This window comes from Acipenser ruthenus, chromosome 25 (genome assembly GCF_902713425.1).
Source record: "Acipenser ruthenus chromosome 25, fAciRut3.2 maternal haplotype, whole genome shotgun sequence".
NCBI lineage: Eukaryota > Metazoa > Chordata > Actinopteri > Acipenseriformes > Acipenseridae > Acipenser > Acipenser ruthenus.
Genome location: NC_081213.1, coordinates 8,130,900 through 8,252,795, shown reverse-complemented (window position 1 = coordinate 8,252,795; position 121,896 = coordinate 8,130,900). Strand labels below are relative to the sequence as shown.

The 121,896-nt window shown below is 40.8% G+C and overlaps 4 protein-coding genes across 7 annotated transcripts; all 4 read left to right on the top strand.

The window, feature by feature from the left end:
* The first annotated feature begins 6,397 nt into the window (after positions 1 to 6,397).
* LOC117413816 (amine sulfotransferase-like) lies at positions 6,398 to 14,102 on the top strand. The gene is made up of 7 exons (XM_034023155.2): positions 6,398 to 6,520; positions 7,903 to 8,079; positions 8,499 to 8,701; positions 9,389 to 9,515; positions 10,430 to 10,524; positions 10,908 to 11,088; positions 11,668 to 14,102. The coding sequence occupies exons 2-7, from the start codon at positions 7,923 to 7,925 to the stop codon at positions 11,793 to 11,795; spliced, it is 891 nt and encodes a 296-aa protein (XP_033879046.2). The 5' UTR covers positions 6,398 to 6,520; positions 7,903 to 7,922; the 3' UTR covers positions 11,796 to 14,102.
* Positions 14,103 to 14,279: 177 nt separating this feature from the next.
* On the top strand, positions 14,280 to 25,243 carry dicp2.2 (diverse immunoglobulin domain-containing protein 2.2). Of its 2 annotated transcripts, XM_034906157.2 has the most exons (9): positions 14,280 to 16,138; positions 16,944 to 17,037; positions 19,918 to 20,232; positions 20,743 to 21,054; positions 21,945 to 22,340; positions 22,502 to 22,756; positions 23,667 to 23,801; positions 23,944 to 24,002; positions 24,639 to 25,243. In XM_034906157.2, exons 2-9 carry the CDS (start codon positions 16,959 to 16,961, stop codon positions 24,750 to 24,752), a joined length of 1,665 nt encoding a protein of 554 aa, XP_034762048.2. In that variant the 5' UTR covers positions 14,280 to 16,138; positions 16,944 to 16,958; the 3' UTR covers positions 24,753 to 25,243. The 2 variants fall into 2 exon arrangements, with proteins under 2 accessions (XP_034762048.2, XP_058855872.1); XM_058999889.1 differs by lacking the exons at positions 23,667 to 23,801; positions 23,944 to 24,002; positions 24,639 to 25,243 and adding an exon at positions 22,848 to 23,642.
* A 1,017-nt stretch (positions 25,244 to 26,260) lies between these two features.
* LOC131701517 (mediator of RNA polymerase II transcription subunit 18) lies at positions 26,261 to 30,381 on the top strand. 3 transcript variants are annotated; one of them, XM_058999892.1, is made up of 3 exons: positions 26,261 to 26,632; positions 27,502 to 27,589; positions 28,552 to 30,381. In XM_058999892.1, the coding sequence occupies exons 2-3, from the start codon at positions 27,517 to 27,519 to the stop codon at positions 29,103 to 29,105; spliced, it is 627 nt and encodes a 208-aa protein (XP_058855875.1). In that variant the 5' UTR covers positions 26,261 to 26,632; positions 27,502 to 27,516; the 3' UTR covers positions 29,106 to 30,381. The 3 variants fall into 3 exon arrangements, with proteins under 3 accessions (XP_058855875.1, XP_058855873.1, XP_058855874.1); XM_058999890.1 differs by having other exon boundaries at positions 27,497 to 27,589; XM_058999891.1 differs by having other exon boundaries at positions 27,466 to 27,589.
* An 11,327-nt stretch (positions 30,382 to 41,708) lies between these two features.
* On the top strand, positions 41,709 to 88,144 carry LOC131701545 (forkhead box protein O6-like). Its single transcript, XM_059000175.1, has 2 exons — positions 41,709 to 43,193; positions 83,032 to 88,144. The coding sequence occupies exons 1-2, from the start codon at positions 42,663 to 42,665 to the stop codon at positions 84,577 to 84,579; spliced, it is 2,079 nt and encodes a 692-aa protein (XP_058856158.1). The 5' UTR covers positions 41,709 to 42,662; the 3' UTR covers positions 84,580 to 88,144.
* The last annotated feature ends 33,752 nt before the right edge of the window (positions 88,145 to 121,896 follow it).

The following is a 121,896-nucleotide window of genomic DNA, read 5'->3' as shown; positions in this document are numbered from 1 at the left end:
CTTGTAATTGTTAAAGCTAGATGACTAATATTTCCTTCTAGAGAAATATTTGTGATGAACTGTTTTGTTTTTGTATTATCAGTAACTACGGATATTATTGTTTTAATAAATATAATTTGATTATTAACATTTACCATTGTTCAAGACTTGTCATTGATATTTTATAATTCATATTAAATAACTATTGATTAATAATACAAGGCTTAGGATAATTGATATAACTATAAATATAAATAACAACAACCCTACACTGGAATTGTTAGGATTATATATTTTAATAAACCACATCAATGTTTCAAATCTATTCTGTTATCTCTTTCAACAATACTAAATAAAGCTCTCTCTAGATGTAGTGTAGCACGCCTGTTTCATTGAGAAGCTGCACCAGCTCTACCATGAGATCACGGGTAAAACAAAAAGCAGCGCTCCGAGGAGGGCGAGCGCCATGTGGAAGAGGCTGTCTTGCACGCTGCCAGGCGTGGAGCCCGAACTCGCCTGCCCTTGGCTGGCCACCATGTTGAACTCGTCCAATCCTTCTCCGGTCGCTGAGGCTACAAACTTCTGCACCTCCTGGACTACAGCGGTGTTCCCTGGGAGAGCAGAGAGAGGGAGGGGATCGGTACAGAGCTCCGACAACACAGAGTCTGTCATCTATTAATGAACACGAGGATAACCAAGGAATAGAATGTACTGCCATCACTTTATTGGTCTCATGTATTCCATTGCAAAAGATGCACGCGGAATGGTAAAGGTGTGCTTGATTTCTACCCAGAAGCCTCGCACTTTGGCTCTTCTTCCCAGGACCAATCGCTGCTTCTCTCATGACCAGCGTGTTTTCAATGTCTCTGCATTAGGTATCCTCTTGAGTGGAATGCAAAGTGACGCTGCTGGAAGTGCAGCAATGAAATATCGAGGTCAGTACGTTTCTTACAGTATGTTTTCCATAGCACGTGCATCTTTTATACACGAAAATGAGGTAAGAGCTAAAGGAATTATTTTGTTAGCTCTGTGTCAGCTCTCTATTATTCAATCCTGAAGAAAACACAGAACTGCAACTGAAACGTGCCAGCTTGCAAATGATGATATTGTATGGAAAAAAAATAATACCCATACAAATGCAACAATAGTTTTAAACTGTACACAAAAAATACAAACATTAGCCTTACTTTGTTCTTGGTGTGTTTGCTATGTGTACTGGTGATAGGCTCATTGACACAGTCACAGCAATTTCACTGTTCAGTATTCAGCAAGCTTGATGCTACACATTACTGAGTAGGGTCAGTCATGCAGCCATTTCATTGACTGTCTGCCATATTTGGCCAGCTTCACATTTCACATGGGCCATGGGTCAATTCAAACCGGGAAAACTATGAATTAGAAAAAGAGAATCTAGTACTGAATCCAGCTTCACTGCTCTGCTTTTTATTTCTGCTTCAGATTCGTGTTGTAATACATAATTAGGGCTTCTGTTCCACAAGCGTGTAAATGCCCTATATCTTTAAATCTCGCGAGCAAGAACAATCTTCCATTTCTAATTGTAATCTCGTTTTAAATCGTGTTACAATAGAAATGTAGGAATCTGCTGCCACTCAGTAGGGTTTAAAGTATTCAGAACAAATAAATGCGATATATTCTCCGCGTACAGGAGCACCTCCTAAGAGAACACTTCGCCTAAGAGAACTCCCTTGTGGTCAAATGGATTTGTAAATGATCTGACTAAAGGAACAGGAACTTCGCTTAAAAGAACACCTTCATGGCACCGACAGCGATTCGTTCACAACAGTACTGTTTTGTAACCTGATAACTCATCATCATCAAACTTGAATACATGTCCTGAATATTGCTCCTGTACATGTCTTCATAATTAATCTAGAGCTGCTGCTGCATTTTTTAATGTGTGTAGGGATGCTGTGTTCATTTAGTTTGACAGTTAGTTTATTAATGTTAGATTGTCTGTTACTTTATTATTATAGTTTATTAACATACACTTGCCATTTGCAGTGTTTTTCCCAGTGTTTTTTGGCGATACACCGATTTCATTTTTGTTGTATCGGAGGTGTTTTATCAGTTTTTCTTTGTTAAAAACCTCCAATCAGAAGCCTTTTACATATCCTGTCATATCTTTAGCATTGTCCCTTGGGCTATGTAGTGCACATGCTGTGGCTTACCTCTCCGTGTAGAATTACATTTTGGTGCTGGGACTGCACAAGCCATGAGGACACAATAACACAATTTAAAAGCATCTAGAGTTGCTATGGGCTTGTTCTGTGCCAGTGCCAAAATTCAGCACTCTACATCGTCTAGATAAGCCACACCATGTGTTTATATACCCCAAGCCATGCGACTTTATGCAAGCCCGGTACAGGATCTTACTGTGTATATGAATCTTGGTTTATAAAATTGGAGATGGCTCTTATTACCTGCTGGATTCACTGGATTAGTTGGATTCACTGGATTAGTTGGATTAGCTGGTTTCACAGGACTAGTTGGATTCACTGGTTTCACTGGACTAGTTGGATTCACTGGATACGCTGGTTTCACTGGATCCTCTGTTAGTTTTATTTGTTTTTGGATCGTGGGGTCTCCCATGTCTCCTGTTACCCCTTCACCCAGCACAAAGACCCCAACGAGGAAGCACAGCAGCACACCTCTCATTTCCACTCCTGTCGCCATTGCAGTGCCTCTGAACCCCGCTTTCTGTCTGCACCCCAGCTGCAGTGACTGGGTGTGTTGAGTAACAGAGTGGCTCAGAGCGAGTATTTCTCCACTCGCTGGGATCACCGATGAAATCTGCTCTGCAACGCTCTGAGCTGCCGTTAAGTGGCTTCTTTCACTGAGCTGCGCCTAGCAGCTCACTTACTTAACACACACTGTGGCCATGGCAACGGTCTTTATGAGATCATTCTTTATGACATCATTCTAGTAAAATCAAGCCATTCAAAAAAAAAAAAAACTTTATCTTTAAAACACTGAATCATAAATTCTAATGTAAAACCTAAAAGAAATCAATACACATCCAAATACAGGTCCCCATAAAACTGATACTGTATTTATTTTATTTATTAGACATTATTTGTTTCTGACAGCCTTGTTCTTTTAAACATGCAAAGCCAGGCACTTGCAGTAGTTTCAAACTAGAATGTATTGAAGGTTTCTCGTTTATTGTAGGTTTCTCATTTATTGAAAGTTTCTCATTTATTGAAGGTTTCTAGCTATTTTGCAGGATGTTACAAATTTTTACTTTTTTATTACACACATTTCCTAAAAATGGTGCAGAATCTGTGAAGGATCATGGTGCAGTAAACTGGGATTTGTGCACTGGAGTCAGCACAGTAACATTATTGTGATCAGATTTCTGTAAGAATAAAAATCCAGGCGAATGCAGGAAGGAGTATTCTTTATTCAGGCACATTTATTCACTTTCTATTCCTGCAGGGCTCAGTCCCTGAGCAGGTGGAGAGCAGCTAAAAGCCACAAATACAAAACCTTTTTTTTTTCCTTTTCTTTTTATTGCGTTTCTCACGGTTGCCGGACTCTGTATCTTGATCCTTGGGAGGCTCTTGGTTCTCTGGCTCGTTGAGCTTGTTAACCCCTGGCTTGTTGACCTCTAGCTTGTTGACCTCATTGGTTCCTGGCTCATTGACGTCGTTGACCTCTGGCTCATTCACCTCTAGCTTGTTGACCCCTGGCTCATTGATTTCGTTGACCCCTAGCTCATTGACCTTGTTGACCTCTGGCTCATTGACCTCTAGCTCGTTGACCCCTGGCTCGTTGACCTCTGGCTCATTGACCTCTAGCTCGTTGACCCCTGGCTCGTTGACCTCTAGCTCGTTGACCTCGTGGACCCCTGGCTCGTTGACCTCTAGCTCGTTGACCTCGTTGACCTCTGGCTCATTGACCTCTAGCTCGTTTACCCCTGGCTCATTGACCTCATTGACCCTCGGATCAGGAGACCTCGGTTGTAGCGGTGTCTGTATTTCCATCTCCGTTGTGGGATCATTTTGCTGGGTTTGATCCTCAGGCTCTGGATCGGCAGTGACTATTGAAGCTTTCTCCAGTTCGGTTTGCGTTTCAGAGTGTGTGAGCTGCAGCGTATCAGTGTTGGGAGACTCGGGCCTCGGTGGCTCAAACCTCACTGTTTCAGTGATGGGAGTTAGATCTAAAATGACATATCCTTCATCCCGCTCCCCTGTGTCCTGGCAATGCTGTCGACTCATCTGTTTCAAAACCACACGACGGATGGAGTCCATTAGCTGTCTCTTTGAATATTTTCTACCTTCAAATAAGTCCTCCTCCACCTCCACATCATCCCACGGCATGGCGACTGCCTCCTGAGCCCTGATTCCACTCGCCGTATCTTCTGTTTTACTCAGCGGCCGTTGAGATCTCTGAACTGAACCACTGCTCACAATGGCGTGCCACTTATTAATCATTTTCAAACACTTAACGGTGTTCGCAGGATCCAGCCTGGGCTTGTTTCCAGGTGCTTTGCTTTTAGTCTGGGGTATTGAACCTCCTTTGGGTTTCGCCCCTCCTTTCTCTTTCTCCTGCCCCTGTCGAACCTTGTCTTCATTGTCTTTATATTTCCTCCAGATCTCGCTTATAGGCACCAGTTCTAAAACGACTGCGCCTTCGTCTCGTGCTTTATCCTGTCTTTCCCTATCTGCATTGCACACGTCACACTTCTCACAGCTCTCTCCCTCTGTAGCAGACTCCTCCTTCATTGTCACACTCTAGCACAAGCAATCTGTTGGAGCTAACCTTTCTAAATGTTTTTTTTTAATCCAAACATCAGTATTTAATTAAAAAAAAACAAATCTTCTTTTTACTTCTGTTTATATTCTAGCTAAACCAGAGCTTACACAAGGCTGCCTGCACTCTCTGTATCTCCTTTCACACTCCAGACACTGCCTTAACAAAACAGCTGGGGAGATGGTAGTCATGATGTCATACCATTATGACTAAGGGATGATGTCATAGCTCAGTGATAGGGTTGTAGGCCGGCGAATGTATGTATGTGGGAATGTCGCCATGAGTACAATGGACCGAGGCTGTTGAGGCGCTACAAGTGCTGATATCACCCATACACAGACGCTCACAGTCCTATAACTGCATTACATACGGCTTTATTGTTAATATACATTAAACAAAATCCAGCTATATTTGTTTTCTATTCCTGACAAACCTGTATTTACTCCATTGCGATTTTCATTGAGAAGCGCTGTAGTTATGGCATAGTTCAGGGAGAAGGGCTGGAGCGATCAGAACAACGAGTTTTGAATTGATTAGAGTAGATTTCTCAAGTATGAATGGGCCGATTGTTTATTTTCTTGGCCCTCTAATCTCCACCTATACCTACTTCATTTTTATACAGTGCAGTTATACCTCCTTTCACACCTGTATTTTTTCTTACTGCAAAATGACCATCTATGACTAACATCTTTGTGCCTCAAGAGAATAGCCCAATTTCCTGATCATCTGGATCCAGGGGCAGCCACCTTTGTCATCAAGCTTGTGAAATCTAGCTAGACCAATCAGATTAACCAACCACATTGACTTCATTAGTGATGTTTGAAAGAAAACACAGTTCCAAGAGGGTTCAGCAGAAGATACTACAGGTCTGAGCAATCTACTGTTGTAAACTGCAGGCAGAAAATGATGAAACAGACAATAAAATGCTCTCCAGTAAAAAGTACAAAAACATGATCAAGATATTACAGAATTAAAAGATTGGAAACGATCTCTCTGGCCTTATTCACGAACCGAATGCTGATACTTTATGCCTTTATGAATAAAACGGATCGAATACCAAACGACCCAGGATCGGATTATTTGAGAAATGATCAACTGATGTTTATCCGCAGTGCATTCTGGGATATGTTTGCATAACGGTGAACAACAAACTTTTGTGATGTTTTTGACATTTATGTTTAAGTTTTTTGTTTAGCTATTTTATTTGAGACATGAGCGAGCACTTAAATAAAGTTATAAGGCTGATACTAGAACATAATTAAATTAACACAAAATAGTTCACGGTGCCACACTGACACATTATAATACGATACAGTCCTATTGACAGAGCTCTATCTATCTATCTATCTATAGATGGATAGACAGATAGATAGATAGATATAGATATAGGAACGTGGGCCCCGCTCTACCAATGTCTGAGCTTATATTTTACATACATTTTGATGTGAACATTGGCGCAGGATCATCTCCCTGAACGCACCCAGTATTTCTGCAAGACAAGCAGTGGGCGTGCTTCTTGCTTTACTGCTCGTGTTAACCAGCATCTGATTTGCTGGTCCCATCCTACCAGCGAATCAATTTTGAAAATGCTTTTTAAGTACGGCCCTCTGTCTCTTTGATGTAAACAAAAACAAACAAACAAACAAACAAAAAGGCCCGCTGTTCTGACAATCTGAGCTACCGCCACAAAATTCGCATGCACCGTGATATTTTTTTTTGACTTCCTCCCTCTCCGATACAGGCCCATAAATCCGAGCTACCATTTTCGGTAAATTATAATATATTAGCTTATAACTTTGTACAGGTGTCAAATACGCTCAATATTGCTATTATTAACTACAGATAGGAAAGCTTGTATGGGCGTCGCATGAACAAGTGCCCCCCATGATGAGATAGATAGAGCCTACACCCCCTCTTATCCACTGCCACAGACCCATCGCAAAGCACCACCTAATTCATAGTATTAAAAATCCTTTAAAAAACGTATTTTGTTGGTTTGAAATGCGGTGTGTGTTTTAAAGCAGAGGGTAGCTCATTATTATAGCTACCTAATATTTTTCAATCAGGGTAGCTCATTTTGAGGGGTAGCGCAGTTTTTCAGTTTTTCTTTCTTTTTTTTGTAATTATTATTATTATATATTACTAAATACATATTTTATAAACACCACTTTAGTATGTTAAACTTGTTAGGCTTGTTGCGAATGTTTTTTTGTTTAGTTTAGTTTTGTTTTTCTCTCCTGACGCTACCAAGGCGTAATTACCTCTCGCATTCAATTGTTGTAACTTGTGCACAAGCTTTTACTGAACAGCAGTGATATTAAAATAAACGTCACGGGGAGAGGAATGGAGCGAAAATGTAAGTGGGCCCAATTCATCGATTGCTATTTTGAGGCTTAACTGACAGCCCTATTGTATACAATATCATTTATTTTGTTTCTGTCTGTGTTGTTGCTTTAAAACGACCTTGCTTTTTAAATGAAATGCTGGTTTTAATCATTTCAAGTTTGGGCGACCAGAGCAGAAACACAGATAGCTTTCTCAGTTTACCTGGAAACAATTAGAACATCTCAAAAGTAGGCGCTACTTTTTTTAAAAAATTTTGTATTGAATTTTTTAAGTATTTGCTTTTGTGGGTTATGGATCCATCAGCACTTGGTTGTTACTGTATCCTTATCCTCTATATACCATTTTATAGGACAATGTATTCCAACTCACTATGTAATACGAAAGCAATAATATATATTCAAATGGAAAGTTAAGTACAACCACCATACGTTTTTCTTACGGTAGTGGTTTTTATGCAATATAGAGAAACTGTTAAAGCTTTTACTGTTTCCAATCCATCCATCCATTTTTTTTTTTATCGGACTTCAAGTATAGGGGGTACCTACCATTATGTATTACCACATATAGAAATGTGTTAATTTATTTTTTTCCCGTAATAACAAAGTGGATTTACAACAGACAAGTTTAGTGGATTAGTTATTCTGCTTGGACGATTCAGATAACGCAGTAGAGCCGCTGTGCAGTACAGCAGCGGAACTGAACTTCTGCACGGCACGTGGGCGTCTAACGTGTGAACAGATTGGATAGAAAATAAACTCTGTCCCATTGTTCAAAGAGCAAGGTCTCTCTGTTCTGCACCTCCAGTCCCCTCCTTCGTCCCGGCCATGGCAGACACCGCAGCCCAGTCTCTGGACGAGTATACATTTGAATACAAGGGATTTAACTTCCCAAAGGATGAAATCACACCAGAGTGCATCGACTCTCTGGAGGACTTTGAGATCAGAGACAGCGACGTTTTCATCGTAACGTATCCAAAGTCTGGTAAGAAACTGATCACATGATTTATTTTGTCGTGTTGTTTTTTTTGTTTTCCATAACAACGGTCTAGGGACCACACTTAGGCATTCCAAAGAAACACATACAACATTGGTTATAACAGAACTATAAAGAAAAAGCCTTTAGGGACCCCGATTTAACACCCAGAGTGTTCATCGTTCTGCAGAACTAACATATATATATATATATAAATTGCAAATTAAGTCAGTTCCTTCACAGGATATTATGATCAAAACATTCCCCCACAGACTAACAAAATGCACATGAATGACAACCCAATACATAAACTAGACAAAAAAAACAGAGAGTGATTCTCTACGTCCTTAAAGAGCCTGCACTGGTAGGTCAAAATAGAATATGGACAAGCTCACTTGTTAATTCTAGTACTTTCACAAACTCTCCAGGTACAGTCTGGACACAGCAGATTCTGACCCTGATCTATGCAGAAGAAGATGCAGCTGAATTCAAAACAACTTACGAACGAGCCCCATGGCTGGAATTCCAAGAGAAGGGGCAGGATTACAATGCAAGACCCTCCCCTCGCCTCTTTGCATCTCACCTGCCCTATTATCTGGTGCCAAAGGCCTTGAGAAACAAAAAAGCAAAAGTAAGAGTCAGCAACTCTTTCTTTAAAAGACATCAATGCCATAAGAAGACCACAGTATTTTAGGTATTTCGACCATTGTGATCCCATTGGTATGTCAAAATGTTCCCACTGTGGTAGCATTCTAACAATGATTGCCACATCCTTTTGAAGCTGTCATATTACATTGTAATGTGTAACACACAGGACCTCATGTCATTGACCTCCTGTACAGTGAAAGCTGCTCCCTCCTCTATCAGTGGAGCTGCTGATAAGAACCAGGCTAAAGGTTTCACTGGATTGACTTTGCTAATGGAAGCTGTTGTATTCAGATATAGATTGTCGTTCTCTCTCTTGCAGAGCTGTGAGGGGATGCGATCGCGTGTCCCTCACCTGAACAACAAAGTCACACATGTATTGTGTAAGAGCCAGCGCCATCTAGTGCACAGCTACTTTGGATCGCATTTCCTTTTGTTGTGCTTGCAATACACTGCTGTGCACTAGGTGGGGCTGGTGCTTACTAATACAATGTTGTTATGGAAACCTGGGCTGAACTAGCTTAGAATACATATGGCAGGCAACTGAAACTGAAGACTAAGAGCTGTTCAAAGGCCATTAACACAACGTCATTTGAATCTACTTACTGTTTAATAAGCAGCATCTGTTTGAGCAGTGCCAGGCATCTAACTGAGTTGTTTGATTCATTTGCAGGTGATTTATATCGTAAGAAACCCGAAAGACGCCATGGTGTCGTACTTTCATTTCCATAATATTATGGTGAAGATGGAAAAGACAAAAGATTTCAGTAGCTTTATGGATAAATATGTAAATGGCAAAGGTAAATCTGTTCACTATTTTCACACTGCAACGCTCTGCTGGTGGATGGAAGAAAGGTCACATTTGTTACACTAGATTCAAGGTCCCTTCAACACTCTCCAGATCTTTCGTTCTCATTTTGTAACATTTGCATTTTTATTCTTTCAGAAAATAGTGAGATCCGCTTATGCAGCTGGAATGAAACTTGGTGAGGACATTGTTTAGCCCAAAGTATATCAGAATCTGATTATATGTACATACAGCACTAAATAATCGACTAGTCGAATATAAAAATGCCAGTCGACCTCACAAACTGGTCGTGGACTAATCGCATTGAGAAGTAATGGTGACAAACAGAAAAGTGTTATGAAACAGTTCGTTCACAGAGCAACAGACATGATTTAATAATATTTTTTAATGTGCTGTCTAGGTCGACCTATTCCACGATTCAGGAGCCATGTGTAAAGGGCCTATTAGAATAAAGAGACTGCGTGCTTGTGACTTTAGAAACAGAACCGGCCTCGCTGAGGTGAGGTCGAACTGATCTACCTGCAAGGCCGGGAAGCGAGGTGACTTCCCCCAAGGGGAAACTAAGGAAGGATAGAGGACCAACTAAAGTCTCCCTGGCTTACTGAGACTTCTAAATTGAGACAGGTCATCTGATGCTCCGAGGTCTTTATCTTTAGCCTTTATCCTAACCCGTGAAAGGATGCTCACAGAACTGTTCAGTGAAGTGCGGTGTCGGGTCTGTGTTCACACTGAACAGCACCCGAGGGGAAATAACTTTATGGGGGAGTTCTGGTTGGCTGAGGGCCAATAACAATGTATCTGTTCATGTTTATCTGTTCAATCTATCTGTTCAAACAGGGCAGTTTACTCACTTTTTTATTTACCACTACACCACTGGATATTTCCAATGCTTTTCCTCCTACACAGTGATGTGCAGCTCTTGGTTTGACCACATCAGGGGCTGGTACAGTCATAGGGACCAGTTTGAGATGCTCTTCATGACCTATGAGGAAATGATCAAGGTAATCCTGGGGCGTGTATTCTTCATCTTTTCAGTTGGAAATGTATGATTTAATTTATTAATTGTGAACATTGTGTTTTACATGATATGGATCTCCGACATAAGCATGTTCATAGCTATTGTAACGAATGGAAGTGCAAAATAAGTAGGATTTATGGAATTATTTTGTTCTATTTTTATAATCAAAATGATTTCCTTCTTTATTCTCCTCTTTTTTCCTTCTCCCCTTATTGATTTCTTTCCTCCTTTCTGTCTGTCTTTCCTCCTTTCTTTCTTTATTTCTTTCTTTCTTTCTTTCATTCTTTCTTTCTTTCCTCCTTTCCTTTTTGTAGTGAATGTCCTCTTTCTCCTGCTCAGGATCATGTTGCTGTTTTCCCCCTCTAGGATCTCCGGGCTGCTGTGCTGAAGATCTGTACCTTCCTTGGAAAGCGTCTGGAGGACTCAGCCGTTGACAAGATTGTGAAACAAGCAACCTTCAAGAACATGAAGAACGACCCCAGAGCAAACTATGAGTTCCTGCCCGAGGACGTCATGCACAAGGACCGGGGCAGATTCCTACGGAAAGGTAGAAGCAGACCAGCCTCAAAGTCTGTGTGAAAGTGTTTTCTCTTGTTTTTCAGGAGCTGCTCAGCAGTCTTTACCTGCCCAGGTCACATGTTTACCTGCCCAGGTCAGCTACCTGCACTGTGGATCGAGTTTTCATTTGATTTGCTGGCAATACTAGCTGTGCACTAGATGGAGCTGGCAAACAGAACCCCAGCTCCCCTGCTGGCTTTGGCAGCTTCTCATTGGTCAATAGAAAAAGTAACATTAGATAGAAAAATAACATTACATGATATATATCATCTAAGAGAAACCTCTTCTGTACAACTGAATGGATGAAGAGTTTAAAACTAGGGCTTAATTCACCAGTAAATCGCATTCAATGCTTGTGTCCAGTGGACTTCCACCTCATGCCCTCATGAGCCTGTGCTGAGTGATTGGCTCGATTGACAGAATGTGGAAGCTCATTGCACACACTGAGTCACTGAGCTGCAGAATTGGGTTTCTGTTCTTACTCTGTGGCGGTGGTGGTGTAGGTGAGATATTGAACATGGAAAGATTTTGTTAAGGACGACACTTCCTTCTTGTCCTTGTATGGCAGGTACTATCGGAGACTGGAAGAACACTTTCACGGTGGCCCAGAGCGAGTTCTTCGACAAAGTGTTCCAGCAGAAAATGAAGGACCTTCCTCTGAAGTTCATCTGGGATATTAATGAAGACGCGGCCTGAGCGAGGGGATACATTCTCAAAGAGTTTACTACCAGTCTGGAATAGACCTGCACCGGGAACCTTTAAAAAATACTAGAGTCTGTGCTTTTAAAGGAGTTCCCCCCAGTAGGGTGTGCTGACAAGAGATTGATGGGGCGAATGGCCTTTTCTCGTTCCCAAATTAGTTTCAGAGGGGACAGAAATTTTGAAAAATTCAGCTTTTAGAAGCGGTGGATAAAAAGATCAATAGTTATTAAGTCTATGAAACAGCAATATAGATTGATAGAGAACACACATAATACGATGTTAATCATGTAATACATTAGATATTCAGTATCTATGAACAGAAATTCTATTTCAGTTATGCATAGTATCTTCAGTAGTAAAGCCACAATCATCACAGACTTGAGTAAACTCTATGGAATTGTGTCCCACAGACTAATAGGGTTTTAGTATATAACAAAAGCTAACCTTTCAACTCATGTTTAAATCTTTAAAAACAATATAAAAGTATTACGTTTTTTTTTTGTTGTTGTTTTTTAACGCTGCTTGTAAAACATTTGAATCTCTAAAAGCAGGTCGTCAGTACAAGTTATGAAGCTCGTTCCTCTGCAGGTGTTTCAGTGTAATGACACTGATGGAGCTTTGCAATACAGGATTCCTGAGACACAGCATTTTTAATTCTTTCAATCTGGGTTTAGTACAATAGCTTGTACACCCTGAAAAGATCGTGCTGTTCTAATCTCAAACTGTGCTTGTACGAGCTCACCTGCAACAAACATCTTCTCCACAAGAGGGCACTCTTGTGCACTCTACTGGTCCAAACAATTATTATTCTAGTGCAACATACAATAAAACGTTCTAAACACAAACGGATAACTATAGGCCTTGCATGTGCACACAGTATACTTATTTTATAAGTTAATATGTACAGCTGATCCTGTCTCTTATGGAATGGGTTTTCAACCAGGGGTACCCCGCCTGTACCAATGGGGTACTCTTAAGGGTCATAGGAGGTACACAGGACGACAGAAATGCATGATCTTAAATAATGACCTTAACCTTTTGACCTGTTAATTGTGTACTAAGTAGGCTACAGTAAAAAAGAAAATGTGCTAATATCATTTAGTTTTAATTAAAAATAATATTTTACTATTTTCACTTTTGTTTAAATATTCAATTAGGACCAAACATTTTACTGTCGTTTAAATACAGAAATACATTTAAGAGACTCGCACACACTGGTGTGTTTTGTTTTAAAGCCCTGTTATTTTAATGATTTAAATGATGGTGGTATTTAGGTTCGCCATCATTAGGATCAATTGACTTCAAAATGCATTGAATTATTTCCTTTATATAAATCAATGTAGTTAAACGTATAAAATAAATGAGGAACATATGTGATTTTCCTATAAACTTTTAATTAACCAATTAATTGTATTTCTAAGAATGTGAACAATAAATATGAAGTATATTAAAGGTTTTTTCATTGGCCAAACTGTAATTGTTGTCACTATATAGTACACAGATATTTAAAGCTTCTTACCAACTCAAGTAAAGACAAACTCCTCTATTCTTCTTGAAAATCGTCAGGCCTAAAACAAAGATTCTAAATAAATGCTCACTATTTGTAAATATTTTTCAATAATTTGCCGTTTCACTGTTGTAATTTCTTGAGTGTGCGCATGCTGTTTGATTGGTGCAGTAGCTGAGGGCAGTGAAGGAATCCTCTTAAACAGCACAGGAATGACAAGAGAGCGAGAGCAGTGAAAAGGTCAAGACAGGCAGCACTGTGGAAACTTGAGCGTCTCACTCACAATAACAACAAAAGCTTAAAGTGTGCCATGGATCAATACGAACAAAGAGCAAGTAGAGTTATTAAGTAAGGAAGTATTTCAACTGCAAATTATCCAAATCTAAGGGCCATATTCACAAAACATGTTCCACTGCGTGTTGTGCACCTGCAAGCGCTAATGTTACAGAACTGTCAAGAAACAAATAAGATGTGGTGACACTTTCTAATTACTGTGTATTTACAAAGTACTGCATTTACACAGTAAATACAGGTGCACTTACACATCATTACATAACTTCAGAGATTTGTTTTTAAGGAGAATGCTTTATGAATACGAGTTATTTGACAGCAAATGAAAGTCATTTTCATTCTCTGTTATCTGTCTAATTGAAACTCCTTTCTCTGATATCTGTCCAATGAGTTTCGGAGTGTGCATTATTAATTATAAGTGGGGGGTTTGATTTTAGGGCTTTATTCAAGAAAGGCTAAGTGCAACCCACCCAGTTTCCATCTGAAAAAGGGGTATATTTGTAACCAATGATCAAAATCCTTTTTGTAAAATAAATAAATACTGTACATGATTCATATATATATATATATATATATATATATATATATATATATATATATATATATATATATATTTACATGGAAAACTGTCAAAATAGGCAAATTAGTGGCCACGTATGGAAAAATGCATGAGCCTGTTTAGAAGTTGTTTAAGATGCCTAAGTAAAGCACAAAGTGGTCTAACATTTTCACACAGGAGTACCTATTGTTTCTATAGCACTGATTACTTATTAAAAATTGAAATCCTCACACCCTGAGGTTTTAATGCAGGCAGGTATATAAAGGATACAAATGACACCTCTGGAGGTGTTCTGCTGAAGTACAGAGAATAGCACTGCTAAGATTAAAAAATGGTAGGGTTTTGTTTACAGTTCACACTGCTCAGTGGAAAGAGTACAGTAGGAGTCAGATTCTGATGAAGTAAAAACAAGAAACCTCAGACAGCTGACAATTGTATTATTTTCTATTGTCTCACTGCGGCTGGGATACAGTACTCTTTAGAAGATTCAAGTTGTTTTAAATCCACATGGCTGTTTATTCAAGTTCTTTTAAATCCACATGGCTGTTTATTCCAGTTCTTTTAAATCCACATGGCTGTTTATTCCAGTTGTTTTAAATCCACATGGCTGTATATTCCAGTTGTTTTAAATCCACATGGCTGTGTATTCCAGTTCTTTTAAATCCACATGGCTGTTTATTCCAGTTATTTTAAATCCACATGGCTGTATATTCCAGTTGTTTTAAATCCACATGGCTGTTTATTCCAGTTGTTTTAAATCCACATGGCTGTTTATTCCAGTTGTTTTAAATCCACATGGCTGTGTATTCCAGTTCTTTTAAATCCACATGGCTGTATATTCCAGTTGTTTTAAATCCACATGGCTGTATACTCAGTGTATTAACAGGCCTTGCCGATTGATTTCTAGCAGCCCCTGCCTTCATACCATACAGACAGGTTTCTTAAAGCTTCCAGGCTTGAACCAGATCAACATTAGTGGTGTTCTCCTTTAATTACAACCTTTAATATTGAAAAGACTGTCTGTCTGTCTGTATGTATGCTCAGCTATGGCCATATATATAGGTATGCATGTCTGTCTGTTTGTCTGCCTGTCTGGAGCACATTGGTTAGTGTTGGTCAATCCATGCCTGCACTTGCATTGTTTTTGTGATTTTCATAAAGGAAAATATGTTTTAACTAAATTATTTACAGTGATTGAATACATAGAGGATCCACCATGAACGATTCTAGAGTCCTGTAGTTATTCCATGCGGGATAGCTGAATAACACACAAGCCCCTTATCCTCCTAATTTCAATGAAACATGGTTTTGTTACTACAGTATAATATTAACCTTAAGCACCTGCTTTATGTGCTTCTTATCACTCAAACTACTACACTAAAAACACTGACAGGGTTCCTTGTCTTGTTCTGTTTTGGCTCAACTGTCACATTCTTTGCACTTTCATAGTTACAAAACAAAACACACTCTTCAAAGCTGTGTTCACATATTATTCTAGCTCATAAATATATTGAGACTGAACACAGGAAGCCTACAGGAAGGTCTACTTTTCGCCTAAATGTCAACCCACACAACACGCAGCGTATAGCCTGACACAAGCAGGACCCCTCGTGCTAGTAAACACGTACCAGCACGTCTGTACCAGATGGCTGAGACAATAACCCACACAGCATCACCTGCTTTTTCTGTAGGCTATTTGTGGCAGTTGGTAATATGCTCCATACCGTTAATCAGTCTGAGGGTGTTTGTGGGCAAATAACCACACGGAATTGTTTTTATTATTTGCTGGTTATGTGCATCCCGCTGTTTAAAAGTGGTCAGGGTTTTACTGTGTGTGGGCGAGGTGTTAGATAGTGATGATTTACAAGATTAGACTTGACTAATACCAGTACCTATTGATCTGTATGTCAGAAGAAGGGATCTTATCAGTCTTTGTACTGTGTGGAGTTCTAAGCAATCGCAGGACGATTGTCTTCAAAGGTATGTATATATAATGACAAAACAACTGCATAGTCAGCTAATAATAATATATTTTTTTGTCAGTCTCATGCAGTTTACCATTTGTGGCTATGTGTTTCTTTTCTCATACTATTTTAAATGAATTGTATGTGTGTCCTATTAAAGCCATCAATTCAATTAGACAATCACTAATTTGCCTATTTTGACAATTTCTCAAGATTTTCAGTAACGGTGGATTGATTTCGTCTGCACAAGAAATCAAAACTACAGAAGCAGCGGGGTGTTCTAATAAATATCCACTGTACCCTTTTCTGCCAAAACTAAAGATTTCCTCTTTTCCTTTTAAGAAATCTCACAATGAAAATAGAACTATTTAAAAAATGACTGATAATTTAAAAGAGCGCTCTTTGTTGTTTTTAGAAGCATTGAGTTATATCTGTCTTTCCCTGGATCCTTTATGTATCGGTTCTAAAAATTGAGACATGCTTATACCGCTAATAACCGCGCCGGTTTCCTTCATGAGCTTCCAATTCATTTTGTTCCAGATTTTCAAAGCTGGTATTGGTCACATCTCATCTTCTGTCGAATCATTAGTTCTTTAATGTTACCTGCATGAAAATTTCACGACCAAAATATGTGTGATTTATTTTATTATTCCACATATTAACGATATTAGGATTTGTACCAGAGAAAAAGATGTGCCACAATGAATTATTCATTTTCCTAACATTTTAAAGAATGAGTGCACTTATGAAACGTGCTGTTTTCAGCCTGGTCAGAGTCAGGCTCTCATTAGACATGGTATTAATGTTGTTTTCTCTTACAGCACTCGTGTGACTAAATGGATCAGAACCCTGGAGCTGCTGTTCTCTCTGTGGTATTTTTTCTGTGTTCAGTAGGGACCTCGCCTCTAGCAACAGGTAGGCATTCTTCTTTTTTTTTTTTTTTTATCATTTTGTGTTATAGCCTGAAAAATAAAAAAATACAGCTGGTATAGGTACCATTCCCTGAGTAAAAAAAAACTGGATTTTATTTTTTCTTCAATTCATCGAAGCTGTAGCAACTCTGAAGCAGTTACAATTAAAATTACTGTATAGAATAACACTAGGGTTTACTGGTAAATGTCGACATTTACCAAGCAAATCAGTAACTGTCCGGAATGCAAGATAACGCTTTACTTCGGACATTACCCATAAATCTCAAGAATAACCAAGTGGCTTTGGCTAATGACCGAATGCTTCGCTTTTGACCATGCTGCAGTAAGTAAGGAAGATATATCTATTCAGTGCCTGTATTATCGTGCTTTGCGTCATATTTTTCTGTTGAAAATATAAAGGTCCTAAATGATTTAATTTGAATTTAACAGAATGTTATGTTTCATCAAACTACTATGTATTTGGAATACAATATCCTTCAACAACATTGTGAATGGTTTAAATGCTAATTTACCAGAATGTTGGTTGAAGTGGATCACAACATTGTTCAATGTCATGTTGAACTAGTTTAAATTGCTCACTTGTGCATTACTGTAAGCTCATTCATGATTATTTTGTTCATGGAAAATGTGTATGCAGATATACATAGGGCCTATATTTTTCGACATGAATGAATATTTTGTTAATTGACGATTTTATTTTTCAATGTTGTTGACACACCCTAATAAACAACTTGGATGCACATACAAGATGTATCAAAGAGATTTTTCTTCTTTTTTAATACGATCAGAAATGTCAATAGCCGGGTTTCCATCGAAAAATAGAAGTATCACCTTCTCTCGCGCTATTTTAGTAGTACCTTTCGGGTAGTGTGGGTTTCCATGTAGTTTCTTTTAGCCAGAGAATGAGTCACATTTATACCCCAAAATGTATTAAATTGGCATAGCTGCCAGTGGCTTATGCGGCGGGCTACAGACAGCACCAGTCTTGAGCGTCCACTTTAAGTTGAAATAAAATCTCTTAAACTCATTGCGCAAGAATTGTTTTAGAAGAACGAAAACATGGAAAAAATAAAAATAAAAAGTTGGTTCCACGATTTTGTTAAAAAATACGGGGCTTAACATCAGCTTGCTGCAAGATTTACAGAATGAAGTTCCAGAGAGTCCCGGTGGATTAGCATCTACTGAGAAATGTGTTGAACTCTTACAGTGGAGCCCCATTATCAACAGCAAAAAACAATACTACTATATATATATATATATATATATATATATATATATATATATATATATATATATATATATATATATATATAATGCAGATTCAGGTACTTATATTATTATTATTATTATTATTATTATTATTATTATAAGAATATTATGTAATGGGAAATGTGGGCGAGTAGGGTAGCCTGTTCAGATTTACTACCAGTGCTAGCTGCGTGACTGGATCAGAATTGCTGAAGCTAGGGTTCTGTAGGAAAACTTGTCTAGGCTATATTATACATGTTCGTGTATAATAGGTTTATAATAAATATATAAGCAGCACTCAAAAATGTTTAGCAAATAATACAATGATAGTGCACAACGCTTTCTTGTGGATTTGTGTGTGTGTGACTCTAAGTCCCGGTTTCTGTTTTGTTTCCCGTAAACTAAAAGCCTTGTTGAAACCCAGTTTAAGAAAACTGCACATCAGTATTCATGCAAGGCCAAATTGGAATATATAAATATAGCCTCCCGTATTTTAATATTAATTAGGTCGTTTGAATTTGGAAGGAGAATTTCTCTGGCTAAAAGAAATGGAAGCCCAAATTACCCGAATGGTACGACCAAAATAGCGTGAGAAAAAGGTGAGACTTATTTTTCTTTTTTCTGTATACAACGAATTGTTAGTGTTGATGGATTCAATATTCAATGCATTGCTACATGACTGAAAAGGGTTAGCTTTAGTTTATATATATTGTTTAGTTTTCATCTTTTGTAAATAAATGTTACTCGTGTTTTATGTAATTTCTTGTAGATTAAAACAAGTTTATTAAATTATTAAGTCGTCCCGGTTTTTCTATTTCATTAAAACAAAAACAAAACAAAAACCCCCAGTAAGCGCATCAAGTTTACAGCAGGGTAATGAATTAGGCTCTGTTAGTGCGTTTCAAAATCAAATAAACACTCTTGTACGATTATATGTTTAATAATTAATATACTTTTTACCTTCCTGGATCATAGTTTTGAAAAAAATATATCTTGGAGGTGCCACCAGTCAATTTAGTCCCATTTGTGTCTTGATTAACACAACTGATTAAAATAAAATAAAAACGCGATTGTGTTATTATATACAGTTATTTTAACTGATCCAGAGTTGCATCGGCATCAATAAATTAAAAAAAAAAATAAAGTCCTGTTTTTTCATTCTGGAAATCTTGTAACCCTAATTACAAGGGTATGACCATCAGAACTTCCCTGTGATTTCATTTGTAATATGGTGTCACTATGCTTGCAGCACTTTTTAAAATGTAGCAAATAAATGAACAGTGATGACAATAATTGATGGTTATGGGCATATTTCTAGTGTTGGGATTTCTGAATATCAGTTGTAGTTTTTGTTACTTGTCATTTTCAAAGCCGCTATAAGGATAGCGACACAGTAATGAACATTTAACCCTTGTGTAGGTATTTCTAATTCTTTATATATATAGATTAATTACTGGTGTCACTGAAATATTATCAATTTTCAACTACATTCAAGTTTTTTTGTGTGTTGAAGAGTAGAGTAATGAATAACAGAGTTTCTAGTTATTTTTCTGATGTCTTTTTAATATTCACAGGTGCGTAATGTTGCCATTTTGTGCTTGTTTTTTTTCTCCAGATGATCATATATACATCAGGAAAGGGGATACTGTTAACTTGCCTTGTAAAAAAAGACTTTCACCGATTAGCGAATCAGTGCGATGGTATTTCACTGCGTCAGCTGGCAATCGTTTTAAATTATACACTCTTGAAAACTATAAAGCCCAATTCGGCCCAGCAATGGAGCACGACAGAATAAAGATGTCCCTCAACTCCTCTCTCTCCATACGCGATGTCAGAGCAGAAGATGCCGGGGTGTACGAGTGTTGTTTCTGTTCGAATAAAAGCGAACCCTGCGACACAGTGAAAAATGTCTCATTGTTTGTTTTGCAGAGTAAGTTTGTGGTTTTACATAACAATCTTGCTTTGCACAGAAGGCTCGGGCATGGGCTTCACTGCTTTGTCATGAGGAATCACCTACCAACAGAGCACCTTCACCAAATTCCTTTCTATCTGTGTCCTGCGAGAGACTTACACTGTTTTGCTCTTTGAGAAACATCACAATTCCTTTTCTGAGACAGTTTCTTTGATTAGCAATGAGGATATGCAGGTACAATATTCAGAATAGCATAATATTCCATTGGAGGTGCCAGCTGGTTCACCTTGACACAGCTACAGGCAGTAGTGCTTTGGGAGTTTCAGTTAAATTATACAGCAAGCTAATCTGTCCCCACCAGATAGTAGTGAGAGGGAGAGAAATCTCACCATAGTGTCAGTGTGCTCCAAGCACAGTCCTTGAGAAATCAACAAGTTTAAACAAGCATTGCAAGAACAAATGCATGTGTTACTGTATCAAAATATTGTATATACTGTTCATGCTATAAACTATACTTATATCTTTTAGTTGTCAGCGAGCCCCCCAGTGGTGAACCTGTGATGTTGCATTCCACCCTGTCTTTGCAATGTTCGGTTGCATGCAACAGATTGAATGCTGTATGTAATCAAAGCCTTGCTAAATTGGTGTTCACCTGGAGAAACCACCCAGGGAATAAGATAGAGACAAGCAGGGAGCGGCAGTACTCTCTTGAGCCTGCAGGTGGCGCTTCCTACCTGCGCTTTCAGGTAGAGCAATCGGACCACGAGAGGAAATTGAAATGTGTTTTATCAGTGGACGGGATGGAAAGAGCATTCGCTGAGTATCAAGTATTCATAACAGGTAGCTCACCTTTTTATTACTCAGATGCAGTACTATTTTTCATAGCGATTTTAATTTGAAATATAGTTACATATTTTAGTGATACTGTATTACAAAAACGCGCCGATTTTGTTTAAACTACCAAAAATGGAAAGTAGAAACCAAAGTAAAGATGTCCTTAATAAAAAAGGAAGAAAAGGAAACTTTCTAAAAAGTTCAGCACCAATTAAATGAAAATATGAATATAAATAAATAGATGAATTAATTCACCATATAAAACTGTGGATAAAAGTTTAGAATCACCTAGAATTTTAGGATTGATACATATATATATATATATATATATATATATATATATATAATTATAATAATTTTGATCTCTTATTTAACATCATGTAATCAAAGAAACTACAAAATGATATTGCAAAAGTCTATCAGAAGCCATAGTAGTAGTACAGTAGTTCATTCAGCAAAATGTCAGTTTTCCGTTAAGTATATGGAAAACTACAAAGCGTTATGTAATTCAATACGAAAACGTAACATTATTCAGCAGGTTTCATTCGACTTTATGAAGCTAAATAAGTTAATTCTATATAGAGGGTGATGCAAAACTTTTGGCCAGAGCTGTACAGTAGAACCTCAAAGTTACAAACACCCCACTTTCAGTATGCAATCACTCAACCATGTGTGCAATGCAACCAGATAGGCATGCTTATAATCAATGTGTTGGTCATGAAGAAGGCAAACTTACTGTAGCAACAAATGTATCCAGGCAAAGGTTAGGCACATTTCAAAGCAAATAAGGGCAACTTTACTATGAACATTTTAGTTTTAAACAAAAGGAGACTGAATGCCTTGTATTATTCGCCAGATTGAAGTTCTACTGTAGCATAATTATTTTTAATGAACAGTTACAGCGTTGGATCCCAATACCACAGAGATAGTGTATGTCGCGGAGGGAGAATTCGTTCAGCTTCCCTGTGTTGGGATATCAAGCCGGACGGAAGGCAGGCATGTGGAATGGTCATTTCAAGCGATTGGGGATCAGAGCCGAACCCTTCTCAATGTGTCTGCACCAGCATACCCCAGAGTCAACCCCAGAGAGACAGTGAGTCTGCTGCCCAATGCTTCCCTTCTCAATGTGTCTGCACCAGCTCACCCCACAGTCAACCCCAGAGAGAGAGTGAGTCTGCTGCCCAATGCTTCCCTTCTCATCCAGGGAGTGCAGAGCCCCGACACAGGCACTTACCACTGCAGGAGGGACGAGCAAGAGAAATACCACATGCTTACTGTGTGTGTTTTAACAGGTAAGGGCTAGCTCACAACTGACCCTGGCTTTGTAGTTAACACTTCTGTGAAATGACTTAAACATGAAATCTGCATTTACAAATCCAATTTAATAGACCCCAGTATCTTCTGTGGTATATGGTTGAAACTGTAATTACACAACATGTTTATTTGTTTCCAGTGAACGCGAATGTGTCTAGCCCTGTTTCTAAAGGCACAGAGGTTGTTGTGAACTGCTCCCTGCTCTGTGATCACACTCCCCAGGACGCTGTGCTTCAGTGGATGGACAGTAATGGGACCCTGCTGGAATCAAACACAACTCTTTCTACTGGTCCCAGTGCACAGCTGGTGATTCCCAGTGCCTACAATATGACTCTGAGGTGCCGATTACAAGATAAAGAACGAGAGAGAGCCAGCGTGGAATACACCATACATGGTAACTTGGTTTTTGAAAGATTTTTGCTGTGCCCCATACCATTTTATAAATAATAATTTATATAATAAGCTTCTAAAATAATTCCACTCAGAGGTCTTTCCTGCAGATCTGAAAGGACCGCCAGTCATAGTGACAGGATGGCTTGGTGCTGACGTCACAGAAAAGGAAGAGACATCCCAGTACTGAGGGTTGAAGCGGTGTGCGTGTATTTATTAATTAATTAACAAAATAAATGTTTAAATAAAACATGCGTAGCATTTCTTTTTTTCCGAGTTCTTACTTTTCTATTAGTCCTCTGAACAACCCGATCCTGATCAGCAAAAGCTGATGGTTTATATATCGTGGTCGAGGGATTAACTGGCTATCAATTACCTAGTTTATCCCTCGACCACATTCTGCAGGGGGCTTTCTGATACGCGCGGTTGACAGCCAGTTTATCAATAAGCACTCGCTGTTGACCACGCATTCTCACGATTTTAGCTGGACGGTGCATCCAGCATTTACCCCATCCATGCTGTAAAATAACAATATAACAGCGTTTAAAACACAAAACAGTACATTTAAATACTAATAATCCAAAAATAATACACAGCAGCGTTACAAGCGATATTTTCATTTTGAAAAATGCTACAAGATGCCATACTATATTTGAAAGTGCTTTGACGCACCGAGGTGAAATGACCTGAACAGAGTAGCTAAAAACGAGGCATGCAAATTTAGATCTTTCTTTTGCTTGAGTATAGTACCAGATATAATTTTTTAAAATGAAAATACGTGTTTGCCATAACTAAATTTTTTCAGAGCTGCAATTAAGCCAATTAAAATGTATGCCTGTAGCCAGCCTTTACCTTGCCAAACTCACACAAGCAAAGACAAACAAGACGACATGCTGTGCTTTCATGTTTTACAGTAACAGAAGAGCAGGGCAGCATTCAGAGTAATCAGACCGTCCTCCTCCCTGTGCTGTTGGGAATAGTTGCTGCTTGTGTAGCGATCGCTGCCGTCTTAATACTGCTTTTAAGAGGCAGAAAAACAGGAGACAAAGGTAACATATTTATTTATTCTCCATTTAACCAGTTAAAAAAAAAACATTGAGACTGAAAATCGCATTTTGACCATTAATATGTATTTATTTTTTTACTTATTTTTCTAAATATTTTTCTTTTGTATTATTTATTTGTTTACAGAAGATTCTGCTCTTGGTGTTGAGTTGAATTCTACACACCAAGCAAGCCAAGTGGAAGAGGTAAGAGTGCTATGATTCTCAAAGCTAATTACAGAATTCAGACTTGTGTTTTCCACGTGCCTTGGATGTAGATCACGGTGATATATTTCTTCACGGTACTTGTAACATGTTATTAATATCATTGACGGGTGATGTATGTTACTTCTTGAGGAAAAACTTTGTTGTGTGTCCCAACTCTGAAACGTTATTCTGAAATATCCTCAAGTTGCATCTTCCTCATTGTGGTGCTCACAAGTTCAGAAGGAGTGGATCTGAAAAGATGGAATTATTTAAAGACACTGCAATCTATTATTAAACATGCCAGCTGCCTCAAAAGGAATGCATTGCATCTTAAAGAACAAGCTGATATGGGCTATCTTGATTTGATACAGTTGTCAGATTACTAGCAGATACTCCATGAGTAGTGATGAATTCTTTTCACACTAAAAAATTGCATATTTCACAGCGTTTCACGGTTTAAAAATAAGTATTTCAAGACATTTCCCCAAGAACTGTCATGGAGTATTCTTTTTCTTGTTTAGGATGTTTGTATATCATTTTCTGTTTCAGCCATCACGTCTATCTATTTATTGCTCTTTCAAGGGGATTACAACAATCTGAATCTTTTGCTCTTCATATTTCGTTTCTGTTTCTCAGGAGGAATGTGAAATTCATTACGCTGCACTAGAAATTAGACAGCCAGTCAGAGACCAGAGGAGAGACATGATCCAAGAGGAAGTTATTTACTGTCTAACTGTGCAGAATGAATGAAATCCTGTGTTTTTACTGTGTAAAACACTTCTATAAAAACTGCAACAAAATGAAACTGTGTTACTAGAGCTGTGCTAACTGATTATTCTAATTGGGATCAAGCTCTTCACAAGTGAGGGTGGAGAGCCCCTCTCCAGCAGGTTTTATAGGTGTCTTTACATCATCTGTGGCTAAAGATCTGGAACACCTGTTAATCTGGACTAATTAACCTAATAATTGGTTCAATAAAGTAACAGAGATGGGTTGAAAGAAAAACCAGAAGCCCCAGTAGCTCTCCAGGACCAGGGTTGGAGACCCCTGATCTACACCAACGACCCTCAGCTGATTGCCAGCCCCTGATTTCTGTGGAGAGCTCATCGGAGTCATCGGTTTGTGCAGCACTATTTGCTATGTCTGTTGTCAAACAAACGTTTGTTACTCTTGAAAGCAGAGCATGTGGTGACTCTGCCTCACCAACCTGCACTTCTATTAAAATGAACCATTTTACTGTCTCAGGTTTTATCTTTGGCTCTGTCAAGGATACAGATATTTTTCACATAACCATTTCAATATTTTTTTTTTTTTTTTTTACAAACCATTCATATCTGATCATTAATTCCTTGTATATGCCACTAGGAATGCTTTGCTTTTATTAATAAAAAAAATGTCATTAAGAGTAGGCTTACGAGATTTCCAGTGTGAAAAACTTCACTCATTGAAGATGTAGCGACTCTGAAGCAGTTAAAATAAGTATATAATAACACAATCACAATTTAAAAATGTAATTGTGTGTGTGTGTGTGTGTATGAAATCACTTATAAATCAGCTGTGTTAAACATGACACAATAGGGACTAACTTAAAAGGTTAACTTGGCTAGTGGCACTTCCAAGAGAAAATAAACGTTTAAAAAAATTAGCCACGGTCCACGAAGTTAAACCGAATATGTATTATTAACACACATAATCAGAGTGATTTAACACGTAATCCAGAAGTCTCTTTATTTGTGTATAATACATTACTGTGCTGAGTACACTGCTACAGTGTTGTACTCAGAAACACGTAAATACAATGTCTGGTAACTCTAATTAAGAAGGTGCTGCGGGAAACAGCTCCAGTAAGCTCAGGTATCGCCTCTATTACTCTAACAGAACATACCAGGGACTGGTAGGGTCACACAGAATGTCTAATATTTTTCGCTTAGAAAATACTGCCACTCCTACATTATAAACCGTAGAGAACAGACATGACCCAAACAGCAGTTATAATAACCAATACAGAGAAACACGGGGATACAAATCAAAACCAACAGTTTGTTAGACAGGATGATTCAAATACACCCAGTAGCTGACCCTATATAGGGTGTAGCAATAATCTATACATTTTACATTAGCCCAGGTATTGAATAAATAAGTGCAACACATAATATACACGTCATACAGCTGATTTCTGAACAGCACGTTTCACTCTGCAATACACAATAAATAAGGTCGTTAAACTGGAATATGTGGACTAGTGTATTATTGAAAAACGATATCTAGGAAACCACGGAAATCAACATGCGCAGTCACAACTTCACGATGCGCATCTCTGCAGCGGTGAAATTGATTACTGGAAGACTTCGGCCTCCGATAATTTAAATCTCACGGTGCAAGCGGAGAGGAACTCCGTGCATTGGAATTTACTGGATATAGTCTGGATCTGGGTCTGTCAATGTAAATAGAGGAAGGGTATCGTTTCCTTTCATAGTGTTTTGTTTAATTTTATTGAGAGCGGCAAAGCTAAAGCCACGGACTATATTAAGACACGTACCCGGCAGAAGAGAAGCAGAAACGGGCTGCAGCAGACCACAAAATTCGGGGACCGGAGTTCTTGAAAAGTAAACATTTCTAACGAGATACAGGTAAGTCGATTGTTACGTTTATGCGGGGTGTTAATAATAATAATAATAATAATAATAATAAACTAAATTAATCCTGTATTAAATATATTGTTTTTGTATGTTATCAAATGTTCTTCTGTTGTTTAGAAAAAATAAGCTGTACTCGTAACTCAGTTGTACCTTGAAACAAGTGGGCTGAATTAATAATAATAATAATAATAATAATAATAATAATAAATAACATAAACAGAGCCCATTCCATATATGTATGCATATTTATTTCTTCTCCGTTGTGACTTGATAAATAACTTAAATGTATAATAATTATTCACGTACCTCCAGCCGTCATTGCTGAAATCCATTCCTTGGGGTAAAGCGAATGCATTAATTTATACTAGTAAAGTGTCTGGGCACCACAGCCCAGATCGTTATTACAACATTACATATATCAGAGAGTGATTTCAGTTGATCAATCCTATTGTAATTTGCTACACAAGAATGCAGACTCTATAGATGAGCCTGTGAGTCTACGGGGTACCTACCTGCATGGGGACCTAGTGGCCTGAAACCTAGTCTGAAACCAAGTTCCAAGTCACAAAGTGGCTCTGTGTTCCTTCAGTTTCATGCCTGGTTTCAGGGTGCTAGGTGGCCAAGCTGTCTCACTTGCCTTTTAATGTCTTTCTCATCAGTCTAATCCACATCACAAAACAAACACCACACAATTTGAGACAACTGCCAGTCTCTGCTTGAGTGGCCCAGAGGTGAATGCCAGGCAGGCAGGAGGCTGTATGTGCAATACAGCTCATGAACGTTAAATCCACCCCATTGAACAAAGGGTTAATAATGTAGCACAGTCTTGCTTTCTTCTCTCTTTTGTTTTGTCAGCTCAGTTGAGGTCAGTGATTATGGAGGCTCCTCCTGTCGCTGTGATGCCTGTCACAGGTGGCAGTATTCACATGATGGAGTACCTGCTGCAAGGTAAGTGTGTGATGCTCCATACATTTCTCTTCATCCACTATACATTATACAAGTAAGTGCTTGTATAGCACCTTTTGAGGACAGAGCAGCTTTGCTGCCCACTTGTGGTAAGCATCTGTATTACACAGTACACTGTCTTGCAAAATTGAATTCCTGGCCCCTATTAAAACTAAACCTGTTCATTTCAAAACAAGATTTGCTGTCTACCCTAAAAATGTGATCCTATTTTCATTGTACATGTACATGACTAGGGTTGCCACTTGTAAATGTCTAAATGTTGCTGTTTAGTTCATTTGTTGTATAATAAGATGATTTTTGTTTTGTTTTGTGTCCTTTGTTTAAAGTCGCTTGCTGACTCAGTTGCATTCAGGTGCTAAGCATTTCCTGTCCAGTCTTGTTTAGTTTCACTGGCTCCCCATAACGGATGCTTGTGGGTCATTCCATGCCCAGTCATCAAATCCAGACACATTTTCTGATTGTGAAGAAATGATCAGGGATTGTCAATTAGTCCATCACACTGCAATGTCCTAGCTGTATTGTTTTATGGAGCTGTACTGAACCCATAGGATGATTCTGCATAACCAATGATGCTTCAAACAAAAGCTCAGCCTCCTGCTGTACAGTGGACACATGGACGCCATTGGGCTGAATTAAAAAACATCACTGCTTCCATAACATATCCAAAAAATTTTAAAAAAGCAATAGGTGTCAACCTATTGCACAAAGTGGTCCTCAAAGTGCACTATGTAATGAAAAAAGATCGAGAGCAAGTATGACAAAACAAATGAATTGTGTGATTTCGTAATGCAAGTTATTGTGGTAATGTTGGTGGATGAGTAGCCCTAAAAAGTGTTTAACGCTGTAATTCCAATTAAGAGACCTGATAGATTCACCTAGATGGAATTATACAACGTTTTGAAACACTGGCTGCCCTTATACTACTCTATCTGTGTGTGTTGCAGGCAGCGTGCTCGACCAGGCTTTAGAGAGCCTGCTCCACCGCCTGCGTGGTCTGTGTGACAACATGGAGCCGGAGAGCTTCGTGGATCATGAGATGGTGTTCCTTCTGAAAGGCCAGCAGGGCAGCCCCTTCATCCTCCGAGCTAGGCACTCCCTGGACCGGCCTGCTGCCCCCTGGCACCTGCGCTACCTGGGTCAGCCCGAGGTGGGAGACAAGAGCCGCCACGCGCTGGTCCGCAACTGCGTGGACGTGTCAGCCTCCCACAGCCTCCACGACTTCCTACTGGAGATGGGCTTCCGAATGGACCACGAGTTTGTGGCCAAGGGGCACATCTTCCGGAAGGGGGCCCTGAAAGTGGTGGTGTTTAAGCTGTTTCGAATCCTCCTGCCGGGCAACACTGAGAACACGGAGCCCCTGTCCCTCTCCAACCTCGTGGAGCTCAGTGTCTTAGCCCCTGCTGGCCAGGACACCGTGTCTGATGACATGAGGAACTTTGCAGAGCAGCTCAAACCCCTGGTCCACCTGGACAAGATCGACCCCAAGAGGCTGATGTAGACACCTGCAGCTTTGGGGCGCTTGCAACAGAGGGTCACCATTTAGTGAGTGCGAAATTACATTGGATACGATGAGGGGTATTTGTAAGATGTTTCCGTATGTAATGTTCATGAGGTGGATGATCACCTTATTAAGCAGATAAGAAAATCAGGTTTTCACGCAAGCAACATGCAGTATCAAATACAAACTGCAGGATTTATCTTCTGAACTCCCTAAGTGTAATATTTGAAATCCAAAAGAAAATTGCTAATTTAATAAAAAGAAAATACGTAGAGGTGTACCCTTTCAGGTAATTTCATGTTTAGATCTTGTAGCCCAGCGTTCAATTAATTACATTTAAAATAATACCTACCTTTCCCTTTTGAGATCTATAATACATATTGGGAACTAAAATAATTTCTATTTGAAATGTATTTAGATAATTAACACTATTATGTTGATACCCCATGCAAAGAAAACAAATTACCCTTGAAAAAAAAGAAATTCAGCACAGAAGAGTGTAAACTTCGATTTGTTGATGGGGTACATGTTTGTCCCAGCAATAAAATATTAGAAAGAAATCATGATTTTAGTCTCTGTATTGTATTGAGGTATAATAGGAAAGACGAAAAGAGTCTTCTCATCATTAACATTTGGCCAAAACATCTTATGAATATAACTTTATCATATCTAACTTGTTACAGTTGACCCTGTCCAGCAATAAGCAGGAAGCGTGCCAAACAGATGATACTGGTAATTGGTTTAACTGATTGGAACAAGTAGAATAAGTTAGACCGATAATGAGGACTAATCTACAGCTATAGCCAAAAGTTTTAACTAATTTTGCTTCATAAAATTGAATGAAACCTACTGAATAATGTTAGGTTCATATATTAAATTACATACAGCTTTGAGTTTTCCACATGCTTAATGAAAAAATGACAAAATAAAAAAAGTCATATTTTGAAGTCTACTATTATGGCTTCCAGTAGCCTTTTGCAATATCATTTTGTAGTTTCTTTGATTACAAATCCTAAAATTCTAGGTAATGCAACCTATACTTTGTCAGTATGATGCATGTCTCTGCAAAATATTTTAAGCAGGAAATGCTTTGGACGAGCAAGCGTAGTAAGATAGTCGTGTCGTTCACAGTACTAAGTTAATCCACATGAACAGGACCACCACGAATCTGATTTGATACGCTGCAATCAGGATCTTGTTTAGTCTGGTTTAGCTGCAGCTGACTCTTAATATCTGTGTAAATGTGTTTTTGATTAAATATTTTATTTTCCTACCATACTGTGTTGTGTTCTCTACCTGCCCTACAATCCTGCAGTAGTTACTGCACTTGCTGAGGTACAGTATTCAGTAGTACATTAATTGCATTCAGGTGTGATGGGCTCGCGTTGTGGAATTTGTAGTACTGTAGCTCCTTACTGTCGTCCAGGAGAAGTATCCAGTATTCCTCCATCATCATGTTGAATCAGCGCCTTGCCAATAGCTGCCCAACACTAACGACAGTGTTGTAGCAGGTGCTATTTAGTTTGTGTCCAAATCCAGGCCACTGTACTGTGCTATTATGAAGTTGGTCAGCCTCTTTGCAGTGTAAGTGTGGGGATTAAAACCAGGGTACACACATACAGAGGATCCTCATAAACACAGAGCAAGCGTACAGTGGGTGAAGGCTAACATTTTTTTGTATGATAATGAGAGTTTATTGGGTTATAGCCATAGGCAATACTTCAAGCAGCCTAACGGACCCAGGACAACCAAACACACTTTAAATAAACCATTTAATAACAGCACAGATCATTCCCCTATTAAACAATATAACACGAAGGGCGCGTGTCATTGTGGGATATTGCCAAGCTTCGCGTATCACTGTGCCTTCAGCCAACTCAAGAAGTGATATCCCACAACCACACACACCCTGGAGTGCTATATGGAGATTATAGGATGGCTATGATGAGGTCAATTGAAATGTATGGGTTGAAAGAGAAACATGACTATGTCTTGAGGTGTCTCTTATGACATCACATAGACCATTGTTATGACTAGGGGGACAGTGCTTGCCATTGTACAATTCACCTGGTCTTTCATTAAGTGTCACATTGAACATCAATGCTTAAATGGTACCAGAATTACAGGTTTTAAGCCTTTTTTTATAATATTGCATTAACAATTATAATATCAAATTATGTCCACCTAATGTACCAAGTCCCAAATGATATGTAATTGTAATAGTAACCCCTAAAACATTCAGTAAAGAATTCTCCCTTACTCCTAAGTTTTTAAAATACCTGTACTGTGGCAGACATCTGTTTCAGTAAATGAATTCGTCATATTTATCTGTTGAGACTCACAATATTTACTAATACCATTTTATAAAAAGGGATCAGGCACATGATGTGATCTACAAGGAAAACTACTCCAATATTTCTGTCCAGATCTAGACATTGTTTACACCAAATACATATCAACATGTTACTATCTGTTGATAGATCAGGAGAAATAAGCAGTCAAACTGGATTCATATTCTTGTTCTACAGGTAGCTCTTCCTGTTCTTGTTGAAGAAGCAATTCGTGCTGCAAATGAAGAAGGATCTTCATGAAAGCCATCATACGTGTAGAGACTGAGGTGAACCCTGGAATGCAATTAAACTCTAGCATGTTCCCATCATTTATATTGAATGTTTAATTACCACCATGGCCACTAGGATGTTAACAAGACAAATGAGGATAAACTAAAAGAGGAATTTAGCAAGTCAGCATGACATAGCAGTTTAAAGCAAAAAAGCAAAGGTTACAACAAAAAGAAGTGATCTCTGAATGAGGGCTGACCACGGGACAAGTTTAAAAAAAAAAAACTTTTATAACTTTTCACAACTTTATATGACTGAACCAATTATTATAATTGGGCTGTTTCTTTGCAAATGTTTAGGTCAGAGGAGAGTTTATACGAGCTGCATTTTCACACTGACAAAATGAAACACAACTCAGTGGAATGCACTTACTGAAGCAACTGCCTCAGTACTAGAGCCAGATTTCTCATATTCAAGGCGTCTGGTCATTTCAGTAATATAACAAGTGGGCTGTTTCGAACCTCCTGCTTACTTCAACCATCATCTCTTGGCACTAAATGTAGGTCTGGTTCAATCCCATGTAGTGAATTATATTACATTAAAAACTTCCAACCATTATAATATAGTAAGCCCTACTTTAACAAGCCCCAAATACTGCTTTACACGTTACATTACTTAAATAAGCCCAATATCATAATGACACGGTACTCTGAGTGGTGTGAATTCATTTCAAGTGTAAGATTATGGGGCTGCCAGAATTCAAAGGTCACATTCCCAGTAGGCAATTCAGTCCCTGCATTTAGGATTCTCCTGTCAAACGCATAGCCAGGTAAAGGCAGATTTAAAGGGAAACAATAATAATCAATATTTGAGAAGCCAGAACCACTCGGAAGGTTTGCAAACACCATACAATATTAAGGGAAATGTAAAAAGGAATTGGTAGAAAGCCATTACAACTACAGCCGAGGCTGGAAAAGTTGCTGTCATTCCCCTCACCTGTTAAAATTGTGGCAGACTTGCTGTAGTAGACTGTAGTTGCAGGAGAATCCTTTCTGAAGTCCATTTTGAATGGACGGAAATAATCTTGAAAAAATGCTTTTTGAACAACTTAGACTTGGGTTAGCAAGAGACTAACTGTAAACAAAATGGTAGTGAATTGATTAATGTGACCCCTAGATGTCGCCCTCGTTCCTTTGTTAGCCGCCTGTCCCTGTGTGCCCCGAGCTCAGAGAAGACCAGACACACTAGGGAGTGTACCACAAAAGAGCTGTAGATGATCACATATGAATGATCAGGCACATAGTTTAATTTTTCAAGTAACACATTTAACCAATTCCCTAAGAAACCTATTAGGAAAAAAACACTAGTGTTTTTCTTTTCTTAATAGCTAACAGAGTTCATAAGGGAATTCATTTTAAAGTTGCTGGTTACTAAAGTTTAAATAATGCATACATCTGGCCTTATGACAAGTCTACACTGTGTGAACATATTTAGTAAAACAAACAAAAAGACAAGTTTTACTGCACAATGATGGGGGCACACCAGAAAGCCAGCTCACTACTACTCTTCGATTAAATCAACTGATACAAAATTCATATAGTCTGTGATTGTTGCCTAATTCCTGTGCAGGCTTGCTAAGCAACACAACCATTAAACTCAACAGCAATTATATTTCCTTTCATAAATGAGGACTTTGTGAATCCCCTGGCATTTAGCCCCCCCTCCGCCCCCATTTGATCTATCTTGGCTAAATGTTGTGTATGTAATGTCTAACTAATATCTGCCATTCTCCAGCCTTACATAGTTTTTTTTTTTGTTTTCTTGAATAGGGAACTGTCATCTTCAAGAAACAATTGAGGACTGTCTTGTCTCACACAATACATTTCTTGTTTGAAAATGACAGTCCCCCCATTGTACTGTAGGTTCGGCAATGACAAACGGAATCCTACAATCGGAGCAATATTAATCACACATGTGTTTGTCACCATGAGCTACATGCACAGTGTGCTGAAAAACATCTCTTCACGAATGTTTCAGAACCAGGTAAAGTGGTCCCCATACAATTACTTTCGTAGCTCTTTCACTCTGGTGTCTGTGCTGTTAAGTAGGTCACTGTAATTTGTGACAAGGCGAAGGCTTCAGTCTGCCTGTGATCACCTGCAGCGGGGAAGAATCACTTAATACACCCCTTGCTCCTGTGTGCATTATCGCAGATGTAAACTTCAACGCAGTTTGTTTTAGACTTGTTTTATTTGATTGCATTTTAATTCCACCACTCGACCAATCTGGGGGCAGGTAGTGGGCCACCTACATGTTGAAATTGAGTTCGGGAATGTCCATACCAAGGCTGAACTGCGGAAATTCCTCTTCAAACACCGTGCACTTCCTAAAGAGTTTGTTTAAATGTGTATTGTGCCAACAAAATAAAAGCAGAAGGACACGTTTAGAGTGAAGAAATGCCAGTAATTCTATGGCTTAAAGTTCCATTTGATGGCTATTTGTTTTGATGTGGATATTGTAAAAATGCTAGACCTGTCTGGAGTGCTGGGGGAGGTGTATGGTTAGAGCTTGCTTGTTTGCTAGGACTTGGTCAACCTCTGTTCTGCCAGGTGGAGCCACAGCTGACACTTTAGATCATTTTACAGTACCAGGGAACCCACCTGGATTGCATCAACAACCACTTGATTATCCTGGGATTACTTCTACCAAGAGGTGGTTGATGCTACAGTGCTGTAAATGCTCTGCAAACCCAGCTGTGGCGTATACTGACAGAGTATAGGTTGAGCAAAGTGTAACGGTGTACAATAATATATATGTACTAAATATGGACTGGAGAGGAGGGCTATTGTGGAAAATTATTGAACCGACGGAAGACTATTGTTACCAGCACCCTGGAGGTAACAATAGTCTTCCCAAGGGGCATTTCATTTTCCAGTATTAGCTGAATCTGCAGTACATGTTTCAGACAGTCAAAATAATAAGAGAGTCACAGTTGGATAGTAAATATGACTTTATATACTGTAAAGCCATAAATGTTTGCAAACCTTTTATTATGCATTTTTCGCAAAATACATTTTTAACATTTTTGGCACGAATATCTTACTGCTGTATATATAATGAAGTAATATTCTACTACCTGTGCAACAGGTTGCCAACATTTCTGGAGCAAAATAGGTTTTATGGGTGTGATTCGCCAAATATTTTGGTCGCATATATTTATGGCTCTACAGTATTTTGTTTAAATATAGCTGATACAACAGCATAAGTAAATAACAGAAATAAATAACAGAAAATGTTTTTTAAGTTCATACCGCAGATTGTGTTCTTTCTTTTGTAATATGTTTTGTAATTCATTTTCTGTTAGGTCACAGAATTGTTTGCTGTTTCGGAGTAGAGGTGGAGGGCGTTCCTTTGAAAAGGGGCTGGACTAAGTGATGTGAACCAATCACATGACATATGGAGACTTTTGCCCGGTGGTGTATAGAGGGCAATAGTGAAATCTATTTTTGCTCTTATGATGAAGTTTGAACCAATCACAGGCCAGAATTTCTGACTATATTTTTACACACTGAACCATTTTTGTGTGTTGTTATCTAAAATAAGAAATTGTAAATATTTATTGCTGTTGTATTCACCCACCGCGTCAGAATAATAGAAGTGAGAAAAACAAGAGCAAAGCAGACAGATATTGGTGTGGCTCTGGGCTGTACCCCAAGCCAGGGGAGGACCCACATTCCTGGGCTAGACGCTGGCTTCTTTCCCCCTCACACCGCACAACAGGCCTCAGCCCAGTGAGACAAACAAAACCCCAAGGGAATCAGTTTAGACTCCACGAGGAAGCAGTCAACAGCTGGAAACAGACCGTCTCTGTGTTTCTGCTACATCTCTGCTTGAGTGCAAACTCTCCCTCGAGTCATGACAAAAAAGACATTCCAAGTTAAGGCACTTTGATGTTGCTATGAAAGAAAACTTTGAATATTTAACTCCACCGCAACTTTCCGTCTGTCTGTGTAGTTTACTTTGTGATGGTAAAGATAGTGACTAGCGAAAAACATGAAAGTTTAACTAAAATAAATATTTCTGCATTAGATGTTTTCTCTTCAGTAGTAAGTAGCTTTAAATTACATTCCTACATTTGCTTGAAATGCATAACAAAAGCAAGCTTGCCCCAAAGGGGCAGATCTCCCAATGGTACTGGCTCTGCTCTTGCCAATGTTATGGCAGATTCGAACTGAAGAGCAGCTCCTAACTTAGTTCAAGCACCTGAACAAAAATAACAAACACTACTGAAGTCATTGTCATTGTCGGAGAACTCTTCTAATGCAGAAATATTTCCTTTAGCTCAACCTTCGTGTGGCATTTAGTGTAGCTCAGGGGTGGCCAAAGTTGTTCCAACCTTGTTCTAAATAGTTTAGTTGAACCAATTAAAACTCCATCAACACCCTGAAGCAGTTAATTATCTCATTTTATTTTACCTTTTAAACCTGGAGTGGAATGGCCCTCCAGGACTGGGATTGGACAGCCCTGGTGCAGTATAGGTAAATCGAAACATAGATTGAAAGGCCCCCATAATAATACATTCCTGGATGTATGTCAGTGACGTACACAATATTGAAATAGCTTGGACACATTGAGAGAGGGAGTGTGTGTGTGTGTGGAGTCGGTAAGTCTGTTTCTCAGTAAGTGCGTGCTTGCTTCATGTAGGGGTGTGTGTGTTTGTGTGTGTGTTTGTGGAGTCGGTCAGTCTGTGTCTCAGTAAGTGCGTGCTTGCTTCATGTAGGGGTGTGTGTGTTTGTGTGTACAGTATGTAGGGTCAGTCAGTCTGTCTGTCTCAGTAAGTGCGTGCTTGCTTGATGTGTGTGTGGCGTTGTCTGTCTTGTACTCCCCGTGACTCACTGCCTCAGGAATGTCTGGTATAAGCCTCACTCTCGTGCCTGCCTTGGGAACTCTGAGATCAACATGCACTTCAAACAGGAAGCAGCATCACAACAAAACCACTGACCGAACAGTAACACGTTCTAAAACTCAAACTTGAGTGGGGCCAGACTCAAAATGGCATCCTTATACAAAATTCAAATATGGTGAAATACTAGAAGAAACTTCATGAAGTCAATGACAGATGTTCTGACTCTTGAGTCTTTCTCAGTATCTTCAAAGTGGAAAAGAGTTTTGTTTCCCATGCTTGTTGTTTCCAATTGATACAATTTGAAGTGATACAATTGATACCAGTGATGCAATTTGAAGGATCTCTTGATGGTCTGTGGCAGGCTGGCTTGCAGTGGTGAAGTGTGGTGACGTCACAGACCAGGAAGTAACTGAATCAAAACAATGGATGGGCGGGTGAAGCTGAACGCAACGGCGCTCAGGTGATTTTATTAATAAACAAAACAAAAATAAAAGATTTAAACAAACAACAAAACAGAAACTAAAGGGCACGAGGGCCAAACGAATAAACAGACAAACTAGTAAGTGTCGTGCTGGCTAATCCAGCACGTTTTAACAATTGTTATATTCTGTCTCCTCTCTATCTCCCCGTACCTCCTCTCTGTACACTCCAACCCTGCAGCACGGACAGCTGCAGGTTCTTATACTCTGGCCGAGGGGTTAACTAGCTGTTAATTATCTTATTACCCCTCGGCCACAGTCTGCACGCGTTTGGTAAGGATGACTGTCAGCTAGTTAAATAATAAGTAGCTGATCAGTCATGTATCCTCACGGGGTTTTTAAATTATAAATATAAAAAACAATAACAAAAGATGCAGAGCTTTTATACACGCTGCAAACAAAAATACAAATAATAATAAATAGGGGTGGGACACTCCGCCACATGGTCCCATGAAGAGGACTCTGTGTGTGCTGGTTTTGTATTACGCATTCACCATGCAGAGGTGGTAATAGCCTAATTACTGCAGGTCAGGTAGACAAGCAATGCAATAAAAGATGGAAATGTTATATATAAACAAACCTCTGTATTTATAAATTAATAATTAACCCAAACAATACCTAGTTTTTCATTTCTGTTTTAATAGGCTCTAAAGATTTGGTTGAAATAAATATGAAAAATGATGACAGTGGATTGTTTCTTTGTTTATTTAATATATTGTTTTCATTTAATTTTATGCACCATTTATTTGATCTACTTCCTCTTTGTTTATTTAATTGTTTGCTTACATGGCTGTTAATTGTGCAGTGTATTGTATACAACGCAATGCAACATTTTGAAATCATTTTTGATGAGTTTCGTGAAAATCAGCCCGTGTGACCTACAGCACAGGAAGTGAATAGGTCCCAGGAGGCAACTGTATCATGCTTTGATCTCCAGCTAAAATAGCCCTGGTGATGACCAGTGGGAGACTGAGTACATGTGAACCCTATTTTCACACTTCATTTTAACATGTGTTCAATACTCACAAGTGCTCACTAATGTGCTAGCCTGCAGCTTGTTAAAGAAGAGAAGGTCATCATTTTCACAATTGCATGAATTGTGTGATCCCACGTTAATGAGACAGCTAGTAATTAGGCTCTCAGGATCGGTCCCTGTTCGTGCATTTATTTCTGCATGCAAACAGTGTGTGATGTGTATCAGATTATGATGGTCGGAAGTTTCTATAGAAACAATACCAATTATTGCATCAAATCATAACAAGACACCTAAGTAATATGACAGGAAAATGACATGGTTGTTGTGGGATCTCTCCACGCCTTGGTTGTGGTCATACAATGGCTATGCGGTCATTTCAAATTTGAAACGACTAACAAAAGTAGATGTAAAGAGAACGGTGGTGATCCCTTGAGATATCAACATGACTATGACATCACAAAGCTCATTGATATAAAAAGGGGGACAATGTTTGCCATAGTATAAAAAAGCAATAAAACACAACAGGGTTTTCAAATATGGTTCAATATCTGCACGCCTAGGGGGTTTGGGTTGTTGAGGTGTTACTGCGTTTATAAAATGGCACCCCCACCCTACCCCACCCCTCCCAAAGTGATATGGTAGTGAAGTGAATCAAACAAAGTGCCAATTGCTAAGAGTTCCAAGTGCTAAGAGTTCCAAGTGCTAAGAATTCCAAGTGCTAAGAGTTCCAAGTGCTAAAAGTTCCAAGTGCTAAGAATTCCAAGTGCTAAAAGCTCCAAGTGCTAAGAGTTCCAAGTGCTAAGAGTTCCAAGTGCTAAAAGTTCCAAGTGCTAAGAATTCCAAGTGCTAAAAGCTCCAAGTGCTAAGAGTTCCAAGTGCTAAGAGTTCCAAGTGCTAAGAGTTCCAAGTGCTAAGAGTCCCAAGTGCTAAGAGTTCCAAGTGCTAAGAGTTTCAAGTGCTAAGAGTTTCAAGTGCTATGAATTCCAAGTGCTATGAATTCCAAGTGCTAAGAGTTCCAAGTGCTAAGAGTTCCAAGTGCTAAGAGTCCCAAGTGCTAAGAGTTCCAAGTGCTAAGAGTTCCAAGTGCTAAGAGTCCCAAGTGCTAAGAATTCCAAGTGCTAAGAGTTTCAAGTGCTAAGAGTTCCAAGCTGTGCTGGTATGGTGACGTATCTGCACCATTGGAACACTTGTTAGTCAATGAGACCTCTTCCTCTATTTTTGCCATTTTGTAATACTTTGTAATAGGGTCAAAGCATGAGCTGAGGAGTTTAGATCCAGTCACTCCAGACACATCTCAGGGCTAACCCAGTCGGCGTTGCTTCAATCAGGTCCCCTCACTGCACTTCAGCCTGGTACATAGGCTACTCCTAACCCAGCTGATGGAAATCCCTTTCGAATACAATGAGAACATAAGAACATAGGAAAAGTCTGGGAGCGAGAAAAGGCCATTCAGATCCTGCTATCACCTGGCAGGCTATTCCATGCATTTATAACTCTGTAAAATAAATGCTTCCTCCCTTCTGTTCTAAACTTGCTTCCATATATATATATGCCGTCTCGTTCTTCTCTCTGTGCTAAGACACATTTTTATAATTTAGCATATGTATCTTAAAGAGAATATTCTAGCAGCCTGTTTTTTTTTTGTTTTTTTTTTTTTACTACTTTTTAATGTTAATTGTTTTTACTAATGTTTTTATCACGGCTTTTTAAATCATAATTGAAATGGCTTGTTTTGCTGTATATAATTAATTTAAGGGTGTATTTTGTATTTTGTCATCTTTTACATGTTTTGTATGTTATTAATTTTTGTTATTTTTGTCTGTGAATTGATTTATCGTGAAAGTAATAAAGATGCATTGATTGGGTAGTGTCTTCAATCAAGTCCCCTCGCCTTTTTTTTTTTTTTTTTTCCCAGGCTGAAGAAATAGAGGTTTAATGCGTTTGGCTGTAGATGGTGGACATTTGTGTGAATGTCCTTTGAAAATTCGATTCTGATTTTTAAACAAGAAATGACAAGAAAAATGGTTTAGTTAAGCAGAACAGGAAAACCACTGGAAAAAAAAAACCCACCGTGAAAGGTTCTTGTGTAGTTTCGTTGAAGAACTCGATGTGACCCGTTAGAGCCGCTCTGGGCTGAAATGGAATAGGGTGTACCTCCAGCAATAGCTAAATTAAATATGCGGCTGGCAGTCCCAAAGTTTTCATTCTCTGGGATGGAAAGAGACGCCGCATTATTGTTACAACCCCTCTGTGGTATTTTAAGAATTTGCAACCACAAACCCATGTGTTTCGAGTTACAGACTTCGTATTTATTTATTTTTTTCTCGCGTTCTGTGTTGCGAAAGTCTAACTAGTTTAATCAAGAAACTGTGAAGCGTTGAGGTTACCGTCGCCCTTGACAACCTGCTGTCAATAGCAAGCGAATGACGTCACCACTGGGGGATTTTCCACAAAATAGTGTGTGTCCAAAATGTCGGCCCCTTTTGCCAGACAGCCAGCCAATCCAGCGCCGGATCTGTCAAGCTTCGGCCAATCAATCGACCGACGTAGTAGAGGCGGGACTCCAGGCTGTCAAGTCGAGTCCAATCACGAGCCGGCGCTGTGGCTTTCGGCGTGGGCGGAATCCCGTCGGTCAATGTAGCAATATGAGTGAATAACACACGTGGGTCAAACACTGGCTGCGATTGAAGATGACATTCACAACAAACACGACTGGTCTGTGATGAATAGAAGACAGGCAGGCTGCAGGCGATGCAAGCGCCGTGACACACAATCGGGGGTTGTCTACTTCAAATCTGGAGATCTGAAACTCAAGTGTCGCACTAACCACAAAGCCCGCTTTAAAAGAGGCTCCGATTAAAATCAGCAACTGGTGTCTGACTGCTGTAAATTATACCAATACCGACCGCCTGACCATAGTATAATCACACTGGATACAAATGAGTCTTTTCACATCATCGTTCTACTGGTTGATCTGGGATTGAAACAGATGAATCTATAATGATATAATCCGAATCTGCCTAGTCGTGATGTGGGGTTAGCACTGGCACGAGTACGCACCAGCACCTCATACCTAATTTGTATGTATCCTCGACAAAACCCACAACGCTAACGCATCGCATGTATTAACAGCAAAGGCGGTGAAACGTATGTGACTACCTTTTTTTCCCTACACCCTACAATAATATCCACTGCCTGCTGCATTGTGAAACCGAATCCCAGTACAAAACAGAGCCTTTGATAACTGGAACTCGAAACAGAGAAACGTAAACAGGGACGTTTTTCACAAGATAATTCCTATTCAGTAAGTGCACTAACTTTACTTCGCATACTTTAAAAAGTTTCTGTGCTCTTTGGATACCAACTATAGTTACCTGCTTGCATATTATTATTATTATTATTATTATTATTATTATTATTATTATTATTATTATTATTATTATTATTATTGCATGTATGTGGGCTGGGGAATTTGAATGTTCCGACTGCAAAGTAATCCGCTTTACTTGAGGATTTTTTGTCTGTGATTTTTTTTTTTACACCTAGCAACATTTGAACTGCATTAAGCGTCACTGATCCCCCGCCCCTTCCCCTGAACCGAGGCGCTTTGGGCTTGTTTGGTGGTTGTTGTGTCCCCCCCCCCTCTTGTAAAACCTGTTAGTGTGGGAGTGATCTCTCCACGTCAGTCAATTATCTGATACACTATAGTACGGTAAATACTATGAGCAACCAACGTCATTTGCACACAACCCTGCAAAGTATGAGCAACACAGAGAACTCGGGTTTAAACTAAATCATATTCCCGTGGAATCTGGAGAGAGACGCTGTCTTTTTTGCTTTCTGTTTGTCTGTATGAATTGAGGGTACAGCACAAGGGAGAGGTAATCTACAGCAACAGCCGTGTTCACCACTCTCCAGTAGTAACTGATTTTGCCTGGAATTCAGCCACTTATAAATGATTCATACGACCTGATTTTTGTAAAGAGAGTAATTGTACTCCCAGCGGGATATCATCATTGTGTAGCAGGTCTCAAATCAGTCAAGAAAGAAGACAGGGGTTTGTTTTTATGCGTGAAGAATTGGAAGCTGTGCCAGAGCGGCCAGGTTTGGGGTTTATCCCTGGCTGTTTGTGGGGTTTTTAAGAATTCTGGACCGCTAGTGTGGATTGTCTGCCTGTCGAGACGTTGTCATCTGTTGCTGCTACCGGCGTTTTAATAACCAGTCTACACACATCTCCAGATGCAGCCGTTGATTTCGGTCTCTTCTTAGGTGTACCCGGCAAATGGATTGGCAGCAACCCCCTGCATTATAATTCTTTTATTTATTATTATTGTGCGTTCTTGGGAATTTTGTTTGGGGTTCGAAATGGAAGACAAATTATTGCTATTATTATTATTACTATTAACATTGCACGTTCGGCAATAATACACAATGATCTACCACGTCCGCTGCATGCTGTAAAATACAGGTTACTGTTAACTATATCTGCTCATACTATCATTCCTTTTGGATTGCAAATACGACTTCTCTAAATATAAAAGGGCGAAGGAAGCCGATACAGTCCTTGGGCTTGGCACTTGATTTTTTTTTTGTGCTTCTGACAGGAACAAAAAACAAACTAATAGAAAGGAATAAATGCTTATGATGGAGGAGGACGACACGCTTGATCTGGAAGCGCATCAGGTTGAAATCGATCCGGATTTTGAGCCCCAAAGCCGGCCTCGCTCCTGCACCTGGCCGCTCCCTCACCCAGATGATTTCCCCGGAGGTGGCGAGGAAGAAAACGGAGTTGCCTCCTCCTCCTCGCCTTCTTCCTCCGTCAAGAAAGAGCCCGGAATGCCCAAAGATGCTACTGGTCTTGGCGCTGAGCTAAACGGAGGCGCAGCGCTGGAGCACAACCGCTCAGTAGGCGCCCTGTCTCCCGCAGCCGCCGCCGTGCACGCCTCTCTGTGCGGGGCTGCCCTCGATGTTGCAGGGCACCTCCGCAAAACCAAATCGTCCCGACGGAACGCATGGGGGAACCAGTCATATGCGGACCTCATCACGAGAGCCATCGAGAGCACCCCGGAAAAGAGACTCACCCTGTCGCAGATATACGACTGGATGGTCCGCTATGTCCCTTATTTTAAAGACAAAGGCGATAGCAACAGTTCAGCCGGGTGGAAGGTATGTACGGCTGCATGCATACTTTTTATTGTATTATTATTATTATTATTATTATTATTATTATTATTATTATTATTATTATTATTATTATTACCCATTCTGACTAACTGGGATCGTGTTCTAACACTGTAGATTTGGGCTCAGTGAGAGCCGGTATGTTAACCCAGGATTTTTTGGTTTGCAGTATTTAATTGAATACAAAATATGCAAAGTGGTTTAAACGCGTATATTGAACTGGTGCTGGCAGTACGGATAAAGGAATCTGCAAGGTTAACGTCTGTAGAGTATCAGCAGCTACTAAATTGTCGAATTGAGAGTGCAGCGGTGTTTTCTTTGTTAGTCTGTATTTGTTCTGTAGTTTGACATAGTTGCAGATAGTCTACCAAACCAGACAGCCTTTAATATTCATGTGTTATAGTTATCTTATGCACAGTGTGCATTTGTAAAACATGACTCGTCATACAGTCGCAAATCATAAGATTTAAAATGATTTTTTTTTAAGGGATTAAACTCGATTGTGATTTGTATAGATACATTATAATAAAACTGTTAAAACATAAGATCTTGAATCCTAAAATCTTGATTGAACATGATCCTATAATAATCCGAGTCATACACGCAATCATATAATCGAGCAGTTAGCATTGTGCTGTATTGGATTTTGGTTAGAGATTACTCCTATTGTATTTGTCTTCTATTGTGAATTTTTTGTAAGTGTAAATTGCCCCCCATAGTAAATTATTCTACGGTCAAATATATTTGTCATGATCCCAGGGCACGAGTTTAAGGCACGAAGCCTTGGAGCTTTGAATCGCTTCTCTCGTCCCGTTTCCTTGGTTAACCTTAGCTGAACGGCTGCCAACTTTTTTTTTTTTTCGAGCTGGCTGCATAAATTATGCTGCTCCCTGTGCACGAAATCTGAGTACTAACCGAGTTTGGTGAGGTTAACGCTTGCGTTTGCTTGAATATAGCTACGATATTGTACTCTGTAGTGGAGGTGAGTTAAATATTGGATATAGGGCTAGGGAGGGACACACATAACTAAATATCTAAATATATATATATCTATATATATATATATATATATATATATATATATATATATATATATATATATATATATATATATATATATATATATATTGCTTTGAAAAATACAGTTAACACAGTCTGCATTGCTTTGTCTATCTATCTATCTATCTATCTCTATCTATCTGTCTGAATTTCCTTCCAGTTTTAGCTCCCTCTGTCAGTCGTTTCAGTAGTGTACTGTCATTGAGCTCCATGTGGCCCTCTTGATTTTAAAGTGATGGCTGGACATTGGGAGCAGGAAGTCAAAGGGCACAAATAATGGTTTAATCATGTAACCTTGTTTAATAAGCACAAACACAGTGAAGCATTTTTTGTTGTGTTTCTTATGGCTGTCATCACTATGGCTCGTACTGTATTTATTTCAAATCGTGCATCCATTCTCACATTCAGTAGTACCGTACAGTGCTGTATGATACATTAGACTGCGCAGCATATTTCAGCCAATCAGAGCCCAAGTTCCACGGTGCATCACGGAGAAACCCTATTCATGACATTAGCTGGGCCACTTTCAGTTTTTACTGCTCTGTGTTCTCCATATCAGCACAGTTGACGCCACCTGCTTTTTAAAATCATACCTGAGGCACCTCTCGGAATTCCATTCAACTGCAAAAGCCATCGATGACATCACAATCGGGCGCGCACCTCAGCCACTTAACATTCATCAGCGTTTTCCCTCTTTTCAATGACACTGACAATGCACTAAGTAAAGGTTGGTATAAAGCAGTATGTATTAGAGTTATAGGATGGTGATGTCTGTGTGAGGGTTGTATCGACAGTGGGAGCACTTAGACAGGCCTCTGCTTTCAGCTTCGGTCCGCTCACTTCCACCATGCTTAGACGTTCGCTGTCCTATAACCCTACAAGAAGACACTATAAATATAATAAGCAATTTTTTCCCTTTGCTCTTCAAGTGATTTGTAGGGATATAACCACCAGCTACGGGGATGGGGCGGTTATCAGGAACTACAGACTGTTTTTCAGTCTGATTGCGACTTTTCCAGGCATTGACAAATAATCGTGATTATACAGTGTTGAAGGATATCTCGTTCAAGAGATGGTCTCATAAAATGGCAAGAATAGAGAGAGTAATCTCATTGGCTAACAAGTGCTCCAGCCTGTGCAGATATGTCACCAAACCAGCACAGCTTGGAATTCTGGGAGGGGTAGGGTGTGGTTGCCATTTTTGAAGTGCAACGACACACTCCAGGGTGTTCAAATGTTATCCAATATCCGCAGGCCTGGGCTGTTTAACGTGGCTTCGCCTCGTGTCTAGGAACATCCTGAGGCGTGCGGATATTGGACCATATTGGAACACCCTGTCATGTGTTATTGCTTTCGTATTCAATATAGCTTGAATACCTTTTTATCTCATTCATTAGTTTGCAACAACACAATACTTCTACCCTGATAATCCACAGCTCGATTCTTCACAGCATTGTACAGAACCAGTGAACCCACCTGGATTGCACCAAACACTTATTTTTAGAGGTAATCCCAGGCTGACCATGGATGGCTGCTTGTCTTAAGTGGGAAATATAAATGATTAAATTATATCAGGCGAATAAGTAACCTTATAAGTGGGATAAACAACTCAAAGATGAATCTGATTATTTTCACTGATTCACCATTTTGTGTTGTTCATCCCTTGCATGATTGCTGTGATAGATTTAGTCTATGTTAGTTTAGTCTATAAAGAAAAAGGCAGCGTTGCACAGCACAATCTGGAGGTATTTTCGATCGAGAGGGGAATGGGTTTCTTGAATCTGGGGGCATTTAAGGACAGTCTGGTCTGGTGCTAATTCAGTGTCTGGCACCAGTTAACTATAATGTTATAATAGGAAGCACATAGGCTTTTTGGGAGAGATTCAAATTTCATGGCGTCCCAGAATATTTGAAATGCTCGGTTATCAGAAACACATTCCCAGAGCTGGTAACAGAACAGCACATTCCCATCCCCATGCGGAGAAACATGACAGAAAGTTAGGATCCCAGAGCGCAGGATATTTTTTCTAGCATTTTGCTATGTAACTATTGGCGAGTAGAAAGGGTCTGTTCTGTAACCTTATAATTTCAGTCCATAAATACAATATAAGGGTAAAGGTGTGCTGCATTGTCGTTACGGATTCTGCCGCTGAGATGAGATGAGATTAAAAGCTCTATACCCACAAATGCTTTTGCATAGTGGTTAAGATGCTTGCTTGCAGGGTCTCCTCCCTGTTACACAAGATGGTAAATGCATGTCAATCATTTCCAACACCCACCTGACTTGCAGCGAATCACAAAGACATGTAGAAACCCTCTAGGTCCTTTTTGGAAGAATATGCCAATAAGGCAGACACTGAAGAAAATGAAAACCATTCTATTTTTGTAATAGTGACGTAAAGGACAACCTCAAACATGCATGTGCTTAGTATTAGACATGGTAATATAATATATTCATGGCGGAAAGGTTATTATTAAAAAGCAAGAAGCATGAAATAATTAAAAAAATAAAAGCCATGCCGATCAGTTATCAATTGTGGCATTAGATATGTTTAATCAAATAACTACATAGAAAGAATACACAAAGGTTACATTTGAAAGTGAGATTTTCCAGCCGACTGATTCGCTTTCCTGTTGCTCACCTGCATATCTTCATCGCAAGATTTATTACAGAGAGGATGATGATGTATATCACATAAAAATAAGTGTCAACAAATTGCTGATTTCTCAGAAGCACACTGTATCAAAGTAAAGTCTATCCACTTCCTTCTTCCTGGTACCATATCACTTCCTGTAGTTGAGGTCAATTTTCATGGTCCGGCCTGAGGGCCTCACTTTGGTGAATGAATCTGACACAGGAAGTAAAAGTGTAGCAAGAAGAACATTCACAAGTGAGAGAGCGAGTGCACCTCAGTCCTGACCTGTACATTCAAGTCAATCCTGGACCAACTGTTTGCTGTTTGTTTTGTGGATTTTATATCTACAGACTATTTTCACCTGTATCTTGAGATACAGGATTTGAACCCAGGCTTACCCAAGGGTAGTGAACTAGACCACTACACTTATGAAGACATTAGCTACGTATGGGTTTTACCTCAGTGTTTGTAGATTGGTGGTCTTTAACTGGTTAACTACAGCCCGTATATACAATTCTATAGCTCTGCCTCTCCAAGACACATAGAATTCGGAGAGGTTTGTAGTGGAATGCGTCAAAATATTTCAAGTGTGAGGAAGCCAAATAAGCCACGAGGGATGAAGTCTTTTGCAGGCTGACCTGGTCATGAGTAAAATATTTCCTCCTCTTCCACAGCAGACTCTTGTGCATTCTGTGCGAATCACATGCGGAGTTCATCGTGCTGGAAAATGAGTTCTGAAAGTATAAGCAAGGCTTTTAATCAGCCTTCTTAGTGTGACGAACCTTACCACTGGCCCTCATTTCATTGTGTAAAAAATATTTTAATTTTTTTCCAATTTGGTGTCTGCAACACCATAGATAAACGTATTTTTCTCTTGCGTAATTACCAGTACAAAATCACTTTCTGTGCAGTGGTTCACATGGTCTTAATGCACCTGCTAGTGTAGTGCCCATTGTTGTGTCATTTGATAAATCTGTATTGTAATGTCATTTTAATTGATATTATACAGTGTATAATAAATACAGTGCTCCCTCTTCATTTCGCTTACACACTGGCTTACACATCAAGAACTGAAATCAGTGGATTGGTCCCTTGACTGGTCTTAATTAAGAGGTTTCCCTGAAAATTCAACTCTAAGATTTAAATGAGTAGTCTGTCCCAACATTATTATCCATTCACTGGACGGGGGAATATTTATATCTTTACTTTCTGATTTCTGCTGAGCCTGGTACTGCATTGAATACCACCATTATAGAAACCTGTTTTAACAAAGAGCACATACCCCTCCCAGTCTGTAGTGGTCGGACTTTGCCTCACCCCCTCTATCTGTGCCTCTTCCAGTCTCTATCCTGTCGTGCTCTATACTGGGATTACTTGACTAGACTGAATACTTTCCTGGTAATGATGGCCATTGGGGGTGTGTTTAAACAGTCAATAACAGCACACTGCAGACAGCCAGCGTTTCAGTCCAGTCTGAAGCAAGATGTCTATTAAAGGCAGGGCTTGTGCTATTCCTGTCTGAACCGAAGATCTGTGTGTTTCTCAATTAGCCGGCATGGTCTCATAAAGCTCTTTATACACATGTCTGGTTCTGCTAAACTATTTTTGACTGGGGACGGATTGCTTTTGGCATCGCCACACAAACAATCCAGCCTTTTATAGTTTTTGCATGGGGTTTGTTGGTATGAATAGTATCACTTTATAATAAATGTCAGGGGGTCTGTACGCAAAACTTGAACTTAAAACTGGTTGTTTTTTAAAAAAAAAAGTGTTTTGAGGGGTATGTTATGGACACTCATTCCCCGCCACAGCTGTCAATCAGTGTACTCACTGTACAGAAGGTGCTCAGAATCGCAGCGTAATCGCACAATTATATAATAACGTGTGTAAAACCAACAGTTTATACACAAATACAACCCAAAATGCAATCTATAGGAGGCTTGGCATGTAAGATAAGTTTGTTGGATTCAAGACGGTTAGTATGAACGCTAGTGAGCTTTGTATCTTTGGCACTCTGGAACTTTCATTTCTGTCAAAAAAATAAAAGTATTGGATTTGAAAAAATGCACAGAAAAACGTAAGTGGCACAAACAAACGTACATACCGAAAGACAGGAGCATCCACGTATCCCCTGATTGTGATACTCTCAGTAACTGCTCACGAATGGCCTTAGGAAAGAGAAGTGATTCTCTTGTATTATTCAAACTGCACCTCTATCTATCCACACAGCAGGGTATGAGCCTCTATAGTTAATAAAAGACTTGTATAAGAACAGTCAGATACAGATGACAATGTTACGACTAGGGCAAAATGCTTCGGAAAAGACCCCTAAAATGTCAGTGCTTCACTATGGGCTTCAACGTACATCGCAAAATGAATATGCTTCCACAGCAGCCTTTCTCACAATCAGCTTTGAGGAGTCTTTTCCGAAGCAGTATTTGCTGGAATAGTTAGCAATAAAGAATCACACTTAATAATCTATTAATATAATAAGTTAAATATAAGGAAGGAGATATAAAGTATATATTTAATATTTAGTAATACTTTAAAATGTGTCCTTCGTTGCTAAAATGTATGGCTTCTATTTTGAGTCTTGTTTTATTTTTGACTCTCTAAGAATTGGATGCGGTGGATACAGCAGGGATTACGATGATTGGATTACCTCCCAGAGATTACAACTGACTAACCAGATCAAACCAGGACGAGAATAGGCATTGTCCACACCTATTTTCATTAAGATTACACACAGCTAAGACCTTTTCACACTAGCATCGAAAAGGTAAAGGAATGTACAGCTTACTGATTCCAGTAAACCGTACCTAATATGCATGACCTCATCTCCTTTTTAGGTGTCGCATTGTACGATCTGCAAGAGGTCTATTTTAAACTATTTTATATTGCTTTGACGTTTATTGTACTGTACTGTGCTGTTTGCATTCCTGTTAAATTCACACAGGTAAAACAATCTACCAAATTTACCCAACACAAGTTGCTGCAACTTCACTAAGAAACCTTCCTTCAAGATTTTTACAAAGAAACCGAGGGGGAGCTTTCACTGCATTGTAGTGCCTCCATCTTTAATAAACTGAACTTCAACTGCTTCAAAATCATTGAGTCTGGAGTACCAATACCCCAGAGTCTGGAGTACCAACACCCCAGAGTCTGGGGTACCAGCACCCCAGAGTCTGGAGTACCAGCACCCCAGAGTCTGCAGTACCAACATCCCAGAGTCTGGAGTACCAACACCCCAGAGTCTGGAGTACCAGCACCCCAGAGTCTGCAGTACCAACACCCCAGAGTCTGGGGTACCAGCACCCCAGAGTCTGGAGTACCAGCACCCCAGAGTCTGCAGTACCAACACCCCAGAGTCTGCAGTACCAACACCCCAGAGTCTGGAGTACCAACACCCCAGAGTCTGGAGTACCAACACCCCAGAGTCTGGAGTACCAACACCCCAGAGTCTGCAGTACCAACACCCCAGAGTCTGCAGTACCAACACCCCAGAGTCTGGAGTACCAACACCCCAGAGTCTGGAGTACCAACACCCCAGAGTCTGGAGTACCAACACCCCAGAGTCTGGAGTACCAACACCCCAGAGTCTGGGGTACCAGCACCCCAGAGTCTGGAGTACCAGCACCCCAGAGTCTGCAGTACCAACATCCCAGAGTCTGGAGTACCAACACCCCAGAGTCTGGAGTACCAGCACCCCAGAGTCTGCAGTACCAACACCCCAGAGTCTGGGGTACCAGCACCCCAGAGTCTGGAGTACCAGCACCCCAGAGTCTGCAGTACCAACACCCCAGAGTCTGCAGTACCAACACCCCAGAGTCTGGAGTACCAACACCCCAGAGTCTGGAGTACCAACACCCCAGAGTCTGGAGTACCAACACCCCAGAGTCTGGAGTACCAACACCCCAGAGTCTGCAGTACCAACACCCCAGAGTCTGCAGTACCAACACCCCAGAGTCTGGAGTACCAACACCCCAGAGTCTGGAGTACCAACACCCCAGAGTCTGGAGTACCAACACCCCAGAGTCTGGAGTACCAACACCTCAGAGTCTGCAGTACCAACACCCCAGAGTCTGGAGTACCAACACCCCAGAGTCTGGGGTACCAGCACCCCATTGCTTGACCAATTAAAGGCTATATCTTTGCAACTGCTCCTACTAATTAAAACAATTATAATAATAATAATACAAAAAAAAACTATCATGGATGTTTCTTCCAAAGGCATATTACACAATTGTATGAATGTAGGTTGGTGTGATGATTTATTTTTATTTGTGATGTCTGATTGGTGGCACTAATATTGAATGAAATTCCTGTTAAGTCTGTGTTAAGATGCTTGAGTTTAGGAGCTGCTCTTCAGTTCTAGTTCTCTGCCATAGACATACATATGCTATGTAGGCTTGCTTAGCCAAAGTGTCCTTAAACTCGTAAGCGCCAGCGCCATCTAGTGCACAGCAGTGTATTGACAGCAAAACAAAGGGATATCTTGATCCAAAGTGGCCTATGTTACATATGTCTATGGCAGGCAACTAGAAATGAAGAGCTGTTCCTGAGCTCCTAGTGAAAGAACCTTAACAAAGATGATAGTAATTCAATAAGAACCACATCATAAAAATGCAAGGAGACAGTTAAAAATGAATTCATTTGTAGCTGCTTACTCTAAATTCTGTAGATTCTCTAGAATGAGCATTCATATTCTGTCTTCCTCTACAACTGATGATCAATTAGTCTTTCATATATCCTTGCAGGGTTTTTTTAGTGTGATAAATTAATACAAAAAAAAACATCTCTTTCATTTTATAAATAGTTTTCTCAGCAAGCCTGCATGGAAACTGCATTTTAAGTTAAACTGGGTTCACATCAATCAGATCCTTGCTGGTGGAGCAAGGATTAAACATTCTCTATCAATCATTTTGCTACATTTTGTGGTGGCTTATTTCAACTTCCAGTATATTGTAATGGATCTCCTCCATTTCGTTAATAACTGACATCGGCATAAGACCTGTACTTTCCTCTGGACTACCGAGCTTGCTCTTCAATTGAATGGTTAGCAGTTCACATCCAGCCCTTGCATTTCCATCCAGTTCAATAGGCTGAGATGCTAATTCATTATAATATGTAAAATGTTACAGTTGGATATTAACAATGCCAGCACTGATACTTGTTTGAGTGACTGCAGAGTAAGCTTGGGTACAATGTTCACTGTACTCTGAAGTGTCATTGGCACCATTTTATCTGTAAAGAGAAAACCTGTGCGCGCACATGCAGAGGGTTTTGGTACTCGCGTTAAAGCACAGCACCTGAAAGGTTACACATATTTCTATAAAGACTGAGAGTTTATCGGATTGCAGCCAAATGCAAGCCAAGCGTCTAAAGGAGGCTCGGAGTGTATGAGTGTGTTGAAGATTGGTGCAAATTCAAGGCAGCTAGGTTGAAAAAAGCTGCCCTTGAATCTCGGTCACTCTGAAGGTTGATGCAAAATCAAGGCAGTTATGGGTAATTTGATTATTTCTAGTTTTATAACTTGTAAGGAGTATTTCACCACTAGAAAAATGGCTTTCAAGGCATTAAATAGGTTTCCCCTTGTCTAGTAAGAGGTGCAAGCAGTCTTGAACACTGGGATTGTGCTGAATTCAAACTTCCTCTTTGATGTGTGTCTCAGTCAGTGTGTGTGTGCGTGTATTTAAGTGTGTGTCTGTGTCAGTGCATGTGTCTCAGTCAGTGTGTGTGTGTGTGTCTGTGCGTGTGTCTCAGTCAGTGTGTGTGTGTGTATGTGTGTGTGTATTTCAGTGTGTGTCTGTATGGGGGTGTGTGTGTATGTCAGTGCGTGTGTCTCAGTCAGTGTGTGTGTGTGTGTGTGTGTCTCAGGCAGTGTGTGTCAGTGCGTGTGTGTGTGTGTGTGTCAGTGCGTCTGTGTCTCTCTTTAAACCTGTATGAAAGTGCTTGTGCTCTGGCGCTATGCCATAGGCTTTTGACGCTCATGTTGCAGGCGTGCCATATTTGCAGACAGACTAATCTGAAGTGATGAGACATTTATTTTTAACTTGTCTTTAGGTAACGACATTGGTCCGGGGGGGGGGGGGGGGGGTGGTTGGGGTGTGGTGCGGGTTCAAAAGTTCACTTTGTTTCTCTCCCTAGGGAGGGGCAACTATGAGCCAGACAAGTGTGTATTGAATAATAATAATACAAATGATAATAATAATAATAATAATAATAATAATAATAATAATAATAATAATAATAATAATAATAATAATAATAATAATTCTACAGCCCATCTCTTATTCTTTAGGATACATGAATATTTAGGTGAACAAGTCTCGTTGAAAAGAATGTTTAGAGAAGCAGAAAGAAAATCTAGAAGTTTGTATTTGAGTAACATGGTATTAGAACAGTGAATATTAACTTTGTGATGATAGACTTTCTTAACAGGGCCAGGATGTCAAATACAGGTATACATCTTCTTTTAGAAATAGAAGGAAAATGAGAAACATGTACCATATGCAGCACATACTTTCCCGCAACTAGACTGTCCCTCAGATGTCTTATTCAATATTTATGAATATGGCATCCCTGACTGTCCTGTATAACCACGCAAATACACTGCAAATGCTTATGTAATGGGAGTGCCCTTATACACGAGAAAACAGCTGAAGAGAAATAAAAAAATGTGGCAACAATCTACTCTGGTCTTTATTAACGTTACTGTTTGGGGTCTAGTATGATGGGGTCCTTCTGCTCAAAGACACAAGTTCCTGGGTTTATATATGTAGCCAAAGAATTAAAAGCATTTTCTTAAAAATACGTGTGAACCCAAGTTTAAGCCAATCCGTCTTTTGCAAGATTATACAGTTTTATGTAAAAATAACTGAACATTGTATATCACAAATTACCCCAAATAGTCTTGGCTGCAGAATACAACTTTCCTGAAAGAAGTAGATGTGGTAATCATTAAGGAAAGGTCCTGTAACCCTCCAGAATGATTTAAACACCTCGAAGAATCTTTACATTGAATTGAGAGTTTTACGGGGGATGTTTCGAATATTTCGACCAACCGCCCTCCTGGAGTTCCTCAACAGAGTGGTGGATAGAGCTGTGCTCTCATCTCTCTCCACTCCTGTCTGTGTGCTGTGAGCCAATCACAGTGCTCCCTCCTCTCCTGTCTGTGTGCTGGGAACTAATCACAGTGCTCCTCCTTCTCCAGCCTGTGTGCTGGAGCCAATCAGTGTGTGGGGGCTAACTGACAGAATGAGTTTCTGCAGACCGGTATGGGAACCAGTGTCCTTCCTACACAGTAATCAGAGCTATGCCCTTTAAAGGAGTGCTAACCAAGGCTGTAAAATGATATTATCATCTGCAGTATTATCACTGGCCCTTCTTTTGTGCTTTTGGTTCTGTGTGTTTTTTTCAGGATACATAGATGTTTCAAATAAAACTGTGTCAGCTAATCACTTCTAGGGCTGTTGGTCACACGGTCTTTCGGTTGAGTGAGTCTGACCTACAGCACAGGAAATGATTAGGCATAGGAGTCTTATTTCCATTGGCTATTGTTCTTTTTTAGGGTTGGTCAATAATGCAAATTTCAATTTTATTTGTACAGGTATACAAGAATCGTTCTAAAATCAAGAAAGGCATGGAATAGCCTACCAGGTGAAGTAGTAGGATCTAAAACACTGGGAACATTTTAAAAGACCAGATTCTGTGCTTTTAAATGAGTTCCCCCCAGTAGGGGAGAACGGTGTGTTAACAAGGGACGAGCCTTGATGGGCCGAATGGCCTTTTCTCGTGCCCAAACTATTTTTCACGTCTAGCATTGTAATTCAGTACTGTGCTTCCCCCTCAGACACAACTTCTTACAGGACATCCCTTCAGGACAGTGTCTTGGGACTGTGCCCAAAAAATAGTCTGGAAAACTAGGGCACTACTTGAAGCAGGAGGGGGGAAGTAGTTTGAAATGAAGGGCTTTTAAATGCATGGTTACAGAACTGAAATATCACCTTGATTTTGTAATACAAAGGGTTCTTGCTAGTGAATTTAGTGAGGGACAAATGTGCTGGCTAAACCTGCCAGCTTCCCCTCACAGCTGTGAGAGAGAGAGAGAGAGAGAGAGAGAGAGAGAGAGAGAGAGAGAGAGAGAGAGAGAGAGAGAGAGAGACCACCATTCTCTTAAATCAAGTTAAATCTGCACTGTAGTCTAGGTTATACTAGGTATTTACAATGTCATGTTTTTAATATGCTTTACCTTACAGACCTGTCATTCCTAATGCTTATCGGTGCTTTACCATGCTTTCACTGTGCCACACTTTGCTATACATTGACCATGGAAAACTTGTATGAGGATTAACCCCACTCAGGCCCCCTGTTTATTTATTGGTATCCCTGATAACTGTTTTTAAACAACTCCAATGTACTCTAATTACGACTGGGATACTGTTTCTTCATTTTGCCTCAGTAGTGACTGAATGCTGTTCATGTCTTCACCAATTCAAGAACCTATTGAGGTAAAATGGGACACAAATGTCTCGCCCCTAGGCACCACAAACCATCACTGTAGTTGAATACTGAAAGTTGAATTTTCCATTTTTCAGTTGTAATGTTGATATTGGCCTAGGAAGCCTGTGGTGGAGCGTAGACGGTAATCAAAGCTGACTAGATTGGCAGGCTGTACCACAGAGTGTGGAGGTCATTGACCTAGACTGGCTGGCTGGGGAATTGGGAGCTCTGGCCTCGGCTAGCAGTCTGTCTCAATTAGAGACACTTCTATATGCCTGGAGTGGTGAAATATAGACACTTAAAGGGAAGGTCAAGCACCAAGGTCCAGTCTCCTTTCAGACAGCCTATTATTGATCTGACAAAGACTCTGGCTTTTAAATGTTTTATAATGCTGTTCAGCTAAATAACTGTGTCCATCAGTACTTATAGCCTGATCAAAAAGAAAGAAAAAAGATGGAAAGAATGAGACAGAATAAAATAAGTTTACTATGATACAGTAATATGGCTAGTTTCATATCAAAATGCGAACATTCAATTCAAATGTATCCAAGAGTAGTAACTATCGATTTTGTGGAATGTGGAATAAAATATGTGTTTAATATAAAAATGACTCTTTTGTTTAATCTTTAAAAGTAGTTGAAAGTAATGAGTTTAGTTACCCTATATTGTTTTTTATTTGTAAAATATTGGAACTGTCGGGGATATCTTACAAAATAAGGACATAATACAAGGAACAGTAGTCAACCCTGCACTGCTTCAGACAGGCTTCTAGTGTGATATTTATTTGTATTTTGGCTTATTGTAGCATCCCCTATTCATGTGTTTCTGTCTCCTAAGGAAAAAGGGGACGTAAAGCAGTAAAATAATATTTTTTAAAAAAGTGTTACCTAAACACAGCATTTGTCAATATAGGGTAACATTGTAAATGAAGGCAGCGTGTGTAAAAAGGTATGATAGCTGGTTTATACTTAAGGAACAGCTGCACAATCGAAGTATCACCCAGCCTGTGTGAAACAAATTCTATACCGTATTTAAAAATACTATATAAATACTAAAAACTATTTCAGTGGGGTCAGAAAACTCCATTTCCATTGTACATTTGGACCTCACACGAAAAGCACCTAAACATCTCAAACTAGGATTGCTATACGAGTCAAAGAAGGGCCTCTCAGAGCTTTGTTTTTGTGGTTTTAAAAAAAATGCCCTTAATGGAATTTGCAGCAGTAGTACAACCAGAGCACGGTGCCAGAAGCAAAGACGCTAAATTAGTGCCAGGATGGATTTCTCAACATAAAAGATTGCCTTTTTCTTTTAAAAAGGCTTTTGTTTTCCATGGCCAGCTTTATATCTTGGCAGCGAGTGAGAGAGAGAGAGAGCAAAGCAGGCTCGCATTTCACAGCATCCCTGCTTCCCAGCGCTCTCTGCCAGCCTGCTATTGTTGTGCGGGGATGGCTCGCATTGTTTCGGTGCCCCGCTAATTCGGTTGATCCCCTGCCCTGCTCCTGAACTCAGAGAATCTCTTCCAGCCAGGCGCATTCCTTTGCACGCGATGCCGCTGTGCCTGCCCTAGTTACGGCTGACCTTGGTGCTCCAGCTCCGAAAGCTCACATCACCCCCCCCCCCCCCCCCCCTCTCATGGGAATAAAAATAAAAGCAGTTAAGTGCTATGTGGTTCATAGTTCACTGTACAGTAGAGTCTTGCTAATCCGAACACCGTTTGTCCAAACCTGACCTATAATCCAAACCACGCTTTCAGTACAAAATGCAAACTGGTAGAAAAGACTTCAACTGCAGAGTCCTACGTGTGTAAAACATGTATTACTGATTCTGTTACGTAAATGTAAGTTTCAGAAACAAAGACTACATATTTTGGGTGTGATACAGTTAATGATCTGTACTCTGCACAAATCAGTATTCTGAACCGGGTCCCCATTAGTTTGGATTAGAGTCTGCTGTAGTCCCTATTCAACAGAGCAAGTCAAACCTTACATAACACATGAGCACCCTTTTCATATCAGTGGGTTCGATAGCTGGATCTTCAAAGAATATTTCAAGCTGCAGCCTGATCAAACTGAAAGCAATACCTCTGTTAAATAGAAACAAATAATTATTTGTAACTGGACTGTAACAAAATTGCTAGTAACTAGTTACAATTTTGTTCAAGTAACTTGTTACCGTAACTGATTATTTTTCTAAAAGTAACTCCAACCCAACACTGGTGTTTATTCAGTAGTAGCTGTACAGCAATTTTAAAGTTACATTAAACCCACTAAGATAAGAAAGCCATTTTATAAAAGTGCGTTTTTAGTCTTGAAAACTGTAATGGTCCCAGCCTCCCTGACCAATGAAGGCAGAGCATTCCATAATTTAGGAGCTCTACAAGAAAAAGCCCTACCTCTCGTGTTGCTTTTGTTGTACCTAGGAATAAGCAGCAGCCCCACATCCTGTGATCTCAGAGTGCAGTTTTGAAGGTACGGGGTCAGTAACTCCTGCAAATAACTAGGTGCTAATCCATTCAGGGCCTTGTAAGTTAACAACAAAATCTTAAAATCAATTCTATGCTGCACAGGGGGCCAATGTAAAGAGGCCAGAACGTGGGCAATATGTTCGCTTTTCGTGGTTTTAGAATTCTAGTGCTGGTATTCTGAACAAGCTGCAAGCGGGATACCACATGTTTTTGGACACCAGAAAAAAAGTGCATTACAATAATCAATTCTAGATGAAACAAAGGCATGCATTAGTCTCTCGGCATCAGATATGGAAATAATTGGTCTAAGTTTGGCTATATTTCTCAAATGGTAAAAAGATACTTTAGTAACTTCCCTAATATGAGTCTCAAATGATAGATCAGGATCAAAGATGACCCCCAAACTTAATTTCTAGTTTAAGTTTTGATGAGAGACTGCAAGGGTCGAGCTCATGTAATCCCACATTTTCCTTTTAGTTGGTTCTGTGATCCCACTAGCATAACCTCTGTTTTATCTGAATTCAACATTAGAAAATTCTGTGACATCCAATGCTTGATGTCTGTAAGGCAAGTAGCTAATAACACCCAGGCAGAAGAAATTCCTGGTTTTAGGGATAAACCTAGCTGGGTATCATCAACATAGCAATGGAAGTTGACTCTGTGTCTGTGGATAATGTCATCTAACGGTAGCATATATAATGAAAACAGCAAGGGACCTAGAATGGAGCCCTGTGGAACACCACAGGCAACTTCCAATAATGCCGATTTTACCTCCTCAATAGAGACAAACTGAAACCTATCAGAAAGATAAGATTTAAACCAGGATAGGACAAGGCCAGAAAGTCCTACTGTGCTTTCAAGATTATTTAGTCGGATGGAATGGTCTACAGTATCAAAGGCAGCACTTAGATCTAGAAGAATTAATACTGATGGAAAGCCCGAGCCAGAGTTTATCAGCAGATTGTTCACAACTCTGACAATGGCTGTCTCGGTGCTATGTGCAGCACGAAAACCAGACTGAAACTTCTCAAATATACCATTAAGAGTTAGACATTTTTGTAATTGAATTGCAACAACTCTCTCTAGAATCTTATGTAAGAATGGTAGGTTGGAGATTGGCCTATAGTTATTGAGGACTTTAGGGTCCAAATTGTGTTTCTTAAACATAAGCTTTACCACAGCTACCTTAAGTGCTGAGGGAACTATACCGGAGGAAAGTGAACCATTTATAATGTTTAAAATGTGGGTATTAATAACACCAAGAACATCTTTTAATAGTTTTGTAGGAATAGGATCAAGAGAGCATGTAGTAGCTCTCATATGTCAAATTAGCACTGTCAGTTCCTGTAAGGTAATCAAAGAAAAAGCTCCCATAGTAGCCTTAATAGGTGTAGCTGGTAAAATTGTGTTGGAGTCCTCCTTAATAGAAGGTGTCTGTGGAATCTCATTTCTGATGTCTAGTATTTTATTTATAAAGAAATGTAAGAAGTCATTGCAGTTGTGAGAGGAGCCAATGTCAAGGGTAGGACTATTAGGGGAAGGATTCATTCATTTATCTAGGGTAGCAAAAAGAAATCTAGAATTCTTTTTATTTTTTTCAATTAAATTAGAATAATATGATGATCTAGCCAACGCCAGAGCTTTCCTATATTTAACCAGGTGGCCCTTCCATGCGATGTAAGGAACGTGCAGTTTAGATTCCCGCCATCTCCGTTCTAGTTTACGACCCTCATATTTCATCTTATGAGTTGTATCATTGAACCACGGTGAGCTTTTTCTAAAAGACACTCTTCGAGTTTTGATTGGTGCTACAGTATCTAAGATACCAGTCAAGGTGGTGTTGTAGGTATTAACCAGCTCATCTACTGATGAGGACTCAGAGAGTGGTAATGAGCTCAAGACATCAGAAAGCTTAACAGCAGGAGAAGAATTAATTACCCGGGATTTTAATGTACGATCCACCGTCTTTTTAGATACTGACAGATTCACCTGAAAAAGAATGGCAAGATGATCAGAGATAGTAAGATCTAGGGTTATGACGTTCTTAACAGCTAAACTACGAGATCTAAAGTCTGGCCACGATTATGCATAGGACCTTTGACATGCAGGATATAATGTAAGGAATCCAGTAGCCTCAAAAATTCCAAGGAGTTAGAATCAGAATCAGTGTCGACATGAAGGTTAAAATCACCCAGTAAAAGAATATAGATATCTATATGTCAATATAGATAGCAGATCCCCAAATTCAGTCAGAAATAGTGGGTTTGACTTAGGTGGTCAATAAATAATTACAATATGAACAGGTAATGGACTGTTTAACGTCTAGGTTAAAACTTCAAAAGATGAATAACCTTCAACAATTTCCTGTTTCATTCCAAGTTCACTACGGAAAACAGCAGCAAGTCCACCTCCCTGCCCAGTAGAGCGAGCTTTCTGGAAGAAAGAAGAGTTAGGTGTAGAAGCCTCAATCAGGGAAACATTGGCATTCAGTCCAAGCCATGTTTCAGTTAAAGAGAGAATGTCAATGTTGTAATCCTGAATAAAATCACTAATTAACAGAGCCCTATTAGACAGACACCTGACAATAAATAAATCTAGGCGTAAATTGGTCCAATCAAGAGCATGTGATTGAGCAGGGGTAATAGGAATTTGATGAAGGTTACTGTAGCACACACCTCTGTGTTTACTCAGCGGGTAGTGGGAATGACAGGATACTTTAACTTGAATTTGACATGCCTCTTTAGATTCCCTCCCCTGCCCAGTTCCTAGTTTACAATTAGAGCAAATCAATACATTAAAACTGCATTTGTTTTCTGTATCAGTAACTTGAATTCTAGACGCAGACAATCTGCTGTATAATTGACAGTAAAAAGACCACAATGCACCACATGATGTATTTTATTTGAATGTAATACGTAGTCGACCCTGATATTAAAGTGACAAAGCCATCTGCAATGTCTTTGCATCAGTTAGTTTATATCAGGAGGCTGGTATCAGATGGAAATGTAAAATGAACTATACTGTATAAGATTCTGAAGACTTCAATCAAGTTCCCCCTAATTCTTCTTCATTAACTATATATTATGCAAAATATAGTACATATGTTGTGTGCAATCAAAGCTGATTTCCACCCTTTCAAATTCAGAGTGGCCAGTAAGCCCACTTATGGGTAGCAACTATATACAGTATATATATATATATATTGTAACACAGCAGGGAGGGGGTTAATCCTCCCTGCATGAAGAAAAACATGTGAGAATGCACATTTGTTTGATTGTTGGTTAATTGGTTTATTGTTAATGATCCCCTGCACCTGGTAGTTATTGTTAAATTAGGACCAGGTGCAGGGTATTTAAGAGAGGCAGCTAGTCTGCTCATTGCTGTTGAGTAGAAGGAGGCAGATGGTGTGCTCTGTCTCCGAGCAGTCATACAAAAGTTAAGTTCTGTGTCAAACCTGTGTGGTTTTAATTTGTTGGGTTTTTGTTTGGTGGGGAAACGGCTTAGCCGTCCTACTTATAGACAGGGTGTTCCTGAGTCTTAGTTAGCGCTCCGAAGGAGCTAGGTGTTTGTTTTGTTTTGTATTTTGTTTATTGTGTGTATTATTAAAAGTGCGCGGAAGCGCTGAACCCCCAATTTTCTGTGTCTGGGTCAATCTGTAAAGGGGCAACGAACCCGTGTGACGTGCAGCTTTATCACAATATATATATATATATATATATATATATATATATATATATTAGGAATCTAGGAACAAATTGTACATACATAAACATATAGTGTATATGGTGTATACAGTATATTAGTGTGTCATTCATTTTCGCTATTTGCGCAATGTCCATCTAATATTTTTATTTATTTATTTATTTTAATTTGGCGTACCCAATTATTTTACCCCCTATTTTCCACCCATTTTAGAATGTTTAATTATGTTTCCTCACCAGAGCATTTCCCCTCACAGCTCAGGAGAGCTGAAGGTTCAGTGGGCATCCTCCAATCCCACTGCAAAATCACCTCTTCAACACCCAGGAACTCAAGAGCCGATGTAAGCAAGCTACCGGCCTCTGGAGGACAAAGGCCGGTCCTGCAGGCGCCTGGCCGGTTGGGTCCGCTGTAGCGTGATGAGGAGAAACTTCCTGACGGTTTTGCCTCCCTAACCCGCAGGAGTCCCAGAGCCAATGCTCCCTCCAAGAATCCCCAGCTCTAATTCTGAATTTGCAGCCGTGGCGGGGGATGTGTGTTACTAAGCTATAGAAAACACAGGATATAAAGGACGTACGAACAGGGAACGATGTGACAGTCCAGTGTCAGTAGCAGAAGTACCATTTAAATTGAACAGCAAACTAGGATGAGAGCTCCAGCTGTTTAGTTTGAATGTGACAGCAAGACCATTGCATAAAAGTTAAACTGTAGAGAAGCCTCTACCTCTGTAATTATACTAAATATAGTTCAAGCACCGCTGTTAAAAGCATCCAGGTTTTTAATATCATTCATTTCGATGGGCATGCTCTTTAGGAGGACGTTAATGAGTGACTGCAGTTCTATTGTTATTTCCTAGCCTTCTCTCCTGGTCTGTCACTGCATTTAACTAGCGTGCAGCAGCAGCAGCAGCAGCAGCAGGGCAGTTTATGCATGTCTGAGGTGTCACAGTAAACGCGTAAGCTGACTGTAGTTAAATAAATCATCTATACATCTGACCTGTTGTGAAACTTTCATTCGTTATATACAGTAGGTCTCCTGTCCAGTTTAGAACATATATTTTGATTTTAAATACATGATAACTGGTACTATGCTAGGTTAAAGAAGTCTCTTGTTTGCAATCCTTGCTTTCAGATTGCATTGCACTTTCATGACCGTTTCACCCCTTCTATCCTGAAAGTTTACCTTAGCAAAAACATAGCACAGTGTGATAAAGTATAGTGACTGCATGGCGAAGCAGCATAGGTACGCCCATAGAGTAATGGTAAATATTAAAACATTAAAGCAAACTACGGTAAAGGCATAATATATCAATGGGAAACGCATGGGAAAAACCGTAAACTCTACAGTGCAAATTTACTGTGGGGAACTTTTATAAGAGTAACCAATCCGCTGCTTCCCCTGGTGACTGACATGCTTTGACCCAGAAGACACTGCTGAGGTGAAATGACCCAGGAAGTAGAGTGTAAACCAATTACCAGAGAGGAAGGCATATAAGCTGGAAATGTGTAGTACCAGATATCATGTTTTAAAATTGAAATACGTGTTTGCTATATCATCTTTCAACACTGCACATTTGAGACCTATAAAGATAATTGAAGGCAAAACAGGGAAATAATTTTGTTAGCTGTCAGCATTTTAAAGGAGCGCTAACCAGTGCTTTATTAACTAGTGTTGGCCCACTTTATAGTGTGCTGAGAATCTTTTGGTTGTAAAAAAATAAATAAACTTGAATTCAAGATTAGCAAATATTTGGACTTCAATACTACAGCTAAACTGCTGCACCGGTTTCTATCACCAAAATAGAGTGCAGCGAGAACATGGAGTTTGAACTTCAACCCTGGAAGTGATTTCTCTGATGGAGGATTGAAAAGGAGAACTATCCTAGGCTTTTAAATCGTTTTTCTATGAGGCTGCTGAATCCATTTCACAACCACACCACACTGCAAAATGTCTTAAATACTGAATTTGTTATTTTTGATATTGTTTGTAGTATGGTACACCAAGTCCTGGAGCTTCTGTTCAGTTCTAGTTGCCTACCATAGACACAGCTAGATCAGTGTCTTTATATAAGAAAGCACCAGCACCATCCAGTGCACAGCTCGGTATTGCCAGCAAAACAAAATCAAACTTGATGTAAACTAGCTGATCACAAGATGGTACTAATATAAAGACACTTTGGCTCTGAATATGGCTATGGTGGCAACTAGAAGGGCAGCTCCTGAAATATTTCCTTATCGAATTGTAAATTGCTATTGAATATCAGAAGAATGTACAGCCTCTAGAAACACAGAGGAATATTCCTAGTGGATTAGCAGTTCCAAGTCATGACACAGGGCTGGATATTCTGAATTCCATAAACAGCACTGATCAGAAATCTCAAACTCATGTAACCTCGCTGAATACTGATCTCCTAATTATGCTGGGTCACTGCACTACAATGGTCCTCTTTATTTAAAACCGCTGTGACTAAAGCAGAAACATGTCATTAACTATGGCTGTACTGAATCACTGTGAGTTGCTGAACTGTGATAAGCACCATGATACAGGACTCACTCACAATGCAGCTTCTTGTACTGTAGTCCACCAAATGTTTCTCAAAGAGCTTGTATCTTCAGATATCATTGCAGTAGTTTCAGATTGCTCTTACTGTCGTATGATGTTTGCATCACCCTCAGTGGTTATATAGCTCTGATACTGCGTTATTGATCATTTCTGTCTAAGTCTGTCTTTACCTGTCTTTGTGATTATCTGGAGAATCCTAACAGGCGGACAATTAATTGAATTCAGTTTCTTTTTGGTGATACTTTCTAATAGGGTCAGTTGAATGTAAATATAAAATACCCTAGCTGTGTGGACCACAGAGGTCTCTTCCATACATTGCAGATGAAAACTGAAGGTAAAGAAATGACCTCTGACAGTAAAATAAAAAACAACTTATAACATAGATATCTGGAAAATGACATTCTGTATTTGTGTTGTGACATTACAGTATAGTGTAGTGGTGAATGCTGAATTCTAATAGTATGGGAGATATTGTATTCCATTTTTTAAATCAAGGCATGTCAAATTAAGTTTTACATTAAATCCTAAATGCTATGAAATGAACCCATGGTGAGGAAAAGTTCCCAACAGAAGGTAGGAAGCACTTTGTTTGATATAAATGTATAGAATACCCTAGCAGGTGAAGTAATAATATCTCAAACACTATGAACAGTCAGAAGGCGATTTAAAGAGGTGCCTGTCTGTCTGTCTTTACAGATGTATGGAAGCCACACTTACATCGATTTAAATATTGACAGCACAGAGGAGAGGATTCATGCAGCAGTTAAGTCTTAGCCAGTGTCTGCCTGAACCCAACACGCTTGAGCAGATCTTTGAGCACCACCCCTCCAAGGTGACACACTGGGATTCAGAGAGCCCTGACTCCTGATAAAAAGTAGGAGCCTGTTCTCACTACTGATTTATGTCTGGCACACAGCTGTAGTAAATTCCCTGTTTAATAATGCAATGGTAGCTCATTACCATTGGAGTGCTGATTCCTCACTGCACGTACCCCAGTCTCTCAGTAAGCCCGGAGCCACGCAAAGTAAGTTTCTGTATAAGGCAGGAGGCAAAGAGCACAGCTGTCTACCTGAGAGTCTCTGGAGATCATTAATGGAGGGGGGGGGGGGGGGGGGGGAGCGTGCAGGGAGCAATATTAAGTGCTTGTTTGTCTGCACGCTGTATACAGGACTCAACAGAAAGGCAATTGCACTGAAACATTAGATCCACAGTTCGCTTATAAAGTAAAATAAGTGGAGCATTTGATAGGAGTGATTAGGTCATCTAGAGCAGGGGTTCCAGCGCTTTCTTGGTTTGCGGCCCCCACATGGCCTTAGGCATTTTAAGTGAGGACAACCACCCAATCAACCCATAGAAATATGAAACTATTGTATTGCAAACAGCTAATTTATGTAATTAAAGTAATTGTAGCTAACAAAATAGTTCCATACATTTTCTCCACCATGCACATCCATTCATTATATATGTGCAGTTTTTAAATAAAAACACATGTTACAGTAAGCATGAATTTTCATTTTACAACATGATACCTGATACTGCACGAGGTTAAAGAAATCTCTGCTTCCTGTTTTTAGACTGACTTGCAATTCCTGGGTCATTTTACCTGGAGGGTGAAACTGTCCCCACCCCTTGCACTGTCGTCTTTCCTGTCAATAACCAATCAGCTGCTTCCCCTATTGACTGACATGCTTTCAGCCAGTAACATGTTTTGACCCAGAAGAAATGGCCAAGAATGTAAAGCAGTAACAGACTTCCTGGAAGGCAAGACAAGGAAACTGAGAACTTAATACCAGAGGTCAGTTTTAAAATGAAAATGCATGTTTGCTGAAACGTGTTTCTTTAAAAAATGAACATTTGAGACCTATGTAGCAAATTCATTTACAAAATGGAAAGATGTATGCAATTATTTTGCTACAGTCACATTAGAGGAAAAAAAGCTATCAGGAACTTTAAAGTCCTGTAATTATGATGATGTTTTTAATTATAGAATTTCGGGATGATGTAATAGAAATGAGAATAAAGTTATTGAAACTGTCAGGGACTGTTGATGAATATCAAAAGATGTATTTAATGAAAACAGGAAAAACACAACAAATGCAGCACAGATTGAACCGATTTGATAAATAGGAGCCAGCGTTTTGTTCTTTTCTTGGTCTTTCTGTTCTTCCTTTTCAACTTCTTTGCCTTCTGGCTCCTCTAATTCCTCTTCTGCAGTCAGTATTATATAGAAACTATAAAACTTAAAAACTCTCAGTCAATAATAGGCAAAACACAAATGCAGTGACTGATGTCTGTCTGCTTGGTTTCTTCCAGGTTTTACCTTGCATAGAAATCAAACTCATGAGTGAAATAAAAACAGCACTCAATGAAAGTTTGTGGAGTATTCTGTTCATATAATAAGTACAATGTTTGAACCTAAATACTTCCTTAGATCAAGTGCCCCATCTGCTTCGCAATGCTGCGTATCTTCTTCATTTTCACTGGTCCTGAGGGATACTTCTTTTTAGCAGATCTCATTTTAGAATCTTGTATTCAGACGAGTCACTCTGCTGCAGATGCTGCTGCGCTGCTTAGCAGATGCACCATTCCATGCTAGGAATTCTCCAAATTCAGTGTTTAAATATACTTTCTTTTCCATACAGTGTACTTGTTATATGAACAGAATACTCCATGAACGCTGATAGAGTCGTGTGGTTAGTTCACTCATGAGGATAACTGTAAACAACCCAAATGAGAGAGCGGGAGCGATTCGGCCCTCCCCATTTGTGGAATAGTACTCCATGAACAATCGTGGTGTATCCAAGGATATTTCTGGCAAAGAAAGTATGTTTTCACCTGAATTAGAAGAATGACTGTCCTTAGAGCAAGCTCTGCATCTACTAGGCAACATGCTTAATTTGAAACAGTGCGTTTTGCCCGGGCATCCTGTCGTTGGATTTGAATCAATGCAAGATTCCAAAATGTGCCTCGCTCAGAAAAGACTAGGGCTAATGTGGGTGCTGAGTTTCACCTGTGACATGAGCAGCTATATTCAGTCTTCCTTCTGTTCCGTCTCGCTACTATAGTTCAATGATATGTAGATGACAGTGTGTGTGTGTGTGAATTAGCTGTGCATGACTGTCAGTGTGTGAGTGAGTGAATTCACAGCAGAGGAATGTGGAGCTGGGCAAGGGGATGAAGGCCTCTATTCAGCCCCAGTCTCCCAGTGCGTCTTTGTGCCTGGCAGGCTGCCTCTGCTGTGGGAGAGGCAGCACACTCTGTCCCTGGCGGCTTCTCTGTTGTTGTGGAAGCTCTTGGCAGAGACGGTCCCCACATAAAAGTTTATTATGGTACTAGGAGATGAAAAATCCCTTCAAATCTCATCATTTATACAATAATTTCTACAGAAAATTTAAATCAAAACACTCTTTTATCTAAATGTCATGTCTTAAAAATGTACCCTAATAAATCCTTAAAATAGCACTAACCAAGGACTCTTAGCTTAGCAATATTCTTACAAATCAGGGTTTTTTTATCTTCTGGTTTTTCACATTCATTCTGCCACCACACTGCAAACTTGATTTAAGTAACCAAAATAGGCTTAAAAAAAAAGTCCTTAGAAACAAACAAAAATAGCATTCCCTTATAAAAGCGTACTACGTTACATTTGCACCGCAGTGTGGCAGTTTCCTCATGGTTATACTCGGGTTAACGATATATTTTAGGATAAAACGGCAAAACCCTAAAGCTCTGAACAACAGCAGTGTCGTCGCTCCTGATGCAGCTACCAACGCCAGCAATAAGGCAGGAAACCCTGATCTGCAAGCAAATGAAAACTTGAAGCATATACGGGAGCTGCTGTAAATCCAGGGCGGTACATTAATTAGGTCTAGAAACCAAAATGCTATCCCTCTTCCTCATTATACGATCCGGTACCTTTTTGTTTACAAATGAACCCCTGGTTATTCTATGAACTTACTGTGGTTTGCCGTGTGTTTTTTGTCTCCTTTGCTATGTCTCTCTGTGTTTACAATGCTTACCTATGCTTTATTCATATCACCACGCTTTATTACTCCTCGCTGTGCTTTTATTGTGGTTCACTTCTGTAAGGGCTGTTATATCAAAGTCCGGGAGAGCTGTGAGAATGGTAGTTCAGCTATGCAGAGGGGAACGATGCTATTTAAAAGGCTGGCAAGTGCTTCTTTTAAAAGGTTTAAAGAGCTGTGAAATTGACAAGCCACTGAACCACAGTAAGTAGGTCAGGCAGAGTTGGCTAGCCTGGCACTGAGCCACATGGGTGGAGGATGAGGAGGAGGGGTAGATAGAGTGCCCGGGGCGGTGAGAGCTCCGGGGGGGGGGGGGGGGGGGGGGGGCGGCTGAGACCCAGTCGAAAGGTAGCACAGAGCACTGCTGGACTGCAACTGGGAGCACAGCAATCAGACTGTAAAACTGGATAGCGTATTCTACCTATTGTGACAGTGTCCTCTTCTGCCTGTCTGCTCTCTGCTGTCTCCGTCTAGAGTCGGCCCATAGCTATAAAATTAGACGTTTCAACTGAGATTTCTTTGTCGATGACTCTTGTGTTATAATATATGATATCTATGTATCTGCATGGCTGGCTGGCTGCCTGCCTGTGCCTATCAATTTCAGTCAGTGTCAGTTTTTGTCAAGGAGAGAGTGGAAAGAGGTTTAAATTGTTGCAGGAAGTGAGTGAGTGAGTGAGTGAGTGGAGAGGTGGCCACATGGAATATTAACAGGCTTTCCTCTGGTCTGTGTGTCTCCCTGGAAGATTGCTTTGCGTGTGTATCTGTGTCCGTGGGCGTCCGTGTGTCGGGGTGAGTTTATGTTGGTGTGTGTGTTTATGTGCGTGTGTCCGTGTGTGTGTGTCCTGTTGCGTGACAGTGCCGTGTGCTCGCTGCTGCGTGTGTAATGCTCTCAAGATGGAATATTAATAACTGTGTGGCTGCTCTCTCTCTCTCTCTCTCTCTCTCTCTCTCTCTCTCTCTCTCTCTCTCTCTCTCTCTCTCTCTCTCTCTCTCTCTCGTCTGCTAATGACCCCAGTGTCTCAGCTCCCAGCCTGGCTGACTGATCTCCCCTGACAGGGCAGCTGAGGCGGAAACCTCCCTCCTTACCTTCCACCCTCCCTGGCTGCTCCCTCCCTCCCTGACTGGTCTTTCCCTCCCTCCCTGAAACTTGGTGAAGACATGCTTTGTTTTTCTTAATATATAAAATATATATAAAAAAAGACGAATACTGATATATTAACAAAAATAAATACACACACACACACACACACACACACACACACAAAGAAATGTCAGAGTATTTTGTGACAGTATAAAATCTCAGTTATAATGACTTTCATTTTAATAAGGAGAGTCTCGATAAAGGACAGCGCTTCAGTTTTATAATGAGCTACAGAACCAAGCTAGTGCTATCATTAAATCTTCAGTGAGATGGAGAGAAACTAATGGTGTTTCTCCAGTCTTCTTTCCTGTGGTTTTAAGACACTTTCTACAGCTATGGCTGAAAGTTTAGCATCACCTAGAATTTTAGGATTGAGACATAATTTAGGATTTTATTTAACATCATGTATTCAAAGACACTTCAAAATGATATCGCAAAAGTCTACCAGAAGCCATAATACCAGTACAGTAGTACTTCATGTTAGATTTCGAAATGTCACATTTTTCAATTGTCAGTTTTTTGTTAAGTATATGGAAAACTACAAAGCAGAATGCAATTCAATATGTTAACACAACATTATGTAGCAGGTTTCATTTGACTATTAAATAAGTTAATCCATAGGGTGATGCAAAACCTTTGGCCATAGCTGTACATATGTATCAAATATTCAGCTTGATTCAGCTTGATGAATTCACCAGAACCCTGAGATGGAGGAATTTCAAAATGGGCCAACATTTTCAGTGCTTGGGATTTTTTAAATAAAAATGACAGCAGATTAAAAAAACATGCAGAAAATTCAAAGACAAATATTTGGGGAAGCCATCCTTTGTTGTCACATCTCTAAACATGTTTTTATTTCATACATTGTGCTTGTTATAGCAGCAGAGTAACAGTGCTGTGTTTATTTCACTCATGAGGATAGCTGTGATCATCCCGCTGAAACCCTTTGGGGGGTCGCTGCTTATACAACTGGCCTCATTTGTGCCGGATATGATTTTTTTTGGTAGCGCTTAACATTTTTGGTAGTCTGAATAGGATATTTGTAGCTTTGCACACTAGTCTTTGTTTTTACAGTGCTCTATAAATGTTTCTGGAGTATCCTATAGTGTTTTAGGATGGTGCCATAGTATTTTATATGGACGAACAGCCAAGTAAATGTCTAGTCGGGATGCTACAGCAAGTGCAGTCTCTAGTTTCTTTCCTGGTTCTCTTTAGTCCTGCTGCTCTCTGGCTCTCCTTGTCCAATATTTCTCTCAGTCCAGCAGCAGCTTGTCTTTGCTTCCCCGTTACTTATCCCCATGTCCAGGGTGCGGCCCCCGGGGCATCAGCCACCAATCCCAAGAAGACACGGCTTCCCGCTTTCGATCCCCTGATGGTTGCAACATCTCGTCCCTTGGTTTGTGACAACAATGTTGCAACCAGGTCCCTCTCATGCGGCAAGCCGAACTGGTGGTGATTCACCCGTCTCTGACGTCCCTGAACACCTGCTGCCATTAAACTGTTGAACCTGGGTCACAGAACCTTGCTGAACGCGGTTACAGCAGACCCAGGGTCGTTACACAATGCTAGCTCTAGATTTGTTTGCATGGTTGTGTGCAATATTATCCAAGATTTTTCTTCTAGTTACAAATGCAGCTTCTTTGTTTGGGATTTTATTTATATTTAGAATATCATTGACACCAGGCAAGTGCCATAATAAAAAAATAACAAGCACTTTTTTTTGAGTGGCATAAATACGTATTTAATTATTATGCAATTAACCATTTTCTAAAGTTTAGTTACATGCTAATATAAGTAAAGAGAATAGCCATGCATGTGTGTATCTATCATTAGAATGCCAGTTGAGCTCATATTTCATGTGTATGTTGAGTATGTTTTTTGCGCCAGCTTACTGATATTATTCTATAAGCTATCCACACTACTAAATAATGTGCATTCAAACCACATGCCATTGTTAATCACTTTTTCAATTTGTGATCATTGCGTTAAGTATTAATAGATTTTTTTTTACTGGAGCAGGAAATTAGCAAGTCTCAAAAAACACACTCAGCATACATCTGAAACATGAGCTCAAATGGCTAATGAGATAGATACACACAGACATGGCATATCTATTGAGTGTTTATTAACATGTAACTAAACTTCAGCAAATGTTTAATTGCATATCAATTAAATACGTATTTATGCTACTCAAAATGAATCATTGCCATGTTTGTTTTAACCTATTTAAGAATGTTGTTTGTTCACGCCTCCAGTCTTTGTTTGTGAGCGCTGCAGCAGGGCAGTCCTACAGAGTTTACATATGGCATTCGCATATGGCTTCAGGTGGCTGTTTTAGTTCACGGAGTGACACAGTGACCAGAAAGCTTGTGTGCTGTGCCTGGTAATGTAAACAAACCAGCAGGGCCAGTGCCAAGGGGGTGGGGTGCTTTAGTGGGCCGTACCCCCCCCTCCCCCAGTTTAGAAGGCTTAACTGTGCAAGGAGGTAGTAAAGAGTTTATTTGACTTCGTGAGTCTGTGTTAATATTCTTTGACCAGACTTCAGGAGCTGCTCTTCAGTTCTGGTTGCTTGCCATAGACATATGTATGAGCTTAATCACCCAAAGTGTCTTTCTAGAGCAAGGAGCCAGCACCAGGTGATGCAAAGCTGCTTAGGATCTTGTGTCTTTTAGATTTGCTGACAATGCACTGCTATGCACTAGGTGGTGCTGGCTCTGACTAATGTAAAGACACGGTGGCTGATCTAGCCTGCATTACAGATATCTATGGCAGACAGCTGAAGAGCAGCTCCTGAACTCAGAGTCAGCCATAACTTCAAAAAATTCAAAATCACAATGAAAAAGACCCACTCCAAACATGGCAACCATCTTGTAGGAAAATGTGAGCTTTATATATTTTTGAACATATTGCCGTATCAAAAATGTATCACACATCATGGTCATAAATCAACTAGGCAGTACATTTCTCAACATTTACTCAGGAGTGTTCACCTGGAGAAAGAGAATTTCTCCTGCAGTGTAAGGATCACAGTGTACCCAGATCACGCTCCCCCCCCCTGCAACAATGCTGGTTTCCTGCTCCCACGATATTTCAATCAGAGCACCAGCCTTGTTGCAGGAGGGAGCGTGATCTGGATACACTACGACGTTTAGAGACAAATGGAAAAGTTGAAAAAAAGTCTCCCCGTAGCTGATTTACCTTTGATGTGTGAACAGAAATATCGAAACAGTCATGATCATGTTGAATAATTGCAATTACAAGACATGCCTTATAAAGTAGCCTAGTCATGACTCCAATTTGCCCCATTACAGTAGCATTTTCGTACTCATTGTACAGCAGAACACAAATCGCACACTCTCATAACTACAGCTCCCGACAATAGCGCTATAAATGGGGAGCACTGTATTTAGTTCTGCTACAGCTTCGGTCTCAGAATTGAATGGACTTGGGTGCTGCTGTGCCTTTAAGATCCGAGCTGGCATCCATGTTTTGTGCTTCAGAAACACAATGGACTGGTTTCAGGTGACTTCTTCATTGGTAACCTAAATCCCAGAGACTGGGTTACTGAATTATGTGGCATCTTTCAAAGCAGCTGGGAGGGTTTTCTGGTTTCAAATCATTTTAAAACAGGGACAGAGCTGAAACAAATATTCAAGCAAACACTGCTTGCAATGTATATTACAGAATTTGGAAAGGACTGAATCAAAAAGTTATGCAAAGGACAATAATAACAATGTGTTCCTTCTTTAGAGGTTACCAGATTTATTAAACTTCTGAGGTATTCCTTTACGGTAACATATTAAAAATGAACAGGCATTTTGAAATAGTATTGATTTATGAAAACCCTATTGGTCCCAGCATTAAAAATTAACCTCTGAAATACTGATAACTGTTGCTAATTTGTGGGATATTTGTCATCTGTTTTTCCCCACTCAGACCCCTTGCTTTCTAGAAATCTTGATATCCCTTAATATATGATCTATTTTAATAATCTAAACAGTGGTGGTTCTAAACAACGTCACTCTTTAAATGTAGATTCATCCAGAAGGGGTTTTCCCATCATAGTAATATACAGACTCTCTTTGACTTATTGTATATGTTGTTGCTGGATATTTGAGCCCTTCTTTCTCCTGGTAAAGTCATTTTTTTTTTTTTTTAATATGAAAGAAACGGAAAGACATGAATATATTAGCTTCTAATTATTGAATCCCCTTGTCCTGCCTCCCCTCCCCTCCGCCTGCATTATTAATTCATGAGGTCTCTCTCTTGCTCTGATTTGAAGTCTTACAGAAGCGGCAGGCTTCAAACGTCTGCCAATGGAGCTGCTATTAATATTTAATAACCTCCCGGTTGCGAGCTGAAAGCGAATCGTCCCGGCAGTGCTTGTAAGGTCTCTCTGCTCTCTCTCTCTCTCGTACCAGCAGTCTTAACTCAAACTGACTTAATTAGGCTTTCTGAGTGGATTCTCAATCGATGAATCTGTGAAACTGTCTGCGTCCGTCTCTAACTTGCCTAGATCATCTTGCCTGTGGAGAAAACCTTGTATAGACATTCAGAAAAATTTGAGGGCTCATATTTATTGCCCATTTTACTCCACTCACTCATTAAATACTCTGTGCTTTCTTTGATAACTGTCTTGGTAGAAGCTTTTTTGCACAAGACTTTTATCTTTAGCGAGTAACCTTGGTAAATAATAATAACATAAGAACATAAGAAAAGTCTGAACCATCAAGGCACGTCCCTCGAATGCCAGTTCCCCATGAAGGGAACTAATTTAACAGGACAGAATCTTATGGTTTCTTTTTAATGTTCCCAGTGTTTTAGATACTTCTCCTGCTAGACTATTCTGTGCAGTTATAAAAAAGTGCTTCAGAACTTCCACGTATTCCCTCTTGTCCTAACCTCTGTGTTATTTTTTTTAGTAGTGGCCTGGGTTATTTATACCATTTAGGGTTTCATAATCTTCAATTAAACCTACTCTTTCCCGTCTGTTTTTCTCTGCTGAAGAGATTTAGTTATTTTAGTCAGAGCTTGTGCCATTTAGTCTTGATCTGCCCCTTCTCAAGTGCAATAATGTCTCTTTTGTAGTGAGGTGAGTAGACACAGTATTCTAAGTGGGGTCTAACTAGAGCATTATATAATCTTAGAATAACTTACCAGGACTTGCATTCCACTGAATGTAAGCAGGTAAGAAATTCAATATTCTGTAAAATTAAGACAAAAGCCAGCCCTGCAGGTGTCTGCTTTGGGCTCAATGTGCGCCTAGCTGAGTTTGCCTCCTTAGCCTGCTGGAGCTCCAGAGTAAATGCTCCCAGTGGAACCAGCGCTCCCCTGACTGTGAGACTCACCCTGCACACCACGCGGCCGTGCCTTTACCAGGGGAGACCCTCTGGGACCCCTGCGCTCCCCTGACTGTGTGACTCACCCTGCACACCACACGGCTGTGCCTTTACCAGGGGAGACCCTCTGGGACCCCTGCGCTCCCCTGACTGTGTGACTCACCCTGCACACCACACAGCCGTGCCTTTACCAGGGGAGACCCTCTGGGACCCCTGCACTCCCCTGACTGTGGCTCACCTTGCACACCACACGGCCGTGCCTTTACCAGGGGAGACCCTCTGGGACCCCTGCACTCCCCTGACTGTGGCTCACCCTGCACACCACATGGCCATGCCTTTACCAGGGGAGACCCTCTGGGACCCCTGCGCTCCCCTGACTGTGTGACTCACCTTGCACACCACACGGCCGTGCCTTTACCAGGGGAGACACTCTGGGGGACTCCCTATATGCCCTTTATTTCCATCTAGTTTTAACTATATACAGCCAAACCTGCTTAATATCACCCTTCACTTACGATCACCACATTGAAATGTCCCGGTCTGAATATAATGTGAGTCAATGGGGTCAAGCTCCTGATGATATCACTCATGCAACTGATTTCCACCAATCTTAATATGACTTAAGAGTGTAGAAGGGTTACAAGAGATTAGAAGGGATAGAAGTAAGCTGCTGTTCAGTTTTGAAATGTTCCGTAACACAATGTAGCACACAGAACACTTCAATGGACATGTTGAATTGAAATCAGTGAACACTTCTTGTCTAATAGTTCTTTCATGTTCTAATAATTATTTTGTCAGGTTGTTGGTGAGCTCCTGATAAAATGGACTGCTTATTTTCCAGTTTTTGCTCAGTCCAGTGATATTTACAGGGTTGGACTGTGTTAATAAATGGAATCCCCAGCACACTGAAGACACTGTACAATTACAGTACCTCTCATCTTCAGCACTGAAAGGGTTACAGTATTACGAGCCCTCTCTTGGGGTTCCTTTGGTGTTTTTGGTGCTCTGTGCACTGAAGAGTTAACAGGAGATGGCTCTTATTAAAGCATATTGACTCCCGCCAGCCCCACCCCCTCAACTAAACCCCAAATGACACCCTGCATACCTGGATTTCAGTCAGCTAAACCATAATTAGTGCCCAGAAGCTGAAACTGTAATTACAGGAGTGTATCATTAGCGCGGGGGCTGGGAGCTGCATTCTGGGAAGTTTCGCATTCATTTCACCTGGGTTAAAGCTAGCAGGTTTCACAATCAGGTCCTGTTGTTGTATAATAATACTCATATGAGTTTACTGTGCATTTCTTATGCATCTGTATGATTTGCACCCTACGGGTACCGAATAACCATGTATTTGATATAATGCTAATGATATATTGTAGACCCTGATATTTATGTAATACAGCCATTTGAAATTTCTTTGTGTTTTAAATTAATATCTGTCCTGTTTAATTATTCTTTTAATTAACTATGTATTATAAAAAATATAATACAGGGTGCTGTGTAAGATACAAGCTGATTTTCACCCACTCAGGGTCAGCGTGGCTACTAAGCCCACTTGTGGCAAAGCCATTCCTGGGTACCCTCTCTGACCTCTTGTGGGGCTGATATCAACTTGTATCGTACAGCACCCTGTACAATATTCTAAATACAGCACAGTCTGAATGTGCAAACAGTGTTAAATGCTTTATCTTTTAAACTTTGTATTATTTCAAAAGCACACTTTGGTCTGTGGTAGAGAGAGAAGTGACAGTTTCATATGCAGTGGAGGTGCAATACATTTCTACCTTTTAAAAGGGCACAGGAGCCAATGAGAAAGTCACAGTAAAGTATGTGCATGGTCCATATTTTTTGTTATATACTTTAAGTCAATTGTACGTACAACAAATGGTCAAATACATATATTTCTACATATATTATAAATATACTGGTTATGTAACTGGGTTTTATACTAATGCTTATAAAATGTAATGTTATCATGAGTACATGCCTTATTAGTGTTAGGTAGATGCATGTAGAGAACCACATCTATAGAGAACTCAGTACAAAATAAATTCAGCGACAAACATTTCGACTAGAAATCTTTTTCACTGTCTTTAATGTTGAGTTTTGATTCATTTATTTTAGTACTTATACAGTATATAAAAATAAAACCATTAGAAAACGTTTAATGAGCACTAAAATACAGAAGAAAGTGTAGTCCGTTTAAACATTAAATGTATGTATTCCCTGTTATTCAGTCAGCTTTCTACAGTGTTGTTTTGTTTTGTTTTACCTACTCGCTGCAATTGAAATTCCAGTAAAACCTGTTTGGATGCGATTGTGCCCAGGCCCAGCTCTGCTCTCCACCCCCTGTCTGGCTCCACTGTGGGCAGGCTGTTGTGTAACTGAGCTCCAGGTTTTAATTGCTCTGCTTGGTTTTGCGGTTCTCCACAGGGAAAAGCTTGTCTGGGACCCTGGGAAATTGTCCTGCTTAGCTGGTTAAGTTCGTATTGTGAAAGGCTGCTTCGAACAGCAAAAGCCCTCCTCTCGCTTTCTCTGATTGGCAACACAACATCATAACACGTTCCCAGTGGCTTAACTTACCTTTCCGACTGTGAGGTAGCTATTTTTTATATGTTCACTACAGTTTTTTTTTTTTTTAAATCGATCTTTGTAAATGTATTCAACCAGTTGAATAGAAACTCCAGCAGAAATTGTGTGAAGTGCTGTCAGATGTATCTGAGAGTGTCCGCAGAGCCAGTTTCCCAGTGCACCCTGGCTCTCTTTCCCTCACGTTTATCCCTCTGTGTGGTGAGGAGAGAAGGGAGCAGGGCATCTGTCTCCATGGCAACTAGAGAGAGGGAGGGAGCGAGAGGGGCGGGGGGCGGGTGGAAGTGGAACGACAGTGTTGACTCGTCATTCCTGTCTAAATTTGAGCACTTCCGAAAAAAAACAATTTCAGTTACTTGTGTCATAATTCCCCACTAGCTAGGAGGTAGCAAAACCAATCGAACGGATCCCCTCCTGTGTGGTAGGTCACACGACCTAATTGCAGCTAGACCAGTGGAGAACATGTCAGTTTCAATGTCACTTGGCTGGTCTGGACTACACGTGTACAACACTTGTCTGTATATGGAAAAGATTAATTATTGAATACATACAAAACACTGTACACAGATGACATCTGTATTTGACAACGCTGAAACGTTTAGGAAACATTTTAAACAGTTCCACGTGGAAAACGTTTAACACATAAACTTGTATTTTAAGGAGTCTTTCAGTTTTTGTCATTCCAGCTCAAAAACTGCAAAATAATGAATTCATAACCTGGCACCAGCATTGAAGTATTCTTTTTTTATATTGGAATTCTGCTCAATAGCCATTTTTAATTTGCCCATTTTCTTGTAATGGGTTATAATGTACGGTTTATATTGTGGTTTTGTGCCATTTAGTAGCATGAGTACATATTGCTGGGCGTTCCCTCTCTTTTACCACAGTACAAATACAGTTTCCACCCTCCCTATCTTCCTATCCTTTTACTCTCTTTACCCATTCCCACTCTCCCTCCATTCTCTTCTCTCACTTCTCTTTACCCCCCCCCTCTCTCTCTCTCTCTCTCTCTCTCTCTCTCTCTCTCAGCTCCAGTCTAGTCAGGTGTCTCTGTAATGTAACTCCGCTCTCACCGCTCTCTGTCGCTCTCTCTCTCTCTCTCGCTCTCTTCCTCTATTTCAGCGGGAGTCAGGCTGGCTGCCATGGCAACGGGAACCCTCCTTCTCCAGCAGGTCTCCTTGGCAACCAGCTGTGTGGCATCCTGGTAACCAGGGGTGCCCAGCATGCCAACCTGTCTGCGTGTGACAAGCAGAATAAGGCCAGCTAGTGTAATTCCACTCTGATGGCATAAAATAAGCCATTAAAGGCATAAGTATGTACCTTAGCCCCAATTGCTATCCTGCATGGAAAATAGTTCATATTGGCACACAATGGCTGCTGTTTTAAAACTGTTTTTTTTTCTTCTTTTTTTTGTGATTTTACATTTAGATACTCATTATATATTGCTGTTTCAGAATAACTCAAGTGAATGGAACATTTATCTACTTAATAGTTGATTTGATCAACCAAAAAACATTTGACTCAGACAGGCACAGACACTTACAAGCATGCTTACAGAGGGTAACCACAGTCAATGTGCGCACTCATTTTGGAGTGAACGTATATATTTCAGTTTTAAACAGTGCATCACATATTTATCCTCCACAACAATTACACTTTCAGTAGTGCTGAATTTAGGAATCATAATACATTCAATTACAAATGTTTCGACAAGTCTTTTGTTCATTTGAAGACATTGAAAAACACTTTTGTTTATTTTTTTTTTCAGTATTTCTAGTGTCATATATTTTCTGTTCATAACAATACTATGCTATACTATACTTTACTGTGCTTTTACCATAGTATACAGCTGTAAAGTTTGTAGCTGCTTATTTAGATTTTCCAACAAAATATCCAGTACAAAGTTCTATTAACAATACATTTATTTAAATGTTTTATACATTAAATTTGATATATAGTAAATATATACACATTATATTTCTTTTTTTCGGTTTTTATTAATTTCATTTTTCGGTGTTATTTTTAGCTTTTTTTTTTTTTTCCTGGCTTTTGCTTTTTATATACTGTATGAAATTATTGTTTTCAGTTTCAATATGTGTAGTAACTCGACAGTGCTTGCACACTTAAGTTGTACCTTCTTTCCTTTGCTCCCTCCTCTCACCCTCTCTTCCCCCTCTCCCTCCCTCTCTCATCTATCTCTCAATCTCTCCCCCTCTCCCTCCTCTCCCCCCTCCTCTCTCCTGCTCTAACCCCTCTCCCTCCCTCTCTCATCTAACTCTGAATCTCTCCCCCTCTCCCTCCTCTCTCCCTCCTCTCCCCCGCTCTAACCCCTCTCCCTCTCTCTCTCATCTAACTCTTAATCTCTCCCCCTCCTCTCCCCCTCTCTTCCCCCTCTCCCTCCCTCTCTCTCATCTATCTCTCAATCTCTCTCTCTCCCCCTCTCTTCCCCCTCTCCCTCCCTCTATCTCATCTAACTCTCAATCTCTCTCCCTCTCCCCCTCTCCCTCCTTCATCCCTCTTCACACTCTGTCTCTCTCCAGTGTCCTGGCTGGCCTGTTTTTCCGATCCCCTGCCCGCCTCACCTGTTCTCTGTACTATTTCGGAGCTGGCTGGTCGAGGCTTCAATTAGCGCCCTGTCAGCCTGGCACCCGTTAGCAGGGCAGCAAGCCGAGCTCAGAGCCCAGCCCTGAGCCCTGTGCCCTGAATACTGCAGAGCTTCAGCCAGGGCACATTCTTAAGCTGTGGGAACATGAAACCACTTTGTGGCTTGGAACAGCTCTCCTGTTACTGTCATTTCTGCTCTCAGGGGTATGGACATGTTTAAACAAGTCACAAGCATATTGTAAGTCTGAACTAGCCTGAGCAAGGTGGAATTTCTGTAATGAGGATAAAAATGACCACTAGGGGTGCACTAAGGGTGTCTTTTAGAAGTGTGCATGGGTAATGGGTAGATGCTTGTTCATGAAGGACACCATATAGAAAATTGGTATGATATGGTAACATCATGGGATAGTAAAGCATTAAACTACAGATTCACAGAGTATTCCTTTAACCGGGCTGTCGGAAAGCTCACAGTATTACTGGAAGAACAGAAGAGCTTCAAAGTTTTTTTTCTTGTTTTAGAAGAGTGAGATCTATCGGGAACACCGTTTTTGACTCCCTATCACTCTCTCCTTTCTTTCGCTCTTCTCCCCTCTAATTCTCCCCTCCCTTTCCCACACTCCCCATTCCTCTCCCCCTCTACCATCACTTTCTCCCCTTCTCTCACTTATTCCATCCCCCACTCTCTTTCTAACCCTCACTATGTCTCCCCATTTGTCTTTTCATCTCCCCTTCTCCCTCCTCCCCACAACCTCTCCCTTTTCCTTTCCCCTCCCTCTCCCTCTCTTCCTCCTACCCCCCCTCTTCCCTCCTCTCTCAGTGTGATTTCACTCTCTTACGCCTACGCCCCCCCCCCCCCCCACACACACAGACAGACTATTCAGATGAAGTGCTGTCGCTCCTTGATGAAGCGGCTGTGATGCCAGCCAGTCAGTCTGTCAGGCTGTCCCCCTGCCCTCTCTCTCTGGCACAGACAGCTCCGATAGGGCAGGACACCTGCAGATGCTGCACAGGTGGGGTATGAAGGCAGGCTGGCACCTTCTCCCGTACCCACATAAACACAGACTAGCTTGCCAGGTTCCTGCCGTCACATGCAAATCTACTTATTAATACTGGCGGGATGCATATTATGAGTCTAAGTACACATTTCTGCTGTTGACAGTTGTATTATGCCATTCAAACTTAGTACTGTAACAGCCATGTTGCTTAGCAACCGGTTTAGTTTAGGCCTTCAGAAACTGACACGTGAATATTCGTCTTGCACATCGCTTACTGTCTCAGTTAATAAAATTGGAAGCAGAAATCAGACTCCACTCCCTCTAGAAAGTCTTAAACGTAAGATCCCGGTTGGCTTGTCAGAAATATGATGTGTCTGAGAGATACGTGCACTCACGTTTACTATGAATACTGAAAGACAGACTTGTCTGTAAATCACAGTGGCCGTCATAACTGTGCAGTGCATAGTAATCCATCGTAGATGTGAGCTTGTCTCGCACACTGAATGCATGCCTGCCACAGAGCTCCCCTGTGTCCTAAACCCTGCTATTTGCAGACAGGGATTGCAGTAACCACATGACTTTTGCAGAAATTAAAGGTTTGCAGCACAAGGGGGGTAGAGTAGAGTTTTGAGCAAAATACATGAGAAAATCTGTCCCGGGAGTTGCCTGGGAGAAGTGTCTAAAAAAACGGGAGAGTCCCGGTAAATAAGGGACTGCTGACAGGTCTGATAATGCAAAACTGAGGTTTGGAAGGTGGGCAGAAATGATTGCTATTTTGTAAGTGTGGTCGTCAGTGTTACCGTTTTCTTGGTTATAAGAGTCTGTTTGTCTGTTCATAATTCGATCTCAATTTCGTTTTCAAAATAGCTCAAAATGCTGTCGGTTTTGAAATGCATTTCTGGGGTGGAGCAATTGCTTATGGTTTGCTCATTAAAAAGTGTATTGATAAATTATGGACAGACAAGAAGTGATGTGCCACCAAGTTTAACCCAAATATGCTCCATTTGATGACAGTTTATTTAAATTTGACACAGCATTCATAACACTGTATAACTATGTGCATAATCACTCGACATAACGTACATATAAGCTTTCATAACACATCATAACTTGGGCTGCAAAAATGATATTGTTTAATAGATCTCAACAATTACAGTAAAAATGTTAATGGCTACGAGCCACAGACATGCACCTGGAATGTATACCTGTGTGCCTGTATGCAATATATGTACAGTATGTATGTATGTATGTGATTGTTAATTACAGTTCTATATCAACTGATATGCTTATCTGTTACTTCATTTTTGCCTTGATTGAATAGTTACTTCATATGAACTCAGCATGAATGAAAGAACTTAGCAGGAAACCAAGTGTCAGTTCACTTGTAATTGCATCATTCCAGATGAACCTGTTGTAAGAGCTGAAGGGCACGGCACCTTTAAATCCCCTTGTGGAGCGAGAGACGAGTCAGTAACTCTTGAAAGGGGAGACACTTTCCAGGCTGCTTGCCCCCCCTCCTTATCTTGTCAGCTAATCCCTGCTCTCTTCGCACTTCATTGCTTTTGAAGTCTCTGCCAGCCTGGCACGGTGCCAGCCTGCTTCTAGAATCGATGAGCACAGAAATCAATCTGCAGCTGACTGATTAAGCTGTGTTTAGGACTAATTGCACCTCTGTGTGAGCGTGGGGGAGATTTCATCATGTCTGCTCCACTTCCACCTCCTCTCAGCACACCTACCCTGCCTAGCACTGTTAACCCCCTGAGGTTCATCTTCTGTAGAATAAACTTGGGCTGCAATCAGCCCTATGGAAAAGATGGAAATGACGTCACATTAAAATGAGCTATACTATTTGGTTGTTGTGATTTAACTATATGTTATAAAATACAGTATAGGTAAGCTGATTTTCATCCACTCAGTGTCAGAGTGGCAAGTAAGCTTATATCATATCTTACAAAACCGCATTACGATATGCCCTATGTATCCGTAATATATTGAAAAATATACTCACTGGGGACTTTATTAGGACACTGATGGTCCATTTGCATTGGGCCCTCTCCCCAGTTAATGGATTCAAACTGGGCCTGTGATTCGCCTAGAAGGCAGTGGAGTGTTCCTGTTGCTGATCCCCTCCTAATGCTGTATGTATAGGAAAGCTCAAGCGGTCTTCCTGAAATCCTTAACAGAATCTTTTCTCATTCCCTGCAGAACTCCATCCGTCACAACCTGTCCCTGCACACACGATTCATCCGCGTGCAGAACGAGGGCACGGGGAAAAGCTCCTGGTGGATGCTGAACCCGGACGGGGGCAAGTCGGGCAAAGCCCCCCGCCGGAGGGCAGTCTCCATGGACAACAACAGCAAGTTCCTGAAGAGCAAGGGGAGAGCCAGCAAGAAGAAAGCAGCTGCTGTGGCAGCCTCAGCGCAGGAAGGACCAGAGGAGAGCCCAGGGAGAGGGGCAGGGGGAGCATGGAGCCCTGCAGGGGGAGGGGGAGTCGTAGCAGGGGGGGTGGGGGAGGAATTTGATGCCTGGACCGACATCCGCTCACGGGCCAGCTCCTCCGCATCCACACTAAGCAGCCGTCTCTCCCCGATCCTGGCTGCAGACGATGATCTGGAACCAGAGGATGGTCCTTCATGCTCTGCCTCCCCACGGATGTACCCCAGCCCTTGCAGCACCCTGTCACCAAACGTGGGCACGGGGGGCCGCTGTCCTGTAGAGCTCCCCCAGCTAGCAGACCTGACAGGGGCCATCAACCTCAATGAGAACCTCAACGGGCTTCTGGAGCACCGCCAGGACAGCTACGCTCCTTCTCACCAGCAGATGAAGCAAAGAGCTTCTGGATTCCCCTTCCACGGGTCCAAGTGCGCAGGGACTCCTTCCAGTGCTGGAACCTACTGCGGCACCATCTACAGCCAGTCATCCATGGGCATGCTGCGCCATTCGCCCATGCAAACCATCCAGGAGAACAAGCCCACCACCTTCCAGGCGGCCGTTGGGAGCCACTACCCCAGCAGCACCTCCTTACAAGATCTGCTCACTTCCACCCAACAGTACCGAGCAAAGGCACTTATGCTAAGCCATGAGGTTAATTCTTTGATGCCCAACCCTGCAGTGGGGGTGACCTCCCATGCCCACTCCCACTCCCACTCTCACTCCCACTCTCACAGACCTACGCTCTGCAGCAGCAGCAGTGGCAGCATCTCAAGAGGACTGTCGAATGGTGGTGGGCTGATGCAAGCTTACAATAACACAAACAACAGCCTCAAAGTTGGTGGCATGTACCCTTCATCCAATCACAGCCATCTCCCCACCTCCACCGCCTTGCCACCCAATCCGGCTGGGCTGCTGGGTGCCCCACTGGACACGTGTCACCTAGCTACCGCCCCCCACCAAAGGCCACACCCTGGCCAGCCTTACCCCATCCACAGCCATCACCAAGGCATGGTGGACTCCATCCATGGCCCCTACCACCCTCACCCCCACCCCCAAGGGAACTACCATTACCACAGCCATCTCCACCACCACTACCCCCCCGAGCGGCTGCCAGCAGACCTGGACCTGGACATGTTCCACGGCAGCCTGGACTGCGATGTGGAGTCCATCATCCTCAATGATTTCATGGACTCCTCAGAGGAGATTGACTTCAATTTTGACTGCACTCTGTCACAGGGCAACATGGGCATGGCTATGGGCATGGGCAACTTGCCTGGGACGCCCCAGACCCACAATAACCAGAGCTGGGTGCCAGGTTAGGAGGGAATGGGAGGGGATGAGGCATAGCCCCCTATCTCATCCCCATGGACTGATCTGAGACTGATGTATAAGTCTTCTGTGCTTCTTAACCAAGGCTTTCAAAACCACATTCACACAAGTCTCTTAGTGCTATACTCTGGTGAAGACATAATGTATCCTACTCAACTGTAAAGTTGATGACTCAGTTCCTTAACCCTACACATTTAAGGATTGGCAGCAAGTTTAAGTTTCAGGTGAGGTACTATTAACTAAAACAAAGGAAGCTATCAAGGAAATGTATCCTGCCACGACACTATATGCTCACTTCCTTCCTGTGTCACAGATTATAGGATCCCTCATGAGCATTTCACTGCCTTTGTGTGGTTAGGGTGCCTTTAACTGTAACCCAGGAAGGAAGTGAATTCTAGTGTTGTGGTAAGATAACTGGGCTTCATCTTAAAAAAGTGAAACAAAACGCAGAACTATACAAGGTTGTGAGAATGTGCTGACGCTAACAGAAGAAAATGCTTTTCAAAGCCTTGGTTCCTCCACTTTAACAAGGTTCAGACTTGATGGGTTCCTCTCAACACTGTACAAGATAAGAATGAGTAAGTCTTAGACTGACTTTGAGAGATTAGAAAAAATGGTTTGTCATTATTTAACCGTTTAACTATAACTCTCATATTTCATTGGTACATCTCTACTCACGATTGCAAACCACAGGTCCCTTGAATTAACATCTAGACAGCAGGAAGTGCTTCACATCAACCAGGTCCATTGGGTGTCAATAGATTAAAAAACATTGACAACAAATTAAGCAAGCTCTAGCCAAACTACAACAAGTAGACTTCTAACAAATGTACTGGTACTATCTTCTCAAAACAAAAAAACATTAATGTTAATGCCTGTTCCATCGCCCATTGCCTGCTGGGTAATTGAAGACTATTGGGCACTTAACAAAAAGACAAGGCCAGTTCTCAACAGATAATGACTGCTGTGGAGGATATTAATGGTATCATAAAACAAATAAACGGTTTTGTGTATGAGGAACTTTTGAAAATATGTTTTATAATTTGGACTGGAAATTTAGGCTGCTTGGAATTTGCGTCACGGTTTAAAATTAGTTTCAAGATGAACTTTTAGACATCATCTGTCATAGCATAAAGACTGCTCATAACCTCATAACCTGATGAAACATACACCATTATAATACTCCAAATTGTTCAACAGAAAAATACATTTAAATGCTGAATATCTTAGACTACTGAATTCTTATCTTCTACTTTGATAACTGTTGTTCTGTGTTCTTTTGCAGATACGCCCCTGTATACATGTCCTGTTTGTTAGTCAACACTTGAGTCAGTGAAATACCTTAAGGGGCCGTCCAGAATTATCGTAATTTTGTAAAAGCGTACAAAGAGTGTGCAGGGGGAGGTGGGTGTTCCAAAAATCATGACGTTTTAATATAGTTTGAAATATTCACATGCCTTCTTTAAAAAGACGCAAGAGATGTGATGTGATGAAATGTGATGTGATGAAATGTGTTTATCAATATCAGGTTTATCATAGGTGATTTCAAATACAGAAAGACAGCACCACACGTTTAAATTAAAATTAAAAGGTGAAATATTTTAATTTGTATTTGTTAGTGTATTCCCCCAGTATGCAAATACGTGCACAATTAATTCAGATACATACCTAATATGTCTAAAATCTGGGTGTACAAACAACAGCACAACTTTGTCAAAACGTCAATGGAATCTTATACAGTACACTGTACCATACAAACAAGCTTCTGTAAACTGAAAATAAAAATACTAGTGAACACACACAGGTGTGAAAGGACTTGCTCATCATGAAAGTAATAAAATATAAGCTGCATCACTCAGTAGATGGAAGATTATGAAAAATATGTCGAAAAAGAGCATGCTGTGTACACTTGCTGTAATTGATGGTCATTTTGGACGACCCCTAAGAGGAAATCCCTTTTGGATCCAAGTGTAACTGCCCTTCTCCTACCATTGCATTGCCATTGTAGGGCCACTGCTTGTCATTTCAGATCATTTAGGGTTAACGCTGGAAATATTCCATTGGGATCCCATTCTAGTCCCAGTATATTTTCATTAACAGACCGCAACATTACCAGCAGCTTCACAACGGGCAGTACAGTGGTCCTGACAGCACGCTGTCTGTCTGCTACTCACATTGCACCAGGGTATTGTTTCTGGTCTAGTTTCCTTTTTCTAAATTGGGTTAATTGTGAATTCCCTTTTATGTAAAGGAGACCTATACAGGGGTTTATACAGTCCTAGGCTTCAATATTAATATGTATTTATTTATATATGTAGAATTTTATCTGCAGTATATATAAATCTATACATACACTCCCACTTAAAGCTCTTTAATTACTTGTAAATGTACAGTATAAGAAATGAACTGTGGTATGGATCCTTTCCTACGCCAGTGCTATTCCACAAACATAACGCCCATTTCTAAATAATACAATACAATTGTAGATGTATTAAAAACAAGGTATAACTGCTTGTTCCAAGGGTTGGGAAACTGACATGCTTCAACGTGTACAATATTTACTGGCCTCCCCCCCAAATCCCTTCCCCATTCACTATCCATACTATCTTTTAACTCCTGTGCCAACCATTGTAGAGTACATCTCTAATTTGGGCTCAAGAAAGGCACAACGGCAGCATGTGAGTGTAAGAGCGTGACAGCCTCCCTCTGCTCTGTGCTGGTGGAGCAGAGAGAGAAAGGGAGGCTCTTATACTCTCTGAACAGCCTCCCTCTGTTCTGTGCTGGTGGAGCAGAGAGAGAAAGGGAGGCTCTTATACTCTCTGCTCTGTGCTGGTGGAGCAGAGAGAGAGAAAGGGATGCTCTTATACTCTCTGAACAGCCTCCCTCGACTCTGTGCTGGTGGAGCAGAGAGAGAGAAAGGGAGGCTCTTATACTCTCTGAACAGCCTCCCTCGGCTCTGTGCTGGTGGAGCAGAGAGAGAGAAAGGGAGGCTCTTATACTCTCTGAACAGCCTCCCTCGGCTCTGTGCTGGTGGAGCAGAGAGAGAGAAAGGGAGGCTCTTATACTCTCTGATAGCCTCCCTCGACTCTGTGCTGGTGGAGCAGAGAAAGAGAAAGAGAAACTTTTACACGTAGTGTGATTGATACCTTCACTTTTAAACAATGATTATGGTGATAGTGAAAAGGGTGCTAAAGCTAACTAAGGATAGGGAAAGGGATTTTAAACTTTACTTATTGATGGAGCATATAGTGTATTTTAAAAATATGATCTATATGTTTAATAAAAAGATGGGCCTCTAACTTACTCAATAAGCAGAACTGTACCCCCCTCTTCTCCTTTCAACACTAACTAAATAGCATATCCTGTATTTATTACTGGGTCAAACTTTTTGTTTTGTTCTTTCTTGTTTTATTTTGTACAAAATCTATAATATGGAGAATATGTATAATAGTTTAAAAAAAGAATAAAATTCATGTTTGTCATGTTTTTTTTTAAGAGAATGTATTTAATCATATGGTGACTGTTAAATAAACAAAACAAAAGACTCCTGGAGCGTGCTCACAGTGACAGAGTGTTTTTTTTTTTTTTTATCCCAGGCCACTGGTTATAGTGGAAACCTTTTTACTGAGTACAGTGCAACCTGCTTCATAGCACTCCTGTTAAACCCACAGTTTTATTATCATTGAAACATCCCATCAGGAATATATAACGCCTGCTTTGAGATCACCAGCTGCCAGTTCAGTTGGCTCTGCTGTATTGCGGGGAAGAAAAACAGTCCTTGACGTTTCTGACTCCCTAACCTGGTAATGCAACGCTTCTTGTGGAACCCCTATTGAAGACTGACAACTTGGCGCTCCCCTGACTGCATGACTCACCCTGCACACCACGCAGCCATGTCTTTACCAGGGCAGACTTTCAGGACTTCCCTTTATGCTCTTTATTTTGAACGATAAACAGTCAAGCCTGCTTAAAATCGTTCCTTTTAATGCCGCCCTCTGCTTATTATTACCATCATATCACTTAGGGAGACAGTGCTACAGCCTCCAAAAAGGGCTGCAGGGCTATTAATCAATCCACGAATGTTTAACTGAGCAAGAGCCATGACGATTGATAATCGATTAATCAATTACTGCCTCTGCATTATTACAACATAACATTCAAATCAAGTATGGCAACCTTTATTTTGTGCAGCAGAGAAAGAAAACATTACATTTTTCCACTAACCTTACAATGCTCAGCGGACGAATCAGTGAGTTTGCTTACAACACACAAACAAAACTAAACTTCTGCCTGGTTCACCTTTTTTTTTTTATTATAACGACTTCTGTGTATTAATTAACAAAACACATAACATAGATGCCATTAGTTTGCAGTTATTGATTTTTGCTCTGCTTCAGAAACTAAATGTCATTACATCGAAGACCTCATCATGTGATCATTTTGATTCAATAAAGGTTTTGTATTGGCTGTGCAGCAAAGAGAATGGGATTTCGATGCAATATTTGGATAATACAATTAACCTGCGAGGCAAAACTGGCAGAGTGTTTCTCCTCACTGCGCTGCAGCGCACCCTTCTGGCCTTTGTCGGTAGGTCATACGCTCTCCTGGGTGTAAAGAGGCAATTTTGCTTAGTTGAGGGATCGGAGGACGCCCACTGACCTTCAGTTCAGTCAGGAAACTCATACTATAGATTATTTATTAAAACATAGACCAGACAACACTATTACAATATACATATTTTACACCACATTCTTTGGCCTTTGGCGGCCTTTCAAGGTACCCCTGCCCATAAATTAGCTGGCAGATAAGTGGAGAGGCTGACCGTAGGCAAACCATGAGCAGGGGGGCAGGATAGCTGCCCTCCCTCATTAAACGAAGCCTAAAAAGCAGGTGGAAGCTGGGGAGGAGGAGGAGGCGAACGCTGACTCACAGCGGGACGTAGCGGATTGAGGCAAGATATAAATCCTTTCCTTGCCGATTATTGGACGCGTTGTTTATCGAGGGTTGAATAAGATACTAGCTATTCGATTGATGATTTAGTCTGGTATTGGAAGTGCCTAAAATATATTATCAATAACTATCAATAAACGTATTATTGTCAATAATGAATTCAGTCCCCCCTCTATTGTGGGAAAAGCGTTATTTTAAAAATCAAACACGCAAAAAGATAAAAAAAGAGCATGAGAGAAATAGCAAGTAAGGAGGGAGAAAGTCACAGTTAATGGGTGTTTTCTCCCATCATTGTTCTAAACATCTGTTGTGCGTCACTGTAGTTGATATACTGATATACTGAATTATATGGACTGTTTGGAAAATAAAATATTATTTAAATAACTTGTACACATTGTCAAACTTCACATTTGTCCATATATCTAGAGAACCACTTCTCCAATTGACATGGAACTTGGGATTACTATTATTAAGTTATTGAAAATGTCAGAGAGTGGAGCTATATAGAGGTGTCTGTCTGTCCGTACATCTGTCCATCTATATGTCACACTATCTGGAGAACCACTATAAACTGGACCCAGCAAAGGGTTAAGTTTGGTCTTTGATTTAAAATACTCCATGCGAGAATATGGATGGAATGAAGTAAAATGTGGACCTTGATTGGTGGGCCAATCAATGAATTATTCAATGTGGTTTACCTGCTGCAGGTGTGTAAAAAGCTGCACCTGGCCTGTCTGGTCAGTCCTGCAGAGGCTGGGCTTTAAGAAGGAGCTGGAGTGTGTGCTTCGTGTGTGACTGTATATTGTTATTATTTGTTTAAACATAATTTGGTTTCCTTTATTGTTGTCCCTATTTCAACGGCTGCCTGATTTCCTGCCTTTTTGCCTGATCGCTTGCACCTGACCCTCACACAGAACAGAAATATATATTTCCCAGCAAATTCTGCTATATGACAAATAGCTATTTGAACTGTTGCTCTTTCAAAGGAGCTATTGAAGTGCGTCAGTAGCATACTCCAGATAGATGCATAAATGTGACATACAGATGCATTCATAGCTCCACAGAATCTGATGTTCCCAATAGCTTGTGTTAAAAGACAACTGGATAAGCGGCTCTTCAGATATATGCACACATGGAAGTGTGACAGATGCAGACGGATGGATGAATGGACAGACACCTCCATATAGGCTAAGAATCTGGTACTCTCAGTAACTTATGCTAATAAACTTTAACACAACGTTTCATGACAACTGATAAGTGATTCTCCAGATATCTGCAAAAACGTGTCAAGTGTGACATGGATACATACGTCCATACATACAATCACCACTATACGAGAGATAGTAACCTATGATGTTTATTTGGGATGTGTCTGTGTTGAGACGTGGCTGGTGAGCTAAATTCAAATAATGAATCATGTTTCATACCGACAGGTGGTTACAGCACGTCACTTAGGGGTGGAAAATGAAGACAAGAACATTTATTAGAAGGTAGAGAAAAAAAGGCATCTACCTTGAAATACTGTAATGGCTTCTGGTACAATGTTTGAAATTGTGGTTGTGTTGATTCAAGTGCAGCATGGCTGGATCCCCTGGTGATGAGATGACATTAACAGCTCAGTAACTACACCTGCAGACAAGACTCTTTTGCATAGTGGTTAAGGTGCTTGCTTGCACTGTGCATGGGCACTGGATAAGGCAGCACCAGTCACATGAACCCGCCTACAGCCATATCATATTACAACAACAACAGCAACAACAATTCAATACAGGCACATGGACGATCAGGATTAGCACATCAGGGTTTCATTTTCTTTAATGAGGACCCTAAAAATGAACCACACAATTTAAAGCACTGGAAAAGTCAGCAGAGCTGTTAGTGACTCCTGTTCTGGACATAGTGAAAATGCTGCTCTGAACAGAGAACTTGTTCCACTCCACTCGCTCTACCGTCCCTCTCCACAAGGAGGCACTACAAGAATATGTGGAGAAATCACGCCCAGTAATTATTACAGTCACGAAATGTAATGCATTGCTGCAGTTTATAAAGGGTTAATCCCTCTAGGGCTGGGTCACAGATGGTAGGATGCCCCTGAGGGAGTCTGTGTGTGTCGGGGTTAGGGTTAGGGTGAGGGTGTCTGCGTGTGTCGGGGTTAGGGTTAGGGTGAGGGAGTCTGTGTGTGTCAGGTTAGGGTTAGGGTGAGGGAGTCTGTGTGTTTGTCGGGTTTAGGGTTAGGGTGAGGGAGTCTGTGAGTCAGGAGGAAGTATCAGGTAGGGGAGTGGGGGGCTACAATCCGATGTGCTGTTATACAGCTCTGCAGTGTTGAGTTCTCTTTCCTATATACCTCTATACAGCTTTGCAGTGTTGAGCGGAGTTCTCTTTCCTATAGACATCTATACAGCTCTGCAGTGTTTAGTTCTCTTTCCTATAGACCTCTATACAGCCCTGCAGTGTTGAGTTCTCTTTCCTATATACCTCTATACAGCTTTGCAGTGTTGAGCGGAGTTCTCTTTCCTATAGACATCTATACAGCTCTGCAGTGTTGAGTGTTCTCGTTCCTATAGACCTCTATACAGCTCTGCAGTGTTGAGTGTTCTCTTTCCTATAGACCACTATACAGCTCTGCAGTGTTGAGTGGAGTTCTTTTTCCTGTGAAGTTCCATACTGTAGCCCAGCACATTCTTTCTCTAACCACTGAGCTCCCCAAACCCACTGCTTTCCACACTGCAGCCCTTTCTTTCTTTCTTGCATTCTCTCTCACACCACTGTGCTACTCTAACCTCTCCCTTCCAGGCTGAGTACTTTCTCTAGCCTCTGAGAAGTTAAGCCTCTCAGCTCTCTTATCTCTCAGACCTCTCTTGGCAGTCTCCCAGCAAGAGAAAGTCTGAGTCAGTCTGATTAGCATGAATGCCTGGCCGGATGCCAGCACACAACTAATGAAGCCTCCCTGCCCCCTCCTTCTGTTCCCACCGCACACATCGCAGTTTCATCAAGCCTCTCTAATTAGGATTAGCTGCTTCACAGTCCCAGGTGGCTGTTTGGGGCGAAGGAGGAGAAGGGGGGTGGGGGATAAGTCCCCTCATGCTCACAGCCTGCCCTCACAATCCCAGACACATGGCAAGCAGATTCTCTCTCTCTGTCGCCATCTCTCTCTTTCTAGCTCTCTCCTCCATCTCCCCTACTTCCTTCATTCCCCTCCATCACATCTGCACTCTCTTCTCTCCCTCCCTCACTTTCTTTTTTCTATCCCCTCTTTCTCTTTTCCTCAATCTATCTGCTATTTCACCCCTTTCTCCCTTCCCACACCCTCTACCTCTCTCCCCTTCTCTTTCCCTCTCCCTCCCTCCCTTATCTTATTCTACAGTCTTCCTCTTCCTTCCCTCTCCATTGTCCCTCCTCCTCCCTCTGTCCCAGCTCGATCTCCCCTTCCCCCCCTCTGTCCCCGCTCAATCTCCCCTTCCCCCCTCTGTCCCCGCTCGATCTCCCCTTCCCCCCTCTCCCTTCCCCTCTCTCACTCACTCTCCCCCTCCTCTACCTCTCCCTGTCCCCCCCCTCTCAGCCACACTGTGTTGGATGGACAGACAGTAAGCAGTGTGACTCCTCTACTCTGGGAATATCAAAGGCTGAGCTGTGTGTGGGAAGCAGTAACCAATTAACTATTAGAAGGGGCTGCTTTTTAACGAGGGGGGAGAGGAGAGAGCTGTAGAGACAGCAGAAATAGCTGCACAGTATCTTCCACCTCACTCAAATCACTGTTCTGTGTTCTTGATCTGCTTATGTTCTATATATTTGATGTACTACCTTTGGCAATATCCCATATGACAGTTTAACATGCTACCTTTGCACAGTGATTTTTTTGCTTTTAATATATGGAGTGTGTAACAAGAAAACCCATCAACACTCAATAGAGCTCTATATAGAAAAACTGAAAGAAAGGTAATAAATGTAATGACAAGCGCCTGCCATTTTTGTAATGAATTTCTATATGTATAAGAATACTTGTGTACAACATTTATGTTTAATGGAAAATACTTTTAATAAATATGGATCACAAAATAAATCGTTCTTACATTTTGCAATTACTGCTGTATGAACTCAAAGGATTCTATGTTGAAGCAAGTACAAACATTCAGATTGAAGAAAACAACAGCTAATGTATAAACCTTGCCTTTGTACGTCAAAACAGATCTTGAACTCAGGGTTGCACTGAATAGTCGATTAGACCCCCAAAGTGACAGTGGACCTCAGAAACCTGTCAGTTGACTAATTGCATGTTTTCAAAGCAGCAGCAGCAATATGCTATTAAAACTCTCAGACCCGCGACAGTCATTGTGTATTTAAGATTACTGTGTGGTTGATGTAAAAATCTGAAACTTGCCATTAATAGCATGTGATTGTAGGTACACTCCATTCATTGATGGGTTCTCAGTTGAAGTTACAAATTATATCATTTTAAATTGACCAATGTTGTTGTAAATGGAAGCTGAGTAAAAGCAAGTTTAGGTCGGGCTTTTTTACACAGAGAGTTAGAAATGCATGGAACAGCCTATAAGGTCATTAAAAAACAATCAAAAACATAAAAAACAATCACATTTTGTCCTTTTGAATGAAATCTCCTTAGTGATGAAATATAGTATTGGTGATGCGCCTTGATTGGCTGAACAGCCTCTTCTTGTTTCCAAACGTTTTCCAATTTGAGTGATTTATTACAGTATTGTTTGGCTCTGGACAAGCACAGTAGTTCAAGACTCTAAAACTAGGCCAATATCTGTCATGCCTATTTTAACTCTCACCCCCCAGACACATGCGTGCACTCTGAGCCGATCATGTCAAACACAGGATATGTGATGGTTTTAGGTGGGTAATAGGAGAATGCTCTTTCACTCATGATTGGCAAAGCATGGAAGAATACTACAGATTGTCTCTCAGTCTGAAACGTCCGTAACTCTAAAACTGAGTTTCAGTGGTTTTAATAAATGTGCACACCTGCTATCTACAGCCTTAATCTGATGAATAATACAAAGAAGCAGCACAAAATGCATTTGTGCAGCTTGCTCACTGATTCAGCCTCCTTTGGCTTGAAAAAACTTTTGCTTTGTGTAAAACTAAAATGCTCCTAGCAAAATAACTTTTTTATTTTATGTCGTTGACAATTTCCTGATACCGTATTCCCATTGCCGAGGATGATACCACTGTGAAGTTTGCAAGAAATATTCGTAATGTTTTCTTTCAGTTGAAAGTGTAATGCGCTTGCAGGTCCTAGCGCTTACCATTTCAGCAAGTTAACCTCATGCCTTTTAAACTGGATTCTGGTTGCAGTGTCGGTATGATTGAGTGACCATTTTAATTCCAGCTAAAGGTGTTCGGTTGACCGGTCAATTCGTAGGTTTGGTGTTTGTATCTCTGAGGTTCAACTGTACCTTTAAAGTTGCAGTATAATAATAATAATGGCATTGCTGTGGAATGTTCCTTGGTAATAATGGAACACCCTCATTCAAATAATGCTTTATTAACTCAGGAGTTCCATTATTAACTTGTAACATGCCACAGCAATGTGAAATCCTGTTATCCTGCAAGCATGAACAGCACCCAATTGAAGGACTAGTTCAAAGCCAAACTCGGAAGCTGCACTTTATTAAAAGAAGCAGGACTAAAACATGGAAAAAGCAAAACACTTGGCATTCAATAGCTATACAGACACATGACGTGTGCATGAGACTCTCCCATGTAACATCCTTGACTGTCTGATCCAGTCTGAAGACTGTTCTCACCTTGTATACTAGATGCGTCTTTTTCCATGCAATCCTTTGTAGTGGTTCTTATTGTAATTGCTGCAATACTGAGTTGTGTTTCTTGTATTTACTCGAGGGGCACTAAGTTGAGTTCAGGTGCAGCTCTTCTGGTCTCATTGCAATCACAAACACATAAACCAAGACTAGATCAAGTGTCTGATCTCATTGCAATCACAAACACATATAACCAAGACTAGATCAAGTGTCTGATCTCATTGCAATCACAAACACATATAACCAAGACAAGATCAAGTGTCTGATCTCATTACAATCACAAACACATATAACCAAGACCAGATCAGTGTCTGATCTCATTGCAATCACAAACACATATAACCAAGACTAGATCAAGTGTCTGATCTCATTACAATCACAAACACATATAACCAAGACCAGATCAGTGTCTGATGTTATTACAATCACAAACACATAAACCAAGACTAGATCAAGTGTCTGATCTCATTGCAATCACAAACACATATAACCAAGACTAGATCAAGTGTCTGATCTCATTACAATCACAAACACATATAACCAAGACCAGATCAGTGTCTGATCTCATTGCAATCACAAACACATATAACCAAGACTAGATCAAGTGTCTGATCTCATTACAATCACAAACACATATAACCAAGACCAGATCAGTGTCTGATCTCATTGCAATCACAAACACATATACACATATACACAACCAAGACTAGATCAAGTGTCTTCAGGAAGCAGCTTGCTCAATCTCATGAAAAGATGGGAAAGACCAAGTTTCTTTCTGTGCTTGCTGCCAATGCAAAGCTGTGCACCAGATGATGCTGGCTCTTACATCTATAAAGACACTTTATCTCATCTAGCCTGGGCTTTATTTTATCTGTCTATGGCAGGCAATACAACTGAAGAACAGCTCCAAGCATCTGAACATAATATCTGAATACAGTCAAAGAACCATTCAAAAAAAAAAAAAAAAAAAAAAAATTAAAACGGAAGCAAATAAAAATATTAAAAGCTTTATATTTAATTTCCTTGGCGTCCTTATGCATGTTATGAAAGTATTATCATATACTGAGCCATGCACTACAGAACAAAGTGATTGCACAGACACAATGGAAACCAATGGCAACACATTATCACATATGCAATCCATTTGTTTATCATCGCAGCAGATGCCATAGGTGTTGTATAACTATCTTACAGATACAATTTTAAAGTTTTTAATAACGTTCTGAAACTAATTTCACTTTACCATAAGTATTTTTGTTAGATGAAAAGAATGCTTAAACCTGAAGCTTTGAAATGCTGTGACCTATTGATAAGATATCATAGAAACCAATTGGTGATGGCATTTCAAAGAGCTAAATATTAGTTTTGGAATTACAGATCGCTAATCCCACCACAGATTAAATATCCTAGTAAACTGTACACATTGTAATGGAAAACAGCTGTAATTGCAACTGTAATGGCTTAAAAAAATACTAAAGAGTAATTAGTAACTGTGACTAATTAGAAAGACTTCAAAGTAATGACTGATTGTAATGAATTACTTTTTAAAAAGTCTCTCTCCCCAGTCTGTAAACAGCAAACACAGCCGTGCCAAAAAAACAAACAAAAAACAGCACTCCCCCTGTAGTCATCAATGAAAGTGCGCCTGATTCCCCCCCGCGGCGATCGATACAGCTCGACGCAAAAACTAAATCTGGAGCAGGACTCCTGTCTTGATAAACACCCAGTTTTCAATCAGGACAACAACTCTAAACAAATCATTTATTATGTTACAGCAATCTGAAGTAATTCCAGCAAACAAAATAGTTTCCGCCATTCGCTTTATAGGTCCCGATTTTGGAAGAAACACATTATAGCAAACCTGACTTTTCATTCAAACATATCTAACATATCTAATGCACAGATATATGATCACATTTATAAAATACATGGGTGTTCACTTGCGAGGAGGCTTTAGTGTGTCTGCTTGCACTCAGAGAAAATATCATCTCCTTCCTTGGAGCTTCGACAGAGCAAAGAGAGGAGGAATTAAACTGGAGCTAACGAGGCGTGGCGATTAGCTGTGCCAGCCTGGTCTGGTGAATTAGGATTTTAATTCAGTGTTATCTGCAGCCGATGCAGACCCTGATTACACAGATCAGATCATCTGGAACGAATCAGACAGATGAGAAAGAAGGTCAGAGAGAAGCACATGTGAGCTCCAAGGTTCCACCATCACTGTGGAGACCCCTTCTAAAAGCCTCCCATAGCAAAAGCAAAGCAAAGTGTGAGAAAACACAGTGAAAGCATGGTAAAGCATAGGGAAGCATTGTAAAGCACAGAGAGGTATGGTAAAGCATAGGGAAGCATTGTAAAGCACAGAGAGGTATGGTAAAGCATGGGGAAGCATTGTAAAGCAAAGAGAGGTATGGTAAAGCATAGGGAAGCATTGTAAAGCACAGAGAGGTATGGTGAAGCATAGGGAAGCATTGTAAAGCACAGAGAGGTATGGTAAAGCATAGGGAAGCATTGTAAAGCACAGAGGGGTATGGTAAAGCATAGGGACGCATTGTAAAGCACAGAGAGGTATGGTAAAGCATATTAATAAGCATGAAAAGCACAGAGAGGTATGGTAAAGCATATTAATAAGCATGAAAAGCCAGGGTAAACTATGGTAAATGCAAGGGAGAAGCATGGGAAAATTGCAAAAACACTGCAAAAATACCATGGTAGGCATGACAGGTAGGTAGATTTTTTTAAATCTTTAAACATGGGTTTATGAAATAGGAATTTTTAGAAGTTATTGACTTTTTCACTTTTGATGGAACTGCAATAGGGAATTTGTTTTGCAGATATTTTAGAAAATTCTTATCATTGCGACGTGTATTGAATCCTGCATAGGCCCAATTTTGCTCATTTTAAGGTTATTTTTCTTGCTTTGCATTCTTTGTTTAAATGTGAGCGCCATCTTTAATCAGTATCCTCTTTTAATATTGATCACACGTCCTAGTGCTGAACTACACACTGCTGACTGAAGCTGTAGAAAGATGATGCTTACATGAACAAATCCATGCAAAGGAGGAAAACGACCTTAACTTTAAAATGAGCACGTGCCAAGCCAAGCCTCTTTATATCCTGGAGGACAAAGGCTAGCCCTGCCCTGACTCCTGGTAATCGCCAGCAAAGACAGGCAACTTCACATACTGTAGTCAGGAACGTGTGCTCCCCTGACTGTATGACTCACCCTGCACACCACGTGGTCGTGCCTTTACCAGAGGAGACCCCCAGGGACCCCTCTGCTCAGATTTCCTAAGGGGGGACTCCACAATATTTTTCTGTAAAGTGAATGCAGACCAGTATGAAACCCCTGTGTATTCTAATGAAACCAATGCATTCATCAGAATTCAGTGGTTAAGCAAGCTAAGGGCCACCTAGTAATTAAGCACTATGATATCATAGAACACAATGTAAGGAATGCTTTTGATTGTTAATTGGATGTTTGTTGGCGCATTTTCACTGCACCAAGACAAAGGATTTTTTTTTTTTTACAAGGTTATGACCTCATTCATAGCAAACTGTGGCGGAGTGTCCCGCCCCTATTTATTATTATTTGTATTTTTGTTTGCGGCGCGGGTAAAAGCGCCGCGTCTTTTGTTATTATATTTAAAAACCCCGTGAGGATGCATGGCTGATCAGCTACTGATTATTTAACTAGCTGACAGTCATGCATCCTTACCAAACGCGTGCAGACTCTGGCCGGGGGATAATAAGATAATTACCAACTAGTTAAATCCCTCGGCCAGAGTATATAAACCAGCAGCACTCTGCACTCGGGGTTGAGAGTGTAGAGGAGAGTACGGGAGAGCGGAGAGAGAAAAAGCAACATTAACAAAACAATTGCTAAGACGTGCTGGATTTCCCAGCACATCACTTACTTGTTTGTTTGTTCATTCGTTTGGCCCTTGTGCCCTTTTGTTTTGTGTTGTGTTAATTTGTTTAATATTTTGTTTATTAAATACGCTGAGTGCACTAACACTCAGCTTCAACCGCCCATCCACTGTTTGGTTTGAGTTACTTCCTGGTCCGTGACGTCATCCACATCACCACTGCGAGCCAGACTGTCACATATGGTGTCCTGCGTGGGACAAACAACGCCTCCAACAGCCGGACCAGGATTGAAAAGTGCGTTTTTTTTTGTTTGTTCGTTTTTTTTTTCAAATTAAAAATGGGGAAAAGTAGCCGGAGGAGAAAGCAGCAGCAGCAGCAACAACAGCAGCAGGAGGCGCAGCAACATCAGCCTTACCTTGCCACACTGGATATCTGCCTCACCTGCCTGAAGGGTGAGGAGTGGTGCTTCGCGGTTGGTGAGGTTGGGCACGTGGCACCAGACCAACCCCCTCCATGGCAGGAGAAAGAGGAGCCAGAGCGTCCAGTGAGGGAGGACCTGCATCCTCCAAAGAGGACGAATGCACTCTCCTCTGAGGGAGTCTGGGACTGGCTGGTGGAGCCGGGGAGGGATTATGAGGAAGCCCTCCCTGCAGTGATCAACCTCCTGTGGGCAAGAGATGGGGAGCGCTGGGAGGCCTGGGAACAGCAACACCACCCAGCTTCCCTCCCAGACATCGCAGCCATGGTGTTCAACTACCTGGCTGCGGATATGGGAGAGACCCTGCTGCTGCCATCTCCAGCATCAGAGGGAGAGGAGCCATCGCTGCCGTCTCCAGCGCCAGAGGGAGAGGAGCCATCGCTGCCGTCTCCAGCGCCAGAGGGAGAGGAGCCATCGCTGCCGTCTCCAGCGCCAGAGGGAGAGGAGCCATCGCTGCCGTCTCCAGCGCCAGAGGGAGAGGAGCCATCGCTGCCGTCTCCAGCGCCAGAGGGAGAGGAGCCATCGCTGCCGTCTCCAGCGCCAGAGGGAGAGGAGCCATCGCTGCCGTCTCCAGCGCCAGAGGGAGAGGAGCCATCGCTGCCGTCTCCAGCGCCAGAGGGAGAGGAGCCATCGCTGCCGTCTCCAGCATCAGAGGGAGAGGAGCCATCGCTGCCGTCTCCAGCATCAGAGGGAGAGGAGCCATCGCTGCCATCTCCAGCATCAGAGGGAGAGGAGCCATCGCTACCGTCTCCAGCATCAGAGGGAGAGGAGCCATCGCTACTGTCTCCACCAGCAGAGGGAGAATGCCTGCTGGTTTCGCCTCCACAGCCTGGGGAGGAGCCCGAACGTCCTACGCCCGAGTGGGAGGAGCCCGAACGTCCTACGCCCGAGTGGGAGGAGCCCGAACATCCTACGCCCGAGTGGGAGGAGCCCGAACGTCCTACGCCCGAGTGGGAGGAGCCCGAACGTCCTACGCCCAAGAGGGGGGAGTCGGTGCGTCCACAGCCCAAGAGGGAGGAGTCGGTGCGTCCACAGCCCAAGAGGGAGGAGTCGGTGTGTCCACAGCCCAAAGAGGGGGGAGTCGGTGCGTCCATAGCCCAAGAGGTGGAAGTCTGCGCTTCCACAGCCTTAGGACCCAAGCTGCAGTCCCAAGAGCCAGAAGGGGAGGAGTTACAGGCTCAACCCCCTGAATTTTTCTGGGGGGGAGAAGGGCAGGATGCTGGTGTTCCCCAGCAGCCTCTATTTATGCTGCTGAAGGGAGCACGGCACACACCAGCCCAGCCGCCACAGCAGAGGGAGCCAGCACCGCCACAGCCTCCCTCTGAGTGGCCAGCATCCGCCCCATCGCCTCTGCCTCCACCACCACCAGGAGCAGAGCAGCAGGAGCTGCCTCTGTCTCCACCACCACCAGGAGCAGGGCAGCAGGAGCTGCTTCTGTCTCCACCATCACCAGGAGCAGAGCAGCAAGAGCTGCCTCTGCCTCCGCCACCTCCACCAGCAGAGGGTGAATGCCTGCTGGTTCCACATCCACCGTCGTGGGAGGACTGCTTGCCCCTCCCACCTCCACCAGCAGAGGGTGAATGCCTGCTGGTTCCGCCTCCACCGTCGTGGGAGGACTGCTTGCCCCTCCCACCTCCACCAGCAGAGGATGAATGCCTGCTGGTTCTGCCTCAACCGTCGTGGGAGGACTGCTTGCCCCTCCCACCTCCACCAGCAGAGGATGAATACCTGCTGGTTCCGCCTCAGCCGCCGTGGGAGGACTGCTTGCCACTCCCAGCTCCACCAGCAGAGGGTGAATACCTGCTGGTTCCGTCTCAGCCGCTGTGGGAGGACTGCTTTCCCCTCCCACCTCCACCAGCAGAGGGTGAATACCTGCTGGTTCCACATCCACCGTCATGGGAAGGACTGCTCCTGCCCTGCCTCGCACCACCCAGGGATGCCTGCCTCGCATCGCCTGGGGCTGCCTGTTCCACATCGCCTGGGGTCGCCAGGGATCCTGCTTCGCCTGGGGTCGCCAGGGATCCTGCTTCGCCTGGGGTCGCCAGGGATCCTGCTTCGCCTGGGGTCGCCAGGGATCCTGCTTCGCCTGGGGTCGCCAGGGATCCTGCTTTGCCTGGGGTCGCCAGGGATCCTGCTTCGCCTGGGGTCACTACACTGTGGTCGGAGCCCCACGGAGGGGAGCTGCCGGCCATGAAGAAAGGGGGGGAGGTCAGGAGACCAGCTCCCCCAGCCGCACTTTCGCGGCCGGAGATCATGTGGTCAGAGCCCCACGAAGGGGAGCTGCCAGCCATGGAAAAGGGGGGGGAGGTCAGGAGACCAGCTCCCCCAGCCGCACTCGCGGCAGGAAATACTGTGGCTGGAGCCCCGTGAAGGGCAGCTGTCAGCCATGAAGAAGGGGGGGGAGGTCAGGAGACCAGCTTCCCCCGCAGCAATTTCGCTGCAGGAGAAAGGGTGGCCAGAGCCCCACGGAGGGGAGCTGTCGGCCATGAAGAAGGGGGGGCAGGTCTGGAGACCACCCCCAAAAATTTTTTGGCCAGAGGAGCTGGCCGGTGCGCGGGCCATTGGAACACTACGGCTGTTTGGGTGGGAGGAGGACATCCCACCGTGGCCGCCACCTTTGGCCCGTTGCTGCCCCTGTTCCTGCGCCGGGACTGCTGACCGGGACTTTGGGGACTAAGGGGGGAGGTGGCCGAAAAGGCCATGTGTGCTGCGCACAAGGGGGGGCATGTGTGGCGGAGTGTCCCGCCCCTATTTATTATTATTTGTATTTTTGTTTGCGGCGCGGGTAAAAGCGCCGCGTCTTTTGTTATTATATTTAAAAACCCCGTGAGGATGCATGGCTGATCAGCTACTGATTATTTAACTAGCTGACAGTCATGCATCCTTACCAAACGCGTGCAGACTCTGGCCGGGGGATAATAAGATAATTACCAACTAGTTAAATCCCTCGGCCAGAGTATATAAACCAGCAGCACTCTGCACTCGGGGTTGAGAGTGTAGAGGAGAGTACGGGAGAGCGGAGAGAGAAAAAGCAACATTAACAAAACAATTGCTAAGACGTGCTGGATTTCCCAGCACATCACTTACTTGTTTGTTTGTTCATTCGTTTGGCCCTTGTGCCCTTTTGTTTTGTGTTGTGTTAATTTGTTTAATATTTTGTTTATTAAATACGCTGAGTGCACTAACACTCAGCTTCAACCGCCCATCCACTGTTTGGTTTGAGTTACTTCCTGGTCCGTGACGTCATCCACATCACCACTGCGAGCCAGACTGTCACACAAACACAACATTAAAAGTAGACCTTGTTTTTGTAAACAAAATTCATTAAAGCAAAACAATACATACATACAACAAACTGTTGTTGCTGGTAAAGAAAAGATAAAATCGGTTTTGTGAGCAGTGCCTCAAACAGTATGTGAGGGTATGGCAGTGCGGTATTAGAAATTACTGGCACAAAACCAAAACATAAGAACATTTCTGAAAGAGGGGAGGCCATTTAGCCCATTTATTCCTAGTTCCTAGTAGCTGATTGATTAATCATCAGTAACATGACTAGATAACCCATTCCATACCCTCACCACTCTCTGTGTGAAGAAATGTCTCCTAACCTGTCTCAGTCTATGTCCACTTATTCCCTACTGTCCTCTGGTCCGGGTTTCTGTGCTGTGCTTAGAGTATTGGTCAGGGTTAGCCACCTCCTTTAAAGATGTTAAAAACTTCAGTCAAGTCCCCCCTAATTCTTCTTTGTTAAACAGTTCCTCCAGCCTGTCTTCACAGCTCATTTAGTAGGCCCCTTTAGGCCCACTATATGGCAGCCATACTGTTACATTTTCCCGAGGAGTTTTCATAGTTCTGAAAATATGAAGTCTGAAATGGTTTGTGAGATAGTAACCGTTAAAAGGTTTAGTAATTCTTCCAGTTAGTGGTCATGCAAGAGTTAAATCCAAAGTGTTGAGATGAAGGTAAACATGATTAGGGCTCTTCCTACGCTCACCGGAGTGTGTCAGGCAGACATTAGCTGAGCTTTCTTTTAAATTGGCTTATTAAAAACCACGCTCAGGCAATTGGATATGATCCGGCTCTATGCAGAATTGCAGAAGATAGCAGTTGATGAGAGTTAACTAGCTAAAAGCATAGATCCTTAATGAACAATGAGAAGCAATCTTGCAAAGATAGACTCATCTGCTGCCTTTAATTGCGGCGGATTACTTAACTATTCATCTCATAATGATCTTTTTCATAACTCGCTGAGGAATTGCTCCTGATTTTGAATGCCTTGTTTAAAAAAGAACAGACGATTGTGCGTTCTCAGAGATGATTTGAGGCAGTCCAGTAGGTAGCTTCTGGTCCATATCAGACTCATTCATCTCTACAGTATGGCTCTGTTGATTTAGGAGTGGTGTCCTGTTCAAGCCTCCTAATGGGGTTGAAAAGACTTCAAGGGCAATGTCTGATAGAAGCAAGTGCAGTCAAAATGCAGCATAACTGATTCTGTGTTTAAGTAGGACACATGCTTAATGATCACAGACATACTGAAGCTGTGTCATTAAAGAAGATATAATGAAATCTCCCCTTCGTCTGGGTAGCAGTCACTACACCAGGTGTTCTCTTCGATGATATTAACAATTTGATTTTGTACGAAACTATCCATGTAAAAGTGCCATGTTTACCTGAGCCTAGCAGTAACTAGAACGTTTATGTGGCAGGCAAAAGGTTAAACTTGCAAAGTCATTGCCAACTTGGCTGCCCATGTTGGTTCCCTGTTGAGAGTGTTTTGGCGGGTGTCTCTAATATTTTGTCCAGGCTCTGTTTTCATCTATGCTTTGATGCGGTGTGCGTGTCGGAAGGCCTTCCATCGGATGCGGGAGGAATTCTGCTCATTTTCCCTATCCACACGTATTCTGTACAAAGCTGACATCCGGATCTTACATCATTTTCCCTATCCACACGTATTCTGTACAAAGCTGACATAAGGATCTTACATCATTCCGGTGAATATTTCATTTAGGATGAACGTGCATTTTTCATAACTGCACTTAAAGCGGTAATCACAGAGGCTTTCCAGACTTGACTGTCTTGGATTGTTTCACGCAGGTGAAGCTCGTTTAACACTAAGTTCATCCACAATGTAAAAAACAAGGAGCTGAAAAAGTGATTTTATTTATTTGGCCCACCTTCCCTTGTTGTTTTTTTTTTATTAAATAATTTGTATCTGTGTCAGAATGCGTCATTATCTGATCTTGTAGAATCTTAGTTGCAGTGTCCTGTTGAGAACTTTAACCTTCAAATCACATAAACATCAAGCATATTTTAGGCTCTTCCAATACCAGATCAAATCGTCACTCGAATGGATAGTATCTTATTCATCCCTCGATGAACAATACGTGCAATGATAGGCAAAAGATTTATATCTTACCTCAATCCATTACGTTCCCGCTGTGCACCAGAGTTCGCCTCCTCCTCCCCACCCTCCACCTGCTTTTTGATTTCGTCTAACGGGGAGGGCAGCTATCCTGGACCCCTGCCCATGGATTCCCTATGGTTAGCATCTCCATTTATCTGCAAGCTAATTTATGGGCAGGGGTACCTCAAAAGATGATGCCAGAGGCCAAAGAATGTAGTGTAAAATATGTATATTGTAATAGTGTTGTCTGGTCTATGTTTTAATGAATAATCTATTGCATGAGTTTCCTGACTGAAATAACATCATGATGTGACCTTTCAACTATGCCGGCCCATATCGTATTATCATGACTATAAGCCCATGTGCAGTGTGCTTGAATGAGAATACAGACGCATGCACTTATGTGAGCATAAGCATAACTATTAATAACAGCATTAAAGTACTATGTATTATTTGGGGTTAGGGTTAGGGAGGTAATATTAGGGAGGAGTTAGGCTCTCTAGGGGCAATTGGCTTGGAGGTGGGATCGGAGGACCCCTATTGACCTTCAGTTGAATTGGTCAAAAAAAAAAAATTCCAGCAATTAATCAGATTATATTCCCGATAACACAGAACCATGAAGAAGGAGCCAGCAGAGCTGAATAGTCACCACACAATGTAATTTCATTCTAGAACTACAAAGAAACATTTTTAAAATTCATTACTGGACCAGAACCACTAATGAACCATAAAAAGGTAAAATGAAAGGTGAAAAAAACAACATGTAAAAAAAAAATTGTTTAATATTTAATATATATTCATGGTAACTATATAAGTTGAACCCAGCCCCTGCAGAGCTTTGTACAGTAAGTCCACACTAATAACTGTAGTGAAATCAATTCTCTGCTACATATGGTATAACCCAACAGAAGGGTACAGCAGCACGCTGGTTCACAGTGCAGTCTGCTCTTAATGTGTCTTTTACAGTGTAGAGAGGGGCTCTGAGTACACAGCAATGCACACAGTAATTGAAAGCGCCATGAAACATTAATGCATGTTTAGGGAGCGCGTCACAGGCTGTTAGAGCTGCTTCTGTCTCTCTCTCGCTTCCTTTCTCTCCCCTCTCTCTCTTTCTATCTCTCTCTATCCCTCCCCTCCCCATCCTCTCTCGCTTCACTGCGTCAGTCTCCTTCTCTGGGGTAGGTTTGGCTTGTGCTTCCCACCACGGGGGGTGGGGGGGTGGGGAGAGGATGCATTAAAAATGGAGTGTCAAACCATTCTCCTTCCAGAAGTGTTTTGAAAGGGCCCTTTGGGATCCCGTTATAATGCCAGTACAGAGTTGTTGTACAGCATATGTAGTTCTGCTAGGGTTTCTGAAAGTACATAATGAAAACAAAATACATCTTACATAATATGTAGTGCCATAGGTCTTATACTGAGGGTCTTCCATTTTCCCATTTGAAAATCAAAATACTTGCACCTAGAAGCTGTCTTCACCTAAACCTGAAGGAACACAAAGTCACTTTTTCAGGAACAGTGGCTTAAAACCTGGTTCCAGGAGACCGGGAGACTTAGTTTGAGGCAACTTTGCTGTATCAAACCCCAAGTCTCCCCTGGTGTGCCATGCAGTGGCCTAAAACCAAGTCTCCTGAAACCAAGTTCCAAGCCACAGAGTGGTGTCATTTTCCCACAGGTTTAGTCTGGATTCCGAACTGCAGATCTCCATTGCTGGACAGAATTAAAGAGGGTTGTGAAAAGAAGAGCTTTGTACTGAGAAGAATGTACCAGAAGGAATGTTTTGTTAACAGTTTTGTAAAAGCCCATTTTGAGCAATTCATTTCAGCTTCTTTATTATTATTGTTGTTTTAGGGAAGGTAACTCATTTTCAAATCACTTTTTAACCTATGTTGAAGAATTCTCACCAAGAAACAGTCCTGAAAACGGTTCTCAAAATGTATAATTCATACAATATTTTAGGAGGGAAGGATGGAACACACTGTGAATTGTGGCTTGTCTGAGAGAAACTTAATGATTTATGATAAATAAATAAATAAATAAACAGATAAATACTACATTTTTTATTAACTAATGCCTAATTGGCAGTGCAGTTTGTCTGTATGCTTGTGTGAAGCTCTAGAACAACGATTGCACTGGCCTTGTTGCTGCCTTCAGACAACAGAGTTCGCTTCCCAAAGAACATCTTATATTTTAATATTAATTAGCCGACAAGCTGCAAATATCCAACTTCTGATGCTTACAACACAGACATCAAATGCAAACTTGAATAGTTTATGTAGCTAATCACACAAGCTGTATACATGTCTAAAAGCCCCGGTTTTCAAGCAGCTATGGGAATATTAATATTGCATTGATGCAATCTTGGGCCACATTGAGTATACTGGATTGATCAACGAAAACCTTTTATCATACACTCCTAAGCTATAGATGATTTGGAATATATAACTCTTTTACCAACTGTATGCTGATTATGTGACTATGAGGACCCTCTATGTGTATGATTCAGCTCAGACATTTGCCTATTTGAAAGATACTAGTTTTTAAATAGAAGGCGCAGCCCCCTAGAAAGACAGCAATACAAACTCTCTCTGTGTGTGTGTGTATTTAAAAGTCCATACAATTCATTAGAACGACTACAATTCACCCTGCAATGATGATATCTGACAGCTCTCAGTTTAAATAATTGAAATATATTAAAGTTTCATGCTTGCCCTACAGGCAGATTTAACCTGCCACCAAGTAATTGAAACTCTGTGTCAAGAGCAGCAGGATGCATACATTTCACACAGACAGTTTCACTACAATGGTATTGCGATGGTTCTGAGCTTAGAGGCAATGGTAGCCTTCTACAATGGTAAGAGCCATAGGCAGAGTTTTCAAGCAGTTTAGAAACTCCACATTCTGTCTGACAGAGCACTCAGATGCTACCATAACTAAAAACCATGACAAGCAATTATTTATTAACTACTGAGATCTGCTGGAAGTAGCCCTGGCAGCTTCTTTGACCAAATAAGGAAAAAAAAGTACGAGGGGTTTAGAGACCTCTTCATTCAGTGTGTGTGTTTTTATTTTTATTTGGGTAACGCTATGTCTGGGGGTTTTGTTTTGTTTCCTGTGCTTTTTTTATTATATATTTTTTTGGTGGCCAAATGAGGCAGGCTGCACGGTTCTTCAACACAACATAAAAAAGAAGTGGAAACCCAGTTTAAGAAAGCTGTGTGATCTCAGCAGTCACGCAAGGCCAAATTGGAACTCAGACAGAAACATTTGAATATACCCTCCCCTATTTTAATATTAATTAGTCCATTTGCATTTGGAAGGAGAATTTCGCTTCCTAAGAGAAAACTACAAGGAAACCCAAAGTACCCAAAAGGTACGACCAAAATAGTGTGAGAAAAAAAGTGAATTTTTTCTTTAATTTCTCCATGGAAACCTGCCATAGATAGAATGGCACCTCAGTGATATTGTATTTCACAGAGGGGAAGCTTTTTTACCAATTGATAATCATTAGAATAAGGTAATAAGCGACAACATGCATATTGTTATACATTATACTGTACACTGAGAAAAGCGAGGAAAAATCCAATGTTTCTTTTCATTTGATTCTGCCATTTTCTCATCGCAAAACAAATACAAATGGAAGAGCCTTAGTTGAGCAACGCGCAAGGAAACGAGGTGTACTGTAGTAATAGCATACCAAAGTGTAATAAAGCCTAGTGAAAGCATGGTACAGCATAGACAAGCATGGTAACGCCCAGAGAGGAATGGGAGGAGAGGAGAATGGGAGAGAGGAGAAAGAGGAGGGGGAGGGTAAATGCTTAGTACACGGTAAAGGAGGGTAAAACTGATTAATGAATGTTTAATTCATTTTTCTTTCTAATACTTTCTATTATTATTATTATTATTATTATTATTATTATTATTATTATTATTATTATTATTATTTGAGATTTCCATATTCATGATATTTTCTTTGGCAGGTCTCCTGATGTCTTTAGAAGCAGAAAAATTGCCTGCTGAGTTATTTATGATTCCTCTTTAATATTTATAAGCAGCCTGTGACTCAGAACCTGCAGCTGGAATTGATTGTGCCTCTTGGCAGTATGAGTGTGTGTGTGAGTGACTGTGTGCATGCGTGTCTCTGTGTGTGTGTGTGTGTGTTGCGTGTGTTTGTGTGTGTGAGTGACTGTGTGTATGTGTTGCGTGTGTATATGCGGGTGTGTGTGTGCGCGTGCTTGTGTGTGTGTGTGTGTATGTGAGTATGAGTGACTGTGTGTGTGTGTGTGTGAGTGACTGTGTGTGTGAGTCTGTGTCTGTGTCTGTGTGTGTGTCTGCTTGTGTGTGAGTCTGTGTCTCTGTGTATGTGTGTGTGTATGTGTGTGTGTGTGTGTGTGTGAGAGTCTGTGTCTGTGTGTGTGTGTGACTGACTGTGATTGGAGCCCTTACTGTATCTTTATATCTAGATATCTGTATTGTACAAGTATTGAGAGTTCTAGAATAAGTTATTGACTATCTTTTTCATATTTAATTGCTACTGAGGGATTTTTAAAAAAATCTCATTTTGGAATCTATCTTGCATCCATTCAATGCAATCCCCATTCCAATTCATACCAGAGCTGCTTCTGCAGCATCACACAGCGCTTTGATGCTCTTTACTTGTCAGGCTGTCGTCTGCTGTGGAAGATCAGATACCACTGAGACCTGTTCTGTATTCTCTGTTTATACAACAGACGTGCACTTCTGACTTTTTATTTGATTTATTCAATTAATCAATCAAAACCTTTATTTATCCAGAACAAATGCTCATTTACAATAACGACCTGACAAGAGGCTCACACCACCACAGCAAACAATTTCAAACACAATATATAAGGAGTGAAAAACACATAATCAATCATAAAACAAAACTCAGCAGCAACTCAGCAGGTACAGATGTCAGCAATGAGTCGACCCTGCGGCTAAAAGCAGCCTCAGATATGAATTTTAACTTTTGTTGAAACTCATTCCAGTCATTGGCTGCTGCAAACTGAAATGAGTGACGACCACAAACTGTTGATACCCTGGGAACAAGCAGTTTAATAAAATTTGTGGATCTTAAAGAGTAAGTAGCAGGGTTCAGAAAAATATAGAGCTACACGCCCCCAGGCGTTGCTACAACTGTTTAAATAACGTACCTGTAATTTCTCTTTTCATTGTTAACATCCTGACAGCTTTTTACACATATAACTTTAAAGTCTGTTTCAAAGCTCTTTTCAAAATGGCCGCTGTAGTACACTGACAGTGTAAGGATTATTGCTTACATTGTCAAACACGTAACACAGCAATAACGATCCTTGATGTGGTACGGAACAGAAAAGCCAGCGCACGTGTTGTTATGTTTCTTTTTAATCGCTGTTCCTGCAGTGATTTAGAGGACAGATCTCAAACTCCAGTGCACTAGAGCAGACATTTTGAAAATAGACTAAAATTGTCGGAACCCCGCTACTTACTCTTTAAGTTGTACAATGAAGAGAGCTCCAGTAAACTACACAAGCAAGCAGGCGTTTTCCCAATTAAGATTCGATAGATTAACATATACCAGTGTTTCAGTTGCCTTGTATGTAGAGAGGGCTCCTCTCTCTCCTTACAGCCAGCCCGAAACTCCAGCAGAAACATGACTGTGCTAATTATTATATTCTTATCATCTTATCATTATTGTCATTTTATACAACAGCAACAAGATGAACAGCAGTGTCAGACAAGCACACCCCTCTACCCACCCCCCTTGGATGCAAACTTAACCTACACCTTGAGAAGATAGAAAACGTTTGCAGGCAGTATTCTTGAGGTTAATTGCACAATTTCCCAGCAGAACTGAAACTGGTGAACTAGAGTCGCATTTGGAAATTGTCTTCTGAAAAATGTTTAACCACAAAACAGCACCAGAGAGAGAGAGTAAATAATCTGCTATGCTTTTGCATGTAAGACATTTGTCAAACAATCCTGGTTTGGATTTTGCCATTTAATCTCAAATGTAGACAATGCCTTGTAGAATGTCACACTGGATGAGTTTCAATGAAGAGATTTTAATAGTTGTAAGTTGTTTTTAAGCTTCCTTCCACCACTTTTTACTGTTGAGTTACTTGCTGATTCCAGACCACTGTGATGTTTTCTCAGCAGTAGACATCATAATCCAGTTCAGGAGCTGCTGTTTACAGGCTCACACAGCTTTCAAATGCAACAGTCGAGGATAGCAGACTATAGTAGTGAGTGTAATATAGAACTGAAAGGAATTTGCACCAAAAATAGCAGATTAAAATGCTAATTTGTGTGTATTTTCCTCAATTGTGTTTACCAGCCATTCTTGTTACGGATACTCATTCTTACTCATTACTCGGCACATCTTTATGTTCTCTGGGATCTCTGAATTCTTTTGACAATAATAATAATATATATTTTTTGATGGGTGCTGTTTAGATGCCCCCCCCCCCACATGTATGTAGTTCACTGGTATTTAAATAATAACAGTATTTTGGAAATGGAATCAGGCACAGTGTAGTCCATGGCCAGTCTGTATATCATTTCATATTTAAAATTAACTTATGAACTGGCTGTATCTACCTGTTGTTTCATGTGTTTTTCTCAGAGTTTCCTCACTGCTTCCCAAACCCTAACAAAGGTGTGTTACAGAGCAATTAGCAGAGTGCTGGCGGCAACTCGTTACCGTGGCAACGATGAGACAGCAGTTCTGTCAGCCCCTCCCCTGAGAGTACACAGACCTGAGAGAGAGCAGGAACAGAGAGGAGGGTAGGGAGGTAGAGATGGAGAGAAGAAAGAAGAGAGAGGGGTTAGGAGAAAGAGAGGTAGAAAGAGAAAAAGAGAGATAGGGAGAGAGATAGCGTGCTTGTATAAAAGCGTTGGAGGAGAGGGGAGACTGTGTGTTGAGATAGCTTATCAAAATATAGAGCAGGCTTCAATATTTTACATCATAAAAACCAGCAACTCAACTAAAATCATTGCCAAGTAGCAACATTCTGTATCACTTCGCAAAAAGGCAGGACCTATGAGAATTCTTCTTCATACTGTAATTTCCAGCTATAGCCACACACTGGTGTAAAATGCACTCCCGCGCATTCCACACACTTTTTTGTCATTCCTTTAATGAGTTTGTTGTACTGTATTACACACACCTATGGATAACATGCACTGTTTCTGCCACCCTGATATCTTTTATTAACACAATGTTCCTCTGCATACTTCACATAGCAACAAGCAATTCAAAGTCTGAAACACACTATGGAGCACTTAGATTTTAATTTCAAATGTTTTTATTGCATTTGAAACCGAGTGCAATCTCACCAGTATATTTGAAAGGGGCTAATACAAGCTAACACAAGCTTGTTAAATTTCTCAATTAGAGTAAGTGTTGTTTAAGGATTGCCCTTTTCATATCACATAGCTGTTCTCAAACACTTGTTTTCTAACATTGCTAGTAAAAAAGACATTTAAAATGATTTCCCTGCATTTTAAGATCGCCCAATGTATTGGATTTTACATTAAGAGGAGGTTAAGTAATTAAAACTCTATATCTCAGCTATTTCTAATCATTTAATATAAAAAAACAACAATAACAACATTATATTTAAACTAGAAGTTGCAAGCAACTTTATGGCTTCCAAGGTGTTATTGTGAAATTTAAGCATTTTGATTGGTTGCCATCCATTAGTTGCCATTCACTCAGTTGTAGGCATCTGTGACAGGGTGACTGAGTCGTCTGACGTCAGGCAGAAGCAGGAAGAAAAACTGACATCAGGGACGTACTGCAGGTAAAGGTGCTCGCGCCGTTTTTATTTACAAAAACAAAAATAAATAAAATATTTAAACAAAAACACACTTGCTCGTAGAGCAAAATAAAACAGGTAAACGAAACAAATCACGAACACAAAATAAAACACAGGTCAGGCTGAGCTATAGCCTTCACTGATCCTGTTATCTTTTTAAACTCCTTTTTAAACTCCCCGTTCTCTCCACTCTCGCTCTCTCCGCTCCTAACACCCACCCGGAACATGGAGAGCTGCAGGCTTTTTATATTCAGGTGACCATCTCCCGATTAGCAACAAAATAAAAAAATGTATCACTTAATTAATTCGGGAGATGGCCACCTTCTGCACGAGTTTAATTATTCCTGGCAGAGGACGAGCACCGATCTCGCCTCTGCCAGAACACGTTTTAAAAATAAACAAACACTCGGCTACGCCGTCCTAAATACATAAATAATAAATCCCGCGGCGCTCGCCGTCATATAAAATACAATACAAAATTATAATAAACAAATACAAAATAACACAGGGGCGGAGGGGTACCCCGTTCTAAAAATATATAAACAAAACAATGTACAGGACACCTTGCCCTGTTACAACATGGTCCAGGCCCTGGTACTCTCCCACCTAGACTACTGCAACTCCCTCCTGGCTGGCCTCCCTGCGTCCGCCACCCGTCCGCTCCAGCTCATCCAGAACTCTGCTGCCCGCCTGGTGTTCTCTCTGCCTCGCTTCGCCCACGCTACTCCACTACTCTGCTCGCTCCACTGGCTCCCGATCACCGCTCGCATCCAGTTCAAGACTCTTGTACTAGCCTACAGATGCCTTGACCAGACTGCACCCAGCTACCTCCAGACCCTCATCTCTCCCTACACCCCCACTCGACCTCTCCGCTCCGCCTGCACTAGAAGACTAGCTCTACCTCCGCTATGCTCCCCTGCCTCCAGAGCCCGCTCCTTCTCCACCCTTGCTCCGCAGTGGTGGAATGACCTTCCTACAGATGTCAGGACTGCCCAGTCCCTGACCACATTCCGGCACCTCCTTAAGACTCACCTCTTCAAAGAGCACCTGTAGAACTCCTCTGTTTGTATCCTGGGACACTATCACCCTTCATGTAAATGTGCTTTATTTTGCTCTTATCTGCCCCCTATTTTACTGCATTTAATCCTGTACTTCAGAATACTGTAATCTGCCAAGTGTTTAACCTGTAGTACTTTGTATTTAATCATATCCTGATGTAACTATCACTATTTAATCATACCCTGATGTAACTATCACTATTCTGCTGTATTATTGAATTGTGGTTTGTCACACTTATACTTTGCTTGAACAAAAGTTATTGTATTTCTTGCTCTTATTGTATTACCTGTATGGTAACACTTGAAATGTATTTGCTTACGATTGTAAGTTGCCCTGGATAAGGGTGTCTGCTAAGAAATAAATAATAATAATAATAATAACATCACTAGCGGTTTTGGAGAAGAAGACATTTGTGTGTTAATTAGGTTATCCAACATGGCCACCATACCACTGAAACAATTCATTTCGAGCAATGTGCATCTTGGACAATCCCTAACCATGCATACCAAGTTTCAGAACTTTGCCATAAGTGGATTCTGACAAGAAGATGTTTGTAAATTGTCCAAAATTTGTCGTAAAATCCAATATGGCTGCCAAACCATATGTGACCAATCGCGTTCAATCAGCTGTGGACCATTGGCGTCTACAACTCAAGAGTTTTCATGCAGTGGTTTTCATTTTATGCAACTTTTAAGGTTTTGCTGGTGGAAAGAAAAATAATAATGATAATCTTAACAACAACAATAGGCTTGCCAGCCATGGGCTTGGAAGCATAATAACTGACTGAAACTTTTTTTTTGTAATGTTATTGTTTTTCTTCAGGCTTGCAAAATATGTCACAACAACCAGTCACGTCAGCACAGCTGTGTATATCCATACTGATATCATCAAACTTTAAAGAAATTCAATACAGCACAGCTGTGTATAGTTTGCGCTCAACATGGCTCATAGCAATCTGCTAAAGACTGTTAACACATGCTTCGAGATGGCTCCTCACAAGGGCTTGTTCCATTACGAGACTAAAGGCAAGAGATTGAGAGTAATGTGAATACTGTAAGCCTTGCTATAACAAACCGTTGCTATGTGGAACTCGAATGCAGTCCTAATGTAGGCATTGCGTCAATTGCAATAGTGTTCATAAAAAATAATTTTCAATATTCAGTCCATAACACTGTACACATTATATTCTGGATGGGATAATGCAATGTGGTGATAGTAAGTGGAGTGTGACATTAACAGGAGTCACATTAGACTGTATAGTCGGTCTGTCTGAAAACATCCACCTGTAATGCTCTGTTGGAATGCAGTGTGCAGTTGGACTCATTTTACAGCTGCTTACTTCTTGTCTAGCTTAAGAGGGGGTGTGAGTGGGAGCTGTAGCTGTAATTTAATTTGGTGATGATCTAATTTGCTTTGATTAAAAATGTATGCAAATCCCACTTAGCCCAGGGATCAATGAAAAGCTGCCCTCTTTTTTCAAACCAAATTAAATTTCAATAAATTAAAATGATGCCCGCCACGGATTCATTAAAAGCTGAGTTTGTGTGAGAATCTGTCGCTGGTAGTTCTGCAAGCACTCTAAATACAATCATAGGTCACCAGCAAGTCACAAAACTGGAGGTAATTATGCTGTGAAAAAACCATGGCAACCTAAACTACTCTTACATCAAAATGAAAGATATTCAAGTCAGTCCTAAAACAGCTTTGAGAAAAAAAACTAAGTCAAGATAAATTAGATAAATGTGTCAGCTGAAAATGGGGGAGTTAAACAAGTATAGGGGGGAGCACAGCGATAGTGGGGGCAACTATGCTCAGGCTAAGCCACCACCACACCATGCAGTAATCCGACTACGCCAACTCTATAAAAAAGCAACTCAAATGTAATGTTTCCCAATTTTGCCCTAGTTTAACAGCACAGGTTATTTTATTGGGAAAGAGCAATGCAAGGACCACAAGAAAGTAAAGAACAAGCACAAATGGAGTTCAGTGTTTTTATTTATAAAAATAAAATAGGCTTTTTGCATTTGCAAGAAGAGATGATATCAAATGTATCGTTTTCCAGGGTTTCATAAAAACATATCAGTTAACACCAGCTACACAAATTACAGACAGCGATGTAAACAAGTCAGCATCACAGGTTGTGAAGCACTGAAGGGCACAGAATACAACAATCCAGATTTGGTTTCATTGTTGAATTGGAGATGTGGTTGAGGATTCAGTCAACGAAATGTATTCAAATCAAAATAAATCAGAGCTCCAACAAAACAGGGAACAAAACCTAGCAATCCTCAATCTCACCTCCAGTGGAGTTCAGATGCCGAGCATCAGGCATGTATTCTATTGGCTAATGAATCCCAATCTCACAGCTATCAAAGAAAGGAACTGGATTTTCAATGTACAGGCTAAACAATCACATAGGAGCCATTCTAGATCTTCCCCTTCCCCTCTCACTACAGTCAGAGCCGGTGCTGGGCTAAGAATGTAACAGCAGCGGTAACACATGAGCTACAATTGCAATAAGCGGATACACGCCACCTCCAGTATACACTACGGTTTATAAACTTCACACATGACTCGCCCCGATTTACACGTAAAGTAGCAGTTTCTCAAAACCCTACTGCTGCTCTTACTTCGCAGCCATGTTAACACAAACTGTTCGTTATCCTGAATGTCCTCCCAGCTCTCTCTCTCTCTCTCTCTCGCTCTCTCTCTCTCTCTCTCTCTTGTTCTTCTTAAATCAAACTTAAATCAAATAAGTGCAATAAAAAAACACACATCTGAAATCATTATAAATACAAAATAAAGTGTAAAGAAAGCTTAACCCTGTTACACAATGAATTCCTTCATCAGTGCTCATATAGTGAGAAATGCTGGTCTTCTTGATTTAGGGGTCTTTCTTGATGTGAGAAATCAACCAATCACTGTTAAGGATTTTTGAAAATTCCAGAATGTTACCCCATGCACGGAGCACACATCATAGCATCCACTCAGCACAGCTCTCCATAGGCAGACTCACCAGACGCCTGCTTCACCCACCCCAATCAGAGTGGAAATCCATTCAGCAGAGCTCTCCATAGGCAGACTCACCAGACGCCTGCTTCACCCACCCCAATCAGAGTGGAAATCCATTCAGCAGAGCTCTCCATAGGCAGACTCACCAGACGCCTGCTTCACCCACCCCAATCAGAGTGGAAATCCATTCAGCAGAGCTCTCCATAGGCAGACTCACCAGACGCCTGCTTCACCCACCCCAATCAGAGTGGAAATCCATTCAGCAGAGCTCTCCATAGGCAGACTCACCAGACGCCTGCTTCACCCACCCCAATCAGAGTGGAAATCTGCTCAACCGAAATCAGGTGGAGGATCATTTTGAAACTATACTATGCTAACCTTTGAACTCCTAAACAAAAATGAAATATTTAATACAAATTTTAAATCAAATATATAATACTGTTACAAAATGAATTCAAGATCATTATTTTCTTTTACTTTAATTGTGAATACTCCCTATGACCTTAGAAGTACCCCCAGTTGCAAACCCCTGATTTAGCCTACCAAACTGGAACTAAAGTTCCTTGAGCTTATTCTCTTGGATGTGACAGCAGTTGTAGTTGATACGATTCACACTTCTGATTTACATCAAGCAATGCTCCAAACTTCCAAACGCAACACAGTACAAAAGACGATAACACCTTACATGAAGTGTCTCTAATTACTGTGTACTTACATAGTAAATACATCTGTACTTACACAGCATTGCAATGTTATTATGCATAGTTACAATTTACTTAATGTGTTTTACACAATTGTATCAGAAAAGGGTTAGGGTTAGGTTTAGGGTTAGGATTAGGATTAGGATTAGGACTGTATCATGCAAAAAGATTTACACATGAAGTACATTGTAACTATGCATAATAACATTGTAATTATGTGTAAGTACACATGTATGTACCTGCTATGTAAATACACAGTAATTAGAGACGCTTAATGCAAAGTGTTGCCCAAAACACCTTCCCCAGACCTTCTCAATATGGCCGCCCGTAACTTCACACAGCCCACAGAGCTGTAGTGTTCCAGAAGTACCCTTATAAAAGTTGAACTCTTAAAGAAGAATCAATGACTATAGTCTACTCTCACTCTTTAGTCGTTCAGACTATGTAAACCGTTTTCTACACTTTTTCTCGCTGTCACATTTTTATTCAAAACACAAGGTGGCAGTATAACAGGAGTACTTTGACAATGTACTGTATGTTTGGACTAGATTCTCAAAGGATATCATTGGCACACAATGTGTCCGAAAGAAATAAAACACCAATCACAGTACAAATCTGAAACTACTTACCAGCCCTTAAATTAACCAGGCTGCTTAGTTATGTTTTGGTAATTTATGGGTGCCGTTTTTCCTTTCTGAATGAATCATGCTAATCAGTCCTGCACTTTGAGAATATAGTCCTATTAAGAGTATACCCGTCCTGTACTCGCTTCTTACTAAATACTGTATAGTGGTGTGCATGAATAGATAATAGTCCCCTCTATGCAGGTAGAGAGATAGGTATTGACAGAGGATTTTGCCTACACACACACTCACTCTGATTCTTATATAAGCTGACAGAATCACTGCAATTTCCCAGGTGCATATATGGTGCCCTCTATTAATAATTCAATAGCTACTATTGAGGTTGGGTCCTTTGCATATTAACATATTTATGAGATAATGCATCAATTATTCATAAGATATTATGAGGGAGTCAAACCAACTGAATATTCAAAAGACAGACCTCAGCAGCAGGATTCAGAGGCTATCTCTTAATGAATTGAGCAGACCACAGTCCAGGAAGCAGCACTGACCCTACTGCTGCTGCTGCTGCTGCTGCTGCGTGGCTTTCTGAAGTCTTCCAGTGACATGCCCAGATTAGGATTACAGCACTTTGTTTGTTATCAAGAAAGGTTTTTTTTGTTTGTTTGTTTGTTCAGTTTTTGTAAAATGACGTCATTTTGTTACCTGTAGTGTTACAATGTAGAAAAAGTTGTGCAAAGTTATTACAATGCGGACTGTAGTTACTGGCTTCAGGGGATGGGCTAGTATAATTTACAAATATCATAAAAGGACTATTTTATTTTGAAGCCCCAAATAGAAGCCTTTCTAGCCAAACTATTTTTGATTGGGAAAATCTATTAACTGGGTGTCTTGTATACAAGCTGTTTATTAGGATAAAATACCCACATTTCGGGTCTGTGAGTAGCTAACCTGGCAAAGGCCTGGTCATGTGGTGTGCAGGGTGAGCCATACAGTCATGGGAGTGCAGGCTCCTGGCTGTGCTAAGTCGTTGATCTTGGCTGGGAATTCTAGAGAGAGTGTTGCATTGGCTCTGGTGCTTTCACAGTTTAGAGAGGCAAGCAGACTCCCACAGGACTGGCTTTTGTCCTCCAGAGGCCGGTAGCTCACTGACATCCACTCTCCAGGTCCTGGGAGTAAAGAGGCTTGTTTGTGAGATCGGAAGACGCCCACTGACCTTCAGTGCCAGCTGTTGAGGGGAATTGGGCACTCGAAAACAAAACAAACCAAATTTGTAAAAGATGGACCTATTTTATTGAATTGTTTTAACTTTTTTACCTACTACAACAGCTTTCTGAAAATACTAAATCAGGAGGAAATTATCCAGTTAAAAAAAATATGACTGCTGTTGATACGTCAACCTGAGAGTTTGACCCATTTTGTGCATGTCCAATTTAGAATGAGAAAAGCTGTCTGATAAAAGACTCTCGATTTGCTCATGCTATTTCTTCTTTACCTGCGAGTTGTGTGCTTGTGTTTCATTAGTTAAAGCTGGATCAATCTTTGTGTTCCTTTTATCCTTCTTCGTATCGTACTTCTGTAATTCTCTGTGGAGTCACAATACCATGCATGGGGAATACACTGAATCAGTGAGAACAGTTTTACCTTTACAACTGTGAAGCAATTGCTTTGTACATCTAGCTGATGTGATAATAGTATAGTGCTTTTATCTTTACAAAGTGAAAACTACCCAAGGAGGCAACAAAAAAAGACTGAAAGAGGAAGGTTTTCCTGTTTTTTCCAAGGTGATTTCATGATTTCTCTGAAATGTACCCATTGCCATGTGATCTGCAGTTCACTGTGAAAACTCCCATTTCTGAAAGAACAGTGTAAATATACAGATTTTTTTATCACTTAAAAATAAAAACAGCAAACATTTACCTTATTGACGCACTGCCTGTTACACTGCATTTAGGAACCTTGCAGCCGGTTTAGTTTGCTTCCGGTAAATGATTGAACACACACAGCACAGAGCTGCACAATTTCTTTAAACTGTCTTCAATGAAAAAGACACTAGCTGCATTGAAGATTGTAAATATTTCTGCTAAAGATCGCTCTGTCCAGTACAAGAAGGGGACATTTCACATGTCTGTTGTTGTTATTTTTACATTTATTTATGTTTTTATTTTGTTTGACAATTCACTGATGGTGAAAATAGAATGTCTTTAAAAGGTGGACATAAAAAAATAAATATACTACAATTTAGGATTTACTGTTTATCATGTAAGCATTTCAATATTTAGGAACATTTTCTTCTTTAATACATATTGTTTAATCGTAAAATAACTTGAAATACCTAGCTTTAGACCATGAAATGCCATGAAATAAGCAATTATTTAGAGTGAAAAAAAATACAGCCTTACCAATACATCCCTAGTTGGGCAAATACTTTGACACTAAATAGTTTTTTACAAATCAAATGCATTTTTACACAACCATATATTGAAACTTAGCTTTCTCAAGTGTGTGTTGCTGTATGTATTGGGGTCCCTTTTCATAATATATTTAAATATATTCCTCTGGAAATAATTTGAAAAATATATTACACTTTTCGTTTTTTTGATTTACTAAATTGAAATCCATGAACATATTCTACACGTAAAATCGACACCTCAAATATATTCAAGTATACATAGAGATTTCCATATGGGGGGGGGGGGGGGGGGGGGGGGGGGGAGTTACATACCCTCAGCTTTGATTTCCACTAATATCAAATGTCTCATTTAAATTGGATCAGGTTGAGATTCTCATTAGCAGTAATTAGATTGCTGTGAAGCCAGATCCAGTCCCACGCATTGTCAGGGAGGCCAGGGCCTCACCAAGCTGGCTCGAAGGGATTGCATACCAGTGGGAGTGCCATGAGAACGCCCACGGCTTCCGCTAGACAACTTATATATAGGGAGGCTTGCTTAGTCTAATGGGGGCAATTAGAGCAGCTATTCAAGTTTGTTTTTCTTATTTTAATATATAAGTTCGATATTGCAATAAATATATATTTTTTATGTTAATTCTCCTTTATTTACACCCATGTATATATATATATATATATATATATATATATATATATATATATATATATATATATATATTCCAATATGTTTCTTAAATCTGATATCTAAACAAATTACTGCTGAAATCTTCCGAAAAAATGGTCACTTGCTTAATAGTGGAAATCTACCTGAAAAATATGCTTCACATTCTCCTCTGCTTATAGATTGGGGGGCTTTGTGTCTTATTGCTGGTGTCGGTAGCTGCATGCCCTTCTTTCCTAGACGTGTTTTAAAATAATCTGAAGCTTTAAACAGGAGCATGACTCTGTTCTTATAAAGAACTGTAGTGTTTGTTTTTTTTTTTTTTGCAACAATTAATTTTATTTTTTTTAATTACTTGGTTCATCATTTGCAATGTGTTTAATTTTCAGCTGTCAGACAAAAAGATCTGGGATCTGGTGCGATCCGGCACAAATCAACCCCTGGCTATAACAAGTTAAGGCAAGTCAGATATTTTATTTACAGTTACAAACAGACATTTGATACAGTTATAATTAATATTACAAATGTACAATTAATATTAAGGGAATGTTCTAGGAAAAATGTAATGAGAAGCTAATT

Excerpts from the sequence above, each read along its gene's own strand:
- LOC117413816 (XM_034023155.2), top strand. The coding sequence starts at position 7,923 with ATGGCAGACACCGCAGCCCAGTCTCTGGACGAGTATACATTTGAATAC. Across the intron at positions 8,080-8,498 it reads CGTAACGTATCCAAAGTCTG|GTACAGTCTGGACACAGCAG; the intron begins GTAAGAAACTGA and ends CAAACTCTCCAG. Across the intron at positions 10,525-10,907 it reads CCTATGAGGAAATGATCAAG|GATCTCCGGGCTGCTGTGCT; the intron begins GTAATCCTGGGG and ends TTCCCCCTCTAG.
- dicp2.2 (XM_034906157.2), top strand. The coding sequence starts at position 16,959 with ATGGATCAGAACCCTGGAGCTGCTGTTCTCTCTGTGGTATTTTTTCTG. Across the intron at positions 20,233-20,742 it reads CTCATTGTTTGTTTTGCAGA|TTGTCAGCGAGCCCCCCAGT; the intron begins GTAAGTTTGTGG and ends TATATCTTTTAG. Across the intron at positions 22,757-23,666 it reads CGTGGAATACACCATACATG|TAACAGAAGAGCAGGGCAGC; the intron begins GTAACTTGGTTT and ends CATGTTTTACAG.
- LOC131701517 (XM_058999892.1), top strand. The coding sequence starts at position 27,517 with ATGGAGGCTCCTCCTGTCGCTGTGATGCCTGTCACAGGTGGCAGTATT. Across the intron at positions 27,590-28,551 it reads GATGGAGTACCTGCTGCAAG|GCAGCGTGCTCGACCAGGCT; the intron begins GTAAGTGTGTGA and ends TGTGTGTTGCAG.
- LOC131701545 (XM_059000175.1), top strand. The coding sequence starts at position 42,663 with ATGCTTATGATGGAGGAGGACGACACGCTTGATCTGGAAGCGCATCAG. Across the intron at positions 43,194-83,031 it reads ACAGTTCAGCCGGGTGGAAG|AACTCCATCCGTCACAACCT; the intron begins GTATGTACGGCT and ends CATTCCCTGCAG.